This window comes from Trematomus bernacchii, unplaced genomic scaffold (genome assembly GCF_902827165.1).
Source record: "Trematomus bernacchii unplaced genomic scaffold, fTreBer1.1, whole genome shotgun sequence".
NCBI lineage: Eukaryota > Metazoa > Chordata > Actinopteri > Perciformes > Nototheniidae > Trematomus > Trematomus bernacchii.
Genome location: NW_022987342.1, coordinates 2,196,385 through 2,340,563, shown reverse-complemented (window position 1 = coordinate 2,340,563; position 144,179 = coordinate 2,196,385).

Genomic DNA, 144,179 nt, shown 5'->3' with positions numbered 1-144,179 from the left:
ATCAGGATTTTCTCTAAAGTGAACTGTTTTCCCTTACAGTTACATTTCTAAACGTTATACATTTCCAGTTGTAATTTCTTACATAACACACTTGATATTTATTGTGTCTTGTATTTATTAGCATTGCATTTGATATTGAGGATATCCAAGAGGAACAGAAAGTAATCAGGTTTTGATACTCAGATTTGGTTACTGAATGCATTTGTTTACAGTAGACTTGTAATTGTAACGGAATACATGTTTCAAGTTACTCTTGAAACCCTGGCAATTAGTGTATTTTTGTTGACCTGAGTTGGTGTTTGTTTCTGTGAACAAAACCAACGAGAACTATCGACAACACAGCAGACATATATTTGACAGAATTTTCATTGACACACAGGCTCATGCCCAAATTGCAAAGTCCAACAGAGGAGTTTGATGTGGTGTACTAACGTACAAACGCAGACCCTCACCATCCCCAACCACTCACACACAGACAGTGTTCTGACAGTGCCAGCTCGTGACATTTCTGAGCATGCCATAGGGACGAGTGGTTGAGGGTTGGCGGCGGGCTAAGTGTCTGTCTGTAGGCCTGAGATAACGGCTGTCACCTCCCTGGGTTCTCTCGTTCACACACAGGAACAAACACATAAAAATACACACACTCTAATTTTTCCTCACACAATTAAACCATCCATCCGCTGTGACGGTGAACGCTAGTCGGACCGACTATTCAGCAGCGCTCGATATCAATAGAGTCCCTCAGTCTCTCTCTGTTGCGCTCCATTGTTGATGGAGAATAGCTTTAACAGTTGGCTTATGGCTGTGTTTACGCATTGTGCTGCTCTCCTGTCTTTCAGCCCTGAGATCTTTTTTAAAAGTGCCGTGATTATGGCAGGAGCTGACGAGGCATTGTTTTCAAGCTATCAACTTTGGCACACGTATAGTGCGGATTGTGTTTCCCGTGAGCGCTCGCGGTGTACCTCATTGTGTCGACGGCTCATTGTGCTGTGATGTGTGTGTGGTAACGTTGGAGTCGAAGCAAGAGGGGGCAAAGTAAGGCGGGCGGGAAGATATGCGGAGGTGCAACAGCCATACACAGGTCTTTTCACAGCAGACACACAACTGCCACCTTTCACCAACGTACTAACCCTTTTCTTTCTCTGGTAATCACTTTTTCTCATTCAAGCACGAGCAAAGACGGGCACAGGGAGAGGCACGGAGAGTGAGCGGTGCTAGAATGAACCATTGAAAGAATACCAATTTCTGGGCTCCATTGATTTACACAAATGGCTACACATCATGGCGGGGGTGGTACAATAGAGACAATTTCCAACAGCATAAATGCAGAGCGGTTTTTGTTTCAGATCTGCCGGGGAAATAATGTGTGTGTGTGAATTGGAGGTGTGTGTGCCCGCCTTTTCATTTCCAAGCAGGCCCATTTGTCAGTGCAGATTGTAATTAAGGAGGGACGGGGGTAGAGGATGGGGGGGATCAGGAGCAAGGCAACCCAGAAACAATCAGACTCATTTTGTGCGAGTGTGGGTTTACGCGTGTGTTTATGTGCGGGATTGCACGCATGCTGACATATGTGTTGACATCAAGTAGGAATCCATTTTGAAACCAAGGCCACTCTCTCCCGCGTGCAATTTGTCTCCCTGTGACACCCCACCGGCAATCGCCGATCACTCCACAGGCACGTTCTCTTTTCCCACCACCCCGCCGCTTGGCCCTCTTATTCATCCATATCCCGTACGCCCTTATCATTCATCCCTCCCCGCCATTTCTATTCTGACTTCCTTTAGCTCCACGAATACGGAGCTGTCTAAGAACTCTCAGGTGGTTCAAGTCCATTACTTTGGGAGATAGAAAAACACTGCTGAGGTGTTCTGATTGAGGCCTATTAAAATGCATAAGCTGTGGAATAAGGCCAGAGATAAAAATAAATAAAAAAACGTGGCAAGGGCGGAGTGGTGTATATGGATGTTCATGTGTGTATGTGTGGGAATTTGCCAAGTGTTTATGCAGAAATAAAGGGGAGGCGAGTTAAGAGAGTGAAATTCAAAAACGCTGGGTGTTCCCATGAGCCTTTTACCTCTTTAAATTATCTCCATACTCTCCTCTTTTCCCATCCTCTTGGTATTTATTCCTTCCCTTAAGGTTGACAATACATTACGTGTATCTTCACACCATGCTTAAGCCTTTTGTCCATATTTCCCCTTCCTTTTCATCCCACCTCGACACACCGTTACTCACTGAAGTATTTTCTGTACGCAGCTATCTTCCTTTTTTTTAGCGAGTTGATCCTGATAAAAAAAAAGATTATTCCCCACTGCTTTTATGGTTACGAAGGCACTTACTGAAGATTATCAGACGCCAACACACGAATGTGCATACACTGCCTCACACTCACACAGACAGAGTACATTAAGAGGGGTGGATCGATAAGGGGCATAGTTCAATAGAGTACGCGCTCTGACTGGAAAAACGCAGATTTCACTGGGAGACAGATTTGTTCAGATCTACCCATCTCCTTCACCTCTCTCCAATTCTTCTTCCTCTTCCCTGTTCTCTTCCTCCTTTGCAATAGACTCATCGCTCAGCCCAGCCGCATGTGATAGATTATCACAAAGACTGTAAAGAATTCAGGAATAAAAGCAAAAAGAGAATTCCCTCCCTAAGCTAGCAAAAGCAATTGGCTTCACAACAAAACAAAAACAAGTGGTGACAGCGGTGTAGCAGTGTAGTGCCAGCTGGCCCTTTTTCAGATAACACCCACCTGGTAGAGTAGGCGCACCTGTTCTTTAGCTGTAAAAGATGGCAATATGAATGCATGGTTACATACTGTAACCCTAACGTTGGGAACACAGGTGGAATCTAACAGGTTTTTTTCATTTTTCACAGAAATATGTACAATGGCGCATTAACCTTTCTTTTAACCAGCTCCGTGGTTTGTATCCCTTGTAAAACTTAAATTCAAGGTTTACTTACACTTTAAAGGGGCCCTATGCTTTGTTGGCTCTTCCCTTTCCTGTTGTGTGTTATATGTAGTAGTAAACATTACAGGGACATTATTTACAATAAACACACTTAAGCTGGGAATCAAATGTTAGATTGTAATTAAATGTCTGAGATGTCATAAATTTGGTCGGACATTTTCAGGTTTTCGCAAAGTTGAAGCAGAGCAACAAGTTGTTTCCCCATGGTCAATGCCCATTTATCACCCACCCAAAGTATCAAGCAGGAGAGCCATGGTGGCAAGACGCATCATTGGGCCTCTTTGATATTTTCCTCCTCGTATAATAAGCAATATTAACCAGAGAACTGGAAATTAAAGTTTCCATCTCTAGCCATTTTCCGTTTCCTCTTTCCTAACCCTAACCATGTTGCTATCGGGAACAAGGCGCTCTGAAGGCTGAAACACTTGAGCACTCACTGGTTAATCCTCAGCCTTATTTTATATTTACAGACACATTTCTTATTGATCCGGCTCTAAAACAAGCCCTTCAAATATGTACAGGTTTACTGTATTTGGAAAGCTTTACGAGGCTTGTGCGGGTTGTTGTGTAAAGTGTAAATGTATACAGTAAGAATAGACTCATTGACCCAGGTTGATCATTCATCATGTTTTTTTTCATTGAAAGTGGATTATACGTAAATTCCTACAATTCTTTTTATTCTAATTGGATATGGTATAAACTGTTATCGAATTAAATAATGTGTTGGCCATAGAAGACTATAAGCAACTTCACTCTCAGAATGTATTTTGTTGTACTCAGCTAAAAAGTTGTCATGACATGAAGAAGAGTTGTGTATACATATACATACTCAATCATTGCAATCAACTGGCTGCATCAGTTATTTCACACTCTTTGACCATAGGTTGTCCCCTCTGTTTTTAATTCCAACCACATCACAAGTATCTCCTCTTTTGATGTTCTTCTTCCGTCTTCAACCACCTCCTCTGCCCGAGTCTCTGTCATCCCTCCCTTTGTCCCTTTACAGCATGGGGATCACGCCATCTGGGTTTGACACACACATTTGTTTAGTCTCCATTGTGCTAAGTGGATTCGCCTGGAATAAAGATTGCCTGTAATATATGGGAAGGGAGTGGGATGAAGAGGGGGAGGGAGGACGAGCGAAAGGGAGGGGAAGAGGAACCATAGAAGAGATTGATGATTGATCCAGATAGACCACACTAAAAGAGTGACAATAAGAGAGTGGAATAGAGAGTAAGGGGGGAGAGAGAGATGACAAAACATATGCTGCTCTGTCTACACCATCAATCTAAAGTTGTGGGCTCACCTGGAAATTGTCAAGCATTAGCGTGTCTGTGTCAGTGTACGTGTGTGTTTGAGGGACTGGCTGTGACTATGATGAGTTTCCACACAACAAATATGCATATTCAGAGAAAGCGCACCACTCCATCATCTCTTTCTTTCTGTGTTTCTCAGATCAGTGACTGAATTGGCACTGATGTGTGAGGCTTCGGTGCTTACCTGTGTCTTCAAACTTTTGTGTATGTATGCAATGGAACCACAAAACCTACAGAATCAATAACCCACATATGTAATCATGAAAATAAATAGAAAACAGGTGGCGCAGGATTTGAAGTAGCTCCACTACTAGGTCTTTAAATATACGGAAAGCAGTATCAAGGAGCATTGAAGTGCTTCTGTAATTTCTGCTTGCTCTGTAAATCATCTTCAGCCAACAATTGATATTTATATAAATACTTGTATTTATGAGAAACAGAGGACATAGTAAGATGTGCCTGGAAAACCTCCCTAGGCAGGCAGCTAGGTCACATCCTTACCAGGTGCCCAAACCACCTCAACTGGCTTTTCAGGAAGCAGCGGTTCTATTCGGCGTCCCTCCGCAATAACTGAACTTTTCACCTTATGCCAAAGGGAGATGCCAGCCACCTTCCGGAGAAGACTCATTTATCTTAGTCATGACCCATCCTTCATGACCATAGATGAGAGTAGGAATGAAGATGGACCTGTAGAATGAGAGCTTTGCCTTTGCCTTTTGTCACATCGGTTGTTGCCTAAACCTTTCAGGTTAATGTGTTTGTGTTCTCAAAATATAACATTACAAGCATTTGAATGTGTTGGATTTAGTTTATAAGTTTTACTTGACTTTTACAACTAAATTGGTGCAGGTTAGCTCATCTTATGTTTTACAATAGGAGCAATAACCACTGAAACAGCCATTTATTAGGATGATAACATTTGAAATGGGTGCTCAACCCAATTCATTGTTTATGTTGTAAAGATCTTTGCTCTATATTTTACGGATAATAAACAACATTCCCCAGAACAAAACATCATGCAAACTATAAAAAAAAGCTTCCATTACAGCCTCAATAATAAACCATTTGTCTGTAAATGCCAATGATTCTTAATAAGGTAAACCAATAATGATGAACAACAAAAAGAAAACCTCTTAAATCAAGCTGCTGCATTGAGCCTTAAAACTCTCCTTTTGATCAAAATCAATAATATTGCTAGATAAAAAATGACTCAGCTAGTTATGTTTTCATTATAGAAAATAGAAGAAAGGGAGAGAAGAAAGTGAGGGGTAAACGAAGGAGAATGGGAAGGAAATCTATCATAATTAAGCGACAGCATAAAGAATGGAAATGTGTCTTTTTATAGATGACTACTAATTGAGGAATGAGCACAGAGCCAATTCTGCTGCGTATTAGCTTTTAATTACCCTAAACGAAAGCAAAACACACATGCACAAGTATGCACATTCGGCTCTGTCTTTTACTCACATTCCAGCATTACCACACACACACACACACACACACACACACACACACACACACACACACACACACACACACACACACACACACACACACACACACACACACACACACACACACACACACACACACACACACACACACACACACACACACTTGTTCACACATTGTTCAAGGTTTTCAGTCCCTCGACGGCTTCATAGTTTTAAGTGTGAGCCCGTCCCTGGCGAGATCATTACTTTACTTTGGAGGCTTTGCATGCTCAGAATCTTAACCAGCTCATTATTGAATCTACCAATGTTTAATAGCATAATTATTACATATTTCATACCACTTGCTGATGGACAAATCTAGCTGGAGTGCGCTGCAATTTTAAGCTTGAGGGTCCGCTCTTGATGCAAGCTGAAGTTTGTCAGCTTCTATTATTTATTTTTGCCTAACAAGTCAAACTGCATCTGGTGAGGAGAACATCATCAACAGCAGATAGAGATTCATTAATTCATGTGACAAGATGGCACAGCAGCATCTGCAGAGGAAGACAGTGACGGGCGGGAAGAGGGATTTCACAATTTGAATTGAGAAACTGAACCGACTGGTGATGTTTGTGAAAATGTGCGGAAACCAAGTTGTGGTCAACAATCCCACGAGATGCATTTTTTAACTGAATCATTAATGGGAGATGTGTCAAGAAGTATACATCCCAAGTTAACAGTTGACCCATGTTTTAGCAGGGTATTTTACCAAGGGCGCTCATCATTTACGTCATCTGCATATAAAGTATTTTGTTATCTAGAGGACGGCAGCCAGTGAACCGTGACCTGCCCTGAGGTATATGATGTACACACGGGCACAAGCCTCGTCTCTCTCTTGCTTTATCGCTTCCATTCTCTCTCTGTAGAGTTATTGTCAGCCATCAGATGGCCCTCTGCCTGGATTAGCAGTCTGTTATGAGCCCAGGCGGCTATAATGGCGGAGGGTATAATATGCAGCATTGCTGTCGCTAACTCTATAGGAGGCTAATTAACCTCTGTGTCCTCTGCCATGCACTTGCAGGGAAATTGATTGAAAGACTGGGAAAGCCTGGATGTCACCTAACTGGGCCCCGTGGTCCCTAACTAAATTCAGGCTAGCGTGACGAGCATCATAGTAATAATGGGGATAATTGCAAACTTTTATATGAAATATAGGGAGCATTATTATATTAAGAGCCATGATATGTATCTGTATAATTGGTTGCATAATGATATTATGGTTGCACTCTTATGATGGCTCAACCCAGTCTCACATCTAAACGTGTAATAACTACGTTGGTCCACAACTTGGGACGTAGTATTTCTACAAAAACGCCTCTGAAATTGTAGGATCCCTACGTTTTTTTTCACCATTCATTTACAATGGCTGGCGTCTATGTCACGTGATCTTCAACTTTCTCTCCGCAGAAATAAAAAAACATGGCCGACCTTCGTTTTATTCTCGGTAGAAAATGCCTATTTTAAGGTTAGTTTGGCCATTAAAATGCGTTTTGATGTCATTTGATGCGAGAAATATGAGTTGTTATTTCAGATTATGTGTGCAGTGGATGTACATGATCTTTAGTTTGCCAGTTATTACGAAGAATACTTCAGGAAATTGTGTAAATACAACGTTTTCATTGTTACCAAGGTGGTTGCTAGGGACGCTGCTATCGATATTATGTCTGTTATGTTGTGTAACTGTTTAATGGTGTTATCTTTATTGCTACCCGGCATCTAAAATTGTGGCATAGATACGTTATTTTCCATTATGCTCTCTATATATTGTCTTTATTATGCTTTAAACCAGGGGTCGGCAACCCCTGGCACACTAGGAATAAGTGGAATAAGTGTACAAAATATTTATTTTATTTTCGGATCCTGAACGAGACCGCCGCCAGAGCGCGTCTCCCCGTTACCTGCAGAAGGAAGCCATGCACGCAATGCAGCCCCACTCAAAAAGGCCGATCGCGAGACGTAACATACATGACACTTTTCTCTGTGTGCGGCAAAACAAGCTCGCCAAAATGGCTTCACCAGTCTGGCAGTATTTTAAGGTGTCCGAAAAAGACAATAAAATAGCGGTATGCAACGTGTGTGAAGCAGAAATCCTGCAGCTCCACCCGCTGTGACGGACCGGTGAGCGGAGCAGAACACACAAGAGTTAGACCTTACACACTTAGCTATTTGATCTACCTTTGGAACTAGTTATAAATATATTTATTCTTCACTGTCACTCATTACTGGATCAGTGAGCTGCATGAGATACTGACAGGCTGTCAGGAGAGAGAGAGAGGGGGAGAGAGGAAAAGAGAGCGCTTCCGCTCATGTCTCCCGAGTTATTATCCCAAGTTAATGTAAACTTGAATAATGTACTTCATTTGAATGTAACAATTATGTTGGTTGTTGTTTGTGGAAGCGCCAGTGAATGAGCCCCATTAACTGAGTTTCAAACATCACTTTTCACGAGTGTTGTCGTCGAGCTCTTCAACACCCCCCCCCGTTGATAATTCACGATCGTCGGCACGCTGATAAAAATCTTTTTTTAGAATGGCACTTCATATCAAAAACGTTGCCGACCCCTGCTTTAAACAGTGTCTCGGGCTTTGGCTATAGGGCGGCTCAAAGTATTTTGTCCGGCCGTTGTGAAGACTGCTTTGTTTATTGTCCTTGTTTTTGTTTTAAATAAAGCATATTCAATCGTATTCCCCGTATTTTTTAAATAAAGACATTTTCAATCACGGGCGTCAAACGTGTGACGTAATGTGGTATTAAAAGTATTAAAAGAGGTGAAAATCACTACAAGTCTGGGCATGTTGAGAGCTGTACATACACACACATTTCATAGTCTTATATTTCAACAGTTTTACGACAAACTGTGACTTTTTTGACATGGAAATTATTATTTAAGGTTGACAAACATCATATGTGTAATTCGTGGCACAATTCAAACGGGATCGAAAGATAATCTTTCTCTCTCCATTGACTTCAATGCATACTTTTTCCGAAATAAGGTCCCATGGAGGAACCCGGAAGTTTGACGGACATTACTCACAATCCTCTGTAGCAACCATAGACTGTATAAAAAAATGAAATAATACATTATTCCGAGTGTGCTTGCTTTTCTCTTTGAAAGTCATCACATAACGGCATTGTAATACACGTTTCGGCTGCATTAAATATTACATATCTGCCGTAGTTAACTCTATGTATAGAGCCCTGATGACAAGACTTCTAGACAAACAGGAACTGCCGCCAAAACTGAAAACTTGACGTGCATCTTAAATATATAAGCAATTAAACAACATCTTGCATTTCTTTTCACACAATACGTCTCCTTGCAGTATCAACACTAATTCGGCTGACTTTTATATTTGATCCAATTGGTAGATAGGCTGTATTTACGCCATAACGGTGCACAGCTGATAGAAAGGGACACCTACTGGTTAAAGCACGTTATTGCATTTTATAATTTTATTATTAGATATTAATAGGATCCCTATAAAGTATATTCTTTACTCGTCGTTATTCTCTACTAATAGTTAATTAAAGACTGTATATAATGGCTATTTTGCACATCCCTTTCAAGATTTCAAGATGTTCTAAGGTTTATTGACATATCATATTATACACAACTACGGTGTAGTTATGCAATGAATGAAAAACTTGGGTCACAGGTTCCTCAACAGTGCATTACAAGACATCTATCAATATGTGTGTATACCTCCACCATTAAACTGTCATATTCTGCACATTTCTTATACTATCTACATACATCTTATAAGAGCAATACATATGTATAATATCAGATAAAATAAGTGCTTCAACATAGTTAACATTGCTGGAGGTATAAACACATATTGATAGATGTCTTGTAATGCACTGTTGAGGAACCTGCGACCCAAGTTTTTCATTCATTGTATAACTACACCGTAGTTGTGTATAATATGATATGTCAATAAACCTTAGAACATCTTGAAATCTTGAAAGGGATGTGCAAAATAGCCATTATATACAGTCTTTAATTAACTATTAGTAGAGAATAACGAGTAATGAATATACTTTATAGGGATCCTATTAATATCTAATAATACAAATAATAAAATTCAATAACGTGCTTTAACCAGTAGGTGTCCCTTTCTATCAGCTGTGCACCGTTATGGTGTAAATACAGCCTATCTACCAATTGGATCAAATATAAAAGTCAGCCGAATTAGTGTTGATACTGCAAGGAGACGTATTGTGTGAAAATAAATCTAAGATGTTGTTTAATTGCTGATATATTTGTGATCGGGGAGGCGTGTGGCGCAGTGGAATAGTGCGTTGGTGTTCGGATCAGGGGAGCACAGGTTCAAACCCCACTGCAGTCAGCATGTCGTTGTGTCCCTGGGCAAGACACTTCACCCCAAATTGTTCCTGTGGGGATTGCCCACAGTATTGAGTATGTAAGTCGCTTTGGATAAAAACATCTAACAAGTGACATGTAATGTAATGATCCACGTCACGTTTTCAGTTTTGGCGGCAGTTCTTCCTGTTTTCAGATAATAAACACCATTTCCCAACGTGCATTGCGGCTAAACGGTCCAATCACCGAGCTGAGGATCTTGCATACGTCTGTTTCCGGTGTTTATGACGATGTGATGTGAGATGTGAGACTGGGTTGGAGAATTGCACAGGGGAAAATAACGTATCTATGCCGCGGATTTTGTTAAACTAATACGTTTGCGCTGTGGACCAACACTATAAATTGACGGGGAAGGGGGTAGCAATAAAGATAACACCATTAAACAGTTACACAACATAACATACATAATATCGATAGCAGCGTCCCTAGCAACCACCTTGGTAACAATGAAAACGTTGTATTTACACAATTTCCTGAAGTATTCTTCGTAATAACTAGCAAACTAAAGATCATGTACATCCACTGCACACATAATCTGAAATAACAACTCATATTTCTCGCATCAAATTACATCAAAACGCATTTTAATGGCCAAACTAACCTTAAAATAGGCATTTTCTACCGAGAATAAAACGAAGGTCGGCCATGTTTTTTTATTTCTGCGGAGAGAAAGTTGAAGATCACGTGACATAGACGCCAGCCATTGGAAATGAATGGTGAAAAAAAACGTAGGGATCCTACGATTTCAGAGGCGTTTTTGTAGAAATACTACGTCCCAAGTTGTGGACCAACGTAGTTATTACACGTTTAGATGTGAGACTGGGTTGGATGGCTGGAATACAGTATTGTGATAACAGAAAGCAACCACTAGTGGAACTGCATTCTCCTAACAAATTGTGAGTCAAATACGTAGCTAACTGTGGGCCTGTGGATGTGTTCTAAAGAATGCTGGGTACCACTTTACAATAAGACTACCCTTATAAAGGATTCATAAAGGGTTTATAATTAGGTTATTGATTAGGTTGTAAACACTGTATTAATCATTAAGAACCATTTATAAAGCAGTTCTAACATAGTTTTCATACATCAACACAGGCTCACTATTTGGCAAGATGACTAAGCCTTATATTGGCTAGCTTACTTCGTCTTCCTCATCAGCCAGCATCCTTGGTATCTGTTGTTCACTGAGTTGATTCCCCCCCCTTCCATCTTGATGTTTCTTGGCATCTCTTTATGACCATTTATTTACGAGTTACAAACATTTATAGTTGCCAAAAGGGAGCCTTATTGTAAAGTGTAAAACACATTCCCATTTATTAATGAGTTACTACCATTTATAATAAGGCTTAGCAGTACAGATACATGTGGGCTCACTATTTGGCAAGCAACCGGTCACAGTTGCCCTGTTTATCTCATGTCTTATAAAAGCTTATTAATGATTTATAAAGTGTTCACAACCTAATTAATAAATGAATTACAAACTATTTGTAAACCCTTTATAAGGGTAGTCTTATTGTAAAGTGGTACCGAATGCTGATATTAAATATCCAACAAACAATCATTTAACCAATAGAGTGGTGCAGTAATGAGTCCTTAAACTTGGAAATGAGTTAGCATTTTACCACTTCCGGTTCCCTTCTCTCGTCGTCAATGTTTTTTTACAACATGTCTGTGGTTAGAAGCCTGGAATAAAGTCTGTGGTTAACACAAGCTCAGAAAATGTTCACTACAGTAAGAAAAAATGATTTGTCCTACGACATAAAATATCAGTAATTGAATCGTGAATCTCTGAAGCTTTTATGTGTTATAAAAATGGTGTTTGCTAATGAGTGACTACATAAACGACTGAGCATCATCATGCAGAAACGGGTACGCCTTTAGCCTAGCGCTGGTGATGCGAAGCCATGCGACCTTGATGTAGTTTGTGTATAGCCTAACAATAACGTTTTATTTCTGCTGATTGCATTTACACTTCAAGTACTGAAACCCTACTGAACCCACCCCACTCATCTCATTTGTTACATTTGGATCACAGATTGGGTATCCAAAGACCAAGGAAGTTGTCTAGCATGCTTAATACTAGACACAAAAGTGTGGAATTGTTTTCACCTTTTGAGTCTGTGTGCATCATAACGGGAACAATATGTTCCTGTAGACACCGATTTTAGCAGGAACTACTAAAGGACTTTAATAGTTATTTTCCAGGGTGTGGGTCTGTTTGTCTGCCTGTGTTGATTTTGTTGCCATGATCGCTTTACAATCTTGCAAGATGCAATCATGAAACTTTACCTGTGTGTAGCTGATATCAAAATGAACATAGAGTATGAAGATGTGTTTGTTCCAATCAAAGGGCATCAGAAGTAAGGGCGTAGAAAGTAGGGAATATTCCAACCAACCCTTATGCCATATCCAAAATTGGCGTTGATGCCACTGATCCAATCTCAAGATGGGAGCTAGTTGATAGTCTTTAACTGTCTTTAACTGTAAAAACCAAAAGATACAATTGGTGAGGATGCATGTATAAGCATTGATACGGAAAATGTTGGTTTATTTAAAATATATATAAAATATTAACAAATGTACAAATGTTTTGCACATATAATTAGCCCCATGTGATAATGCAAGAACGAACCTTTCAAACACATTCAAGGCCATGTCGATTGAAGTGCCTTTAATAAATAGCTGAATACAATTTCTTAACTTTGTGTGAAGCCTTGGCACACAGCAAACAGTTGTTATTATTAAGTGCCTCTCCCAGTGGCAGTTCTACTTCTTAGTGCTGAATAACACCATGGCCCTCTCTCTGTCTCTCCACTCTGCTGTTCAAAGGCAGCATTCACTGTTCAAAACACCTCTCTAGCCCAGTACTAAATCATCACTGCGGGTGTGTCATGCTTTCAATTTAAAAATGCATGTGCGCCACCCGCACTACCATCGTTTCAAACACACACACACACACACACACACACACACACACACACACACACACACACACACACACACACACACACACACACACACACACACACACACAGAGACTGTAGCTATTACTGATGCTTAGAGTGGAAGCATCCTTTTCAATAATACACTTACATTTTGTGGGGACTGTAATTTACAGCCTATACATAAAAAATTGTCAGGGACCCAAATGAATCCTTAGTGCTCTCTGCTTCCACTCGGCCCAGTCCATTAATCATGCCACTGATAAACACAGGCATAATCTGATTGTGTAATAAGGTGCTAGTATTCATTGAATAGCACATGCACCCATGCGGAACTGCACGCTTGCGCACGCCCACCTACACAAAATACTTGACCCGTACAGCCACAATGAACGGTAACAATTGGGGCATTTGTCGCTGTTCGAGTACGCTACTTCTTTACAGAATATGAGAGTTGTAAGAACACAAAAGGTCAAATCAAGGCTGTTCTAGAAGAAACACCAATGTATGAATATGCAATCATCTATATAATGGACTAATTAAACAGAAAAGTGATTGGAAGGCTGAAATACCTATATATTGCATAGGTGGTGCATGTAACGTTAGCAAGTATGCATTTGAAAGACAGAAAAATAAAGATAATGCAACATTAAATATAGAGAATAGAGTCTATTTATGATGTGAATGTTGTTAGTGACGTCACTCATTGCTAGCTGCTTGATGATTTTGAAACTTTTGGGTTAGGAGTTTTAGCCGTTGTCTTCTTGGTTTTCTGGGCGTCGCCATCTTGATATCCAGGAGATGGATGTTGGCACTCCTTGCAAAACCAAAGTGTTGTATTTGTATGGTTTTTCACATTTAAATGTAACTTTTACTATACACACAAACCAAATGCAACAATCATGACCCTACAGGTGTGCAGTAAACCATTTTTCTAAAATGTATTTTAAGATGCATATTGATGGGATGATGAAAGCTTGATATTTCAACTAAACGCTAAGCTAGTGAAGTTTTGCTTGACTCCATTGATTTAACCTAGTTTAAATACATTTCTGAAAAATACCTCTAAACATTCGTCAATTTCAGGTTCAGTATTCTAGTAAAATCTTCTGCCATAAAAAAGGAAAATAATAATTACCTTTCTAATTTTGGAAATATAATGTTATCCAAATCAGGCTATACATTATTTGAACAACACAATACATTTGTTTGCCTCAAGGTTCTTGCCAGTATAATGGGAGTTAGTGTTAAGTAAGGATCAACATATAAAACTTCTTGAGTAAAAGGTAAGTTATAAATACAAATATATATGTCATATGACTTTTGAATGTACTTATATAACCCATTTCTTATTAGTATTTGAGTAATGTGTTCTAATACTTCCTTGCTGCTTGAAGTATGCCTCTAATGAATTACAAAGTCAAATAACAAGTTATTTAATGTTGGTTATATTATTACATTCACTATATTAGTTAATGCCTTCCCAGCCAAAAGTTTCATTTATACAATTTAATTTATACTATTGGAAAAAAACAGAAAAAAACAGAAGCGCCCTGCTAGTAGAGTGACAAGCATTCTCCGTTAGTGCTCTGAATTTCCCCTTGAATATTGATAACATAATCTTATCTTAATGGTGAAATAAGCGATGGCAAACAAATACATAGCAGCCCAAAAATACAATAAAAATGGGTGATGTAAATCTAACATATAACAACAGTTTTATGAAACAACATTACCATCTTCCATGTGTAATGCGTAGTTGTTAGTCAACGAAACAAAGAAGAAGTTTGACTCTTTACTCTACACGGAGTTATTGTAAAGCAACCTCATTTGAAATGAAAGTTGATAATAACATGTAATATATCACATTTTGAAAGTGGTGTGCCCAACACACTTTGGTAATAATAATATACACGAACCACCTCAGATTGAGAAAAAAGGATTCCTTGACGTCTTGATGTGAGGAGAAACATGAGACGGAAGGTAGAGGGGCTGAGGAGAGAGACATTATGGAATTATCTAAAGTAATACCAAAAAGCAAAGGAGCAGGAGATAAGTAGCCGAGATGGCAGAGAACAGGAGAGGTAGATAAAGAGAGGGGGTATTTTAAAAGGATTAGATATAAAACCTGTGATAAGGATATCAACGGAGATTAAACGAGGAAGAGGAGGTAAGGAAAGGTAAAATGCAGCCACCTGGAAAAGTTCTGACAAGTGGATGAGAGAATAATGAGAAGGTGTAAGTGGAGGAAAAAAGCGGGTCGGCTTAGGGAAGAGGTGCTTTGGTTATTTCTGTATCACCCTGTAATGGGATTTTTCACCGGAACCACTGAGACCAGGCCACATGAGCTATTTCACATGATGAGATTTCACATGGCTGCGATCCCCAACGGAGCAGCATTTCTTTTCTCAATTTGTTTGATTTTGGCTTTGATATGAAGATAAAAAGGTGATTTCCCCCCCCCCCCACTCCCCCTTAGGTGTGTGAGCTAAGTGGGTGATTGGGGTTTACTCCTGTGGAGAATAAGAAAATAGGAAGTCATTCTTACACATAGACCAAGGAAACACAGGACTGTATTTATCTGATGCTTCATTCATCAACTCTACTTGGCCTTATAGTGCTGCTTCTTCAATGCATGTATGGAAAAGAGTCACAGGTAAGTGCATAGAAAGAGAAAGTGTGTGTGTTTAGTACATCAGTAGAGGCTGCACGGAACTGAGTGTCAGGAGAGCGCATTTCCATGCAAACTAACTGATTTATCAACCCTAGCATCTAAATAGAAAGTGACTTTGAGAGTGCATGTTGCAGGTTACAAAAACACATTTCCTAAACAAATTTGACATTGCTGTTTTATCTTCAATGCATACACCCCCCCCCCCCCCCTCCCCATTCTGTGGCTCCCTATCCTCTGCTCGCAAACACAGACACCCACACGGCAGACTTTAAGTCTCTCACTTTAAGCAATAATCTGCAGTCTTTCTATCTGCAATAAAAATCACTTTGTGTTTCTGCGGTGCCTCGGCCAAGCGTTAAGAGTATGAGTTGTCATTATGTTAGATCACATCGGTATTTTACATCTAATTGAATTGCTTTGGTAAAACGGCGCTGCTAAAGTGTCTGCACCTGCACTACTTCAATGTTTTCTCTTAACCTTTGCCCAAAAATCACGTCATAGTGTTCATTTGCTAGGAATAAGAAAACATATTTCTCAAATAGACTCATTGCATACATGGATAACACATGGATTGTGTTACAAAAGAGGCTTGTAATAGTTATCCAAGGGTATCTGTTGAAAGCTGGCACCTCGAGTACTCGCAAGGCAATTTAACAAAGCTACAGGTTTCCGCTGTGTGTAATACACCGACTTTATATCATTGTAATGACAACACTTACTAGAGCAATGGAAAAGGGCAGAATGAAGCATCTCATACATTTGATACAAGAAAGAAATGTGTATCCTTAGTCCTTGGTGTGTAACAATGGTTGACTGCAATTGCTAAGCCAGCCCCGCGTTACATCTCCTCCACCTTTATCTGAGAGGGAGCTACGTACACCACTAGGGGATCAATTAAAGCTCTCTTTACAACTCCTCAAATCAGGAGGGGAGGATTTCAAACGACGGACTGTGCTCAATACACCCCCCGACTCCTTTTTTCTAACCCAATTAAGAGCATCTTCAAAAGAGTGTGGTAACACCTTTAGCGGGGGTAAAGACGGAGCTTCTCTCCTGAACCGTGGCGTGGTCCTCCGTGCTGCTTATTCCTGCCGCTGGAGCGGGACTCTCACAAAAGAGAAATGATAATGAATTCAATGCTTGCAAAGGTGTTTGTTCCGAGGTTCCTTTATTATGACTAGTTTCTCAATGATTGGCCATTTTATGACACTTAAAGCACCGACAGAGCTGCTGTTACTGAGAGACGCTGTGATCACCAACTATTTCATGTGCGCTACACACGGCATATTCCTGTGTGTTAGTATTCTTGCTGCCGCTATCATATTGCAAGCACTATATTTTCATACAGTGGTGACCTTGTCCGCTATCTCCCACGTCGTACAACTTAAAAAAACTGTGCAACTCACCTAAAGCAAACGAATGCAGTGGCCATTTCTCATTGGATAGCCGTTCCACCCAGGTATGGTTCTTAAAAAATGCCCAGTGGTCCCCAGTCAGTGCAATTCATGTAGCCTGAACCAACTTCTCCGCTTTCTTTGCCTTTTCACTGCTTTGTAATTCATAGTAAACATTTGGGATGGAATTATGGGAAAAAGTTCAGGTAATGTGAATAATTTGCGTTTTTCCAGCATTTTTGAATGTTTTCCAAATGAATTGCGAGCATTAACAGTACTATTTATTTTTTATTGAAACGTATTAAAATATGTTTGTTATTTTATTATTCGGTTACATTTTCTACTTCAATTCAGATTTTGAAATACATTGTAATGAAATTGCTCTTGGGTATATTTCAGTATATTTTTGGACATAAATGGTACATTATCGAAATATGTGATAGCAGTATGTGTCTAATATGTTTGGATTTTCATGGTAGCCCCTTCTTTGCTGTAACCGCATTCAAGCTTTAAACAAAGGTATGTTGCCATATTTGTATTTTTTTTGTCCAAATGGGCAGTGTTCGGATGGATTATGCTGGTAAGATTAACCTGTCGGGTCATCAAATTGTTTCCTAGTTTTGCATAGTGCTGAATTTTTTGTCAACATGCATATTCTCGTCTGGATACTCATGACGTTTTGAGCTGCAACTTATTAACATTGCATCTATGGCTACAGCCACACGGAGACGATACGGGTCATATAGACGGTTCGGCCACACAAGGCCGACAGGGAAACACAGAAACGATAACGATAACGGGTCCCAAGGTGGGTAGATCTGCAGACGCAACTCTCTGGGGAGCCAAACGGCTCCGTGATTACGCCCTATACGATCATTTCCTGATAACGAAAATACTGACAGACTATCAGGAGAGGGGGAGGAAAAGAGAGACTCCGTATATTATTATATAGAGTCGTTATTCATTTGTTTTAAAGCTCAATAAATAACAAAGAAGACCTTTGACCGGCACTTTTATAATTTTGTCCGGAAGATTTAAACTTTAACGGACATGTTGACCGGCGGAAAAAAAATTCTAACGGAAACTCTGCCGCACGGTTCCCTCGTCCCTTGGAAGAGGCGGAGAGGTGGGTGTTTTTCATCTGCTGGTGGACTACCGGGGAGATTTACAGCAGGAGCACACGCTTGCCTCGGGGAGGGAGAAAAAGAGCCAGAGCCCTGGCCCCTGCCTCTCCCCACCTCTGCTGCTAAATCCACCACGGAGAATAAATAGAAGGGCAACCATGGCAACCATGCATGCTTGTGAAGTCTTCTTCGCTGCTTTTGGTGTATTTTGTGGCGGAAGTACAGCAGGCCCGGCATATGTACTACAGCATCTCCAGCGGGTCGAGCGGTCTCGTGTGGACGGACACGTTTCTGGTGCCGATTGCGTGTGGACGGAAGACTTTTTTAATATCGAATTCGGTTCGTTTTCGTTACCGTGTCCCTGTGGCTAGGGTCTATAACCCCTCCTTAGTGTTGGGCAAGTTACTTCCAAAATGTAATACAGTACATATTACTTACATATCACGCAGCACGCTCACAGGCATAGATTGCGCAATAATGTATTGCGCACCCTGGAGGTGCAGTGCAGGCATAATGTCATTCAAGAGATGCGTAGTTCTTTTGGAAAACATGTTTTTCTTTAGGCTGATCAGGGAACCCGACGCGAAGCGGAGGGATCTTGATGAGATCTCTGACAGTAGTTTTCTTTGGGACAAATGGGTATTGACGATCTGTACTAACACATCATTTAACCTTGAATGGAAAGAATAGTTATTTAATTACGTAGTAATAGTTGTATTGAGTTGAATCTTTGGAATGAGCCTTTTGAAATGAGTATTTGAGTATTTTCCCATTTGTATTTTGTTTCTCTCCTTTGGCTCTCTTTCCCTCGCCACTACCTTTGTGAGTGTCAGAGAAAACTCTGAGGGAAATTCTCCAAGGGCCATGTAAATTACTTGTGCGGTCGATGTGTGCAATGGGCCATTCACATACAAGATTTATACCTTTGGTAGTCTTAATTATGTCTGCCTTTTATTTGCTCTGTAAAGCAAGAAGCACAGAAGCCTGTAACAAGCCTGCCTTTCCTATAATAAATCTGCAGGATGGAATGACCTAGTTGCCAATAGTCCTCTCTATCCAATGCCTTTCTTTTACTCCTGCTTCTTTATTTCTTCACTCTCTACCACACTTTTTTTCATTCTTTAAAACTGTTTCTCATTTCCAGCACTTTCTTGTTCCTTTTTGTTCCTAACACTTGTTCCTCTTTAACTTCAATCCCATTCCTCAATGTCGAGGTGAGGTTTTTGACTAAATATGTTTATTTTGAAATACGTTGGTTGCATCATATTGGGTTTGTTGACCCCAGTTAGCTCCATGAAGTGGGAAAGGGTTTTGAAAAGGCCTTTTATCAAGCTTTTCACCCAATGTCTGACATCTAGTAAAGTACCTGTTGGTGAAAAAAAAGTAGAGAGCTAAAACTGCTTTAGGGTGAATTATGGGGAGCGAACCTTTAACATTGCGTCTTTATTGAGTCGTTGTAACATCATTAGATCAGGCTGGTAAAAGTAACACTGTGCTATTTAATTACCTTTCATGACACCATAAATATTGCAACAACCTCTCCGCACCCTGTGTCGTTCCCCTCCATCCCTCCATCATCCGTCCTTTCATCTCGCAGAGGAGCACATAAAGTGGAAGTTGCCATTTTAAAATAGAGAAGGTCACTGAAAGCCTGCTCGGATTGACAGAAAGATAACTCAACACACGGCATGCTGTCAGTCTTAGTGATATGTGGGTTTGACATTTACATTTTTAACATTAAACTCTCACCGTTGCGCGGAGGTGTTTGCGATAGAAGAAATGTTTTAAGGAGAATAGTTGTATGTGCCAAATTTGTGGCCCATATTACTTCCGCCAAAAAGGGGTTTTAAAGAGATATGTATGTTATCGATTAATACAAAAGAATATGAATTGACACTTTTCACCCAACGTCCATCAGTAAACATGTTTGCATCCAAATCTGTTATTCTGGGATTTTCTTTGTTGCCAGGCACCTGTCAATCATACCCACACAGCCTTGAGGCTGCAGTTTTCTGAGCTGTCAGAAATGTTTTAAATGTTTACATTTCTATTTCTTTTCTTAGCACATAAAGACACATTCATGATTGCTTAAATGTATTTTAAAAACGGTAAAGGTTCCAGGGTAAAGCAAACAAATTGTGTGCTGTAGGTTTTGGCTATTGTTGTGAATTCCCCCTGTGTTGCCTGAAAACACTGCACCTAGAGGGCCTCAAAACGATTGTGTGCTGCATGATGATGAAGTCACTGCAGGTGGAGAAGGATTACTAGCTCAGTTTTAGCCAGAGCAGACAGACTGACAGCCGAGCGTCACTGACCATGTGAGTTCTTTGGTCTTTATTTGGTTAATTTATCTTGCAACCAAATGGAAAACTGGACTGCAACTCTTTGAGGCTCTTAAGTGGTTAACTATAAAAACCAGTAATTAAAATCATTTCAGCTAGAAACTCAAATTAATTAATTTTGTTGTATTCACAGCCAAATAAAATGTATATAAGAGAGGGAATTATGACATGTTTAACAGATTACCTCATATTAACTCTAAGTAACGTATTACATAATTAAAACTATCCATGCCTTCTTTTTTCATGAAAGCAAAAGCACAATTAATTTCTCAATAACTTGAATATGGTGTTGTTATATATCATTGACTGTGGATGACAATAACTGACTATTATCGGGACAGTTTTTTGTTTTAAATGGTCTGCTATATCACAAAAAAAAAAAAAAATAATAGTAATTTGCTAATTTCATAGCTTGTCAAAAATCAATATTGCGTCAAAAAATGTGATTTGAACATCTCCAACTGTCATTGTTTTTCATATTCTCTGAGTGTCTGTATACATCAGAATGTTGTAATGGTTGCTGACAGTGGCCATTCACCTCAGCATACATTATAGCTTTTAACTATATCTCAATCCTTTTTTAAACCTAATTTGCGGCAGTAAATGCCACAGTATATGCCTGGGCATGAATGATGAGAGTTAATCTCTTACCCCAGCCATAAAAGCCTGTTCAAGCAAATTGGCTGCTAATGTAAACTCAGTACTGATGTGTTAATACGCTGTAGAGCCATACTGCCTTTTCTTTTATAATAAAGAAACAACACATTCATTCCACTCTTTTTATCCAGGATCCCCTTTAAAAAATGCTCATTACTACATAGTTACACAAACAATGGTGGCAAGAGCAATGTAGCCTTCTATGTTTGAGTAATTACTCAAATACAAAAGCAGTAATTTCAAGGAAATGGATTCAGAAAGCTCTTCACATGAATGAGCAAATTAATAAAAATGTAAGTTGTCTTCTTGAGTGACCTCTACCAAGAAAGACGGAGAGAACAAGGTAGAGGTTAGGATATTTTTTGGCTTGAAGAAGATGGAATAAAAGGTTGAATAATAGTTATTTAAGGGTCAGGACATAATTACTTACAGAAATGCCTGCTCAACAGGGGGCACGGAAATGCATTTAACAGCGCTTAAAATTGTAATTTAGCTATCAAAGGGCATTTTTCCTTTTTTTCTTCTCCTATCTCTTTCTTTTTTTCTCTCTAATTTGTTACTGCTGCACATTAACAGCCTTCATTTTGATCAAAATACAAAAGCGCGAAAATTCCCATTAGGCGTTTTTATTTTTATAGGGTGTTATTTCAAGGAGAAGAGCACATCAAAAGAGAAAGCACTACATTGGTTTGTGTCTTTATGTTAATCAAATCAGCTCCCTGTGTATTGTATTTGCTCGTTCTTCTTTGATTACACATTGTCCCCTTTCATATTCACTGAGCTGTTTACAGCAGCTTGCTCCCGAACAACTCAAAGAGGTGACATGCTTTAATGGCTGCATGCTCGTAAAACATGTTGAATATGTATAAAGCATTACCACGAGTATATGTTAGACAAAGCACAGGAGAAGCTTGAGGGAGAAAATATAAAAACAAAGTCAAGAGTCAAATTTAAATGAAGTAGCATCAGCTAAATTTGAATTAATTTGAACACAAAGCATCTTGCAAACTAATGTGTAGAATTAATGTTCTGTGTTCTCATTTGACTCAGATGTTAAAAGGACCGGTAGGTGTAAGAAAAAAAGACAATTTGTGCCCATATTTTATTAATTGCGCATTAAAACAAAAAATGTAAATGAATTAATCATAATTTCACCTTTATGCCCTTACTCTGTCGATGACTTGGATTAAGGTGGCCCTATTAAAGGTAGGGTAGGTAAGAATGGAGAAACCAGCTTGAGTGCGCTAGAATTTGAAAGTACACAACCGAAGAAAATCTGCCCCTTCCTTCAGACTTCCTTACAGAGCCCCTCCTCCAACACACACGAACGCGCACATGACCAATGAGGGCACGAGATAAGTTTGTGCACGAGATGGAAGACTGACAGGCAGGTAGGCCATCCAGTTATCTGACCCGGGCCGGAGCAGATAATTGGACGTGCTTTTTACAGCGCCACGGCTTCCACAGATGAAATATTTGTATATATTTATTGTCAAGGCATTTCATTTATTCATTGCTATCGGGATGTTAAGAGCATTCCATGGAGCATTCCTGTCTGAAACCAGAGCCCAGTCTGCTCTGATTGGTTAGCTGGCCGGCTCTATTTTGATTGGTCAACCGCTTGGGAATGTCCTTCCCAGTAGCATATCTCGTACAATGTGTTAAAGCGCGAGTGTTACATAGTGATGTCATTATGTTACAGAAGTAAACAAATGAGTCCAATCATGGCATTACAGGCAGGGGGGGGAGTCTGTGGGAAAGAAACTCCCACAGACTTTACAATAAAGCTGAATATTGGTTGACGTTGTAATTAGCTAAATGCCTGATGTGTCTCTCATCAGGGAGGGGGAGGGGAATCCCCCTAATCACAACCAGACCCCAAACACAGAAGTCCCAAAATCCAGGTAGCTGATTTATAGAAGAGAAAATAAGATGTATTCATCTCCAGCATTAGTTAATGTTTTTCTTCAAACTGTAATAGGTCATCGTAGTTATGTAAATTAGTTATTTTCCAGACTGATTCAATATAGACTATTCAGACAGTCATATGTAATACATCTAAATTAATATTTGACTGGAACTGAAAAAGATATACCTTTAAAAAAATATATACCTCAAACCTGAAATATAACCATGGCTGAATATAATAACCCTTTTGTATTAACTGTCAAAGGATCATTAGAATTCCTATATTTAGACGTGTATGTATTATTATTTCACCTTGGTGATTCCCCAAGAGCTATGGATATCACCAGAGGCCTTGCTGGAAATGATTCTAAAGGACGATCAAACTCATACGGTTGAAGATGAGAGTTTTAGGAATTTTATACAAGCTGACTTTCTAAGTTAAAATAATTGGTATTGTAGTAGGCAATACTGGCCCTGTATTTACTTGGTAACAGATCAATATCAAATTTTGCCCACCCCTAATGGGAGCAACTTGGGGTTAAGGATCTTGCCCAAGGCCACTTTGAGGTGGGTGGGATGCATGAACCCCCGCCCTGAGCCAGATGGAAAGTTTTTAAACAAACCATGGACAAAAACATCAGTTAGTTTAACTAAACCTGAACAACACTTTAACACCAGAGGCTGTTCGGTTTAATATATTTACCCGTTATTATGTCGATTCATCTTAGTTGTTATAATCATTCATATTCATTTCATAATCATTATTCCAAAACCTGTTTTTAATAGGAAACCAAAAAAAGCATGCTGTATGTTGAATAAAATATTGAGATGTATTTCTACACTTCATGTCTCAGCAGTATATCGTCAGGGAACAGAATTGCTCAGCAGCCAGTATCAGCTACAGAGGAGGCTAATATATGCTCCGTGCAGCAGTCACAGCTGACTGATCACAGTCTCTACGTCAGTGTTTCGTTTGAGTGACGTTAAGGACCATTTTGAAGTCCGATTTCAAGCGGTTCTGAAGAGAATGAGATTATATTTTTTATGATTATGTAACTGGCTATAAGCTTGAGGTACATATCGTTTTTGGGGTTCTCTTGTGTAATGGCTTACTTTATGCATGTCAATTCACACATTTCTGTTGAGCAAGCTGGAAACTGGAGGACACACACTTTCATTTAGCGGTCAGGATCTCCCAAAGGTGAAATGTGAAAGTCCACAGAAGGCACTCAAAGACTGCCAGCTAAAAAACTTACCAGTGTGACTTTTTTTTATTATACAGACAAGATTCTATTATTTTCTGATACTGACAACTGACCCTTTGCTTAGCCCCGCCCCCTGCCATTACTCCACTGCTGGAGCTACTGTACCATTGAGCCCACAATGTGACACACTGCACTGACTAAATAAATGTTAAGTATATATTTTTTTTTCCGGAAATATTAAAAAGTAATTTTAGGGAGAAGCAGGCAGGGTGTGAAGCTGACTCAGCAGTGAAAACATATTTCAAAGATGAAGATAGAATTGAAAGCATCGAGATCGCAGTGTTAAACTGAACCTTGATGCCTGCAAATGAATTAAAAAGCAACACATTTCCTGTATATGCATAACTTTAAGCTTCAATATAAGTTCAAATGGGTTCTTTCCAAATTCAACCCCTGTACTTGCCATGAACAGAGAAATTAGAGACCAAAACCTTTTTTATTTTACCGATCTGGTAACGTGAAGTAAGGCATTTGGAAATTGGGGTCCAACACAATTGTTGGCCCTTTTGTGTTGGCTCCATTCCTAGCGTCAAAGGTTGCCATTTGTCTTTTTTACGTAGAAACTTAAAATTATAGAAGCGTGTATCTCCTCCCAATCTCTACGGGTATTGGGTGTTAGAAATTCACTAGCACCAGGCCCAGTGGAAGGTGGGGGGTTTGATCCCCAGGCCCTGCAGTAAACATGTCCATGTGTCCTTGGGCCAGATACTTAACCCCAAATGGCTCCCAATGGCATGGACATAAATGATGTTTGAAGGTGGCAACTTGTATCTGCCTCTGTACAGTATGAATGTGTTTGACTAGGTGAATGCTGCATTTAAAATGTAAAAGTGCGAGAACATCGCTATATGATTACATTACAGTTCACTTCATTAAGTCTACAATGTCCAAGCCGAGACTGAGCATTGTCATTTTAATCTGATGCAGCGCTCTAGTTTTTGATTTCCAAACATTTATTTATTCAACTTTTAGTTCTGCCTGGGCTTGATCAAGGCAATCTACTTCCACAAGGGATGTGCCAGGAAATGTGGAATATGAGCTGCCTGTCTGAACATAGCCTTGGTGATTAGGTAAAACATTGAGCCATCTTACGCTACCTGCAGAGTACACCTGCACATGAACACACAGAAACAAGCACACAGGTGTACAAATCTGCATAAATAAACATGCTTAACATATACGATAAATATCTCAATATATGAATGTAGCATGCAATGGCACATAGCACATATGCTTATATGCAGATGATTATGCAAACATACACAAACAATATATGATATGCTGTAAAAAAACACGAATAACATTGAATTGAATTATTTTTAAAGAGATAGTGGTCAGCATCGCCACATGAAAGAAAGTAAAGAAGGGACAAATGTTGCCTTACTAATACAAAACTTCAGATATGCAACAAAACTGGTTTCACTATGTTGACATTTTAGTTTATTTATTTATACAAATGTCCAAATATATGTTTCTAATAGAGTATTAATGAGTATTGGGATCATGCTGTAATTTGTAATTATTTTTGGTCAGGATAATCGTGATTTGAAAGTGGACCTACACACACACAGACACACACACACACAATGTTAGACACTCAGCTGTCACCCACACCTGTTTCTGTTGCCCTCGCTGCGTGTGTCTGCGTCATCAGATTGTAACAGAAGAGCTTTGCATAAGCCCATACGCACACAGACACACTCACAGCACGCAGACACATCCAGTCATAGTCACACACACACACACACACACACACACACACACACACACACACACACACACACACACACACACACACACACACACACACACACACACACACTCTCTCTCTCTCTAGGGTTCTCCAGGGCTGCAGTGTCTGGCGGGTGTCCAGTGCTGGAGTGGTTCTGCTCTAGAGAACGGCCGGCCCTGTCTATAGCCCATCAATCAAACCCTCCTGGCTAGCCTTCCCCTCTCCTCCGCGTCCTCTTCTCTCCCTTCCTTCACCATCCCTCTTTCTCAGGCTCTCCATTTCTCCAATAAATACTGTGTATACCACATTTCTCATGCACCACCTCACCTTTGTTAATCTCCCTCCCTTTCTCCCTCCGCTCCCCCTTTGAATCTTAAACTCTCATCTCTCCAACAACCCATTCTCCCCCTCTGCATATTTAAACGCTGCTGTATTGTAGATACTCACCCACCATACACCTTCACTTCCTTATTCCCGTCTCACCCCACAGGCTTACACTTCCCTTTACTCCCTCTCTGTCTTTTTTCCGTCTCTCCCTCCGCTCCCCTGATTGATGCAAGCAGACGGCCTCTATCAGTGTTTTATACATAATCCAAATAAGATATGCTTGTGCCTGCATTTCTGAAAGTCCTAGCCAGCCCCTGACACGATGTGCTGACAGAGGATTCACAATACGAAAGACACACACGCACAATTATGCATACACTGTGTATTTACGTGCAAACGCGCACTCTTTAGGAGGCAGCCGCAAAAACCCACACGGCCATCGTCAAAGGATTATTTTGAAAAGTTATGGCAGACAAGACAAAACACTGTGTGTGCTTATGCCGGGTAATATATTCATTTGTATGTGCGTGTGTGTCGCTGTGTCTTCTGTGGGTATTTATGAGAGTCCGAGACAGAATGTGCATTTAAATGGCCGTGTTAAGTAATGCTGAGCCATCTCTTTCTCCTCTCGATGTCCCGTCCATACCAAAGCAGCCGAGCAGAATGCATATTAAGCTTTATGGAGACACATAATAATTGTGATGCTCCTACACTATCTGTTCCTTCCCACCAGGTAAATGCACTAATTAAGGAATAAAAGGGAGGATGTGATCACTAGAATCAATGCTAAGGTACACTATAATGGTTTAAGGTTATATTTTTTGCGGGACAATGAATGTTCCCTACACATCAGTCTTTGGGCACATAGTTGATTATCTTTCATCAGCAATTATTGCAATAAGCTTTAATATAACAATCTTTAGCAACTATATTCATGCTCTTCCTAATATAGTTTTTGAGCCAAATGGATGATATGGATAGACACTAGGATTGGGCGGTTGTAATGTATGATCAATTGGCTGAGTATATTGATGATTTATTTTTTGGGTTGTTTTTGCCATTAGATGTCCTAATACATTGGTCTGCCACTGCTCAGCCACTCAGCATTCAAAGAGAGAGATAGTAACAGCGTGTAGACACCACTTTTCAACTAATGTCTGAATAACAAAAACACATTAAGTCTACTTGTAATATAGAGGAAGACAGCCATTTCACATATTCTATGACCGAACAAGGCTTAAAACCCCAACATGCAGGCTTGCTTATTGATTTGCAACATTGCACACAAAGTTCTCCTTCAACCATAGATACAAAACTTTTAGGACATATTATGGTCGCTATTAGGTTCATAGTTGTATGTGTGCCTCTACTGTGACATGTTTACATGCTATAATGTTCAAAAATGTATTTGTGTTCTCATACTGCCTGTTCTGCAGCACCTCTTTTCACCCTCTGTCTGAAACCAGAGCCCAGTCTGCTCTGATTGGTTAGCTGGCCTGCTCTGTTGTGATTGGTCAACCACCACCAAGATGTGTCGGGGAATTACCTGCCCCATAGCCTATCATGTACAATGTGTTGGAGCGCTAGCCAATAGAAGTGCGAGTGGTGCATGTGATGTCACTACAGTGCACAAAAACCTATATAACACTCTACTGTTCTCGTTATACTCTGTGTACAATGACAATAAAAGGCTTTAACTTTAACTTTACAGTGAAGGGAAAACCCCGAAAAGTGTGATAGGCCCTCTTTAAAAGTCTCTTAAGTTATTATAATGACATATTCCATATATTGTGTGAGAAAAATAATAATTAGACTTTGTCAGTGTGAAGAGGTTTCATCTACTTCAGTGTGAACGTGTTCCAGTTTGAAATCTGTAAACTGTGTTTCTTTGCAAGTTGATGAAGAGGAAGTCTCTGCGGCTTCACACTGATCTTCAATATTCCTCTGGTTCCTTATGATGATATTCCCTGAAGATGGTCCAGTGGTGATGCATTCCAGTTGGTGACGTGGGTTCGAACACAACGGGGGAGACCAGAGGCCTGTACTACGAAGCCGGATTTTCGCTTAGCCGGCTGACTTCAGGGAAAACTCGGGCTTTCCGGTCCGACGACGCTGGTTCTCTTTTTAGCGGGCTAGATCTCCATGGTAACTTATGCTGAGCGGCTAACCTCCTCGGGAGGAGGTTAGGTTGCAGGCTAAGAGATTAACTCAGTGAAAGCACCGCCTGCTGACCAATCAGAGCTCCGTGTGCGGAGTTTAAAGCTATCAATTCATATTACAGGATAGAGGAAATACAGAAAAACTGCCGTTGCAGGAAAGACGGCCGGCAAAAATCAACTGACTGTGTTAACGTGAAAATTAATAGAATATCACCTCCCATCTTCAGAGCAATCTGACTATTATAACATTAGCGTTAAGAAAGCTTACTTAAATATCTGCCACAACATAAGTAACCGGATCAGAGTAACATTAAGTACAGTCCGCGGCACTGTGAGTGCAGACGTCGATGTGTCCCATTATCATTCATATCATATCACATCATAATGTATCATGTATTTCCTTATTTGAGTCAGCTTCTTGAGCCGTATCTGGCCGTGCAACAGTCACAGTGTCACATACTGTATGCAGAAGTATTATTTTAAGCAACACATTAAGTTGACGAAACACTCGAGTCAAATGTAATTAAAGTCAGATCCACTCGTGTCTTGGACGGGGCAGTGATATCATAAACCTGTTAATGTACGCATTCAAACGCTTTTTCTTTTAACAGCTGTATTCACCTTGCAGGTGCAGCTATGTGGCTTTTATCCTGGATAAAGTGTTTAAGTCATGGATGTTTAAAGTGTAACTTCTTCATATTTGACTAATATTAAAGTTCACTTTTCATTCAGGAAGTATGACGCTGCGCTGTCAGTATGCTTGTCCATGTTTGAGATTGGTTGAATGCTCCAAATACCACCCCTTTCATGTGAACGTGCACCTAACTAGATAGGACACGGCTGGCTTAAGCGATCCACTTGATAACCAGCGTCGTAGTACAGTTTAGCGAGAGCGCGTATGTTTTGGATTGGGCCAACCGGCTAACTCCAACATATCCAGGTTAGGAAAATCCGGCTTCGTAGTACAGGCCTCTGATGTATGTTACTCATAGTGTTTGTCATGAATGTGTGTGTTTTCATTTCCCTGCACCAAACAACAAATGTTACATTGTAAAGAGTTGCAATTCCGCGTCAATTTCCACCGTCGACCAACAAAAAAGGAAAAGGGCAAAAGTCCATGTACACCCAGCAACAGATATAACTACAAGATCAGCATTTGCTTTTTCGTGAGCAGGACAATTATGGAATTACAGGAGTGTATGATCAGGCTAAACATGCAATTATGAGCACATCTTTCATCTCTAGACATAAGTAAAGTCACTGGCCTGCAATATTCCGAAAACCTGAATGTCCAAAAAATGCCAAAAAGCATATTCATCCGACAGTTCATCGAACCAAAAACAACAATACCTATCTTTGTGAAGCTAGCTAGCTTGACTGGCCTTTTAGCTAATTTTGACATCACCTTACAATAATTTACATTGATATCTTACCTGAACATACTAAATCTATTGTGGTTATATCTTGTTGTTTGGCCCCTATGAGTAGATTTGTTGCCTTAATACCTTGAGACTTGAAATATATAGTTTTTCTATTGTTTTAGGATCTTGTTTATCAGGAAATTTGAAGTTATTTGGCCATGATATTTGAGGTCTTTGAACAGGTGCTATGTGATTGCATAACTCATCGGAGGCCTATTTTTTTTCCTCTTGTACCTCATCTGTATTAATAATGAATTAATCAATGGCTATATGTTTTGATCCTCTATGATCCTGTCATTAATTTTTGTAAAAGGATCTAAGAGAACACACATACTTTTGCTTCCACTATTCTAAGCGTTGGTGTAATGTAGCAGTAGTGAGGACAGTGTTGTTTACAACTTTGTGTGAGTAATCCTTATGGTTACATAACATTGTTTTTAAGAATCGGTTTAATACATCATTATTTCAAACTCCAATATCATTAGTTCATTTAAAGGTGGGGTAGGTAAGTTTGAGAAACCGGCTCGAGATACACTTTTTGTTATATTCCATGGAACGCTCTTAACATCCCGATAGCAATGAATATATTAAATGCTTTGACAATAAATACATTAAAAAATGTCATCTGTGGAAGCCGTAGTACTGTAAAAAGCACGACCAATCATTTTAGCCAGCCCTGCTAAAATAACTGGATGGCCTACCTGCCTGTCAGCCTTCCATCTGTGCACAAACTTATCTCGTGCCCTCATTGGTCATGTGCGCGTTCGTGTGTGTTGGAGGAGGGGCTCTGTAAGGAAGTGGCAGATTTTTTCCGGCTGTGTATTTTCAAATTCTAGCGATCTCGAGCTGGTTTCTCCAAAATGACCTACCCCACATTTAACCAGCTCAGTATTGATGTGAGAAATAATGATGAGATTTCATTCTTAAAAGATTCCATGTTCTATTCCTGAACATGAGTGTCAGCGGAAGAGATACTGGCTGGTGATTAAAAAGAAAAAACACTAGAGAGAAGGGATTATATCCAGATAGACTGCTTACACTAATGAATGAGTGGGTATTAATGTATAAAGTCAGACCTAAGGGACTCACACTGAGTAATTGAGCAGTCTGGTATGATTGCCACCAAAGCCACGAGGGCTCAACATACACCTACTACACAGGATCCACTTTGTAAATACAATTTACTGCTCATACACACTTATACAGTACACACACACACTGACTTTACAGACTTTATCAATCCCTCATCTAACAACGAGTGTGTATTAAAGGCTTTTTCCAGATAATTAAAACTTCAGTGTACCATAGTTAGTCAATAAGCGACCCTAACATCATGGAAACCACCATTTATAGCAAATAGTTTAACAGACTGGTCAGAAAAGGCTCTGCTGCTTGAGGAAGGGTGTCAATTGACGGAGATATTCCAAAAAGGAAGTATTAATATCATTTAAAAAATACACAGGATAGTGTCATGCAGAGTTCGCGTTAACCGAATATTTTCTGTCTATGATGGATTTTTTTTAACAATGACGGAAAAATCTGAAAGCCGTACGTCATTTTGACAGATTAGAACAAACTCAGAACAGCGCCAAAGTTTCCCGACAGCGGGGCTCCGGTGTTATGCCGTGTTATGCATGCCCGCCCAAAAGGAAATGATACCGTTTCCAAACCTAACTTTGCCGTACAAATCATGACTAATAGCACTATTCTTTCTTAAAATTGTCTATACGTGTCAGAGTAATATAGTTACAGTGAACTGTTGTGGCCATGGAAATCATGTACAGATGTTGTTAAAATCTGAGATATTCCTCAATGTATGATGATTCTTCTATACAGGAACGAACCAACCTGTTAAGCCCCGAGCCTGTTTTTCAGGTTTCAGGCTCGAAAATAACATGCCCAAAACAAATGACTACAACTTAACTTCTAAAAGGGTTATATGAATAATTTATTTTATCAAAGCAAGGTTACATCTGTGAGTTGGATGAAGAAGTGTCAGAATCAATATAGAGTCAGAGTAAATTCAGATGGAACATAGCAAAAAAAGGTAAATTCTTACCTCCGCCTAAAGAAAAAACATTACTTATAGTGAAAACCACCCTTGAATGATGGGATGGTAGACTAAAAGCTTTAATAATCCAAACTATAACATATAATAAGTACCCTGTATCAAGATTGAGGCAAAACAAGTGAAATTTGACCTTTTTAGAGAGATTTAGCAAAAAAAAGTTCCAGGCGGAATAAGCTTTCGGCACATTTGGGTACATCTGGTTCCATCAGTGCCATTTGACCTTTTTCAGGTACCAGACTATAAAAATGGTGTATTACATTGAATTATCACCATAGGTATTCATTCCATCCAAAGAAAAAAAAATATATATATATATATTTTTTTTTAATTTGTGAAAAAAAAAAGGACCCGCCGACGGGGTCTTTGGGGCTTAACAGGAACAGAGCACTTTTTTTCAAAATATTCACTATAATTTGTGTAATCCTTACAATAACCAGCGTTTAAAACAATTTCAAACACTAAATTGAATGTTTGTTTTTCTCATAGTTAAGTGCAGGACTATTTCCTTGCTGCTATCAGTCTCTTCCTGGAGTTACCACTGGTGGAATCCCAACTTTTTAGAGCCAAGAAACATCTATATAGAACTCTAGAAGGAGGTATGGGTAGCAGTAAGCAGATTTGGCATTCAGCCAAGAAATAGCTAAATGTACCAATGTAATGGCCAATCAACACTAATGTTAACATTGACAACAATATTACTCTTTGGTTCTGCTCTATTTATGTTTCTTACCTGCTCGGTTTATATAAAATAAATATTTTTCTCTTTTCATTGACTATACATTTAGATATTACTTACAATTGGTCTCAGGGAAATGCATATTGACTGGACACGGGAAAGAGAGACAGTATAAAGACAGTAACTCTTTCTCTTGCCCTCTCTTTTACACACACACACAACCGTCCTTCTCTTATCAGTGCTAACAGGAGCCTTTGCAGAATGATGTGAATTTTTTCAAAACACCTTAAGTGAGTTTAAATTCTTACCTTACTGTGGGGAAAATGTGCCTGGTCCATTGAACCCTAAAATACCAGTATTTACGGAAAAAACACATGACGAGTCAGTGTCTAGGGAAGACTGGGGAAGCATTCAAGTGAATGTGTAAGTGTGTTTGTGTTCAAGTGTGCACATCTGTGTGATTTAAATAGGAAGCCTTGGATGCTGGAGATGGACAGCTGGTTGCATGAGCTATGAAAGTGCAGGGCACCCTTGTTTAAACACACAGACATACACACACACAAATATAAAAGCACACCGGTTGATAACAGAGAAGCACATTCATATATGCAGCTCGTAAATCACTGTGGCCTACTCTTAAGATTCAAGCATCTCAAAACCTCTCCACTGTTTACTCCTACGGCTGCAGCAGGTCCACTTTTTTCTTAAATGTAGCACAAATGTGTCTGTGTTTCTTTGGCAAAATGATTTTGGAGTGGTCGGATTAGGCAGTGGGGATTGTGCACGAAGAGAGCATTTTGGCACTCACTTTGCACACGGGGGGACTCTGTTTTCTTGCCCTTCAGGATGAGTCATCAAGCGGAAATAAACCAAAACCTCAGTCACAGACAGAGATGATCAAAACCGATAAATCCCTAGCAACTAGACATGCACATGACGTATGGGTAGTAAAAAGACCATCTTAAAAGCTATTACAACTTCAAAGCTACCATGCGTTGGCTTTTACTTGGTGTAACTATTGGCACGACTCATCCCTAATAGGCGCTTTCACACCAAGTACTTTTCCCAGGAATAGTTCCCGGAACTTTTATTTCCTGGAACTATCTAGTAAATTGCGTTGACACCGGAATAAGTCCCTGAGGGAGCCGCTGATGTCACTTCTTCTTCTTCTGCTTTGGGTTTACTGGCAGGCCGCAAACAACTTCACAGCGTATACTGCCACCCGAAGTCCCGGGAGTTGGGGACTTGCTGCAGTCGATGCTGCTGGGAGTCTTCCCAGCGGCTTCTACTGAAGCCTTCCGAGTAAATCGCCAGAAGCGCCGACACCTCCTCATCACTCCACCACTCCCATGTTTTCTTTTGTGTTGCCATAACGGCCCCTACGCACGGCGGCGTGCGTTGAAGCTTGCCGGCGGGCATGTCTGACACTCGACCAACAACCAATCACATGAATCTCCCGCCCCAGACACACAAGCAGCGGTTTGATTGGCTAGAGCTTGTACTGGCATATGATTAGATTGGCTGACGCTTCCGTCGAAGCTTCAAAAGTAGAACATTGCTCTACGCTTTGCTCCCACAATGCAGTTCGGTGAAGCGTGACGTCACCCCATTCAAAGTGAATGGGCAGAAGCGTTGAAGCTTCAACGCACGCCGCCGTGTGTAGGGGCCGTAAGTTAGTCTCTCTCCGTTGGTGCGCTGGGCTAATGCTAATGCTAATAATGCTAATGCAAGCAAATAAAATGGCAGCTTTTTTACGGGCCGTGGTTTACAATTCGCCAAGCCAATCAGAAATTGGAACCTTTTTCTCCCCAGGAAAGTCCCTGCTCTCTAGCAGGGACTAAAAAGGGGTGAAAAGATTCGCAAAAAAAAAAAGTTCTAGTTCAAGGGGCCTCATTTATAAACGGTGCGTACGCTCAAAAGATGGCGTACGCCAGTTTCTACGCAATGTTTGCGATTTATAAAAAACAAACTTGACGGGAAAATGTGGGGTCCTTCACGCAAACTCTAACCCATGTGTACGCACCAAGCACAAAAACGGGAGAGACGAGAAATTGCGACACCGTTGGCAGAAGGAAGAATGGAGAGAAATATGTGGAAATAATACCATAAATAGAATGTTACATCTCATTTATCATATATGAAGAATACATTTTCACAAATTGATTAAAGCCAATCTTAAAATGATTTAACAAACGCCTGTTTGAGACTCCTCAGTGCACACAAAAACATAACTTGAATAAATAAATAAATAAATACGGAAATGTTATTGATCACCCCTCGATTATGTTCTCTTGTTAAGAAATGTATTCTCATAAATGATGCGGTAAACAGAAGGACAGAATTACTTTAAACTGACGCCGTTTTGCATTTCTATAGGTTGTATAGATACGAGCATGGTTTTATATCCTATCATGTTTAATCATGTTTTATGCCGTTTGCCAATAGCCTACTTGATAAGTCGCTCGTAAAACACAGGAAAACTAAGAACACCATACTGTATGTGGTAAATTGTACAGCTAATATAACACAACACATTAGTTGTATTTCCTTTAACTGGTGGATTATGGATATATAGTTGCTTATCGACAGCTGGAACACAAACCACCCAATACAAAAAAATAATTCAGAACCAGTTGTCATGACTCCACTCCGGAGGGATTCCCCGATCATTTCTTACAGTTTCTCATCAACGGGGTGTCTCCTGTCCCCGGTACAAACACACTGCCTGAGGAAGGTTAGGCTATGTGTATTTCTTTTGTCATTAACTTTTTTCGGACCACTTATTTATTTATTTTGGTGACGATCCGACCTCCATCAAAGTCAAAGTCAAAGTCAGCTTTATTGTCAAGAATTCTACATGTTGTACATCCAGAAATCTCGAAATATCGTTTCCCGCAGTCCTACAGTGTGACATATATACATCAAACAAAAAACAAAAAGGGCCTAGATAAACATGGTATACATTAAACAAAACAAAGGGCCTAGAACCTAGATAACCGGGGTATACAGTTTAAAATGTTAATAATATATTTAAGTGTTCAAAGTACAGTTTCAGTGCAGTAGCAGCGGAGATGGGCAGAAAAGTGACTGGTGCTGGATGAGGGAAGTTGGTTGTGTGTGTGTGTGTGTGTGTGTGTGTGTGTGTGTGTGTGTGTGTGTGTGTGTGTGTGTGTGTGTGTGTGTGTGTGTGTGTGTGTGTGTGTGTGTGTGTGTGTGTGTGTGTGGTGTGGTGTGGGGGGGGGGGGAGAGTTCAGGGGAGAGAGTTCAGGGGAGAGATGTCAGAGAGGGGGAGGGAGGGAGGGAGGGAGGGGAGAGAGAGTTCAGCATCCTGACCGCCTGGTGGAGGAAGCTGTTGCCCAGCATGGAGGTGCACGAGCTGAGGCTGAGGAACCTTCTTCCTGAAGGCAGGAGGCTGAAGAGGCTGTTGGAGAGGTGGGTGGAGTAACCCACAATGCTGAGTGCTTTGCGGGTGAGGCGGGTGTTGTATATGTCCTGTAGTGAGGGGAGTGAGGCACCGATGATCCTCTGGGCAGAGTTCACTATGCGCTGCAGGCTCTTGCGGTCGGCGGCGGTGCAGCTTCCGAACCACAGCGTGATACAGCTGCTGAGGATGCTCTCGGTGGCGCCTCGGTAGAAGGACAGCATGATGGGGGGTGATGCTCCGCGGTGGTGTTGTTTTTCCAGGTGAGGTCATCAGTGATGGTCACCCCAAGGAATTTGGTGCTGGTCACCTGCGTCACAGCAGCGCCGTTGATGGTCAGGGGGAGAGGGGGTCGACGGTGGGTTCTCCTGAAGTCAACAACTATCTCCTTTGTTTTCTCCAGGTTCAGGAAGAGGTTGTTGTTTTGGCACCACAGGGCCAGCTGGTTCACTTCCTTCCTGTAGTTAGTCTCATCGTTGTTGCTGATGAGACCCACCACAGTAGTGTCGTCTGCAAACTTCACAATGTGGTTGGTGCTGAAGATGGGTTTGCCGTCGTGGGTCAACAGAGTGAAGAGAAGGGGGCTGAGCACACATCCTTGGGGGGCCCCCGTGCTCAGTATGAGGGTGTCTGAGGTGTTATTGTTGACCCGTACAGCTTGTGGTCTCTCTGTGAGGAAGTCCAGCAACCATGCTGCTACTCTGGTTCAAACTGCATCCACCAAACAATATGATTTATCTCGACCTCCCCAAAATAACCAAAATCTGACACGGTGTGAGATGTCTTTTTTAGCTGTTCTGTCGTCATTTCCTGCGATCTTCTTCATGCAGTCAGTCAGAATGAATGAATGAATGGGCGTTTCTTTGACTATTTATAGGCAAATATGGGCGTTACGTGAAGCCCGCAAAAGCAGTGCCGCATTTCGAGTTGATTGTGATTTATAAAGGGAAACCGGCGTAGGATGTGCCATACGCAAGTCCTGCACCGGTACGCAGTCTTTTATGAATCGGAAAATGTCTGTGCATATTTATTTGCTTTGTCCTATGTAAGCAACCGTCCTACGTAAGCAACCTTCCCACGTCAATCCTACGCAAGGCTTTATAAATGAGGCCCCAGATCTTTTTGGTGTGATCGCAAAATCCCAGGAACTATCGGAACTATTCCTGGGAAAAGTACTCCGGTGTGAAAGCGCCTATTGTCATATGTAGCTACTTGGGCAGTCAGCTTGCATACTTTCTTGACCCAGATGGTTTGCTCTATGGTACCAAGTTTCTCAATCAAGCATCACATGACATAACATTGAAACACACAGTTAACTCTAATTGTTGAGGTAGCAGATCCACTTGAGGTTAAGGATTAGGGCTAGGGTTCATGGTTTGAGATAAAACAGTGGAATACCATTGTCAGAACAAAACAACTCAGCCTTTGGTTTCACATGGGACCATACACCAATTTAGTTGCTGAAGTTGCTGGGTTGGATGTGATAATTAGGAGTTGGATCAACGAAATAAGCAGGAGATAGCAGTAACTCTCCAGTTAAGTGATATTTTGTCATTTTGACTAAGAGCACAGAAGCGAAATGGTTCTGGTATCTTAATCTGTAGGGACTTGGCTTGGGAAACGGTGAGGTCGCCAGTTGGACCAAGAACAGAGTGTGGACTGGTACTTTTAATGCTCTTTGTATATTATAGCTGCCCACTGCTTCCAATGCTAGGATGGATTAAACGCAGAGACTACATTCCACTGTGTGTGTACAGTGCTTTATGCATGTAGCTATGACAAATATAATGGAATTAATTCATGATGTAATTGAAAGAGCACCAGTAACGCCGTAAATGGTGGGTAGAAGTATAGAAAACATTTCAAGAACATCAGTCTCCTCTTTGGCATTTAATGTTTTTCTCTGATGCTATTTTTGTCTGTTGGGTGTAGCGGAAGCTTCAGTGGAAGTTCAAGTTGCATGCTCATGTACATTATTATTTATTCGCAATGCACACTTTTTGCATTTTGCTTTTCCAAATTTGCCAACCGCAAAAAAAATTCTCCAAATGTTCCAACGTTACTTTACGCGCAAATTGAAAATGAATGACAGCAAATAAATGGAATAGCACCATGTGTAAGTTTTAAATTATCATTCAAACTTGATTTTGTGGTTCCTTCTTCGTGCTTCAACTGACACGCTGTACCTGTCATAGTGAGCTCCTGTTGCCTAGCTTCCAAATAAAAAATGTGCAGGTTAATGTGAAACACAATGTTGGCTAGCCATCACACGAAAGCCTGACTGAAAAAAACAATTTGTCTAGAATTACAATTGGATTTTGTTTGAATCAGCACATTTTGATTGAAATCAAATGCATGGTTTGCCACTGAATTTATTTCACATTACACAATCCTCTGTAGAAACTGCTCTGACATACTATACTAGAAAAGGGTAATTTGATACAATCGACTCCAGAAAGGGGAGTCTTTTATTTCTGACGTCAGCTGTGTAGTAATGTAGCTTTGCCACAAACCCCGAAAGACTCCTGTCCTTCTGTCTCTATTGTCAAGCTTCACCAGACCAGAAGCCCTTGTCTTGAACATGTATTGACGTGAAACTCTCCAATAGTGAGTCTGACCCCAGAGCAAGTGTGAAAGCCCGCTAAACACGTCATTTAACCCAGATTATCTATAAGGAAACCTATTAGCAGCCATTAGCAGGAGGAAATGACCCTGACCCTATCATTGTAGTTGTACTACTTCTTCCCTGGGAGAAGACACTGAAGAAAATAGATAAAGATCAGCTTGAATTACACCAACTAGGCCTGAAACACAAGGGATTTAAGATAAGTATTGACACACACATACACACAAACGGATAGACAGAGATGCACATACACAAACAACCACACAGATATACACAGCTCCCTAGGGGATACGTAAGATGCAATAAATCCAGCCTCTAAATAGATAGCGCTGCAACATGTGTGGCTTTTTAGATCAGTGCTGATATGATTATGCAGGCTCAGGACCATAGATATGGAGTAGATAGGTTGTGCTGCTGTAAATACACATCAGGCTAGCCGGCGCGTGCTGCAGCTCCCCCAGACTCTGCTGACATCAGCGCTTTTCCTCCACTCCCTGCTTATTAAGAAAGAACTTCGTCCTCGGGTGACCTCGGACGTTAGACAGCCATCAGCCAGGGATTCATATGCATAGAGATAGAGTATTCTTTACATGCACAATTGGGTCCCAAAAATATTAACCATTACATGCAAATACATATAAATTGTGAAAATTAAATAAGACATAAATGCATAATATTCACTCTATGATGTAATGCATCACAGCTGATCAATAGCTCTCCACCATTTTCAGCCCTAATGTCCTCCAAGAACGAGCGCCTGGTCGGCTAGACAAGTAAATCAATATCATTGGAGGGTAAAAAAGGATTTCTCTGTGCCTCTAAATATACTTTAGAATGGATTTGTCAAACAGTCAAACCTATGATCTGTCTGAAGTGAGCAACATAATGGAACCTAAAAGTATTCCTAGAGTTATGTTTCATTTTTTAACAAGTGTAGCGACAAAACCATGCCAGCTAATCTGAATCTTCCTCTACCATATCAGATGGCCCATTCCCTCTTTGGGCTGCACACCCAAGGCTTCCCTTGAAGAGTAACTCAGTGAGAATCACACTTGAGCAGAGCTGTTTATGGCAGTCACAACAATAATTCAGTTGATAAAGAAAAAGTTGTAGTAGATTTATCCCAAAAAATATTGGTTTTAAGCGCAACCAATACTACTGTTGTAAAATTGTTTTATCATATCCTTTTATCTGTCGTTTGTTTGAGAAATGACAGTAATGAGATATGTTGGCTTGTTAATATCAAAAATAACCCACAAAGCAGCAACACCAGCTGACAAACAAGCCTGAGCAGACAGCCAGGGTGCACAGTGGAAGGCAGTAATTGTGAGCCAAAATGAAAGGGAAAAAAGCAAAGGGGGATCCTATTTGAACTTGTAAGAGTTCAAATAAAAAGCTTCATTACAAAAGCCCTTTTCACACATGCACTGCAACCCTGATATTATGTGACATACCTTGGAGGTGCTGTATGTCAGAACGGAAATACACAAATCTTTTAGACCTGTACTTCAACAGACTTTACCTTGCTAACTCCCTGGAACAATCTCCTTGTTATTATATATCTGCTTTGCCTTATGTTTGATTGAAGCAGCTCCTTGTCCAGAGAATTCAAAGTTAATGGGTGGGTGGTTGATGAGGTTTCTAAAACCCGATCGCAAACAAACATCTGAGGGTGAAGAAGAAAGGTAATATACACTAAATCTTGATCAAAAATGTATTTCGGGGGTTTCCAGGAATAACAACGGTTGTTTATGACCAAAATACGATCTTGTTACGTGTACACTGTGTAATCCGCATCATGTCCTGCCTGCTATAGGTTCTACCCAGGGGTTACCCCGTTGCCTAGACCCAACGGAGCATTTCCAGTAAGTGAGAACGTGTCTGGCACCGACAACCTCCTGGTGTTGGCGACCTGTGTCAAAATGCTATACAGACAGTGATGAAGTTGCATTTGAATTGTTTTAGTCTGTAGTCATAGGCCAGGGGTCGGCAACCCGCGGCTCTCGAGCCCTCTACTCTGGCTCCCTTGAGCTTAGACAAAAATAAGAAGGAAATAAAATAAAAATATTTGTAGGACTATTTATATTTTGTTGCATGGTTGAAAATGTTTCGTATCTTGTATTTTGAGGTGATACTGTGACACATAAATAAAAAACAAAACAGTTTTAATTAGGTCAACTAAAATATGCATCATATCCTGTATGATATGATCCTGTATACGCCTTTTCTTGCAGGCGAATAACCTGACCCCCGGCTCGATGAGCGAACTATGGATAAATCAAAGAAAAGAAAAGTATCTGAGGAACACAGAGGGTTTAATTCTGCGTGGTTAGAGTTATATGCTTACCGGTATGTTTGATATGTGGAGAGAAGTTGTCAAAGGTGCTGTAGCCTTACGTATTGGAGGAAAAACACGGAAGAGGAAGACGACAATCTTCACTCATAATTCAATCAGTTAACTCTTTTTAGGGTGCAGCTATATGTTTTATTTATTTCAAAGTGGGCCCATTTTAATTATATTAATGTTCTTCAAATGTGCAGAGGACTCCCCAAGTGCTGTGTTGATTTATTTAAAAGTAGGCCTGTGTATTTTTTTTTATTCTCCTTATAAGAGTTCTTTGTTTCTTATTAGAGGTAAACAGTTTTCTATAATGTAATAAATAATAAATGCAACAAAACTGTAGTTTTTGTCTATGATGTAACAATATATACAGCTTTATAAGCTATCAAATATGTTTTGCGGCTCCAGACAAAGAAAATTGGTGGAAAAGGGGGCACAATGGCACTTTTGGTCAAAAAGGTTGCAGACCCCTGTCATAGACCCTGGAAATGACCAGCCTGAAACGGTGATAAAATAATCAACTCCTTTTGAATTGTTCCCCTGAAGCTCAACCCGAACACTCATGAGTTCAGGACACTAGACTCACCATGTTCACGTGGCTTTAAAAAGGTTTGCATACTGTACAATGCCATTAATACGTCACAGCACCTTGGGTCACTTGGAAGTAGCGCAAATGTGTTTAGTGACACAACATCTGCCTTTAATGCATACAAGTGATATAGCCAACATGAAAGCACGCCTTTTTACCAATAACACATTCAGTAGAACCATAGCGACAATTCATTTTGTTGTGTTTATTGGGCCGATATTTACTTTCCTTGGTCTTTGCCTACTAAATGCACCATATGTTCAGAAGCTAGTTGCTACCTTTTATTGGTCTGCTGTTTAGTTATGGGAAGGTAGCTTACAGTGGGTTCCTAATGTTGAGAGCTACGAACAATGTAGACATCGCTTTAAAAGAAGACTTTCAATACAAAATGTGAGCTCAAAATTAAACCTAAAGTCTTCAGTGAAGGCGGTCCAACATTGGCCATGTGAGTGTTAAAGCCTCATCTAAAGTAAAGTGGCAGAAGCTGTGCACCCTTCAAGCTCACGCCTGCCAACTCCCATCTCTAAAGCATTCAACATTTACAAATGAACAGCTAGAGGGAATATTTCCTTGACATTATCATGCAATTATTCATAAATTGGAGAACCATTTATTTACTTATCAGCTGTTATTGCTGCCAACATTTACAGCTATCAAGACCTGCATTTGAATTGGCTTGCGACAGAAACAGAAAGACAAGGGGCATTCAGATTTGACATGTCAAGTATCTGACTGTCGTACACTGTGTTGCTCTTTGGCACAGTATCATGCCTTCAATTTGAGGTTGCACAATCTCGTTTTGTCCTTATTCTTGGCACCTCAAAGTAAGTTCACTTGGAGATTGACAAATGATTGAAGGGTCATATGATTGGCTGACTTTTCTACTCCAGAACCAGGGAAATCCCTGTGCTCGGGTCCTATTATATCTGTTTGCAGTGGACACAATATGTATTCTACACTTACTTGGTTGGACAACATGTGTTTTTAGGAAGTCCTAAATGTTTTTTAATCCTATAATAGTTAGGAAGTTAATATGAAACGAAAATGGTAATCGGAGAGTGCAGAACTTTACCAAACAATGGAGCATTCATGTTCTTTTAGAATGGTTACAATTCCCAAGGTTAAGAAGTCATTCTATCCACCTTGATGTGTTCAGTAGCTTTACGCCGTTATTTTGAAACCACATAGACGCTACGAAGAATATGTTGTAGTTGAAGTTCATGTGAATTGTCCCATTCAAAATATTTGTTATATCATTATTCGAACACAACATGATCGGAGAACAAATGCCCTATTTAAAGTTAAGTCCATGGCAAAATAAAAATGGTTGAGTCGTTCTGTTGTCCATCATTCACCCTTCCACCAAATATGTTAAATGATTGGAACATAAGTTTTACAGTGATTCTGCGTTAAAGTGAAAACGTAATCTCCATGAAAGAGGTAATACATTGGAATGGCTCCTGTGATTTTGTTTTAATATGATAACCTCCACCAACCAAAGGAATAAAACTAAAACAGCTCAATGAGTAAGACCTCATTCCATTGGACTGAAGTAGTGACCAACATTGAACTACACTATAGAGAATCTGCTGACAACAGACCCTAAATAACTCACTTATAAACACACACACGGATATACAAATACTCCAGAGTCAACCACCTCATTAGATAGACAAACATTCAATTAGTCAGTGTAATAGGGAACATAAAGCATGTCTGTGATGGTAATGCTTACATTCCTCCTTCCTAGTCAGCAGCAGTAAAACAACTGGCTGAGGATTTATAAGGTGACTGGTGAATGATAATGCCTCTTTCTCTGTCCCTCCAAGTCACCCAAAGTGTGTTTGCCCTGTCCAAGCATTTGAAAATGAGTGTTCAATTCCAGAGCAAATCACTCTGCAGTAAGAACCTCATGAGACAAAATAATGATCTCACACATGTGTGTCTTGAAGAGACAGAGAAGAAACCTAAAGTAAAGACAAAGAGAAATTCTACAAAACGAACCCTAAGTTAAAGACAGTGTTAGCAGACCTGAACACACAGGTGAACCTGTGAGCAGAATTATCTTTAAAAAAATCTTTGAAACTGCAAAATTAATTATTTCCAATGGACTCACTAATTAGAGGATATGCTGCAGAAAGTGAAATATATCTGTGTGAGTGGTCCGCGTAGAGTCAATCTCTGGTGATCTCTGACATGTTAATTCCAGCATAAGATTCCACAATAGTGAAGTCCATCAGAGCTCATTAGCTGTTTTTGCACAATCTTCCTCTATTTAACTCTTCTGTTCTATTAAAAAAATTAACAAACAAGCTATTGTTGTTATAGGCACCGTTCCCTACACTACTCCCCGGGCGCCGTACATAATGGCAGCCCACTGCTCCTAACACTGTCACAATCTTATGAAGGACCCAAATGCAGCACTCGAGAAACCAAGGAGTATTGGTAATGTACTTCATTGGTAATAATACCATAACAGAGAGATACCAGCAGAACAGTATCAGCCGGATGATGTGCAGGCAAATGAACCAGAGGACAGCAGGCAGAAGGTGAGTCAGTGCCGGGCAGAGGGTCAGGGAGCAGGCGAGGCGGTCAACGTAGGTACAGGCAGGGTCAGACAGCAGGCAAGGCAGGATAGTCCAAGGACAGGCAGGATCAGGGAACAGGCAGAGCAGGCAGGTCAGGGGCAGGCAGGGTCGGAACCGGGTAGGCAATCTGGTAACAAACGCGTGAAAGACTAGCATGAAGGCAAAGTACGATCTGGCAACGGGTGTGTGTCTGGTGAGATACACTTTGTTATATTCCATGGAATGCTCTTAACATCCCGATAGCAATGAATATCTTAAGTGCTTTGACAAAAAATCCATAAAAAAATGTCATCTGTGGAAGCCGTAGTACTGTAAAAAGCACGACCAATCATTTTAGCCGGCCTGGCTAAAATAACTGGATGGCCTACCTGCCTGTCAGCCTTCCATCTGTGCACAAACTTATCTCGTGCCCTCATTGGTCATGTGCGCGTTCGTGTGTGTTGGAGGAGGGGCTCTGTAAGGAAGTGGCAGATTTTCTCCGGTTGTGTATTTTCAAATTCTAGCGATCTCGAGCCGGTTTCTCAAACTTACCTACCCCACCTTTAAGGGTAGTGTTATTGTAAAGTGGTACCATTAAAACTAATACAAAAGGTGAACTTTTTTTTTTAAAGAGTAGATTTTATGACAAGATAATTATCCTTATGTATAGGACAAAACCCAGTGTCTTCTTAAAGCACAATTGTTTTATTAGATATTCTATTTTTCTGGGCAACCAGTGCCTTTTTTGTAGAAACTGAGTTGAAACAGGGTGACTGAGGGGGTGACATGCATCAAACGATCCCAGGCCGAATTCAAACCCGGGTCGTCTGCTTGGGGACCGTCAGCGATTAAGAATCCCTTAATCTTACATAGTATACTCATACTTTGGCGACTGTTGGTGTGAGGGAATGCGGTCGTCTTGCAATCCCAAGGTCATGGGTTCGACCGAGCCCCTGGAGTAAACATGTTGACGTATCCTCGGGCTTGATACTTAACCCAGAGTTGCTCCCGATGGCATGGCATGGCCAACGTTGTGTGAATGTGTGGGAACCTTAGATTTGTTGAGCAAAAGTGGCACATTGCTCTGGGTGTCGAATGGGTGAATGATGATTTGTAGCATGTAAATCGCTTTCAGGCGTCGAAGAGACTGGATTAAGCACTAAATAAATAAAGTCCATTTACTATTTACCATTCAAAGCTCTAATGTAGAATGTGGTGCCAGGCAAACAGAAATATATTAATGTTGCCTCTTTCCCTCCATAATGCATTAAATTAATCTAATAACGATAATTACAATACGTCTTGTGGATTATAACATGATGAAGACACAAATTATCTTTACTTTTGAGAAAATCTCAAGGTACATATTAATTTGCTCCATTGCTGCCAACGCAGGGGTTAGTTTCCATGGAATAGAGTATGCAGACCTTGATATTTGTCTGATTAAAATGATGTCTGTGCGTGGGCATGTGGGCGTCTTGAAGCAATCATCTTTTATGCATTGTCTGTTTGCACAGGACTTCAATCTAGGCTGAATTTCAGGTGTCTTTATCTTGCCTGATTTTCCTTGTAAATAAACTTGACCTTTGCATCAAAACGACGAGGAGTAATCCCATTCCCTCTCACAACCCTCTCTCATTCTCTCCCACCTCCTCCTGTCTGTTATTCTCTGTTTCAAAGATTGTTGAACGACCAGCAATTGTATACAACTAGATAGCAAATATGCAGATATTCTCCCCCTCTAACATTGCATTACTCTGTCTTGACAGACACAAACTCACCGAAGCAGGCACACACGCAAACATTCACTGAGATAAACACGCGTAAGACGGAGCTTCTTGACACTGAATTGGCTCTCATTGTCAGTGATGTCAGTTTGCGAGTCTCTTCAAGCGGAAGAGGAAAAAAAAAGAAATATGAGTGTGTGAAAAAGAACAAGAGGAGTGGGGAAATGAAGGACCAAATCAGGTCAGCAAAGTGAATAAAGAGAGACTGATGTGATGCAGAGATGGATCTGATGATGGATCTTATTAAAAAAAAAAGTTGTTTGTTCTTCTTCTAGTCAGACGGTAGAAAAGTGCTGTTTGGTTTGTTTTTGTTGGATTTAGATTCGGCAAAGTCTTGTTAGAGGGACTTTCAATGTTGCAGTCAAAGCAACAGTGTGCATGCTTTTATCAGAGTGAAATTATGCGTTGGCTAGACTCAAAATAATATTTCACCAGAATGTGGCGAGGTGGTCGTTGTTAAAGGCAGAGCCACCCAAATACCAAAATGCCTGACAACGCCACCTGGAGAATTTCGCCCAAGGAGATATTTAATTTACACCTTCAAAATAAGAAGGCTCTACAAGTTTGTGACTGACACAAGACAGAGACGTGGTTCAATTACAATGAAAAAGTTTAACAGTTTATTTCAATATGTCAATCACATGTATTTGTTTATTCTTGGTAAAAACACTTTATATAGAAAATTACTAAAATCAATGAGGGAAAAAAGGGGAGTGGGCAGATGCCAGCCAGGGGGAGGCAGTCTAACAGGGCTGTGTCCCACTTACCCACCACCGGTGCTCACTGCAAACCAAAACTCACTGCAAATCAAAACTCACTACAAACTGTGTCCCAGTGCTCCTACCACTACAAGCCGTGAAGGGAATCAGACTGTGTGCCTGGCCTCCACCCACTAGCTGGCTCCAACTCCACCACAAGGGGCAAAGGAACAACAAATGAGTATAAAGCAGAAGAAACAATTATCCAGTTGGTCCAAACGAGCAAACAGTCAAATACACTAAAATCCTAAATATAAGACAGCAAAACTAAATTGAAACAAAAACCTAACTCAAGCAAAACCTAAACTGTAGCAAAACCTAACTGTAGCAAAACAGCAGCTGATACTACCTAGTAGGAAAAGCACATTGTACATTAGATTACAATACAGAAGTACACATTTCAATCTTTTAGCTTAGGTAATTATAAACTTACCACTACTCAGTATGATTAATACTAAAGTACCAAGGACCAACACACATCCCTTAACAGGAACTTCAGGCATCACATTTGGCCAAAGGTAGTGATGTTACTTATTTTGCCTAGGCTTCGGAGCGTGTGTCGAGTAATCCCCGAAGCTTTTTGTGAAGCTTGTATCGAGGCTTGTATCGTTTTGGGCCAGTGACGTCACCGATGACAAACGAAGCCTCGCTGCCTGTCGATACCACGTGACTGCTTCAGAAAGCGATTCAGATCGGTTGAACCACAATGCTCATATTACCCATGGATGTATAATAAGAACGATATTACCCCTCCTGTACCCGGGCCCGGCGGTGACACGATGGAATTAAGAGAGCTCAGACCCTCACTTATATAGAGGTCGGAACATGTCATAAGTATATTTATAAATAAATAAAAGCAAAAATAAAAACATCAATAAATAAATAAATGAATAAATACAGGAATAAGTGGTTTACAGTGTTTTCAGTCAGAATCAGTGTGTGTGCTGTGGCTCAGCTGGAAAGCAGTTGACTCACAACCGCAGGGTCCCTTGTTCAACGACTGGTCAATACGTCTTTTTGTTTGTTTATAAAAGCTACAGCTAAATGTGATAATGTAGTTAATAAATGTATTCTTTGATATGGTTTAGCCTTTCTCAGGCTACAACAAAGGAACACCAGGTGGACCAGGATACAAGCTAAGTAGGCTGATACAAATGAATGTAATTCAGTGCTAATATAAGATGCACATGAGGATTAAGTTGCTGATCAAACATGACATCCAGTATCTGACAATTTACATACCCTTAAGGTGGCCATGTGGCAACAGGCAGGCAGCAAACGAACCAAAGGCTACCATGATGCCACATAAATACCCCTGAGTTAATTAGGGGTTGGCTCTGGGGCAGGAGTTGACCTACTTTAGGTGATGGGCCTACTTTGGAGTTCAGGGTCTAGAGATGAGTGTGGGACAGTTACCTGAACCCAGTGTTCCTGCTACATTAAGAATGCAAAGAAACTTTAATTGCATTTAATTATACACCAGAGAAACATACAGAATCACAGTTGAGGACACTCACTAAATGTTCTGGATCATATAATGTAATATAACCAAACTGCCTGATCTCTGAAGAAAATGTTTGTAGTTAAAATACACAAAAAGAACAGATATCAAATAATATACGGTGCAGGAAGAGGCAAAAAAAACTACTGGGCTTATTTCAAGCCCTCCACTTAAAGAATGTTAAAATGCACAATGTTATAGAGAACACAGGATCGAATATAAACAAAAACATAATATTATTAAATTAATGCATTTGTCATTTGATCATTCTCAACCGCACAACTACTACTACACATCCATAAAAAAAAACAACCTTATTTACCTTTTACTTATTCAAACAAAAAGATCAATACCAATCGGCAGCTAATTCTTTCATTCCGTCAGTATGGCAGGACAAGTTCCTTTGATTTAAGTCTTGTCCTATTTCATCCTAAATACTTTAATAAATGAAAGGTTTACGATATCCCAGAGTTGTACTCCGTCTATAGATACTTTCATTGTCTTTTACCCAAGTAAACAAAAAGCCTGCACTGTACCATATAATAAGACCTAACGGAAAACAAAAAAAGGGGAAACAATGTATAGCCTAAGCCGTTCGTGAAGCTGGGGGCCAAATGAAAGATTCCCAATCTGTCCGGCAACAGCTTTTATTTGACAGCACATTTTTCTTAAATTGTTTTTTTTTTTTTTTTCTATGTAAGTTTGGCCAGGTAAATGCAGCTGTTTTTAGCACTTTTGCCCAATAATAGTTTTCTCTCTGGGACAATTAAAGACATCTTATCGAACACATATTTTACACAATTACAACATTTAGAAAGTCATGCCTTACCAAACGTCTCATTTTGGACGAGATCTCAGTATAGATCAGTAAATGGTGTTCAAGAAAGTAAGGGGTCTCTGGGTGATGTTTGGTGCAATATTGGGGAAATGTGTACTCACACTATTCTCAGATATTGCTGCGCACATACTGATATTGCCCCCTTTATTGACCTGGCACTCCACTGTGACCCCTATACCTTTTTGGGAACTTCTCCAGCTTTTGTCTCATTCCCAAAACTCAAGGGTGTGAGGGATTTCACTTCATCTAGCGCCATTAGTCTCTACAATAAAATAAAATAAAATAAATCCTCAGTTTCAAGGACATCAAGGATTATTTCTGAATCATTATGGAGCTCTATCTCTCTCGTGGGTTTACCACAAAGTGAGTACCTTTTATATCCGGCTTCTTTACACAGACTCTCTCCAGTACAGCGTTAGCTCTGAGTGTTAGCGATGCTCTCTAATGTAAACACGGACCATATTACTTCCAAAACACGTCGCGCATTGTTTATGATACAGCAACATTTCTGATAGGGGACGATAGGTTGGGGCGAAACGTTGCCAGGAGTTCAACGTAAAGCCAGCCCACATTTTAGTAATGTCGTCATGACTGCAGCAATTCTGGATCAGCTCCGTTGAACCTCGTTTTTAGAGATGTGGGTAAGAAGGAAAAGAGAGAAGGTTGTATTTTCTGACACTTTCTGAGTCTCCTTACATACCGGGGACACATATTTATGTATTAAAGACATCAACAAGTGCATTTTGCATAATAGGTGAACTTTACATTTAAATCAACCAAATCAAATTAAGAACTTGTTACAAAGAACTGGATGCAAGTTGTTATGCTTTGCAAGTCATCAAGTGTTGAAGTTATTCAAGGCGACATTTTTATTTCTCCTTTGTTTCTTATTTTGAGATTTTGTTTGCGTCTCATTTGCTTGAACATTTTCCTAAGTCTTTTTCAAGGCTAAAGGAAAGATAAATAAACTCATTATATTGTCATTCTTTGAATCACCAATCAATTAGAAATCAAAAGTAGAAAATATGATGGTTATGTTAACTCGAATAAAGTTTTAATCAAGTTTTATAAAGAACAACTTAGTTTAATATAAGGGTTTAATTGTGAGGTGCACTTGCAATGCATACGTGGCTGTGAGAAACTGTTAGTCCCTATATATCAGCACTGACATTTATAAATACCTTTTGTTGCTATAGATGCACTTAATATCCTGTGTGATTCCTTGTGATTTATCATGTTGACACACTTTTATTTAACCTTGTGAAACATACCCACCTGTTGTTGATAGACACAAATAAATTAAAATCATAAACACATGAAGCTTAAAATTGGGGTTTTCAATTGACAAATTAGCTGCAGTAAGAAATGTAATCCTTTGTGATATTCCCAACATTAATAAGTGTTTACTTTGTGAGCACAGAAAAAACTACAGTTCTCATAACAAAGGGCATATACGTATTTCATTGTAACTTGGTGCAATGCATATCAATAAATCTCAAAAGCATTTTTTTTCTCACTTTCTGGTTTTAAACTCTGTTGTCTCAAAAGAAGCTCCACCACCTTAATGTTCTTCCGGCTAGCTTTTATTGCAGATGTTCATGCTTGGGAAAAAAGAGTAGGCACTTTCTTGGGATAGCAAAAACAAATCCCCACCAGAATTGTGATAATACAGTCCTTATCTGCAGCTCTCCCTTTAGTCTTACATACCATGATTAGGGTCACATGTGAACATTCGTTTAAGTTAGGGGCCACATTTAAAAATGTGTATTTAGTTCAAGTTAAAGCTGTGAGAATAAAGTCAGAATTTACCAATATTTCAACTTTTTTAGTTCATGGATCACAAGTCATAACGCACAAGGCACCCTATTAAATAACATGATTGGTGTTTGTTTCAATAACAGAATGTATGTCCGTAACTTACATTAAAAAAAGTATTACATTTCATTAATAAAAACAAAGAAACACAATTGTTGCTGTAACACTATCACAAATGGTATTTCTCTTCTTTCTGAGGGGGGCCAAAGTGTGGTCAGAGATCAGGTTAAATGTTCCTTAAAAATAAGTTTATGTAATTATATTTGCACTTTTGGAAGTGAGGCACAAAAAGATTCAAGTATAACAAGGTTCACTGTGTTTTGTGTAAAGCCAAGAGCAATTTTTGTTTTGAACATTGAAAGAGCCAACCACTTTCTTTTTTATTTCTTCACATCTTTTCAGATTTAGGAGAAAAAGAAAAAGGGACCGCCACCAACAGAGACAGATGAAGGCTCCCATGGTGAGAAAAGGCTGGACACCAGGAGGGAGTCAAAATAAAGAAAGACACACACACACACACACACACACACACACACACACACACACACACACACACACACACACACACACACACACACACACACACACACACACACACACACACACACACACACACACACACACACACAACCACACACACACACACACACACACACAACACACACACACACACACACACACACACACACACACACACACACACACACACACACACACACACACACACACACACACACACACACACACACACACACACACACACACACACACACACACCAGGGGAGAGGAGGAAGAGGAGGGCGAGAGGAGGCATGATTTTTGGATATGGCCAAGGGCACATCCCTGCATGCCCAAACGGAAAAAAAATCAACTTTAATAATGTCACCAGCTACAGTATGTCAGTGTCACACAGACAGATAAAAGATGTTCCAACTGCAGGGAAGGATTCACCTTCACAGTGAGCAGCTGTTACTTTAACTATTACATTATCACGTTGAAGAACAACATAACAAAGATACTGCACAACTAACTCATTAACACATTTGTATTCTAACTTGGCTTGTAAGATATATTGTTGTAGTTTGTATTCCATTGAAAGCTTAGCAGCCTAATGAAAGAAAGTGAAACTGTGACATAAGGGTTTCATCAAATTGGAAAAATGTCACTCCTGCACCTCCAAGCATCAGTGTAACACCACACAGAAACATCTGAAAAACACTCTTTGCATTTCCAGACTGTTGAGCCAGACGGTTTTAACCGTATATGTCTGCTTCTGACTCCCCATTGTTGTCACACAGTGAGTGACGTAGTAGGAAAGCATTTGTTCTTTCAGAGAGAACAAATAAACAAGAGATATTAGAGTTGAAAAGAGGAGATGTTTTTAGTTTTTCTGTTATTAAGGTAGTCAGCTGACCTCATTCTTTGGGAACATAACGTTGCTGAACCTGGATCTGACCAACTGCAGAAACCCCAGATCCTAACACCGCCCCCACAGTACGGTAGGCACTAGGCATGATGGGTACATCACTTCATCCGCCTCTCTTCTTACCCTGATGCCAATCACTCTGGAACAGGGTAAATCTGGATGGATTTGGTTTTAATATTGCGTTGGACAGTTCTTAACCCGATTTTAGTAGTTTCCTCACTTCCTTAGTTGTGTTCTTTGCTTGATGCAGGCCAATCATTTGACCCTTCTGAAACTGATTAAAATCCTTTCCACAACCACAGGATATGTCTTCCGACATGATTGTTTAAGAAATTAGAAGCTAAAAACCAGATCAGCTAGGGTTAAATAACTTGTTGCCAGCTGAAACATATCATTCAAGAGGACATTTTTCCTCTTGCTGTGGTCCTGTGCCCTGGATCCTCTATCCTGAGTTCTGGATTAAGTCCTGGACTTCGGGTCGTGGCTGGGCCTGTCTCTGCGGTCCTGCCTGGGTCTCGTCATGCTGCTTCCCTGATGGCTCCCACAGGATTGTTGTTGACATCTTCGTGGATTCATCTTCTTATAATAGACATATGCATTTCCAAACATTCGGTCTACCTACGCTGTAAAATGTATTATCTCTTCGATTTACACACGGCATCTATTGCACGTCTGTCCGTCCTGGGAGAGGGATCCCTCCTCTGTTGCTCTCCCCGAGGTTTCTCCCATTTTTCCCTTTGAAATGTGGGTTTTTCTCTGGAAGTTTTTCCTTGTACGATGTGAGGGTCTAAGGACAGAGGGTGTCGTTTTTCTCATACTGATATTCTGATCAAACTGTGCTGTTGTATTAGCTGTAAAGTATCTTTACTGTAGGGTATTTTATTATATGTACAGCACTTTGGCTCGACCAAAAATTGTTTAAAAATGTACTATATAAATAAAACTTGATTTGATTTGATTTGATTTGAATGGAAGGCTCTTACAGATTTGCTAAGTTAGATGGGCAGTGTACTTTCTTCATTCATCATTGCCCTTGCTTAGCTAAAAAAAAAAGACTCTAAGTATACCACATATTTCAAAAGACACCATCCTTCACCAACAAAAACTCAAACCAGCACCATGGTTGTGAGGGAGTATGTCTTGAAAGAAGCTTCTTGTCAATGAGACACTATTCACTACTAATAAGACAGTGTTTTTTGTAATATAAACTCACTATTTAATGCATATATATTTCATCATGCCGTATCTTGTCTATGAATATTTAGGTTATTTATATATTAAAACAGAACTGTAGTATTGCAGGTAAAGCATTTCCTCTTGCTTTTAAAACTTTGTTGTTTTCCATCTAACAGTACACCATCTGATAAGCTACTGTTCTCGTGGAAGCGTGACCTCAAATACCCTTGAGTATCCTTGACGTGGTAAAGATCTCAGCAGTCATTTCCACAGATAAACCCTATTACCAAATCGCCCATACAGATAAGATAGAGATCTCTGACAGATGCCGTTGTTGGTAATTACAGCTGAATTGATTGCTGAAGCAGTGCGATGGGTCAGGGCAGGATGTCAGTCCTGTACTTTTTGTCCTTCATTTGTTTCATATACCCTCTTTACAGCAGCAGATATCAAAGAGTAATGTGCCTGTGGTTGAAACTGCTTATTAACTTTCTGCATAGTCATCACCATTTGCATTTAATATGCTCAAGTATTGCTCAGACTGTGTTTGAATTAGACAGCACAGTACAGTTCAGCACATTGTTACAGAGGACATGAACATAAACATTTTTGTCCCTGGTATTTTCCATATATATTAGAAATAAACCTATTTTCTAAAATCTGATTTGAAAAGTCTGTTAATACCACCAATGTGTGGCACCATGGGTATAGCTTACCTAGTAAAGCAGGCATTGATGTACCAAGTCTAAGTGCTCTCTTTTTTTTTCTCCCATTAACGGTTAAGAACGTACTATACTGTATCATCATTAAAAAAAAAATAGGTGTGACAAACTTCTTCACATAGTTCCTACCTAGCTAGCAAGCCGACTTTTTTTGAGTGATGTTAATGAAAACGTAACAGGTTTATTTTTGCCTTCAGGGCTGGAGATGGAAATTCAGATATCAGCAACACAAGACACAAACACAAGATAGAATAGGCAAAAGTCTGAAAAAGGATAGATGAGAATGAAATAAATAGATCATTTAACTTACATTATATAACTAATTACAACAATAGAATAAGTTGAAACTGCTGACATTTACAAATAAATGAATATGTATACATGTTAAGAATATATACTCTGTAAATGTATGTGTGCCAGTCCAACGTAGGTACATAAGGGGCATGTTGTTCAGTTCTAAAGATGGTCAATCCATGATTCTGCAGCCTAATGGCTGTGGGCAAAGGAAATGTGGATTGTAGGTAATATTGTTCCAAAAATAAATAATTGGGTCTCACAACGCTTATGATGGCTTTGATACTTTTTTTAATTGACCACGTGCACACTTTTGAGAGTGTCACACAGGAAAATGGAAAAAACATGTATCAATCAAAGACCATACCTGGTTGGTAAAGCCAACACTGGCTCATCAGTCTTCATTAATCTTTTCTGTTGTTTCTGTCAAACTCAGCCAAACGAACCAACCTGGGATGTAACAGGTGAAAGTTCTGAGAGAACCTTGCTACGAAAGATACAACGGGGCTTATTTTTTCCTTGTGAATTATTCCCCTTGTCATTATTGTTATACAATTAAGGATTAGAGTTTAAATCCTTCCTTAAATACCTACATTTTTGCTTCATACCAACTATAATCTAATCTAATTTATCATTTACATATATCAACTCTATATAGGCCCTTTTTTGGCATGGATTTTTCTTGCCTATATTATCACATTCTACTTTTGACATGCCATTACAATTAATTCCTGATGAAAGGCAAGCAAATGTTTTTCCTTTTTAGAAGTCCTGTTCCACTTTGACCCAGTTCCACATTTCTCCTAGTTTCATTTCATTTACCTTCAAAGGAAAGCATCTGTTTAACCCATTTATCATTGGCTTACTCACCACCACAGATAAATCCCCTCTTACTTTCCAAAACTGTGCCGCTTACTGCCTTCCCATACCGTAGTTGCAGCAGATACATCACAAAGATAAATCTACATGTCGGCAGAGGTCACTGCTCCAGATATGCATGAATTCTAAACCTGTCTCATTGTATTAATAATTAGTGCATAGCTTGCTAGCTGCTGTGTTCTTTGATGTGGTGGGTGCAGGTGTAGGTGAGAGAAAAAGGGTTCCTTTGAATTAGACTGTGTGGTAGATCGGGAATAAAACCGCATCTTTTGCCTGTAATTGCATGCAATGCGAAACTAAAGCGTTTTTTAAACATTGTCAAGTAAACAGTTTTTGTTACAATGATAGTTGACTCTCTAAAGATAGGTAGGGTCGTCTTGTCAGCTCGACCCACTGCAAGTTAAAGGTGGGGTAGGTAAGTTTGAGAAACCGGCTCGAGATCGCTAGAATTTGAAAATACACAACCGGAGAAAATCTGCCACTTCCTTACAGAGCCCCTCCTCCAACACACACGAACGTGCACATGACCAATGAGGGCACGAGATAAGTTTGTGCACAGATGGAAGGCTGACAGGCAGGTAGGCCATCCAGTTATTTTAGCCGGGCCGGCTAAAATGATTGGTCGTGCTTTTTACAGTACTACGGCTTCCACAGATTACATTTTTTTATGGATTTTTTTGTCAAAGCACTTAAGATATTCATTGCTATCGGGATGTTAAGAGCATTCCATGGAATATAACAAAAAGTGTATCTCGAGCCGGTTTCTCAAACTCACCTACCCCACCTTTAAGTAAACAGATGCAAAAAGACAAAATAAAAGCAAACTAATAAAACTTCTTCAGTAATGTGAACACACGTGCAGCATTTCTGAATCAGAATCAGGTTTTACTGCCAAGTAGGTTCACACATACAGGGAATTTGCTTTGGTGTGAAGAGTGAATCAAGTACATATACAGTAAGACACAAAGCTGTAAATAAGAGCAAATATAGACATATTCTAAAACTGTACTAAACAAATCAAAACACATGTTTAAAGTAAATATTAATAATGATGAATGAATTCAGTGAAAAGGCTCTGCAGGTGCTGTGGTATTGTGCAGAAATGTGCAAAATAGTCTTAATGTGCAGGGTTCACCGTACAGAGTATAAGTAAGGACAACAAGGTGTCAAAAGAAGTGTGTTCATGAAACACACAGCATCTTTGGGAGGGGTTCAAGGGACTGTGTCAGTGAGGATCCCCGCAACTTTTCGTGGTGTGACTTTGTCGAGAGGAAAATAAAGAGACTAAATCAAATCAAAACGTGCTGTAACGTGCTTGGGCTTTTGGAGATGAGGGTTTTCAGTCAAGCTGATATGGAGGTAAAAGAATGCGGATTTTGTAATTCTGTTGATATGGGTTCGGACAATTAGATTAGGCATTCTTTCGCTCTGTAGTAATAATTGAAAGCTGCATTTTTCTTTCATTTTCCACGTTACCTTTATCTCAGTTTGACTGTAATATATGGCACAATATTCGCATTACGGTCCTATTTATATCTCACGTCCTTCATGTATGAATTGTTCCTTGGAAACTTCATAGTACCGTACAGTCTGCCTCGTTTCCATTTCCATGAGAGAATATACTGCTCAAAGCCTGTATGTGCCCTGTGAGCTGACCCCTCGTGTTTACAACATAGTAGACTTAGCTCGGCGACGCACACTTGTCAGAAATAACAAACAACAACAAGCTTCTGTGGCAATTAACATCAGAGTGCCCAGAGACCATACTACCATGGCACAATCAAGGAGCAACTACATCATAAACATTCCAATTTAATTGAGCGTACCTCTGCAGTTTGTCTAGATCTGAATATTTCAATCTTGTGTTTTGTGTATAGGTATTTTAGTATTAGTGTGTGTGTGTGTAAAGTTGTGTTTCAACAACCAGAGCAGAGAGAAGCATCCCTCCCTCCCTCCCTCCCTCCCACCGGCTCCCGTATTCCCTGGAGAGGGCTAATCAGACAAACAAGGCTTCTCTCACTCCTGGTCCGTACGCTTTGATTCCTCTCTAAGCTTCACAAACACCCATGTTAACACACACATGCATACGTACTGAGATAGATGTACCTACTTGCATGCAAACCTGAGATGTGAATGCACACTATGCTTTGAGGCCTTTTCCACTTTAAGAACCAAATAGCCTGTGACGTAGAGTTTGGCAGCAAGGCTTTGGTTCTGCTTTGTGTTGCCATTGCGTTTCAGAACCTTTCCAATGTATACATTATTGAAAAGATGACATTAGTTTCAAAAATATAGTTTCAGGAAAGTCCCACAAGTCTTTGCCACCACAACATTTAAAGTTGGAAAACGTGTATTGTCAATAACAAATGCTGATGATGTTGTTTTCCATCTTGTGCCATATCTTGCCAAATTCCTACATGTGTTGAACTTTCGACAATACCCCTAAAGGCAAACCAATAACGTTGCGCCAATTACTGCGTTGGGTGTTTTTCTTGAGCTATTTTTATTTAAAGAGTACATATTATGCTCATTTTCAGGTTCATAATAGTTATTTGCGCTTCTACTGTGACATGTTCACATATGTTAATGTTCAAAACAGTGTCTTTATTTTTCTCACTGAAATAATAACTTTTACCACGTTTTTTACAGACAATATTGAGAGATAAATAGTAGCAGTTCTCACTATGTGTTAAATAGCTTTGCCTTCAATACCTTAAATTAGAAAGCTGACAAAGTCATATTGCTTGTTAACATCTAAATGTAACCCTTTGCATGGAAAAACCCCTCAACTTCACTGATGTGTAGGTAATCTAGTATTTAGTATTGTTTAATGGAATGTATATCAGTGTATTAAAGTCAATACTTCATTTATTTAAACCAATATCTTTCTTGATTCTTTGTACAGTATGAGTTGCCTGAGTTGCAGAACCCTCATCAAAGAGCCTCTTTAAGATGTTTAATGGGTTAATGCATAGAAGTCGACGTGTAAACTAACTAACTTATTTGAATTCATGTGGATTGATACGAATTGACAAGAGGGTGAACGCAAGCAACCATTTAGTTTCATTTTCCTTTTTATTTTATTTTCATTGAATTCTTCGAAATTAAGTGATATTATTTCCCCTGTTGTCCCCATTAAAAGGCCAGCATAAAACAACATGAAATGAGCAAGTATCTAAATGTCCTTTGGTATCCCATGGCTTTTAGGACCTGATGTTTTTCACAATTTGGGCATAGCTCTTACCTCTCCTTTTCTTGTTTCCCTTATCCTACCGATGCGCCTACCCTAACATATCAGTTCACATTCGTCACCTATCATTCATCTCCATGGCCTTCTGCTTCACACTTTAGCGCCCTCAACTGCCCCTTCCCCCCCTCCCTTCTCACCATGTGTCTGCCCCTGCCGCTCTGTAGCCCCTCTTCTACACCTCTTCCTCCAGACAGAAAGCCAATTGGAGCCGTCTAAACAAATGAGAGGTGTCTGAGATCATTTAAACAGCCATAAATAACATCAGGAGAGGAGGCAGAGACGATGAGTGGACCCCTTTGCTAAATGCGCACACAAAAGTACACACACAGGCTAACACAAACCACACTCTTAAGTGGACCCCATTGCTAATTTGTGTGATAGCGTGTTAGGCGAAGATAAGAGCGGAGGCAGGAATCTGACCCGCCTGAGATGCATTAGCTCGCCTTCTACTCTTTTCATCACTCAGGCTAGGGAAGCACAGCGTATTGTTTGCTAATTTGCCTTTTGCAGCTATTGTTTGTGTGTGTGTGTGTGTGTGTGTGTGTGTGTGTGTGTGTGTGTGTGTGTGTGTGTGTGTGTGTGTGTGTGTGTGTGTGTGTGTGTGTGTGTGTGTGTGTGTGTGTGTGTGTGTGTGTGTGTGTGTGTGTGTGTGTGTGTGTGTGTGTGAACCTGAAGTAGTTTAGAGCCTTGATAGAGTGTTCATTCCATTTAATGAGGCTGTGAAAGAATGAATGGCGCCCTTTGCGTTTGATTTAATGTCACGTTGCTCGGATCTCGATGCAACCTTACAAATATGAAGCCCCGCTCATCACAAGCCGGAGAAGTGAGAGCAAGAAAAAGTGGGCTTGAGTTGGATCTTAATTCATTAGTCTTGTCCGTGTCTTGAAGAGGAGAAGACGAATAGTGATTCTGCTCTCCCTGGCAAGCGTCCACTCCCTTGCTTTCTGACAGCCCTCTGCCAAGTAGGACATTAAATAATAAGCTTCCTCCTTCTCCTCTGTCTCTCTCCTACTCTCGCTTTCTCTCTCCCCCATGTCTAACCCCGAGTCTGTGTGTGTGTGTGTGTGTGTGTGTGTGTGTGTGTGTGTGTGTGTGTGTGTGTGTGTGTGTGTGTGTGTGTGTGTGTGTGTGTGTGTGTGTGTGTGTGTGTCTGACTTACTTAGTGTCGTTCTCTGTTATAAATACTTAGCCAGGAATGAAACACTGGCAGATTTGTGTGTACTAAAACATACGCCGACACACGCACGCACGCACGCACGCACGCACGCACGCACGCACGCACGCACGCACGCACGCACGCACGCACGCACGCACGCACGCACGCACGCACGCACGCACGCACGCACGCACGCACGCACGCACGCACGCACGCACGCACGCACGCACTCACGCACGCACGCACGCACGCACGCACGCACGCACACACACACACACACACCACACAACACACAACACACACACACACACACACACACACACACACACACACACACACACACACACACACACACACACACACACACACACACACACACACACACACACACACACACACACACACACACACACACACACACACACCACACATGCATGAACTATTCCTCCGCCAGTACCCTCTTAAATACTACACAGTTGGCACTTGTTATAAGCCTCAGCACATCAGGCCAAATCCATTTTGGGAGTGCCAATTTCATTCTTGGGATGTTAAGCATCTACACCGCAAGGTCAAAACATGCAATGAAAGCCCATCTCGCCCGCTTGCGGAATTGGATGAAAATGAATGTTATTTCTTCTGTTGAAATAGCCATCATGTTTCACTGGCTCCCACACTGTGGGCTGGCATATGCTAATACACTGGGTAAGTATGCATACCACATGACACTAGCGGGGCGTAAAGCGGGGCATTTTCATATAGCTTTGGTGGTTCTGTGTTATGTTATCCTCGGAATTGGTATTTTTACAGATATGTGTGAGGGTTGTGTTGACATATTCCTCTGTATGTAATGCTTTTGCAGCTATGTGTGAGTGATGTTGGCACTACTTTAGTTTGCATATGGATGTCACACATCTGCAGTGCCAGAAGGTGCAGTGGGTGTGGGGATGTGGGTGTTTTGTTTCATATATACCAGCTTTGAACTCTTTGATTATGCTTATGATGTTGTGTGTGACAGGTTGCCTCTGGATGTGCTACAGAGCATAGAGGAGCTGGACTGATGCATGGCATATGCATTGTGCATTGGGGATCACTGTACATGGAATTAAACAGCATAACACATACTGTGTGTTTATATGCAATATGGCGTTCAATATTTTATGGCCCTGGGTGCGAGATTCAATATCTCTCTTGATATATTTTGTTCTAACATATTTTCTGTATTCGACCATTTGATGTGTAGGATTATAGGAGCCTAATCATTCTAGTCGTTTAAACTAAACATTCTGAGGTGGTCCCTTTACCCCTCTGTGGAAATGTATTCGTTATACGTTTTGACACATTTATGCTCAATTAAGTTTACTTTTTTTTAAACATTTTTTCGGGCAATAGTAAAAAGGTAAACAGTCAAACTATTTCTTATTTCATTATTTTTATTTTTGTTTAATTTATTCATTTTTGTATTCGTATATATTCATTTATTTTTGACAAACTGACTCAGTGATTACATAAACTAAACATGAAAATGTCTAATAATTGACCAGAAAGCAACTCAGCAGAACATGTTGGTGGTTCCTCTGTGCAAGACAACTACTCAATGTGAGTATCTGGGGATTGGCCTCACCAAAGGTGTTTTCGTCCTAAAGGATGGCACAACTGGGTTAAAAAAGATGTCGGAGGCTCTTCTTGGGGTTAACTCAGCACGATATGAAAATGCATCTCGGTACTCCATATTTTTTTGTTGCCATTGCTTAATGATGAGGATTTTGATTATAAATCAAATGAATAGAGAGATGAAAGGTGGCAGTGAAGCAGTGAGGGGGAACAATGGATTGATGGGTCTATAGGGACAAAAGAAAAGAGCAGCAGTGAGACAAGTTCAGGGTAGACGAAGAGGAAAGGATTAAAACATCCTGGAACACTTTGAAGCTTCAGGTCTTTGAGCTACCTCTCCTGGCCCACTTCTATCCTGTCTCCCCCATGGTCATCCAACTCTGCTCTCTCTGAAATGTTGGAACAGGGGAGCTACTTCGAGAGACGGAAGACGAGGGGGCAATGCGATAGTTGCAATCATCTCAGCTTCTAAGAAGCTTTCGGCCTAGAGGATTTTAGTTCTCCATTCATTTCCGCTCTAATGGTGCCTTCCTCTTCTACCTCTCTACCCCCTTTTCCTCTTCATCTGTCTCCCTCAGTCCCGTTTTCCCCTTCTGTTACTCATCCCTCATTCTTTTTCCCTTTCAGCCATGCTTAGCCATTCCGCTTCCCCCCTCTTCATCCTCCTCCTCCTCCCCTCGCTTCTACTTTCATTTCTGCATAGCCCTTGTCTGTTGCTTCCCCTCTTTCTCTTCGATCTCACCCCATTTCTTCTCTCGAGCCCGTCCTCTTAATTCTCTCTCCCGCTCATCATGGGGACAGTAAATCCCTTGGTGGTTGGAGCACAGAGCCACGGAGCCTTTGATCGTTCGCGGGGAACCATCATTCTGACTGCCATTCTGGACGGAGCTCTGTCTGGTGTCTGCTCAGTGGATTCTAAGGGAGGAGCAGGCAGCTCTCAAACACGTTGGTGCTGCCAGACATACACACAGTGAGGCAAATGTTGTCTTGTGTGTGATTACATTTCCTTAGAACCAAAAGAACCAGTTAACCATACGATACAACCAACTATCTTAACTAAAAATGCCCTTCATTAGTTTCTTCTTCTCTTTTTTTGATCCTCTTCCAGTCACTCTGAATGCTTTATGGTGCCCCTTTATCCAAAATATGCTGTTTAATCTTGCGAAATGAGAAATTATCATCAAACAGGAAATATGGATTTATGGTTACTGATTTAGCATGTGGCGCTCCCTTGCAATGACTTAAAATGTAATGAAATGATCCAGTCGTTTATAATGCATGAGTGCACGGCTTGTAATCAAAGGAAATTGTGTTGTTCACTTGCCGGGGAAAATGAAATAATGATGATGTTCTTCAAAATGAATGCTTTGTGGGATTCAGTTTCAGAAAGACCGAGTTAGGGGAACTAATCTCGTTGCATGTAATATGATTTTGCTTCAAGATAGTGGGGAAGTATCTGCATATACTGTAGGGGCCTGTAATGTGAGCGAGTCAGTAGCAAACTGAATGAGGATAGTAAAGATGTGAAATAGTATTACGATTCTGCATTTTGTTCACTTGTTTTTCTTCTTTTTGCAAAATGTCCGCAAGCAGCAATTTTTGTTTTGTTTGTACGACATGAAAAAGGCTTTTAGTAAATCAGAAACAAACAGAGGCCTCTAAAATGCCGTTTCATTTGTCTCCCTAATGTGAACAGCGAGTCTTAAATACCAATACCATATTCCTCATGTTCTGCTTACGCTAATGGAACAGAAAGAAGGAACAAAGCGGGGATCAATCCCTCATCTTTGAGTAGTCTAAACCATCTTTTAATAACCGCTGTCAAAGGACCTTTGTGCGGAGACAAAATACACGTTCGTTTGATCATCATCATCACGTTTTTTCATGACCGTGTGATATTTATTTGAGGATATGATAATCCATTTGTATTTATACTTAGTCTCAGTTGTCAAAAGTGGGGGGGAAACAATATGAGGGTTTAATGAAAGGCTTGAAACCCCTTAAATCCTCCTGCCTTTATTTGACATTTGGTTCAATACGTTCATTATGACAGCATTTAGCATGTGACAGAGTCCCCCCTTGTGTCTCTCTCTGTCGAGAAAACAGCAGCGCTATTAGAGAAAAATGCATCTGAAGAAAGCACACACACATAAACACACATACACACACACACCATCGCACAACCCAATCGCTGGGTTAAGCCTGTGGAATTGATGTGCCCCTAAGCCTGTTTTTCTCCATGCATTTTGCCGAAAGGAGAGGGCTTCTGAATGGCGCTGGCTGCCACTCACTAGAGTATTAAGCTCGGGATCAAACTGCAGAGGTGTACACACACACACACACACACACACACACACACACACACACACACACACACACACACACACACACACACACACACACACACACACACACACACACACACACACACACACACACACACACACACACACACACACACACACACACACACACACACACACACACACACACACACACACACACACACACACACACACACACACACACACACACACACACACACACACACACACACACACCTACAGGGCAAATGAAAACAAATTTAGGGGCACAAATGCGCAATTTCGTAGAAGAGTAACATTTTTGGAACATTCTGTTTCACATAAACACAATCATCCCTTCTCTCTCCTTCTCCCTACCTCTCACACACACACACACACACACACTCACAGGAACATAAAGACTCACCTCTAAGCTAAGGGATGAAACCTGCACAGTGTGTCTCTGCCTCACGCTGGCTTAGCCACAGAGCTGAAGAACAGTGAGGGGATAGAAAGTGGAGATGAAGACATATGACAGAAAGCTCTGTAAACAAGACACACACAAAGACGCATACTTAAAAGGCACACACACACCTGTGCCCCTGAGCATACATACAGACGGGATGCTCCCTTCCTGTCTCTCCCTTTTGCTCGGCTACAGCTAGGTGTGGCGCTTTGTGTCAGGGTGGCAGTCTCGTGCCATGTTTACGTCTCTCTCCTGTCCTGTGTTAGGCTCTACAGGGGCTGCTTGATGTCAGTTTATCGTGAAGCTGAGGAGCCTCGGTGAAGGGCTGACTAGGCCTCTCGGTGGGAGGCGTCAGCGTGTGTCTTAAGATGCTGCTAAAACCTTTCAGACCTACAGTACCTATAGTTGAGCCGCTCGCTGTGCTGGAAGAGGCAGCCAAACTGCTGACTCAGCGGCTGATCGTCACTGGGTGGTGAGGCATGGTAGATATCTGTGGGCGAGTTGGCCTCTCGCATCTTATGGCAAAACGATAAACTGCATAGTCCACGGAGCAGGGGAATATTTCAAGAACACATTTTTACAATACATTCATTCTGGCTTTTGTCCAAAGTGACTTACAATAAGTGCAATAAACCATTAAAGTGGACCTATCATGCTATATTTGAATAATATAGTGTAGGACCATACCTATATAAGGCATATTAATACTTTTTTCTTTCAAAATACCAAACAGATCATGCATTTTAGCCATGCCTCAATTTGACAATTTCTCTGTTTTTGCAAGGGCTGATTCTGTGAGAACAGCACCATCTACTGGCCTGGCATATGTACTACAGCGTCTCCAGCGCTTTCGAACGGCAATGGCCGTGGCTGTCTCCTCCTGATTGGTGGAGTTGGCCCAATAGCCGTAGCGCCACCGTCCTGACGTCAGGACAGTGTTCAAATCTGGATCAGTTTTTATCAGATCCGTTGCAGCCCCTTTTTTAGAGATTTGGGTATGGAGGAAAATAGAGAGGGTTGTGTTTTCTGACACTTGGTGAGTTCCCTGGAACACCGGGGACACATATTCATGTATAAAAGACGTACAAAAGTGCATTTTGCATGATAGGTCCCCTTTAAATTACGAACTAAGTACAGCAACAAACATGCAGGTACATTCATCCACGCCAAACCATTGTTAGGGCTGGTGCATAAGCTTCATAAGAAGTAGAGCTGCCATCATTCCATTACCCCTGAAACCTCTGAGGGGGGGTGATTGTGAACCCTATCACAACACCATCAGAACTCACAGGTAACTCTTATGTAACATATCATTTGTTAATTTTCTTAATTTGTTTTAAAATACTATGTAGGACTCTGTAGGACAAAAACTTGTTTAAACCTCAGTTAATGATTTGAATTTTAAAACGTAAACATTCTTCTTGTAGATTATTTACATTTTTTTAAGTTGTAATACATTTTTTTAAATAATATAGCAATAATAAAAGGAGCTGTCTCTCTGACTGTCCTGTCAGTTTGTCCGTATCAGTCTTCTTCAGCTCGCAGGATCCAATAATGTTTGACTAATAATGGTTATTATTAGATTAGCTAAATCTGGGAGAGGTACAGGTTTACAGTCATCAGAAGCCTGAACCCTGTTTTTTTCCTAAAACCCCCCAAAATGTAACTATATGATTAATATACTAATTTTAGAAAAAGTCATGAAGTGAGAGATGTGTGGGTTTTGACAAACATGATTCCAGCCCTAAACCTAGAGTACACTTTGTCTCCTCTTTAGATGTTTTCAGGAGGATCAGGAACAGGAACAGGACCAGAACTAAAATGTTATAATGTACAATTGGTGGTCAAGACTAACCCTAAGGGCGCTTTCACTAGCTTCTTAAGTAGGAATGTGAGTGAATGTGTCTTGTTTGGTTTCCCAGTGCACAACTGAAAGCAGACAAAGACAATAATCTGCTGAGTGCAGAGTAGAAAGGAGCAGGCTCTGACACTTGTGCACAGAAGAACAGACAAACCCAATGTTGGCCCTCAAATAAATGGGAGAAAAACAAAACAAGATCAACACAGCTCAAAACCAAAAGTACATTATAGCTACCTCTTTAGATCTTTAGAAGAGAGTCATGCATGATATCCTGACCAGCTCCTGCTTTTGCCAGCCTTTTAGTTAGTCTTGAGGATGACGAGGGAATGCAGTCTTTACATTGGGCCAGCTGCCTCACAGTTGAGTGGTCAAAAGCTCCTTGGCTGAGCGCATATATGCAAATTCTCAATGTGTGTGTCCGCAAGGATGAGTGGTCAAGCATAACGAATCCAGTTAGAGTGGAAAGTCTGTGTGAAAATACAACAAAGATTTTGGAATCAAGAAGTCTCCCCCTCTCTATCACACGGACACACATACACACTCACAGAGCAGTGGGGCTCTTCACTGACCATTACTCTTGGCAATGAGTGCTGAGCAGAAAGTGCTTAGTAGAAAACAACAGGCATCTTCCACTCCAACTCAAAAAGCATCCATCAGCCATACAGCGCATGTGTGTGTGTGTGTGTGTGTTTTGTCTGCATTTCTGTGTGTTTTAGGGAGTCGGACAGAAAGAGTGAGGATGAGATTTCTCTTCTGTCACTTCAGTAATGCGGGTCTGTGTTCTCCCAGCATCCCTCTGACCTTCATGCTCAGTTTCAGCACACTTACATCACCCGAGCCTCCATCACTTCTGACTGTATGGGTGTGAGAATGTGCGTGTGTGTGTGAGAGAGATAACGAGATAGAGAGATGATGAGAATTGAACGTGAGAGACGAACTGGCCTCTTGTATACCTGTCTAACCTTGTGTTAAGACATCAGAGGTTTGTATTGATCTCTGGTGAAAGTTGGCTTTCAAAGTGGTTTATTTCACCTTTCTATGTCTTTTTTTCTTCTCCTAAGGTATTCTGGGCAATTGCTGTACAGCATTGGTATGAGTTTTAGCTTCTATTTATGTCTTTGTGAGTACCATGGCCATACCAGTTTGACCCGTTCTCACTTGTTTTTCAGTTTTGCTTTGGTGTAGGTAAAGATTTACATGAATACAACTCACTTCACATGACAAAGTAGATGGTCAATGGATTGTACTCATATAGCGCTTTATCCAGTCTTTACCACCCCTCAAAGAGCTTTAAGCTCCTTACACACCAAGCCGATTTTCGGCGTCGATAGATGTCGATAGATGTCGGGCCGTCGATGAGCGTTGTGTCGCCCTACTCAGATTGGTGTGTACTGCACCGTTGTGTCTTTTCGGCCGTGCCGACACCTTCCGCCGCCGATTCGACATGTTGAATCGGGAGAAGAAATCACTCTGATTGGCTGTTCAGCTAGCGAATCAGTGCATGAGAAGCGAAACGGAAGTGAGGGACCCAAACAAACTATTAAGAAGGCAAATCTGAGATTTCATTTAACTCCAGCTCTCGACACAGGTTCGGGAAAGCCCCATGAGCTTCTCGCTGTAGAGTGAAAATGGAACGCACACGCTATTTGTTGTTTGTTTATATCACGCAGTCTGTTCTTCTCTCGGTTATCACGCAGTCTGTCTTCCGGTTGTTGCCTCTTTTGAATGACGAATACACACTACCGACGCCTGCTGGTTATTGCCACTCACGCATGCGCAGTTCGTACGTGAAACTTGGCCGTCGGCTGAAGTCTTTGCGGTATGTTCCAGTGCGAAACATGGCCAAGACGCAGGACACGTGAGGCGACGCAGGACACGTGAGGCGACGCGTCCCGACGGTGTTCTTTGGTGTTCTTTGGTGTCAGTTTGGTGTGTAAGAGGCTTTACATCAATCAATCAGTCAATCAATCAATGTTTATTTATATAGCCCAATATCACAAATGTTACATTTGTCTCAGTGGACTGCACAGTTTGTACAGAATATCAGAATGACAATACGACACCCTCTGTCCTTAGACCCTCACATCGTACAAGGAAAAACTTCCGGAGAAACCCCACAGTTTAAAGGGGAACATGGGAGAAACCTCAGGGAGAGCAACAGAGAAGGGATCCCTCTCCCAGGTCGGACATACGTGCAATAGATGCCGTGTGTAAATTGAAAAGATAATACATTTACAACATAGGTAGTCCAAATGTTTGGAAATGCATATGTCTATAATAAGAAGATGAATCCATGAGGATATCCATCCAGGACTTTACATGTCATCCTTCACCCTTTCACACCTCATTCATACAGAGCAGTGCCAGTTGCTCTAGTAAGCTAACATTCACACACATTTATATACCGAGGCCATGTCATTAGGAGCAACTCGAAGTTAGTATCTTGCCCAAGGATACATCGACATGTTGACTGCATTGGCTGGGATCGAACCAGCAACCTTCTGTTGAAAGAAGACCGCACTTCCTCGCAGCCACAGTATCCCTCTGTCGTGAGAAAATCAAGAAGAATGCGGTACTAAACCATGTTCTCTTGCACTAAGACAAGCCAAAGGAGGTGTGGACGATACAGATGTCTCTCAGTCCCCCCCTGCGGACATTTTCTGGGCATGAAGGACTGGGAGGAGACCCTGGGATAGACCAGAGACATGCTGGGGGGATTAAATCTCCCAGTGGGCTTCCATGTACTTGAGGATAGAAAAGAAAAAGATAAGTTGGAGGAACTTGCACAGGATATTTAGGCTGCTGTACTTGCCAAGTTTATAAACTAGAATGGATAAATGATTGGTTAGAACATTTCACTGCACCTTTCAAAAGCTCTCTTTGATTGTGGTTATTGATTCAGAGATCAGTGTAATAACTTCATGTACCGATTGGTATTAAAAACTTAAATATTAAAATGTTATATTTTGTGTGGCTAATCTGAATTTTAAAGTAACTGTTGAATAAATGTGATGTCAATAGTACAATACCCTATGAATTGTACATGAGTAGAATCATAACATGGCAATACATGGAATTGTTTTAATGACTACAAAACAAATACACTTAATTACTTTCTACCAGTGGTAACAATGAAATGACCAGCGACATCTATCCTACATAATGGCAGTGGTCGAAATTACGTTTCATCACTGAATCTCAGTGTCACTCAAGTAGTTGCATACTACACGAGTACTTGAATTTGTTGGGTCAGTTTTACATTTTTGTAATATTTACACAATTCTATTGGTTAAGCTTGCTATTCAATAATTTGCAGTAATGTTTTACTAAAGAACAAATGAGCCAAATACATTTGAGGCTATGCTCTTTATTAAACAGCACATTAGGATTGGCCTTCTACTTCTGTGACAACGCCGTGGCCATAAAGCATTATCAGTAATAACTGTCATAGAATGAAGGATTTAGCTAAATGTTTTTAACTTTTATATTAAATATATCTCTGGATGCGGAATAGAACATTTAAAGCAGTTGAATGAAGCACAAAAAGGACATCAGAATAAATGTATATAATTATTAGTTTGTGGAATAAGGAAGACTAAAAGAAAAATAATGACTCAATTGTACTCTAAGCTCACATAACATGAGGCTATGGTGCTCTTAGAACTGTATCGTCCTGTTAACATACTGGAGGCAGTTACTGAGGCCCCCGTCCACACGGAGACGATATCAGTTGTATCCGCTAACTTTCTCTATCGTATAGAAGGTTAGTCCACACAAGGCCGAAACTGAGCCGCGGATTCGGAGCCCGAATCCGATACACATTGATAACGGCTCCCAAAGTGGGTAGGTCTGAGGACGAAACGCTTGCGGCTCCGTGTGTACGCCCTATACGATCATTTCCTGAAAACGATGACGCCATAGCCCCGCCTCTCCCCACCTCTCCTGCTCACCCCCGCGTCATTGCTGATGCGTTTCGTCAACAACAACAACAATGGCGGATCACAGGGTTGCGTTCATGCTCCAGACGTTACTGACCATGATACAGATTTTAGTGCAACATTTACAGCTCCTCTACCACAACCATCAGCAACAATAATAATATAATATAATAATAATAATAATCGTCATCGGTCTTATTCGTTGCTTTTGGTGTATTTTGTGGCGGAAGTACAGCGCCACTTACAGGCATATGTACTACAGCGTCTCCAGCGGGTCGAGCGTTCTCGTGTGGACGGACACGTTTCTTGAGCCGATTACGTGTGGACAGAAGACTTTTTTGATATCGAATTCGGTTCGTTTTCGTCCCCGTATTGTCTCCGTCGGCCTAAGTGAAGCACTTTTTATGGGGAACAGTAACTCAAAAGTTATTTTTTTTAGAGACTTATATTAATTCTGAAAAGGGATCCATAAAATGTACCTCAGGCTGTATTATGCTGGGTAGTTGTCATTATTAGATGTTGGCAGACTTTAGCTATTAAGTCGTATTTAAAGGTTCAGACATTTTTGTGATTGGGATAGTTCTGAGTCACAGGACAAATCTCAGTAGAAGTATGAATATTGAAGCTATAATAATGAAATGTGTAATCACTCCTAAAGTGCAACACAGAGATTAATACAGAGATATATGGACGAATCAACTTTGGTTACTTTTCCAATGTTTTTCCCAACATTGGTTGATTGTTTTCTGGCTAGTTAAAACATAACTGGTTGCAGCGCTACACTTAATAATTCTCATTTAGTTGTATTTTGCGGATATCATTATTGAATATGACTATTTGTTTGCATTTAAATTGTGAGTATATCATGCATACCATACTGTCCTGTAATGCTGAATTATTATTTTTCTCCAGTGTCATGCCCAGAGTTGGGTGTAACGCGTTACAAAGTAACTGTAATAATATTACTTTTGTCGGTAACGGAGTAGTGTAACGCGTTACTTTTATAATTCAGTAATCAGACTACAGTTACTAACATTGCCCCGACACGCGTTACTTCGTTACTTTTATAAAATCAGTCATAATCACACTGACAGACAAGAGGGGTTTCCGCCGCAGGTTTATATGTACGTAATCTGCGCGATTTGCGCGTCCACATCTCCACGTGCATTGCTGCATAAACATGGCTGAGTCAGCGATAACTTTCGAGGGGTGGAGGTATGCCCATTATTTTGAGTTCGTCCGAAGAATAGACAGGAATGTGACGGTGAGGTGCAAACTGTGTCCAGGCCAGAAGTTGTTATCCACTGCTGTAAACACCACGTCAAACCTCAACAAACACCTGCAAAGAACACATGCTAAGGTGAAGCTAATAGCTAAGGACCCCCGAACCCAGAGTGAGGATGTTGTGAGTCGCCGCCGCCGACTCCGAAGCAGCACAAATTACCTGTAACCAAAGCAGAGATGGACAGGCTTGTAGCATCCTTCATAGTAGAGGTAATGTTGCCCATTTGCACAGTGGAATCACCATCGCATCGTTCAGAGATATACTGCGCAAAATACAGATAGCAGGAGACAGAGGACAGCCATAGTCAGAGCTATCTGGATCAGTCTTATGCGACAATGGAAACTGAACTAAAGAGAACATTTGAAACTTTAGCAGTCTGCGTGATCTGCCTGTAGGGAGGGGCGGGCCGGCCCTGCGAGTAAAGTAACGAGTAAAGTAACAAGTTACTTTATGTAGAGAGTAACGAAGTAGTGTAATATATTACTTTTTTTTTTAAAGTAATATGTAATATATTACTTTTTTTTAGTAACGACCCCATCTCTGGTCATGCCACTCTTATCGAAATTGTCTGGGAGGCGTGTGGTGCAGTGGGTGGTGCGTTGGTGTTCGGATCAGGGGAGCACAGGTTCAAACCCCACTGCAATCAGCATGTCGTTGTGTCCCTGGGCAAGACACTTCACCCCAAATTGCTCCTGTGGGGATTGCCCACAGTATTGAGTATGTAAGTCGCTTTGGATAAAAGCGTCTAACAAGTGACATGTAATGTCTGTGCAGCAAATAATGAAGAACCATTAAAGAGCTGCTGTCATGTGCATATGCATAATGTACATATTATACATTACCTGCATGAGACAGCTGTATGGATATAGTTCTTTGGTGGTTAATTTGGTATGCATTGTGTGTGTGTGTGTGTGTGTGTGTGTGTGTGTGTGTGTGTGTGTGTGTGTGTGTGTGTGTGTGTGTGTGTGTGTGTGTGTGTGTGTGTGTGTGTGTGTGTGTGTGTGTGTGTGTGTGTGTGTGTGTGTGTGTGTGTGTGTGTGCTGCATCTCACATTGCTGTTTATTTGGAACCATATACTGCCGGATTATTTCAGCTTTTAACCGATACCATTTAAATGTTCCCTGTAGATCCATTCATTACATAATACAAGGGACAGCCATGGTGCTGAGCCTACTGCGCATTACCTTACTGAAGCATTGTTATGAGTTATCACTCGCACACACCTTGAATAAAGCGAGTCTATAATGAGTAGCTGCTACACAACAGGGGGGGGGGACTAAACAGAGTGTAAGAGTGGGAGAGAAAGAGCAAATATTCGTGTCCCTTCTCTGCCTGTCCACAGATCACCCCCTCCCCCCAGCCCCACTTCTTGTTAAGAGATTAAATGCCACACTCATTGTTTAATAGGATTGCTTGGCAAGGACCATTGTGTGTGTATGTGTGTGGTAGTGGGCGGGGCTAGGGTGGGAGTTTTAACAAGATTGCTGGCACGATATTAATTCTATTTTCTGCTGGCACCACATCACAACGTCTACTGGACATCGCGTCTCTCTTTCTGTGTCTGTATATCTGCTGACCCCGTTGATATCATACATTTTAGAGAATAAAAAGGTCAAAGCTAATAAAAAAAGTTTGCCCAGTGACCGATGCAGTGCACGCGAGAGAGGAGTTGGGTTAAGATGAGGAGGCAGAGCTGCAGCTGTTTGTTTCTTGGTGTTAGTCATCTCATATTTACCCATGATCACGACAGAGACAAATGAAACGTAATTAACATAATACACCCAGTGGACAGTGCAGCTCTTATCTTCAAACAACGTGTCCATGACTCGTAAAAGAAACATTATCTGTAATGGACAGTCATTTGGCAAGTTTATACTTTTAACTTTGGTGTGTGTGAATACAAATAAAGATGGATAAACAGCATTTTTACTATGCAAATCATGGATCTCGGAAAGGCACCATTGTTTTGTATTGTGCAGTGGTTCCCATATACATAGCTTTGTGTATAGGGTTAGGGTTAAGGTTAAAAAAAAAGGTTGAGGTCAAATCTTTTTACAATGATTGCTTAATCTGAATTGGGAAGTTAAGGAAAAGTGAAGACAATGTGGAATCTTACATTTTCTTCTTACAAACCTACAAACATACAGGTGGCGAAACGTCAGATTTTAAAGAAGTCTATAGGAAAATGACCCCACTTTGACTTATTACTTATTAGTTGAAACTTGACTAATACGTTTATGGTCTCAATCTCTAGTTAGAAGATATTCTTCACGAAGCATGATGTTTATTTTATAAAAAAGCAGGGGCTTGTCTACCTTGTCCGATGATGGTGGCTTCCGATTTGTGTTAACTCCATTTGTTAGTTCCACCTTCTTTTTTTAATGAATGAATGAAGCGTTTAGCTTGACCCATGACCACTTTAATTGTCATTCTAATAGATGTTGTACTGTGTAGGAAAGAGAACTTTAACTGTCAAAACTTGTGAAAAGTGACATAATAACGGTAATATGACAAAATTAATATAAAAAATTATAATAATAAAAAACACATTGGTCCCTTTAAATAAACAGAAAGACTAATACAATAAAACCTTCAAGAAACTCTATGGACATATGTATTAAATAACAGTCTCACGTTTTAAATGAGCCAACTTGCAACACTTGCAATTCAATCCCATATGTCATACAAATACTACAAATATCATCTCTATTATGCTGAAAAAGCATAGCATTTTTTTTTTGCAGTTTTGTGTTTGTTCATAAAGAAGTGCAATACTGAAACGCCCTGTAAACATGGGTTCAGTTTCTCAACTGCTTTCTATCTGTAGATTCACCTCACAGCGTTAGCGGGTCTCAGTAAAAAGTTACAATCTTATGGTGGAACACTGTGATCTCCTCTCTGTAAACACTTCTCATCTTTTCAATGCTCTGGGATTTCTCGTATGCTTACTGTAGGAGCAGTTAGAAAAGGTTGTGGACTTAAAAAGCATCTCGAGCTGTGGCCGACACGACCGGTTGGTGGTGTTTGTGAAAACACCATCCGCCTGCCATTCTTTGTGTTTCTGTAAAGTAAATGTGTCTCTCTTAGGTAGCAAGTGTGTGGATGTGTTGTGAGGTTGAAAGAGATGAGTGACTTCACTTTAGCATGGTGATATTCCCTCTGCACCTGGTAGCTGAAGATGTATTGAATCAAGGTTAAGGTGATGATTTATTAAACTGCCACTATATGTTTCTAGCATTGACAGAAAGTGAAAATAAGGTGAAAGAAAAACATAACAGTGTAGCGTATATATTGAATCTGCCTTTAACCCTAACTATGTGAGTAAGGCAAGGTGTGTTCCAATTGAATTACAATAAATGTTCTCCTGGTTTTATTTGTGCTAAATCAACTGCTGTATTGCCTCCGACAAAGCAGTTATGCTTATTGTTAGATATGTTTTGTTTTTTTGTCCCATTGTTAGAGGCCTACTGGACTGATTGCCATGACACTAAGTAAAACTGTATAGCATGGGCAAAGAAGCCAACATTTTTATGAGAAGATCTGAATCACAGTGTGAATAAAGACATACTTTTTTACTTAAATTGCATTCACATGAAATGCAGCAAAATGGCACTGTGATGACATTGCCGATGTGTTTCTATTGAGAGAGCGGTGGCGCCCGACTAGGCGGAAGCACTAACCTCTGCGTCTCGCACCGCTTAAAATTGGCGCCAAACGCTATGCTTAAAGTAGAAATTATAACAACTTTAACCTTTTTATTGCTGACCTTTCGACGCGCAACCAATCAGTTTCAGCATTTGTTTACAAAAATAATGTTCTGTTTGCATCCATTTACATGCCTCCATTGACTTCATATACAACCCTTACATTTGAATCACTTTCAGTCTGCACACACCCTGAGAATTATATTGTTGCAGCTCCTTTCAAAATTACTCTCAGACTGACAGACTAGACCTTAGATTTAGGAGTTAAGGCCCAATGGGGTGTTAGAGATAGAGAGTGTTTGACTGTGTTCAGTTTGTTTACATGTAAGAAAGAAAAAGAGAAACATTTTAAAAGCACCATACCATTGAAGCAGTTTGCAGCATGTTATTTCTTCAAGTGAGAATTGTGTCATTACAGTTGAAGGAGTTACTCCAGCGCTTAATAATGTTCAACTAGGGTAGGCTGACTGGAGGTAGCGTAGCAAACTGACTCCAGTCCCTGCAATTCACAGCAGAATAATTTCCCCTGAGACATATGACCATGGCGTGAAGCAAACCAAGCGAAGAGACATCTGTCAAAGTTGCGACAGTGGAGCGATACTTTTCTAAAATGAATCTAATCAGAAAGAACTTGCAGAACGACAATGGATGAAATGCTTAAACTTCAGTTTCTACTTAGAACAGAAAAGGCAGATCTGGAGGACATTGTTGAGGGTCTTTTCCAGGATTTTGCACATTACAAGGTCTGTCAGATGCTGCATAAATAAACTAAACTGTGCTTTTTTCACAAAATTGAGTTTGGTCCCTGTGCCCCCGTCATGATTTTGTATTGTACATCACACGGCACAATCCCACTACATTTAAAAAACATTACATTTTGTTGATTCGTCAATATGCTAATTTGATTTTGTGAATTTCTAATGTCTGTTTTGCATGTGCACATCCATTTCAGGGTTTGGATTGGGTCCCATACAAAAAGATCCTGTGCTGTGTGGCCCATCATAACTACCAGCTGCCACTTTATCTCCACTCTGGTCACATTTACATTTTCTGTACATTTATTGGATTTGGCACAAGCCTGTAACCGGCCGTAGTTAAAACTCAGCATTTTTGAGTAAATTCAAGCGAGAGCAGACATTTGGTGGTGATTAGATCATCCAAGTGATTATGTGAACATAAGGTAGGACCTCACTCAGAATTTACACTGTAGAGCAGGTTTCCCATTATCCCATTATATATTATCAGTTTGTACCTGAAAATGGAAATACGGGGTCCTTCTGGAGCCAAATCGTGCACCCACTGCTAACTGATTGCACTACAATCCTGCACTAAACTAGGCGAAAATCACTCACTGATGAGTTAACAGCTCAGAATGACATGAACATCCTCCACAATGTGAAAGAACTTCACGCTATAGTTGCACCAGGGTTGCTACACAAATTATGAAATTGCAAATGTCGATTGGTAATCATTCAGCCAATAACCAAGAAGGGGCTAGACAACCCGCGAGTCCAGCATAAATACCACCTCTGCAGAGATTTGCCCCTTGCGCATCAGTGTCTGTGCAAGACTCTCTGATGGAATCCTGCGCAACAAAGTCCATAAGTGGACCCCCGAGGAGAATTGTCATACCACTTTACTGGGGACGACAGCAGTGTGGCTGACCTTTCAGGACTTTGACATACAACGTTACTTCCTCGAATATATTGTGACGTCAGACCACCACACTGATGTCACAAACCACAGGGTAAATGCTGTGGAGATACAATAGTGTCATATTTGGGCCTTCAGGCAATGGGCCAGACACATAAACTGTAAACAATAATAGACATTGTGACATTAGCCATTGATCTGCGGATCATCGTTTTGAAGCCATCATTTTCACGTCTTGACCGGCGGCATCTGAGTTTTTAAAAAGTTTTGAAACTGTGAAAAATATGTAAAAAAGTTTAAAGTACAGAAAATGAGAAAACAAAGATTCAAGGGCTTTAAGGGGCCCTATTATGTTTTGTGTTATCAAGGTTGTTCTGAATGGAGGACTAAGCTGTTGACAACACACAGTGGGCCTGCTAACCAATCAGAGCAGACTAGGCTCTGGTAGCAGACAGCGAGTGAAAAGAGGTGCATGAGAAAAATAAAGGCCCTTTTGAATGATAAAGCATCTCACATAGCACTAAGTACAAATATGAACTGGAAAATAAGAATAATAGGGCCCCTTTAACCAAGACCCTGCTCTACTGTCAATATTATTCTAAATAGGACAATCATTTATTTAATGAACATCATATTGTATTAAAGAAAACTGTCAATTGAGACCATAAAATCATGTTTACAATGTTAACTAATACAATGAAGTGGGAAACGACTTTTTGTAGCATTGGTAGTCGCCCCCATATTTTAAGGCAATTCCAAATGTTTTTACTTTCCAGACATGGAGGTTGTCGGGCAGAATAATGTTTAGCATTGGGCTATTGCTCCCTTTTCAGGTCTTTTGAAGACTTTGTGATCGTCTGAATACTGATTTAGCTAGTTTGAGAATTTTTGCTAGCATTGCCTAGTTAAGCCTCATTAATTTACATATGACTGGCTCCTGCAGGTGCTACCCTGCTTAACCTAATCATCTAAATGTGGATTAAGATGGCAGAAGATGATACAAAACACAAGTGGTTAGCTGGTAGAGCATCTGTTGTGTCTATGTCTGGTACACAGTTGTGTCTGTTTTTATAGAATGCACAACAGGAATACCTAAATATTCATTTGTATGTGTGCCTCGTCTTACGGTTTCAATCTGCCTCCCCTTTCTTTGTTTATTTGTAAGTAAGAAACTGTTTGGTACCAATAAAACATTGCCTGTCCCTCCTGGGCACCTTGGTGGCATTCTGCTATTTCAATATGAAATGTCACAATAATCATTGGCTCGACTAAATTACATTTCCCGGAAAATACAAGTCCAACTTCACACACAAATTTCTCTCAGAGTATTTCCCATCCTGACATGTGAATGGGGGGGTAAAAACATACCTTCAAAGCACGAATTAAAAATAATCCACTCTGTATTGCATCTTACTGTACTTTGTTGCTCCCGTAGGGATCTCAATATGCTGGTTTAAACCCGTAAAAATCTTGTAAATCCATTATGCAACATGCCATAAATCTCTTTAAAACCCTGCACTCATAATCCTAATCCCAGGTTGCGGATTCATTTAATCCAGTGTTTAGATCTAATCCACTCGTCTCCCGGGCAGTGGCACAGACAGAGACATGATATGTGTAAATGATTGAAACCTCCCTAATCAAACTTTATTTATTCTCTCTTTCACTTGGTAGTTTGTTAAACTGCTTTTCTGTCACTCTCTGTATCTGCTTTCTGTTCCTCTATCTCTCTTTACTTCAGTCCCATAGGGAAATATTCAGAGATGTAATTATGGAGTCTGCTTTTCATAATTTGAACATTTACACTCTGTGGCTGCATCTCTCATCTCAATCAACGAAAACAAACAAATCAATTAAGACAGGATATCAGCCGTGTTTACTTTGCCACTCGGCGGCAAACTTTGCTTGGTTGGTAAGACTTGCTCCCTCGCCCTGCTCTGTCTTTCTCAAATAACTTGAGCGTGCATAAAACAAACACAACTTCAAGAACATGTTGGACAGTGAAATGCACACAAAAAACATACAGCACATCACTGCAATGCACACACACACAGATATAAAGACACAATTGTGTTACCGCTAATTGCATCAGTTCCATCAAGCCATTCTCAGAGAGCCAAAAAACACAAATCAAATTAGCACTCCACAGCGCTCCGTCCCCAGCCTCAAATACTCCAATTAGGCCATGGCTGAGGGACTATATTTACACACAGATACACATATGCACACGTGCACACACACAGACGTGCAAACTTGAAGCTGGAATAATCTGGGGGTGTACGCAATGGCACAACTTTCAGAACTTTCACTTTTTTCTATGTTGGTATTGTGATTAGATAAACTGTTCCTGGGTGTGTGTGTGTGTGTGTGTGTGTGTGTGTGTGTGTGTGTGTGTGTGTGTGTGTGTGTGTGTGTGTGTGTGTGTGTGTGTGTGTGTGTGTGTGTGTGTGTGTGGTGTGTGTGTGTGTGTGTGTGTGTGTGTGTGTGAGTGAATGCGAGCGGCAGAAGATAAGAGAACGGAGTCAGAGATAGTCAGAGAGAAGGGAGGAAGGGGTGAGACGGGCCTTGAGAATGCACTGATGGATTTCGTTGTCAGATTCACACATTTCAGATTTGGCTCATTATGTGACTCTGTCCCTGCAGGCTCTTGCATGCTTTGCCTTGATACATCTTCTCAACAATCCACTGTGTGCATGTGGATTGTGTGTATTCAGGCTGATGGCTATATGTATGCTGGTTATTATTTCATGAACAAAGGTTTTCACAAATGTTAATGGCCGTTTTACAAAGGCTTTCGCGCCACATGTCAGGCGTATTGTATTCTTGACCAACTGTAAAGACGTCTATGTTATTTATGTGCACCAGCGTGAAAGATAAGCGTAGGAGACTTCTACACTGGTTAGTTGAAAACACACCCCATACTTGAGACATTGTTTTGTGGACTTACAGGGAGAGAGTTTTGGTCTTACAAAAACAGACCTACCAAAAGCGCGTACCACATTGCATTCTTTAAGGTATTTCCTTTACTTTAAAGCAGAGTTAAAAGTGAAGGAATTAGAGGTGTTTTGAAGATTGAGTTTTAATTACATTTGGTAGCAGAAGGGTAATGTGTTAATTTGAAGTGTGTTGCAATTCAGTTATAATTCAGCCTGTCCTTCTCCAAAAAACGACCAAATAGGTCGATTGTTCAGCAGCTTATTACGACCTATAGTCACGTTTTAAAGTTTAGCACCTCTAGTGGTCGTGTAAGAAACAACAATTTGCGGCAATTGCAAACGCTCCGGAGGGTCGTATATTCACAAATAACCCTCTCTGGAAAATCCTAAATTGTAGAATAGTTTGGCCATTAAAATGTTTTTGATTAGATTTCTAGCGAGAAGTGTATATAGTACTTTTAGAATCCAGGTCCAGTGGATGTGTAGGATCTATAGTTTGATAGATATTACGAAGATGATTTGAGGTCTCGCCAGGAGAATGTGTATATACTACGTCTTTCCCCTATTCATTTCTATTGACGGCAGCGTCCATGTAAAGTTGGCGTCAAGCCTCACGGGGTGAAAACAGTATTTCCGGTCTCAACGTTTTTTTTTATCAAAAGGATTTTTTCATTATAAGTATTTAACCTTCAGCAGCGTTTTTATCGTTTTATTGCCATTGAAGACAACTTTTGATCAGACAACAACAGAGGTAAGACATATTGCCGTGTTTGCTACCTAATGCCACGTGTTGTGATGTCTGTTTTGTTTCTAATGTTGCGAGTTCTGATCATGGAGTGCTGATATAGATACCTATCAATTCTGTGTATTCTCACGATGCTAATCGATATGTTGGATGTGCAGTTACGATAAGTAATAAGGGTGTTATACCGTGAGTTCTGTGCTAATGGCGTTAGCATTTTTTCGCTCAGGGCTAATTCAGAGGCTCAGCGTTAGCCTTTTTATTTTTTTTGCTAAAATAAAAAAAAAATCATCAGTTAGCTGAGTTTCTTCCCGTTACATGGATATGAAACCTTCATAGTTTATTAAATCTTAAGAAGCCCTCAGACACTGTTGCTTGCAGATGTTGTGGTTTCGGACCCGCCGAAGGGTCCGTGGGGCTTAAGAGGTTTGATAAGCCTGAAACATGCACTTGTCAAGGTTCAGAGGCAAATTTAGCAAATATGGCAGTAGCCATCGATCATCTTAAGATAAGATAAGATAAGATATACTTTATTGATCCCAAGTTGGGAAATGTTTTTGTTACATTGCATGTACAACATGCAATGTATGGTTACTTTGTAATTCTACTCCACTACAATTCAGAGGTTAACCTGGTATTTTTACTTCACTACATATTTTAGTTACTTTGCAGATTCTGATTAATGATGTGAAATATAAACAACCCTTAAAGCAGACATTAATTACACCTGAGTAAAATTCAGGGAAGGTGATTGTCAAGTGCCAAGATAAACTATGCAATATATTAGACGTTAAAGAGCTTACGAAATGCTATTAGCACCTGTTAGTGGGCTTGGTATATGATAGAGGTTGCATTTGTATTGTGAAATGTGCCATATGATTTTTTTATTATTGATGTATTTTTAATAAATCACGATTATAACAGCATACAAAAGTTGTCAGTTAGTAACAATCGTTTGTCGCGCCGGAAACATCAACTTCGGCCATTTCCGGCGGTGACGTCATGAGTAGAACACAGCTGAGCTCAGTCCCGTTTGAATGCATTGAAGGGCCAAATATTATGACAAAGGATGCACAGCAATAAGACGCCAAGAATAATCGGCAAGCGATATGTTGTATGGGGATGTGGGGCCGTCTCAACATCTGGCTATGGGATGTTTTTGTGGCAAAAATGATCAAATGTCGCGTATATGGACAAAACAAGTGCGTCGTACGAGGCAGACTTTTGCTGAACCAGGTCATCCGGGGTCGATGAAACCAACGATTTGTGGGCAGCACTTCGAGAGATCGTGTTTCGAACAATCAACAATGCTCGCTAAGGAGAGAGAGTAAAAGCTTTCTCGAAGGTTTGTTTTGCTTTCTTACAACGTTACGTTAATGTTAACTTAACCTTAAGTTGCCATGAGGTTATGTTACTTCCCTTAAGAGCTAGCTGTCTTAGCTAACAACAGTTAGCAGCTAACGTTTTCTGCAGTTTGTGTTTCCACTGAAAAACGTGATGTAGTTATTTAAGGGTAAGTTAACTAAACGTTATCTTACAAGTAGAGAGAGTTAAGTTTTGTTTAAAATCGTCAATGTAATGCACGTTAAAGTTTTTGTGTTGAACATGAAGTTAGCTTTACTGTAGCTCACCAAAGGTTAGCATGTTAAGCTGTACTTTCTGTGGCAGCTCGCTTAAAGGTGGGGTAGGTAATTTCCAGAGGTGGGGACTCGAGTCACATGACTTGACTCGAGTCAGACTCGAGTCGCATATTTTTGGACTTGAGACTTGCTTGACTAACATTGATAAAAGACTTGACTTGACTTTGACTTGGTATTCATGACTTGAGACTTGACTTAAGCTTGAGACGGATGACTTGAAAGGACTTGTCTGTTTAAAATTAAATATTTGCGTTTGTTTTTGTAGTGAGATATTACGTTTAGTTTTTTCGAAAAATGTGATTGGGTGATTATAGCGCCGTGCGCGCAAACCTGGCAACCCACTAGACGGCAGGAGTGTCAGTTAACATGGCAGCAGCTAGCGTTACTCCAAAAATAGTGAAGTTTGGATTCAAGGATTATGTTGTCGATGACGCTAATAAGAAGAGAACAGCGGTATGCAGGGTCTGCAGCATAAAGATCAGTGACACGACCACCAAAACATCCAACTTCATTCGTCACTACAAAAAAACCCACAGAGAAAGGTGCGTGAATGTGTTGTGTTAGCTAGAAAGCTAACGTTAAGTTTAAGCTACGTCAGACTTGGTTTCAAATCGATTAAGCATTGCAAAGAGAAGACAAAACGGTAAATTAACACTAGAACCGCCAAGGGATTCATTTGTACTAACCCTGATACTGACGGGCTGTCAGGAGAGGGAGAGAGAGAGAGGAAAAGAGATGCCTCGTTTATTTCCCCTGTGTTATTATCAGAAGTTACTGTAAACTGTTGAATAATGTAGTTCATCTACTTTTAGTAGTTTGTTTAAATGTTTTAATTATGTTGTTTTTGTTTGTAGAAGTGCATCATTTCTTGATTTATTGTAAAATGAATCTGAACTTTTTGATCTGTTATGATGATAAACTGAAGCAATTTCTAAATTAACCCAATTAACTGAGTTTTAAATCGTCCTACTTAGTTTTGAAAATTATATCTATGTAGGTGCTGATGCTGTTGGCGGTTCTAGTGTTAACAGAAATTTAAATTAAATATGTGTAATGGCAAATGCCATATATGATTTTCTTACCTGGAATTCTGCCTTTTTTAACAGACTTTTTGTTGTGCACCGACAGAAATGCTAGAGAGATGCATGTTATTTACGTTTGCTTTCTCTCATTCCAGGCTTCCTGATTATTTTCACCTGTGTCTCCTGTGCTCATCAATGTCAGCCCCGCCCCGGATTGGTCCCACCTGTGTCTAGTTACCCTGTGCTTATATTCCCCTGTCTCCCAAGTGTTCTTTGTCAGTTCGTATTGTCTCTTGCTATGGTCAGGTCTATGCTCTTTGTACTCTTGTAAAGTTTGATTCCTCACTACGTGAGCGCTTTCATTTTGTTCCTCTATTTTTGTCATCTCGGTTAGAGATTTGATAGTTACCTTTTTTTGTTGTTCATTGCTGTATTTTGGAAAATAAAGTATCTTACTAATACTTTACCTCTGTCTCCCGGGTCGTGCAATTGGGTCCTACATCCTAAGTGTCTGAGTTCGTAACACTTTTTGATTGAGTCCTAGCTATATTGTCTGCAGTTCTAGGGTTAATATTAATCTAATATGATTGTCATCGGTCTAAATTAGATTTCAAATGATTAACTGTGTATGTAATGAAGATCATAGTGTGGGTTAAATCCATTTTCATAACCACTGTCACACTGATTTAAATGGGGAAACTGGGCTTATTCCAGAGTTCCCGTTAGCCGGTAATTACCGGACAATGACCGGTAAAATATGCTGAAGTCCGGCAAATCTAAATCTCTCCGGTCAAAATGTCCGGTCAAAATAATTTTCCCTTAGCGCAATACCGCATCAGTTGCGCCACTTATGTGACAGACAAGAATAGTATGTGACAGACAAAAGAGTATGTGACAGACAAAAATTGTCAATTCTAATGTCTAACACTTAATGTGGAGAAAGAGATGTCCTGTATGGGTTGATTGTGCGTTGATCTGTTTGGTAATGCCTCGGGGTTCCGGTGGGCATGTAAACAAATGCATAATGCTGCGCTATACTTTGTGGCCTCATCCGGTTGCATAGCGACGCTTATTGTTTAGGTGTCTTTTAACAAGCAGGTAGTCATATCATTAGCTAGAACTAGCTAGATCTGATCGATATGGACATAAATGCGAGTAAAGTCTAATCTGACAGGAGAGAGAGATCGGCTGCTGCTGACGAGTCGACACGCAGCTCTGCATGATCCCCTGCAGCGGCGAGCAGAGCAAAACACACTTCAGGTTAGAAAATCACACGTAGCTATTTTAATTACCTCTCAAACTACCTAAACTAGTTATAGATATGTTTAGTTTTACTGTCGGGTCACTCATTACTGGATCCGCGAGCTGCATGATACTGACGGGCTGTCAGGAGAAGGAGAGAGCGCTCCGTTTATTATTCCCGCGTTTTTGTAAATTACTGTACACTTTTGAATAATGTAGTTAATCTACTATAATTAGTTTGTTTAATGTCGAATCATATCAATTTGTTTTAAAGCTCAATAAATAACAAAGAAGACCTTTAACCGGCACTTATCTAATTTTGTCCGGAAGATTTCAACTTTAACGGACATGTTGACCGGCAAAAAAATATTCTAACGGGAACTCTGGCTTATTCATCAGAATTTTGTATGACTTGACTTGACCTGAGCAATGACTTGACTTGACTTGCTTGACTCTCACCACAGTGACTTGGGACTTGCTTGATACTTGTAGGTCAAGACTTGAGACTTGCTCATGACTTGCACATGTAGGACTTACTCCCACCTCTGGTAATTTCGGAGAAACCAGCTCGAGTGCGTAGAATTTGAAAATACACAACCGGAGAAAATCTGCCACTTCCTTACAGAGCCCCTCCTCCAACACACATGAACGCGCACATGACCAATGAGGGCATGAGATAAGTTTGTGCACAGATGGAAGGCTGACAGGCAGGTAGGCCATCCAGTTATTTTAGCCGGGCCGGCTAAAATGATTGGTCGTGCTTTTTACAGCGCTACGGCTTCCACAGAGGAAATTCTTTAATGTATTTATTGTCAAAGCATTTAATGTATTCATTGCTATCGGGATGTTAAGAGCATTCCATGGAATATAACAAAAAGTGTATCTCGAGCCGGTTTCTCAAACTTACCTACCCCACCTTTAATACAAAGAGGGGTTTTGTGCTTCATTGTAAACTTTTCTCACAAATGTGTGTTAATCTACCTGAAATTATAGGGACAGTTTGTTTCTACTCAACTATACAGACCATTGTTGAGGAGATGCAAAACATACTGCAAATGAGTTGGGTCCGACATATACTTTGAGTCATGTTACTTTGCTGCTAAAAAATGAAACATTATCACATGAGGACATCACCAAAGTGTGTAACGGCCCGTCCACACAGCGGCGTGCATTGAAAGCTTCACCATTCACTTTGAATGGGGTGACGTCACTTTTCGCCGAACTGCATTGTGGGAAGCGAAGCGGAGCTTTGCTGGCGTGGCTCGCTGCAAAAGTTGAGCAATGTTCAACTTTTGAAGCCTCGGCAGAAGCGTCAGCCAATTGAATCATATGCCAGTACAAGCTCTAGCCAATCAAACTGCTGCTTGTGTGTCAGGGACGGGAGATTCATGTGATTGGTTGTTGGTCGAGTTTCCGACACGCCCAGCCGGCAAAGCTTCAACGCACCGCCGCTGTGTGGACGGGCTGTAACGGAACGTCTACACAGCAGCGTTAAAAAAATCTTGAACGCTTCTGCCCATTCACTTTGAATGGGGTGACGTCACTTTCCCTCACTTTTCGCCGAAATGGATTGTTGGGGCAGGCGAGCGGAGATTTTCAGGATTTGAGGATTCAAAGTTGAACAATGTTCAACTTTTGAGGCTGAGGTGGAAGCGTCAGCCAATCAAATCCCGTGTACGCAAATCTGACAGTTCAAAGCTCTAGCCAATCAAACGGCGTGTATGCTGGGAGAGACATACCGCAGGTCATTTCCTCATATTCCAAAAATGGAGGAGAAATTAGCGGTAGCGAATCAATCACCCGGTGCTTTATGACCAGACCTACCGGGATATAAACCGGAGGAGCCAGGCATGGAGGGAGGTGGCAGAGACAGTGGTAGGTTTTCGCCTGTTTTGGGAGTTTATATCCAGTTTACTTCGGGATTTTTTGCTTCGTATGTCGCGGGCGGGAGATTCATGTGATTGGTTGCTCGCAAAAAATCCTCAAGCTTCAGATACGCCCACCTCCAAGATTTTTCTAACGCTGCTGTGTAGACGTTCCGTAAGTCTGTCAGGGGATTTGATCTGTTCTCTGCATGTCGTGCATGTGTGTGTACACACTGCTCTGGTATGAATTACAAATACAATTGTAAAATGTAAGTCTCTCGCTCTTGTCATCGTTCAGGCTTTGCATTTGAACTCCTATGACTGGTTGCAGACTTGAAGGGAACAACTTCCTGGCCTTCCTGACATCCAGGAAAAAGGTCTAACCCATTTCAATGCCGAAAGCAAGTAATTGTTTTTTACTTTTTTAATATGATTTTTCGGGGAATTTCAGTTTTATTGGATAGTAGAGATCTACTGGAACCTAACACCAGAGAGAGAGAGGGAGGAGATGATATGCAGCAAAAGGCCCAGCCGGATGGTTGCTGCTCCGTGTGGAACGTGTTCTGCAGGTAAAGCACTTTGGTACCCAGTTATTTATGGTATTGAATTTGAATTTAGCCTTTGGAAGGTCATTTCCAACAGTGCATTGTAATGACTGAAAAAACATTTCTTTGTCTCTTAACATTCCTATAATAATTCGGTTTTTTATTGTTGATATTGTTTTGTTCTTTATTTTTGTTGTGAGAATCACTTTGAACTTTGTCACTTTGTAAGTGCTATATAAATAGTTATACTAATATTATTGTTGTTACCATCATTACTATTATTAAAAATGTTTTCTTTATTTATCACTGCAGAAAGGATCATGCCAGCCCACATCAAACACCTGATCAAGAACTTGTGAATCTTCAGGCAGAAAAGATGAAATCACCTGTTCAAAGTTCCAGTTTCCTGTACATCGAACCATGCCTGTCCTCTGTTCCACATGTCTTCAGTCAGTTCTGGACCCCATGACTCGGACACTAGTTCTACCAAGGCTTATTAGAGGTAAGCAGTGGTAGGAGAGGAGTGGAGTTATCTTTGTATTTAGGCTGCAAGTCGACAAAAGTGATCAAGTGCTGATGCTAATAATGATCCGATTCATTTGATATTGATTGTCTGCCAAGACTGAATCCTGATCCGATTCTTCTATTTGCCAGATAATACAGCTGCACCGTGTACACTAGCTCTATTTGTTTTTGCCATTGTAATTCACCATAAGCAATTGTTGACTTTAACGTCTATGCCAACCGACTGTAATTTGTAATGTATTTTACCATACTTTAACGGTCAAGTTCTGGCAACCACAGCAGCCCAAATGTTAACGTAAATGTCAAGTTTTCTTTTTACAGTGTAGCTACTTATATCTGTACATTTCTTTTCAGTTTGCTTGAAGAAGTGGCTTCAACAGACAGAAATGCAGGCCAGATTGGGAAAGGCTGGACGCTACGCAACGGGAACCATTATGGACATGAAAAAGGAAAAACCAAAAACACTTTCTTTGTTGCCTTTTTCTCATCATATATAGTGTTACGGTTTTTGTTACCATTTAAATATTATAGATAATATATTTATCAACCTGACGTTTCTGATAATTGGAAAAAATAAATAATAGAACAGGATTTTTATTTTGTATTGATTTGTTTCCACATGCTATTACAATGGACCGAGTGTAGGCCACTTTTGGAATACTTTCTGGGTGTTTGTATCTCTGTTCTTTTTGGTTTTGGGAGCTTTACAAATATAACAACATGAGACTTTGGTTTGCCTATAAAAGGTAAAACAGTCATTTCAAAGTATAGCAGATATAATGTCATTAAAGTGTTATACACATTTCTCAGCTTTACTCTAATTCTGTAGACCTCCATATCAGGCACGTGCACAGATATACCCCAGAGGGGGTTTGAGCACCTGCCCTTTAGCTGTCAAAACAGTGAGGGGAATACGATTTTATTATGAAAACTTCGAGATCGGAAATACTGTTTTAGGGTTAGGGTTGACGCTAACTTTACATAGGGGGAAAGACATACACGTTCTCCTGGCGAGACCTCAAATAATCTTCAAAATAAAAATCCTGTTCTATTATTTATTTTTTCCAATTATCAGAACCGTTGACATTTGTAGCAACATATGTACCGAAATCTGAGCCATTGACTTACTAATCTTTATTCAAATAACATAATATGATCCAAACCAGCTTTATTGTTTTTATTATTTATTTTATTTATATGTCCCAACGCGATTTGCACGATCAATATTAGTGCCTATCAGGAAACTGTATGATGGATATGGCCTCGTTACTATCAATTAAGGACAGCTCTCAAAAATGCCCAATTACCCGCTGTTAAAGAAACTCGATTTGAGTGAACAGAATAAATAAACAGCAGCTGGCAGTTTTTGCAGATTACAAAACACCAAGCAGGTGAACCTCACTAAAACAGTGCTTCTAATATATTGATGCTAGGGTTGAAGAAAGTATCTCCAAAGACCTTCTTATTATAGGACATTGTGCAACATATTACAGAAACCATCAAAGGAAGGCTATGATGCAAAGCTCCTCAGCTGTATCTTAATTACTACTCCATTTCGTGAGCTGGCCACCATAACAACGTGGCAAATACGCCAATAAGATAACGCTTTATACTGATAATACCTTCAGGAGTGCAGACAATTGTGATGCAGAATATTTCGTATTCAAAGACACTCTTTGTAACTGAAATTAAAGGTTTCTCTTTAGGTCTGTCCTTCAGGTATTTTTTAACAACTATTCATCTGATTATCAGTGTTTTGCTGAGGAAAGCAAAGGATCCATGGAATCCACGTGTGACTCAAGTTGCATTATTCAGTATCTTTTCAGAATTATTGAAGTATGCAACACGTAGGTAGATTGTATGTCTTATTTCTTCGTCTGAATGCCTGTGTTCAACTAAGTGTCTTACCTAAGTATAATACTCCAAGACCTGAGATGAAAGGCTTGCTGTAAAAGCATGATATTTTCCGAGCCACTGACCTCACAACTGGTTTCAAAATGTTAAAAGCCCAACTCATTCAAACGGCACATGTGCTGTTGAATCCTGCTAGGAGAAAGATGTTTTCTCACCAAACTCACTCTTGCAAGTGCATTGGAAATATCCCACTGAATATTAATGTGAACCTACCTGGTTTTCTAAGTGTTTTCTTTCAGTGTGCTATTGTCCCCCTTGAAAATCAATGATGGGCACCTGTGCAGAGAGAACAGATGGGGCATTGTCTTAAAATCATGTTCATCAGTCTTACTAATACTCTGGCAAATATGTACGAAACAAAAAACAATAGTCTCTTTAAAAGATGGTGATGCTAAGCAGAATAATGTAGAAACTTATTTTGTAATCCTTAAATCGTTTCAGTATCCTGGGGGACACAGTCATTTGACAGACATGCACGGAATGGGGGAAATAACAATGTGATTACGTGTGATATGGGTGAAATATTTGTGTTACATAGGTGTATCATTGCAATATGGGTTTAATATGGGTGTATTCATGTCTAATATGGTTGTAATGTCTGTGTAATAACAATGTAATTGCGGTGTAATATACAGTAGTTGTTACCTAGGTGTAATATGGGTCTAATAACAATAATAATAATAATAATAATTCCTTATATTTATTATAGCGCTTTTTCCATGACCCAAAGCGCTTTACAGGTACACATTACACATACATACATACATGTAACGGTCATGTACTGTGGACAATACCCACAGGAGCAAATTCAGGTGAAGTGTCTTGCCCAAGGACACAACGGCTTTACAGACGCAGCGGCGGGTTTCGCCCCCTTGATCTGATGATCAATGCACAGCCCACTGCGCCACACCGCCCATCTTCACACCTCAAAGTCATCAAGGCGCTTTACAAGTACACATTAGTATCATACATGTACTGTGGACAATACCCACAGGAGCAAATTCGGGTGAAGTGTCTTGCCCAAGGACACAACGGCCTGACGCAGTGGCGGCGGGGAGCGGGTTTCGAACTGGAGTTCCCCAACGCCCCCTTGATCTGATGATCAACGCACAGCCCGCTGCGCCACTCCGCCCCTGAGGGCGGAATGTAATATGGTTGTACAATGGGTATGAAAAGGGTGTAATACGGGTGTGATAATAGTGTAACATGGATGTAATAACCGTGTAATATGGGTGCAATGTAGAAAATGGCAATCAATTTCCCAAAATATTTATTTGTGATTTCCCATTTCAGAGTTAATTATTTAAATGTAACTTACGCCAATAACTTTTTTTCACTTTTGTCAAAATAAATTACTGTGAGATGTATTTAAGGATACATGTCTCCTTTGTGCCGTCTTTGAAGCTTTGCACCAGACTTCCTTTTCAAATTCATCGCACATAAATAAATAACTGTGTGTCTTCATGTGTTATATTGATGTCCAAAGTTCAATAGATAGACGGTGTGATTTGAAGCTCAGAGAAAGAAAGGAAAATTACAGCTATTGCTATCTGAACTGAATGTACCTCTAAAGTCCCAAAATTCACTACATTTATAGGAAGATAGATGGCACTCAGAAGGATAGAGAGAGAACGCCATGCGGCAAGAAGCAGAGCAAACGACATGCAGAAGCCAAGACAAGTGGAGAGACAGATGGACACAGAGAAATCCACAACCCGTCTAGAGACCCACAAATCGAATCCCCTTGATGACACTGAAGTGAGAAGCGAGTGGAGGGAAAAAAAGCAAGAGGTTGTGTTACTTGGAATACAAGTCCAGCGTGTGAATGAGACTCCCTGGTGGAAAAGTGTGTGCATGTTTGTGTGCGTTTTTGGGCTTGTATGCATAACCATGAGTGTATATGTGTCTGAAAGCACCAGACCCTCCAGCTCAAGGCTTCTTTAGAGCACAATACAAACAGTCCAGAGAATGCCAAGATGATTCAAACCAAGGATCCTGAGACTTGTGAAAGACACTGCTGGACACCTGATATCCTTCATGGCCAATACACTCAGACTCTAAATGTTAATAACTAACTGTGTGTGTATGTGAGTATGCACATGTGGTTTAATGCAGAGATGTTACCTCCATCATGACTTCATTCATATTTGTTGTTGCAAGCAGGGCCATTTTTAGGCATTGGCAAGCTAGAGGGCCACCAGCTGGAGAGAGCCTCTCACTTTATGCAATCCATTGTTGAATAAACCCAATTCACTACACAATGCACTGGATGCTGTGGACACAATGAGGGCCAATGGTTTCTGTCATGGCATTATGCTGTCTTCAATTGGAACTTGTAAGCTCCAGTTTAAAACATGCAAAGTTGTGTTCACAATATGCATGGTCATGTGGTTGGATTGAGAGAACAGTGCTTCTAGGCAACGGCAACATGAGTAGTACCATAATGTCAAAGTTACTGTTGGCGTCAAGTAATAATAATAATAATAATACATTTAATTTCTAAGTGCTTTTTCAGGTGCTCAAAGATACTACCCCCAAGGTTAACAATTTAGTAAACCAGTAAACAGGAAACCTAATGCATGAAATGCAAAGGCATAATGAGTAAAGACACTGGTTGGAATATCAACATATTCCTTTAACATTTCCCCCAAAAAATGTTATAACGTAATACCATATCGTTTTTCAGTACCATAGCAAGGCCATGTGATCAACAAGATCAAGATGAGGGCCAATCAGGGCATATTATAATAGATATGGCCGAGTTATTGTCTATGAAGTCAGATGTTTGCTGTAGTCAAGGACAGCTGTCAAAATGCCCAATTATGCCCTGGTAAAGACACTCTCTGTATGCAGCGGCAAATCTCTCTGTATTTGCCGCTGCTTTTAATTGAACTATTCATATCTTAAACTGCACTGTAACTTTTATTCATGCATTTTTTTCTTTTAATGTTTATTTTATTATCTTTGCTTTTTAATTACTGTTTTTAAATGCCATTTTCTTAATGTCTTTCATTTTTGTAAAGCACTTTGAATTGCCTTGTGTTGAAAGGTGCTATATAAATAAACGTGCCCTGCCCTGCCCCTGCCCTTCAAGCAACAGAAAATACAAATATTAACAGCAGCCTGAAGTTTTGATGTACAAGACAGCAAGCAGGTGAATTGCACCACAATACTGCTGCTGTTGGTTAAAAAGCATAATATATTCATGCTAGTGTTGAGGAGACTACGTCTACGACCTTCTTAAGGACATTATTAGACATATTACAGAAAACCATGAAAGGACAGCTGTGATGCAGAGCTTCTTAACTGTATCTAAACAGCCACAAATGTTTGTGTCATGGCCATAATAAAACGTGTCCAAGACACCAATAAGCGAAATGTCTGAGAATGATAATACCTGCAGGTCAACAGATATATTGAGAATGAAATGAGACTGTCTGGGATATTGTGGTGTCAGAGACACTATCTAACTAAATGGATGAGGTCTCCTTGACTCTGTCTGTACATCTGTCCCTTGTTTTTCTCGACAACCCATCATCCGATCGGCTGCTGTCTTGGTCTAGAGTTTTATGGTACATATTTATGATTAGGGTCTTGTGTACAAACTGTGTAGTGTTCTGAGAGGGGACCCCAACTGCTGTTACGCTGGTACACAGCATGCTTGCTACATCTTGCTTTTCGGCCCTCGATACAACATTTAAACATTCACTTCTGAATGGCATGCTAGGTACAGCATCGATGTATTGTCGATGGGTCATGTCATGATGGCAACCCTCAATGTGTTAAACTTTGCTCCTTGACCACCTGTCCAAACCATTTTGCTAGAGATTCGTAAATAGAGGGTTACCATCTATAGTACCCAATGAATGTTTGTGTTAAGATTTGCACATTATGATCTAATATAGCATTGCTTGGGGATGCAATTTGTCATGGGGAATGTATTGCTCAGCTATAAAGGAAGTGCATTTTTTGTGTTTTAAGTTTGGTCCAGGGCTTCTTGAGAAACTGCAAGCAAAGCGATTGAACCATTCTTAACAGTCACCTTTTTGAATATGTACTCCCATTCTACTAGAGTTTGGCACCTAGAGGGTTGCCTTCTAGACACGACTTCATCGATGTTCATGTGATCTTTTGGACCCAAATAAAGTGTATATTCTCGCATGCTCTGGAATGCAGTCATGGCGGGTGTATTGATCAGGACCCAAGGAAGGGCATTGGACGAGATTGAAATTTGGTTGAGAGGTTTCTGAGAAACTGCTGCCAAAGCTGTTTGCCCTTTCTGAACAGACACATTTTGGAATATGCACTACCATTCTGCTAGAGTTCTAAAAAAAGGAGGATTACCATGTAGACAGGACCCCATTGATGCACCCAAATGACCCATTTAATCTAGCATTGCTAGCTAATGCGAGTATAACATGGCGGGTGTATTGTCCGGGAGTTGTCAAGCTTGAAGTTTGGTCAGGAGGTTGACAAGAAAACTGTAAGCAAAGCAATTTTATAATTCCAAACAGGCACCTTTTAAATAGGCTCTGTGCCATATGTGGAATATAAATTATGTGAAAATCTCATGTTTTTATGTTTTGAACCATATGCCAACCATTATTAAAAATCAGGATACAACCTAACAGGGACAATAATGTGCATGTAAATGTACCAACTGACAGATTATGTGTTGTTGTTGATAACGACCAAGAGACATACAGTCTTACACAAAGACCATCTTTCGCCCAGTTTTCCTCATTTGTCCCCATTGTTTTTGTTATGGGAAACACAAAAGAGCTCTCCCATCAATAATTCATGAAACAGACGTGGAATAGCTTGTATATCATTGGTGGGAATTGTTCCCTGTGAACCTGTTTCGTCCAACCATTGTTGTTTTGTTGCACCTCTTCTCCTGCTCCCACAGCACCTGTTTGTACAGTAACACATGCAGACACAGAGATCCAGAGCCTTGAGGCACTTTATCTACACACAGGAGACCAATTACAAAAACATCAGGATGTGTGACCCTAAAAAAAACATTATAACCAAGCAGAGGGATGTTACATTGCACAGCTGCAACATTGTTTTTAATCTCTTGCATTGGGAAAGCAACGTTTCACCACTGAATATAGCTGGGAAATGTATCGCCACAATTATCATGTATGCACTCTTTCACCTTCTTTCCTCTGTATAGTCCATCTCTCATCCCCTCCTCATTCCTTCCCTCCCTGGAGGACACAGTATAAAAATGCACCCTACCATCAACAGTTTCAGGGTCAGTCATTTTTAAGTTCCACTAACAATCCCTCAAGTAGGGGAAGTGTAATCAGAGAGCAGAATCTTACTTAACAACCGAGAGGCACCGATCTCTCACTGATGGAAATGGAAAGGAGGCCTTAACAGCAGCAGTGGGACAGGCCAGCACTTTGAAGTGAGGCATTTGAAAAAAGGTGCCAGCGATTGATTTCACGCAAACAGGTCTGGGAACTTCAAAAGGCTAAATAAGGTTTTTCCTGGGCTTTGAATTTACCACTCACCCTCAAAAAACCAGAGAGATAAGAAGCAGGGTTCAAGGAAGGACATTCGGCCGCAGAGCAGAATGTGAGTCTTCAGATGGTCAGGTAGCATTTACTAAGGAAATTGGACGGAACAATAATGGACGGTTGTGAGTTTTCAGGACAGAGATTGTCAAGGAAAGGCTGTTGTATTTATAAAGCATGTTTCATTTACAGAGGTTGTTTCAAGATGCCAATCAAAACGTCCAAGTACCAGAAAACTGAAATAAACAGAATCAGACACACGCTGGATTTATGGAACCAATACTGGCTATTGCTTCTGCCCTTTTCTATAAGCCACAGATTTACCCTGTAAGGTCCTGACTTTCCAGATGCCCCAAACAGCTTTCACTCCTGTGACAAGCCTGTCAATTCATCTGTTCAAAATGCAGTCAAAGAAAAAAGTAGCCCATATCACCCGGGCCCCTGAAAGCTTGGATTATAACATAAACCGGGGGATTTTACCCTTCTATTTGATGGATTTCTTGCCAACTCCACAGCCTGCCTTTTGACAGCTAATTATTTCATTAAACATCTTTCAATGGCTCTTTTCTTTATCTTTCTTAGGACTTTAGCTGGTTTAAATCCCACTGCCGCACACTTTTTGTTTTCAGGCAGCAGCAGAGTGTTGAGTGGTGTCAGAATACATTGGTTTTGTTTGATGGGATTTTAGTTAAGGTTTAATCAGTCATCTAGCATTGATTTTGCCTATTTGCTTTGGGGTTGAGGGGTACTGTTTGTGTTTGTATTTGCACGGGGATGGTGTGCGTGTCAGTTGAATAAAAGGTAAACCTCTCATAGATCTCTCTGTGACACAATTTTTGTTGGTGTCAAAACCGCTAAGGCCCAGAGGCGCACACTGTGTGCCATTGACTGTAAATATTCCTATACAAGTCCCTTAATCTTTGCCTTGACACGGGCCAATTCAAGCTTTTCAATCCGCTCTTTCGGGGTATGGTTGTCATCGCTCGTCTGTCAATGACAGAGGAGTTGCTCTTCACCAACCACGCATACAAAACAAGACTCTTGCATTCAGACACATTGTGTGCCACTCTAAAGATTGTGCCCATCGCATTAGGGCTGACATTTGTCAGGTGGTCTGAGAAATGAAAAAAAGCTTTTCATCATGACCTTTTTTTTAAATTATTGATTCAGAAGGTTGCGCGTAAATAACATTTATGAAATAGGGATTGAACTAGCGGTGTAATCATTGAAATCCTTTTTTTGTTCATAGACAGACTTGTTGCCTCCTATTGATAATAAATAGTGTGTGAAAGCTTAAAAAATGATGGAGAGTTGACAGTTACTGGCCAATTATTATTTCACCACTGTCTGCCAATCAGTATGTTATACTTTCTGCTTATACTCTCAAGGGTCTGCATGGGGTATGTTGGTTTAGTGTGTACACCAGGGGCGTCGCCTGGACCTGAAAACATTCGGGGCTTAGCCCACAGTGGCGGCGGCACTACAGTGGCATTTTTTACTGCAACACTCCCCACAAGCACACACACAGTACACCCGCGACTGTTACAATGAAGGCTCGATAATCAGCTCACGGCATATAGGCAGGGGTAAAGTGGTATTTTTTATGAGTGGGTGGCTCACCTCCTCTAGGGGGGTCCGGGGGGATGCTCCCCCGGGAAGATTTTTTTTTAATATTGAAGTTAAAAGCATCAATCTGGTGCACTTTGAGAGCAAAATGAAGAGATCTATGGATACCTCTCTCAACACCCATATGAAGCAGAACTGTAAACAGATGTACTTTTTCTTTATGGATATTTTACTAATCACTCCCCTTTTAAACTATATTCTTGTTTTACTGCCATATAGTATTTCATAACTGTTTTTCCTTTATTCTCTTTTTTTTAATAACTATAATGATCATATGAAGGTGTGCCGCGGAAATAATCTTTTGAATAATTTGTGACCAAACCGTTTGAGACCCACTGAGATAACTTACTAAAGTTAACTATCTAAACACTCAGAGAGTCCTTTAGCTCACCTGAGTCTCTCAGTCTGAGAGGAGAGGACTCTCCTCCAGCTTCTTGTGGAACAAACAGCTCCTTATGTCCGTTAGTGCAGCTAGCTAACCAGATGCTAACAACACGGTCCATGCTGACACCGGACCCTCCCTCCCCCTCTCTCCCTCCCCCTCTCTCCCTCTCTCTCTCTCTATCACACAATGCGCTATTGCCACACACACACACAGAGCCGAGCTTGAATGACACAAGCACACGTTTATTTCCATGCAACTCTCTGATTGGTCTGGTGTCATGCCTCTGTTGCATTCACTGAACACGGGAAATTACAGTGCTGCCGTCCTCTCTTGTGTCATGATGAGGTTCACGTAAAGCACGGTTAATGTATTATATTATTGAGGGAGAATTGTCCGGGGCTACAGAAAAAACATTCGGGGCTAAATCCCCGGATGCCCAGGCCAGGCGACGCCACTGGTGTACACTCTTGACCGCCTTTGACCCCTCCAAATTGGAAGCATCTATTTACTAAGAAATCTGTTACAAATAATTTTTAAACTATACTGATAAATAGTACATATGTAATTACATATTAGCCGTGGAGTTCTCCTAAATTATGACTGGTATCATCTCAGCCATGATACATAGGACATTACTTTCAGTTTTAAAGCTTTTTGAAAGTCTGCAAAAACAGAACACAATCATGATGGGGATTTTCTGTTGCCTTTGTTGGATGCTTTAATTCACCCAACAAACTGTGCCCGTAAGTGACCCTGGATATTGTGAAGTGATAAGTGATGCATTTACCACTGTGCTTAACCCGCTAAAGTGTTATGTAATGGGTTGGTAAGTTAAATATGAATTACAATGTCTTAACACAGACATTAATATGATTTACAATGTATTTCAATATATTTAGGCTATTATCAAGTCAATTAAGCAGGATTTTGGGGGAATTAATAAGCCCTTCCTAGCACACAAAATGGACTCGTCTAGGGCTTTACCTAATACTGTAGTTTGATTCATAACATTGACATTGAACATATTATTATTAATAACTTACAGGAAATCTGTTTACAATAGTACACCCTATCTTTCATTCTCTCCGTCACCCACTTTATCTTTCTTTTTCTCAAACACACACAAACAGTCTAAGCCGTCACTCAAAATGTGGCAGAAGGTATTATTCCCACATACTCAAAATGTTTTGGTCTATGAAATATTCAGTTCATACGAACAATCAAAAACTACATTTTCAGTCCAGTCAAAATGTCTGTTTTTGTATATACCTCATCAGAATCACAATCTGTTTTATTACAAAGTAGGTTTAAACATACGAGGAATTTGCTTTGGTATGAAGACACAGAAAGAAGAATACATAGCAAAATAAAATAAAAATATAAATGTACACTTTTAGGACTCAAAAAAGATTTTTGAAAATGCCAATTCATTTTTAAGAACGACATCCACAATAAGCCACAGAGCCAACAGAATTAAAGCAGTAAATTGGAAAAAATAAAACCCATTGTGATTCATGAGATGATTCATGAAAAAAGAAGAGAAAGAAATAATGAGCAAAAACCCCTTAAACAAGGGTCAAAATTAAACACTTTCAAGTAAGTGACTGTAGCCTGTGTGTGTAATCATGACGTAAATTGTGAAGTGCAGAATTGTCCAAGATCAATGTAACAACCATGGATACTGTTCTCTATAAGTATTTCCATTTTTTTTAAACAAGGTGTAGAAGTGCCACTTGAACAATAGTTAGCTATTTTTCCCACGACTTTTTAGAAGCCATGTGCATCAAACCTGGAGTGTTTTTCTTACCATATGCAATAGATTTTTTCAATCAGTTTGCAATTTCAACAGCATTTCACGCCGACAGCTCAGATAAAATCTGTACTCAGCAACAGTTGTTAGAAAGTCTCAAAAGCTTGCAGGTAGTGGTTATTTCACACAGAACTAAGCAATCCAACACGACTTATTAACAACAAATGTGAAATCAGGATGATTGATGGCTTTCGCAGGGACATAGTTTCCTGACATTTCAGCTCTGAACAAGGTATCGCACACTTGCAGACTCCCTCTCACGCACAAACACACACACGTCACTCTTTCATTCTACTTTGATTGCCTCTCTCCCACTAGTCTATTTGACTGGCCATCACTGTCCCTCTGTCTTGCATGTTTCTTTACAGCAGTGAGTGTCTCTTTTGCTTCATGTCTGGGTTCCCACTGGACCTTCTCTGCGCTCCAATTAGGTGTGTCACTCAACTACTGTGGATGGGATTAAGGAAAAAGACAGAGTGGGAGGCAGGGAAGGAGGGACGGGGAGAGCTAGAGAAGGCGAGGCTGGTTGGAGCAGCTTTTAAAAAAATATAGGGAGAAATCAAGAATGTGCATTAGGGAGACAGAGAAATGAAAATGAGAGCAAAGGGGATAGAAAGAAAGAAAATAATAGTGAGGGGCCACGTCTGAACAGCTGCATTTGGCCTGGAGGACTTCTGAATAATGTGACGCCATTAAAGCAAGATTCATAAACTCACCGTCCTCCCTCCTTCACCTCGTTTTATCCTGTTATTTTAATATTCCCATAACAAGCATACCGGATGCTGTTGCATATTCTCTAAAGCGGATTTACTGCTAGTCAAACCACATATGGACAATAACCTGCAATGTTTCCTTATAACGGAGCCATTATAGTGCATAGTAAAAATGAAAAAGAGGTAAGCGTTTTTCCTTACGAAGATGTATGGTCTTGTGGGCTTAAGGCAGCCCTATGTACAGTAATACTGTATACATATTTGATAGTTCAGATGTTGTGTGTATATTATGTTGATGGTGTTGTTGTTGCTGAGGCATGGGAGCAATGGAAAAAACAGCAGGGGGGGGAAAAACAGCAGGGGGGGAAACAACAGCGTCTGTTAGATTGTATGGAAGTCAGAGTGCTGGCTTCCGACCTGACGCTGAACTTTGATCCGGTCATGATGCAGAGCTGTAGAGAAATGCCATATGTCAGAAAATGAATAAATCAAACAGTAGGTAAAGATAGTCGAAGAAAGCGCAACAAGCAGTCGTAGCAGTTCATAGCCTCTGCCCTTGCTAGTGGATCGCCGGAGCTGTTAGCACTGTTAGCACCAGAGCCTCGCAGCGGGGAAACTGACTTTTAAAGATGAAAAGAACATCTACACATTCTTGTAGTTGTAAGTGCAATGCCTTGCTGCCTGTAGCACCATCCTTGATGAGGACCAGGAAAGGAGTGAGCAGAGGGTAAAGTTGTCCATTCTTGTTCTGTGACTCACCATGCTGAACACCCTCTCAGACTACTAAAGAGATGCGCTACCATGGAAACCAAACAATGGTGTAGCTGTATTAAAGTCCTCAGTGGAAACAGTCGTGAGTAAATCTGATTTTGTCAGAAATCGGGAGAAATGCGGGAGAAATATGACCCCGGGAGGAAACCGGGAGAGGGCAGTGAAATCGGGAGTCTCCCGCGAAAATCGGGAGGGTTGGCAAGTATGACTGTATGACGTCGGCATTTGCACGTCCTTTGATTGAATTGTCAAAGCTAGTAAACAGTGTCTAGTGTGTGAAGCGGTAGTGACGTGCTAGCAAACCGCATCTGTAGCGACCTTTGCTACATGCACAAGGTAAAATATATTCGTGTAGATTTTAAATGGCTGACAGATGAGGAGAAATGTATTTGGTGATGCTAGCAAGCCTGTCACAGCCGGGGAAAGGGTTTGTCCGCAACTTCCAATTCACTAACTACAGCAGTACCTTGGCTCACAGCCTCCGAGGAATATTGCAAACTGTATTGCGCTTAACGCCTGATATTCGCATCAAATTGGTGTTTGGAGCAAGCGGCAAACTCTGGGGAAGAGCCGGGACGCCAATACGGAAGTGCCACAAACTGCAGTTCATATATTGGCCGATAGGCGCTGACTGCAGAAAGGAGCAATTTCCATAGACCCCCATGTTAAAATGCCCAATTTTACAGCCTAAAAAAACATGTTTCTACCCATGGATCCAATAAATATTATTATAGATATAGTTAGATTCCACCTTCATGATTATGGATCTGTGAGTGAATTGTTTTCTAACATGACCCTTTTATTTATATTAGGTCTTAAAGTTTTTGCATAAATTAGGGCGTGGTCACATTGAGTGACAGCTCTGTCAAGTGACTGCTGCTGTTAGCTTCTTGTCTCTCTGTTAGCTGCTCCGTCTCCGTGAAGCTACAGGGACTCAGTGCTCAGTTCATCCAGGGAACACAACTTGACCCCGGCCGTGTTTGTTTGTTCTTCATGCTTATATATCGGACTATTGTGACTCGCTCTGCGGTTAAAACAGACGGTGCATGAATGCGGTTTTGCGGTAAGTGAAATTTGAGTACTTTATTTATGTGTTTATGATTTTAATCAGCTACGTAATGAATGTTAAGGCTTGGGTTAGCGTGTAAGCGAGTGGTAGCTACATCGGTGCTAACGATGCTAATCGTATCCTCCAAGTTAACTTAAAACCATAGACTGTATATATAAAGGTTCAAATGAAATAGACAAGTGTTAAGCGTTAAGTGAGATAGTACTGTAGAACAAAAGGCTTCTGTTTGAGGTTGATAAATAAGGTCATCCTTGTAACTTAGAGAGATATTTTATTATGTAGGTAGGAACTGTATGCATCGCTAAGGTTAATTTAAATTGGCTATGCTCAAGTATGTAGACAAGCTAACGTCGAAGTAGTGTATGTGAAATCAACCTCACAATAAGATGTGTGTATATTACAATTATTAATGTCATATTTCAAGATGATTACTTATATATTACAATATGGTTGGTTGAGCTGGAGTTCATTATTGAGCTTACACGTTAACGTCTCAGTCATCTGAAGAACGAACCCAAACCTTGTTGTTTTTATTAATTGCATTACCAAATTGGTATCAAATAAACAGTAAGCATTGGTAACACAACTTCCAAAGTTACAGTAAAATAAAAAGGACCCTGACTCGGACAATACACAATCCAACATGTTCAACAGAAGAGAATAAGTTATATTGTTTGTACACATGGTTCTTTACATATATATCTGTTTGTTTAAAGTTTCCAGGTGATGCAGACAGGCTGGACCAGAGAGTGAGAGACAGCACTGGACTCCTCACAGCAGTGAACTTCAGCACAGGTACAAATACTCTTTTTTCATACTGTACAAAGAATCAAGAAAGATATTGGTTTAAATAAATGAAGTATTGACTTTAATACACTGATATACATTCCATTAAACAATACTAAATACTAGATCACCTACACATCAGTGAAGTTGAGGGTTTTTTCCATGCAAAGGGTTACATGTTAACAAGCAATATTACTTTGTCAGCTTTCTAATTTAAGGTATTGAAGGCAAAGCTATTAGTGAGAACTGCTACTATTTATTTCTCAATATTGTCTGTAAAAAACGTGATAAAAGTTATGATTTCAGTGAGAGAACAGAGCAAGCTTCTACAGTTGCACTAAGTTTTGATAACAGTTAAATATTATTTTGATAATAAAATATATTTCAATGTTGATGAATGTCATACTGTTCATTCATAATCTGATTGTCTTTGTAGCTCACTGTTGAAATAAAATAAAACATTACAATTACAAAATAATTATATCTACAGCCCCTAAACACAAGCACACCTCTTTCATAAATAACACACTTGTTCTGCAATAATATGTTTTATGTTTCCTGTAATTTTTGTTAGGAAAGGACATGCCTGAAAGACACGACTCAACATTTTCTCTTTCTCTGAGGGTCAAGAAGAACATCCAAGAGGAAAATTAAAAGCTGATGTTATGAGATTTTAAGACCAGTACAGGACATTCACTAAGAAACTACTTTTATTGTGAAGTCAGCTGATCGAATGCACCTATTTCCACATCTACACTCCATCAGCTGATTAATTCTATTTGCCTCACTTTATGAGCTTCACAACACCTGTACCTTGTACCGCAGAGTTTGCAACGTCACAAATAAATGGGGCCAATCTTCAGTCAGATGTGAATGTGTAATCTAACATTTTCAGTAAGAATAATGGACAAAAGGAGTGCAAATACAAATCCAATTTATTGAAATGTGAACCAAAAGTTAATCAAACATGTTTTAAATAAAAAAGCACATATGGACAGAAGGTGTAAACCTATTAAATGTATAAGTAAACACATTTAGTCAAATAAAGTGACAGACAAGGCCTGTGCAGTTGGTATCAGCTATGCCCAGCATGGGCTCCTCCATCAGGCCTGGTCCTCCTCGCAGAGGAAAGACCCTCAGTCCTCTCCAAACCAACAGACTGGACGTCCATCACACGGAGGTTTCTCCCTGAAGTCTCTGCAGCTCTCTGGACACCACGCTGTCTCAATCCGTCCACACTGAATATGAGTGGGGGAAAATGAAAATAATAAATGCTTTAGACAATAAGAAATATAAAGTTGACTGTTGAGTTGCTCAGTTTTTTTAGATTGTCAATACTATTACTGTATAACTAATATCTCAGGTTAAGAGGCACCTTCAAATAAAGATTGGTCTTTAAATACATTTTGTCTTTTGAATTGTTTGTCTGAAGTCAAGGATCTAGAACTGGTACTTATAGTTTTAATGATACAGTCTGGTTATAATGCTGTTTGGAGGAGGCCTCACAGGTAAGAGCACTAACTAGCTACCATCACATGTACTGTACCTTGGCTTGACTTAAATGTATTAAACGTATAATTAAGTGATAGCAAAATATAAATAACTAATGTCATGCAAACATATTAATTTGCTTGATTCCAGTGTTGCATTTAGCACATTGCATACAAACGTTAAGGGATTTTAAGATTCTGAAGTATTATGCTAAAAACTCAATAACTTAGATTATTATTTATAGTTTTGCTGAATAGTTTCATGTCCGCTTACCTTAGAAACGTAAAATGTGACGGCAGTGTGCAGATGGGGAGCATGTTAGCTTAGCTTCTTAGCTTGAGCTAGCTCTGTTACTTCCCAGCTGGAGGCAGCAGGTCCCGCCTCGGCTCCGCCTCTTTGCCCTTATTTGGAGCAGGCGGGAGTTAGACTCTGACGCCACTGTCGAGCCGTTAGTGGCCGACTCCGCCTACTAAGGGCTTCTCGGCAACTCTGCAGAATCCTATGGGTGACGTCACGGACCCTACGTCCATTTATATATACAGTCTATGGTTTGGAGCCATATAAGTTTGCAAACTTGAGTTGTCTAACCGAAACAGCAGCAAGACACCAAAGCACGGCTGAAAACGTAGCAAGCAACGGTGCTTTTGAAACGTTTTTTGGAAACCTGAATATATCTACAGCCTTACAAAAATGTGCGCAGAGAAACGGAGCTACACAGTGCTATTTACCAGAAATACGACTGGACAGCCTGGACTTTCAGCATTAGCCTCCATGGCGTTAGAACAGGACTTATTATAGGAATTGAAAACTCAGATGATCTGTAAAACAGAGTAATGGAAATGTTCTTAGGGAAAGAAAGGAGGATGGATTTTTGTTTACAAATAATCAAACATGTTGGTGAGTAAACTATAAGGACTTTTATTCACATTTTTTGATATTTCTTGTCATTTTATTAAGTAAATATTGATACTACTAGAGATGATGTGTGTGGCGCAGCTGTGGCTGCAGTGAAAGGAGACTTGTTGAATTGTGTTATTTGGGTTTCTTGCTTTAGTAACGGCATTCATTCTCGCTATAGATACATGTCTGTCATGCAACGGCCTGTTATACTGCATTTCTGTACAATATTAATGGTTTCTATAGCTATTCTGTCATAATAATGGTATTAAGAGGTGAATGTATTCAGGTAGGAAACTACTCAAGGACTATGTGTGAAATGCACAGCCCGCTACTGATTAATAGATATTAAAATTAAATGTGTTGCATGGCATTTTGACTTTAATAATGTAAGGCCACAAGCTAATACTCAACAAGACTAAGACTCTACTTAAGGGCTAAATACTATCTTCAGCATGCGACCAATGTCAAGGCTGATGTGCAGTCGATATAATGTTTACCAGAGGTGGAAAGAGTACCAGGTCATTGTTCTTAATCAAAAGTACTGTTAAATGAAGGTTATGTTACTCAAGGTAGAGAGAAGATATTATTCTCCTTTTCAGGTTTATATCTGTATTTTGTGCTTCCACTGTGACCTTTTTAAATTCTTATGTACAAAAAGTATTTTTATTTTTATCATACTACTGTGTTGCAGCGCCACTTTTCACCCTCTGTCTGAAACCAGAGCCCAAGCTCTGATTGGTAAATGGACCGGCTCATTTGTGATTGGTCAATCACTTATTTCCATCCTCTTAGCATATCACTACAATGTGTTGGAAAGCTAGTACAAGTGTTACATTGTGATGTCGTTATATCACGGAAGTAAACAAAGGAGTCCAACGGAGATATTTCAGGCAGAAAACACCACAACATTTCACGAAACACTACAGCATTTTAGAAAACGCTACAGCATTTCAGAAAACGCCACAGCATTTCAGGAAACACCACAGCATTTCACAAAACACTACAGTATTTCAGGAAACACCACAGCATTTCACAAAACACTACAGCATTTTAGAAAACGCTACAGCATTTCAGAAAACACCACAGCATTTCAGAAAACACTACAGCATTTGAGAAAACACTACAGCATTTGAGAAAACGCTACAGCATTTCAGAAAACACCACAGCATTTCAGAAAACACCACAGCATTTCACAAAACACCACAGCATTTCAGGAAACACCACAGCATTTCACAAAACACTACAGCATTTCAGGAAACACAACAGCATTTCAGGAAACACCACAGCATTTCACAAAACAATACAGCATTTTAGAAAACGCTACAGCATTTCAGAAAATGCTACAGCATTTCACAAAACAATACAGCATTTCAGAAAACACCACAGCATTTCACAAAACGCTACAGCATTTCAGGAAACACCACAGCATTTCAGGAAACACCACAGCAATTCACAAAACACCACAGCATTTTAGAAAACGCTACAGCATTTCAGAAAACGCTACAGCATTTCACAAAACACTACAGCATTTCAGAAAACACCACAGCATTTCACAAAACGCTACAGCATTTCACAAAACACTACAGTATTTCAGGAAACACCACAGCATTTCACAAAACACTAGCATTTTAGAAAACGCTACAGCATTTCAGAAAACACCACAGCATTTCAGGAAACACCACAGCATTTCACAAAACACTACAGTATTTCAGGAAACACCACAGCATTTCACAAAAAACTACAGCATTTTAGAAAACGCTACAGCATTTTAGAAAACTCTACAGCATTTCAGAAAACGCTACAGCATTTCACAAAACACTACAGCATTTCAGAAAACGCTACAGCATTTCACAAAACGCTACAGCATTTCAGGAAACACCACAGCATTTCAGGAAACACCACAGCAATTCACAAAACACGACAGCATTTTAGAAAACGCTACAGCATTTCAGAAAACGCTACAGCATTTCACAAAACACTACAGCATTTCAGAAAACACCACAGCATTTCACAAAACGCTACAGCATTTCAGGAAACACCACAGCATTTCACAAAACACTACAGTATTTCAGGAAACACCACAGCATTTCACAAAACACTAGCATTTTAGAAAACGCTACAGCATTTCAGAAAACACCACAGCATTTCAGGAAACACCACAGCATTTCACAAAACACTACAGTATTTCAGGAAACACCACAGCATTTCACAAAACACTACAGCATTTCAGAAAACACCACAGCATTTCACAAAACACTACAGTATATCAGGAAACACCACAGCATTTCAGGAAACACCATAGCATTTCACAAAACACGACAGCATTTTAGAAAACGCTACAGCATTTCAGAAAACGCTACAGCATTTCACAAAACACTGCAGCATTTCAGAAAACACCACAGCATTTCACAAAACACTGCAGTATTTCAGGAAACACCACAGCATTTCACAAAACACTACAGCATTTTAGAAAATGCTACAGCATTTCAGAAAACACCACAGCATTTCAGAAAACACCACAGCATTTCACAAAACACTACAGCATTTTAGAAAATGCTACAGCATTTCAGAAAACACCACAGCATTTCAGAAAACACCACAGCATTTCACAAAACACTACAGCATTTCAGGAAACACAACAGCATTTCACAAAACGCTACAGCATTTCAGAAAACACCACAGCATTTCAGGAAACACCACAGCATTTCACAAAACACAACAACATTTCAGGAAACACTACAGCATTTCACAAAACACTACAGCATTTCACAAAACACTACAGCATTTTAGAAAATGCTACAGCATTTCACAAAACACAACAACATTTCAGGAAACACTACAGCATTTCACAAAACACTACAGCATTTTAGAAAATGCTACAGCATTTCAGAAAACACCACAGCATTTCAGAAAACACCACAGCATTTCACAAAACACTACAGCATTTTAGAAAACGCTACAGCATTTCAGGAAACACCACAGCATTTCACAAAACACAACAACATTTCAGGAAACACCACAGCATTTCACAAAACACAACAACATTTCAGGAAACACTACAGCATTTCACAAAAAACTACAGCATTTTAGAAAACGCTACAGCATTTTAGAAAACGCTACAGCATTTTAGAAAACACCACAGCATTTCAGGAAACACCACAGCATTTCACAAAACACTACAGCATTTCAAAAAACACCACAGCATTTCACAAAACACTACAGTATTTCAGGAAACACCACAGCATTTCACAAAACACTACAGCATTTCACAAAACACAACAGCATTTCAGGAAACGCTACAGCATTTCACAAAACACCACAGCATTTCACAAAACACTACAGCATTTTAGAAAACGCTACAGCATTTCACAAAACGCTACAGCATTTCACAAAACACTACAGCATTTCAGAAAACACCACAGCATTTCACCAAACGCTACAGCATTTCAGGAAACACCACAGCATTTCAGGAAACACCACAGCATTTCACAAAACACTACAGTATTTCAGGAAACACCACAGCATTTCACAAAACACTACAGCATTTTAAAAAACGCTACAGCATTTCAGAAAACACCACAGCATTTCAGGAAACACAACAGCATTTCAGGAAACACCACAGCATTTCACAAAACACTACAGTATTTCAGGAAACACCACAGCATTTCACAAACCACTAGCATTTTAGAAAACGCTACAGCATTTCAGAAAACACCACAGCATTTCAGGAAACACCACAGCATTTCACAAAACACTACAGTATTTCAGGAAACACCACAGCATTTCACAAAAAACTACAGCATTTTAGAAAACGCTACAGCATTTTAGAAAACGCTACAGCATTTCAGAAAACGCTACAGCATTTCACAAAACACTACAGCATTTCAGAAAACACCACAGCATTTCACAAAACGCTACAGCATTTCAGGAAACACCACAGCATTTCACAAAACACTACAGCATTTCAGAAAACACCACAGCATTTCACAAAACACTACAGTATTTCAGGAAACACCACAGCATTTCTCAAAACACTACAGTATTTCAGGAAACACCACAGCATTTCAGAAAACACTACAGCATTTTAGAAAACGCTACAGCATTTCAGAAAACACCACAGCATTTCAGAAAACACTACAGCATTTGAGAAAACACTACAGCATTTGAGAAAACGCTACAGCATTTCAGAAAACACCACAGCATTTCAGAAAACACCACAGCATTTCACAAAACACCCCAGCATTTCAGGAAACACCACAGCATTTCACAAAACACTACAGCATTTCAGGAAACACAACAGCATTTCAGGAAACACCACAGCATTTCACAAAACACTACAGCATTTTAGAAAACGCTACAGCATTTCAGAAAATGCTACAGCATTTCACAAAACACTACAGCATTTCAGAAAACACCACAGCATTTCACAAAACGCTACAGCATTTCACAAAACACTACAACATTTCAGGAAACACCACAGCATTTCACAAAACACAACAACATTTCAGGAAACACTACAGCATTTCACAAAAAACTACAGCATTTTAGAAAACGCTACAGCATTTTAGAAAACGCTACAGCATTTTAGAAAACACCACAGCATTTCAGGAAACACCACAGCATTTCACAAAACACTACAGCATTTCAGAAAACACCACAGCATTTCACAAAACACTACAGTATTTCAGGAAACACCACAGCATTTCACAAAACACTACAGCATTTCACAAAACACAACAGCATTTCAGGAAACGCTACAGCATTTCACAAAACACCACAGCATTTCACAAAACACTACAGCATTTTAGAAAACGCTACAGCATTTCACAAAACGCTACAGCATTTCAGGAAACACCACAGCATTTCAGGAAACACCACAGCATTTCAGGAAACACCACAGCATTTCACAAAACACTACAGTATTTCAGGAAACACCACAGCATTTCACAAAACACTACAGCATTTAAAAAAACGCTACAGCATTTCAGAAAACACCACAGCATTTCAGGAAACACAACAGCATTTCAGGAAACACCACAGCATTTCACAAAACACTACAGTATTTCAGGAAACACCACAGCATTTCACAAACCACTAGCATTTTAGAAAACGCTACAGCATTTCAGAAAACACCACAGCATTTCAGGAAACACCACAGCATTTCACAAAACACTACAGTATTTCAGGAAACACCACAGCATTTCACAAAAAACTACAGCATTTTAGAAAACGCTACAGCATTTTAGAAAACGCTACAGCATTTCAGAAAACGCTACAGCATTTCACAAAACACTACAGCATTTCAGAAAACACCACAGCATTTCACAAAACGCTACAGCATTTCAGGAAACACCACAGCATTTCACAAAACACTACAGCATTTCAGAAAACACCACAGCATTTCACAAAACACTACAGTATTTCAGGAAACACCACAGCATTTCTCAAAACACTACAGTATTTCAGGAAACACCACAGCATTTCAGAAAACACTACAGCATTTTAGAAAACGCTACAGCATTTCAGAAAACACCACAGCATTTCAGAAAACACTACAGCATTTGAGAAAACACTACAGCATTTGAGAAAACGCTACAGCATTTCAGAAAACACCACAGCATTTCAGAAAACACCACAGCATTTCACAAAACACCACAGCATTTCAGGAAACACCACAGCATTTCACAAAACACTACAGCATTTCAGGAAACACAACAGCATTTCAGGAAACACCACAGCATTTCACAAAACACTACAGCATTTTAGAAAACGCTACAGCATTTCAGAAAATGCTACAGCATTTCACAAAACACTACAGCATTTCAGAAAACACCACAGCATTTCACAAAACGCTACAGCATTTCAGGAAACACCACAGCATTTCACAAAACACAACAACATTTCAGGAAACACCACAGCATTTCACAAAACACAACAACATTTCAGGAAACACCACAGCATTTCACAAAACACTACAGCATTTCACAAAACACAACAGCATTTCAGGAAACGCTACAGCATTTCACAAAACACCACAGCATTTCACAAAACACTACAGCATTTTAGAAAACGCTACAGCATTTCACAAAACGCTACAGCATTTCACAAAACACTACAGCATTTCAGAAAACACCACAGCATTTCACCAAACGCTACAGCATTTCAGGAAACACCACAGCATTTCAGGAAACACCACAGCATTTCACAAAACACTACAGTATTTCAGGAAACACCACAGCATTTCACAAAACACTACAGCATTTTAGAAAACGCTACAGCATTTCAGAAAACACCACAGCATTTCAGGAAACACAACAGCATTTCAGGAAACACCACAGCATTTCACAAAACACTACAGTATTTCAGGAAACACCACAGCATTTCACAAACCACTAGCATTTTAGAAAACGCTACAGCATTTCAGAAAACACCACAGCATTTCAGGAAACACCACAGCATTTCACAAAACACTACAGTATTTCAGGAAACACCACAGCATTTCACAAAAAACTACAGCATTTTAGAAAACACTACAGCATTTTAGAAAACGCTACAGCATTTCAGAAAACGCTACAGCATTTCACAAAACACTACAGCATTTCAGAAAACACCACAGCATTTCACAAAACGCTACAGCATTTCAGGAAACACCACAGCATTTCACAAAACACTACAGCATTTCAGAAAACACCACAGCATTTCACAAAACACTACAGTATTTCAGGAAACACCACAGCATTTCACAAAACACTACAGTATTTCAGGAAACACCACAGCATTTCAGAAAACACTACAGCATTTTAGAAAACGCTACAGCATTTCAGAAAACACCACAGCATTTCAGAAAACACTACAGCATTTGAGAAAACACTACAGCATTTGAGAAAACGCTACAGCATTTCAGAAAACACCACAGCATTTCAGAAAACACCACAGCATTTCACAAAACACCACAGCATTTCAGGAAACACCACAGCATTTCACAAAACACTACAGCATTTCAGGAAACACAACAGCATTTCAGGAAACACCACATTATTTCATAAAACACTACAGCATTTTAGAAAACGCTACAGCATTTCAGAAAATGCTACAGCATTTCACAAAACACTACAGCATTTCAGAAAACACCACAGCATTTCACAAAACGCTACAGCATTTCAGGAAACACCACAGCATTTCAGGAAACACCACAGCATTTCACAAAACACAACAGCATTTTAGAAAACGCTACAGCATTTCAGAAAACGCTACAGCATTTCACAAAACACTACAGCATTTCAGAAAACACCACAGCATTTCACAAAACGCTACAGCATTTCAGGAAACACCACAGCATTTCACAAAACACTACAGTATTTCAGGAAACACCACAGCATTTCACAAAACACTAGCATTTTAGAAAACGCTACAGCATTTCAGAAAACACCACAGCATTTCAGGAAACACCACAGCATTTCACAAAACACTACAGTATTTCAGGAAACACCACAGCATTTCACAAAAAACTACAGCATTTTAGAAAACGCTACAGCATTTTAGAAAACTCTACAGCATTTCACAAAACACTACAGCATTTCAGAAAACACCACAGCATTTCACAAAACACTACAGCATTTCAGAAAACACCACAGCATTTCAGAAAACACCACAGCATTTCACAAAACACTACAGCATTTTAGAAAACGCTACAGCATTTGAGGAAACACCACAGCATTTCACAAAACACTACAGCATTTTAGAAAACGCTACAGCATTTCAGAAAATGCTACAGCATTTCACAAAACACCACAGCATTTCACAAAACGCTACAGCATTTCAGGAAACACCACAGCATTTCAGGAAACACCATAGCATTTCACAAAAGACGACAGCATTTTAGAAAACACTACAGCATTTCAGAAAACGCTACAGCATTTCACAAAACACTACAGCATTTCAGAAAACACCACAGCATTTCACAAAACACTACAGCATTTCAGAAAACACCACAGCATTTCAGGAAACACCATAGCATTTCACAAAAGACGACAGCATTTTAGAAAACGCTACAGCATTTCAGAAAACGCTACAGCATTTCACAAAACACTACAGCATTTCAGAAAACACCACAGCATTTCACAAAACACTACAGCATTTCAGAAAACACCACAGCATTTCACAAAACGCTACAGCATTTCAGGAAACACCAGAGCATTTCAGGAAACACCACAGCATTTCACAAAACACTACAGCATTTCAGAAAACACCACAGCATTTCAGAAAACACCACAGCATTTCACAAAACACTACAGCATTTTAGAAAATGCTACAGCATTTCAGAAAACACCACAGCATTTCAGGAAACACCACAGCATTTCATAAAACACAACAACATTTCAGGAAACACCACAGCATTTCACAAAACACTACAGCATTTTAGAAAACGCTACAGCATTTCAGAAAACACCACAGCATTTCACAAAACACTACAGTATTTCAGGAAACACCACAGCATTTCACAAAACACTACAGTATTTCAGGAAACACCACAGCATTTCAGGAAACACCATAGCATTTCACAAAACACGACAGCATTTTAGAAAACGCTACAGCATTTCAGAAAACGCTACAGCATTTCACAAAACACTGCAGCATTTCAGAAAACACCACAGCATTTCACAAAACACTACAGTATTTCAGGAAACACCACAGCATTTCAGAAAACACTACAGCATTTCAGAAAACACTACAGCATTTGAGAAAACACCACAGCATTTCACAAAACACTACAGCATTTCAGAAAACACCACAGCATTTCACAAAACACTACAGCATTTTAGAAAATGCTACAGCATTTCAGAAAACACCACAGCATTTCAGAAAACACCACAGCATTTCACAAAACACTACAGCATTTTAGAAAATGCTACAGCATTTCAGAAAACACCACAGCATTTCAGGAAACACCACAGCATTTCATAAAACACAACAACATTTCAGGAAACACCACAGCATTTCACAAAACACTACAGCATTTTAGAAAACGCTACAGCATTTCAGAAAACACCACAGCATTTCACAAAACACCACAGCATTTCAGAAAACACCACAGCATTTCACAAAACACCACAGCATTTCAGGAAACACCACAGCATTTCACAAAACACAACAACATTTCAGGAAACACTACAGAATTCACAAAAAACTACAGCATTTTAGAAAACGCTACAGCATTTTAGAAAACGCTACAGCATTTCAGAAAACACCACAGCATTTCACAAAACGCTACAGCATTTCAGGAAACGCCACAGCATTTCACAAAACACTACAGCATTTCAGAAAACACCACAGCATTTCACAAAACACTACAGTATTTCAGGAAACACCACAGCATTTCACAAAACACTACAGCATTTCACAAAACACAACAGCATTTCAGGAAACGCTACAGCATTTCACAAAACACTACAGCATTTCAGAAAACACCACAGCATTTCACAAAACGCTACAGCATTTCAGAAAACACCACAGCATTTCACAAAACACTACAGCATTTTAGAAAACGCTACAGCATTTCACAAAACGCTACAGCATTTCACAAAACACTACAGCATTTCAGAAAACACCACAGCATTTCACCAAACGCTACAGCATTTCAGGAAACACCACAGCATTTCAGGAAACACCACAGCATTTCACAAAACACTACAGTATTTCAGGAAACACCACAGCATTTCACAAAACACTACAGCATTTTAGAAAACGCTACAGCATTTCAGAAAACACCACAGCATTTCAGGAAACACAACAGCATTTCAGGAAACACCACAGCATTTCACAAAACACTACAGTATTTCAGGAAACACCACAGCATTTCACAAACCACTAGCATTTTAGAAAACGCTACAGCATTTCAGAAAACACCACAGCATTTCAGGAAACACCACAGCATTTCACAAAACACTACAGTATTTCAGGAAACACCACAGCATTTCACAAAAAACTACAGCATTTTAGAAAACGCTACAGCATTTTAGAAAACACTACAGCATTTCAGAAAACACCACAGCATTTCACAAAACGCTACAGCATTTCAGGAAACACCACAGCATTTCACAAAACACTACAGCATTTCAGAAAACACCACAGCATTTCACAAAACACTACAGTATTTCAGGAAACACCACAGCATTTCACAAAACACTACAGCATTTCACAAAACACAACAGCATTTCAGGAAACACCAGAGCATTTCACAAAACACTACAGCATTTCAGAAAACGCTACAGCATTTCACAAAACACTACAGCATCTCAGAAAACACCACAGCATTTCACAAAACGCTACAGCATTTCAGAAAACACCACAGTATTTCAGGAAACACCACAGCATTTCACAAAACACTACAGCATTTGAGAAAACACTACAGCATTTCACAAAACGCCACAGCATTTCAGAAAACACCACAGCATTTCACAAAACACTACAGCATTTCACAAAACACAACAGCATTTCAGGAAACACCAGAGCATTTCACAAAACACTACAGCATTTCAGAAAACGCTACAGCATTTCACAAAACACTACAGCATCTCAGAAAACACCACAGCATTTCACAAAACGCTACAGCATTTCAGAAAACACCACAGTATTTCAGGAAACACCACAGCATTTCACAAAACACTACAGCATTTGAGAAAACACTACAGCATTTCACAAAACGCCACAGCATTTCACAAAACGCCACAGCATTTCAGAAAACACCACAGCATTTCACAAAACACTACAGCATTTTAGAAAACGCTACAGCATTTCAGAAAACACCACAGCATTTCAGGAAACACAACAGCATTTCAGGAAACACCACAGCATTTCACAAAACACTACAGCATTTTAGAAAACGCTACAGCATTTCAGGAAACACCACAGCATTTCACAAAACACTACAGTATTTCAGAAAACACCACAGCATTTCACAAACCACTAGCATTTTAGAAAATGCTACAGCATTTCAGAAAACACCACAGCATTTCAGGAAACACCACAGCTAGGGATGTCCCGATCCGATCACGTGATCGGGGATCGGAGCCGATCACGTGATTTTCAAAAGATCGGAATCGGGAGAAAAAAATCGGGGATCGGGAATTTTTTTTTTTTTTTTTTTTTTTTATATAAAATATTTTTATACATTTTATTTAATGTTACAAAACAAAAATGACCATGTTCACGTCTTAAAGTCATCCTGATGCCTTAGTTTTGGTTTAAAATTACACAACATCATGTATGTGTTGCTTCTTTTGGGCTTGTTTTCATAGACCTGGTTGCTTATTTCTCTCAAATCTGGCAACAGAGTGGGCAGGGCGCAGTGTCTAATAGTAGCAGTAAGCTAACAAGAGGCTACGTTCAGCTGGTGCCTCGGGAGTCGGGACAGAGAAAATGTCAGGAATTTGGAAGTATTATAAAATTGAAAGCGAAGGCAGTGTAACAGCCAGATGCAATGTTTGCAAGGCGGAGGTTCCGCGTGGTGGAAAGAACAGAGCTACGTTCAACACGACCAATCTAATACAAACACCAACAACAACACAACGAGTACACAGCGGCCACTCAGGTAACGGCACTGAAACAACCGACACTTTCAGAGACTTTTAAAAAGGAAAGAGAAACTGCCCCAGAACAGTTGAAAGGCCAAAAAATAACAGCCAAGATAGCTGAATTCATCGTGTTGGATGAACTGCCGTTATCTGTTACCTTTTTTTTCTCTTAATGTATTGCATAAAGATCGGATCGGGAAAAATCGGTATCGGCAGATTGTCAAAATCAAATGATCGGAATCGGATCGGGAGCAAAAAAAGGTGATCGGGACATCCCTAACCACAGCATTTCACAAAACACTACAGTATTTCAGGAAACACCACAGCATTTCACAAAAAACTACAGCATTTTAGAAAACGCTACAGCATTTTAGAAAACGCTACAGCATTTCAGAAAACACCAGAGCATTTCACAAAACGCTACAGCATTTCAGGAAACACCAGAGCATTTCAGGAAACACCACAGCATTTCACAAAACACTACAGCATTTCAGAAAACACCACAGCATTTCACAAAACACTACAGTATTTCAGGAAACACCACAGCATTTCACAAAACACTACAGTATTTCAGGAAACACCACAGCATTTCACAAAACACTACAGCATTTCACAAAACACAACAGCATTTCAGGAAACACCAGAGCATTTCACAAAACACTACAGCATTTCAGAAAACGCTACAGCATTTCACAAAACACTACAGCATTTCAGAAAACACCACAGCATTTCACAAAACGCTACAGCATTTCAGGAAACACCACAGTATTTCAGGAAACACCACAGCATTTCACAAAACACTACAGCATTTGAGAAAACGCTACAGCATTTCACAAAACGCCACAGCATTTCAGAAAACACCACAGCATTTGAGAAAACACTACAGCATTTCACAAAACGCCACAGCATTTCACAAAACGCCACAGCATTTCAGAAAACACAACAGCATTTCAGGAAACACAACAGCATTTCAGGAAACACCACAGCATTTCACAGAACACTACAGCATTTCAGAAAACGCTACAGCATTTCACAAAACACTACGGCATTTCAGAAAACACCACAGCATTTCACAAAACGCTACAGCATTTCAGGAAACACCACAGCATTTCACAAAACACTACAGTATTTCAGGAAACACCACAGCATTTCACAAAACACTACAGAATTTTAGAAAACGCTACAGCATTTCAGAAAACACCACAGCATTTCACAAACACTACAGCATTTCACAAAACGCCACAGCATTTCACGTGTTGTGAAATGTTGTTTTGACTTGCCCTTCAGGGCCACCGTAGGAATAGGATAAAATGTACTCTGAACACATCTTGCTGTATTTCATCTCCCTTGGTCCACAAACAGGCCACTAAATATTATTTCAAAGATGGGCACTATGTAGCTTGTGTTTATAACTGATCATCATTATAGGGCAGTATAGCTTCACTAGAATTAATCAGAAACTCTGGCAGTAAATACATAAACACAATAGACAATGTGCAACCAACAATTTAAAACAACATAAAGTCAATAGCCTGATAGTTCTCATAGAATCAACAGCAGATTACATATTACCAAACAGACAAATGGAGATATACAAATGACATTCCACAGCAGCATTAGAACACACCACAAAGTAGTGCAAGCCGCTGTTCAGTGACCACTGTTCAGGCCTCCCTACCACAATTGCCAATTGATGTCAACATTTAAACATGTATTTCTATCAGAGCAAGTGTAAAGTGTCACCTTGAATGCACTCCTTTCTTCTCTTCCATTCTGAGACAGTATATCAGTACTTTTATGTGATGTATGTCTCTGATTCTGTAATGGATGTGACTGGAAAGGCAACAAAGTTAAGTAAAAGTAGAATTGCAGATTTCCGTACACAAAAACAATAAATACTAATTACCAAATATTGCATTTTATAATCCCATCACAATGTTTATTTTGTTCATCTTCATAGTTTGAATGCTAACAATCACTTAATGGCAGGAAATGCAAAGTACAGCTGAGGGTTGGGAACGTTGTGCTGATAAGGGAACTATGTGATAGATTAGATAAAAGTTCACCGACTGATCTTTGAGTGGGGACCATGACTGCTTATAACGTATTTTACACAAGAAAACATCAAAAAGTTGTTGACATATTGTTGAAAGCACCAACACAAACTGTTAGCCTTTTGCTAGCAGAAGAGGAAAAATACTGTAGTGTTCATCCTCTGGGAACCATGCATTTTTCTACAGATTTTGCTGGCAACCCATTTAGTTGTTGTTGAGATATAACAGGCTGAAACAAAGAGTTGGAGCAACCAACCAAGAAACTAACATTACCATCCCCATGGCCCCATGTCTTAGAAATGGCTTAAAGAAAAAGAAGGAAAGTGAGACAGAAGTAACAAGAGGGAAGAAAGTTAATCCTACAGAACATGAGCCCTGAGAAAGTGTTTTTCTTTTTCACATACTTCTTATTTTGACTTGCCCAGACAGCTCTACCTTAAATTAAGGAAGAGTTCAACAAGGCAAGGCTGTGCAATAATTTGAAACTTTAAGAAATATTGAGGCATGACCCATTTACTGCGAGGAGACGGTCTGCAGTGGTGACTTCAAACATTGTTGTATTCTTTATTGGAGTTTGCTCTCTGGTCTGCTTCATTGCCTGCAACCTGTTTCTGGGACAATGATTTATAAATCTCCCCAGAGAGACCACAAGGAGCCAAGACTAAACAGACTTTTGTAATATTTTATCTTGAGATGTTTGATATGGAGGTGAACAGGCAGCAGTTTCATATTGCTGTTTGAAATATTTCAATCAGGGGTTTGTGATTGTAACACGAAACATCAAATAAACAAAACAACAATGACAATATCAAGCATTCATTTGTTGCCTTTGAGGTTATGAGGGGTAATGTGTATAGAATCCCATTTCAGGTTTGATATTACATGCATGTTTCTGCTGATAAAAAGCTCTTGTCGTTTCAGCTTTTAAGATCTAGTGAAAAGAGTGACAAACATTTATCAAAGGTGACCAAAAACATTTATGCTCTTAGCTAAATTACTGTAGATTCTTAAAGCAAAGGTCTGCTCTATTGTTGGGTGATTAACTAGCTAAAAATACATAAAACTGCACCAACCTCTGCTCAAAGCAACAATCTAGGGCGGAGCAGATCATCAAATGTAAAGGCTTGTGTAATTCAATAAAGACTAATGTAATTTAAAAAATGCAGGGCACTCTCTCAATACCATAAACATAACTTTTGTTTAATGTTATTACTCATCTCTCACGAAAGTAACATGGATCATTACTGTCAAAGCAAAAAAGGCCTTTCTATCTGGGGGTGTGCATCAAAACATTTGAACAAACTGTTGTTTGTGTCATAAACTTTATCATTAAGAAACAAGTATATTACCCAGCGGAATGGCAGCAGCATCATCATGTTTTCAAGCTTCTTCTGAGCATTACAAATAAAGGCATCAACCAATCATGTTCTGAGGAAAGTAAAGATTTAATATATATTTTGGAGAGTTTTCAGTCCAAACCAAAATGGCAAACTATATTAAGCCTTTCTACTTTGACATGTAAAGTTTTTACTAGATCTGCTTCTTCTTTCCTTTAGTTTTACAATGAAAACCTCTAGATATATTTTATTTGTGGCCAGGTATTTTACATGTTCAGACTGGAACATCTCAACAATGACTAAATGGGTTGTTATATGCTGTTATTTTGAAGAAAAATGCATGAATCCCAGCGGATGAACACTAATGCTTTCAACACTATTTGGAAAGCTATTGGATGGATTGTTGTGTAAAATACTGCATAAACAGTCATGGTCCCCAGAGGATGGGCAGTGGGTGAACTTTGATTTCATGACCTTGTATATAGCTCCCTCATAAGCACTTCTAATGACATTCACAACCCTAACCCCCATAGCTGTACTTTGCATTTCCTTCGAGTGTTAGCGAGTGTTCACATTAAGATGGTGAACATAATAAACAATGTGTTGGGCAATATACAATTACATATTTTGTAATTACTTTAACAAAGGGATTTTTTATTTACGGAAATCTGTAATGTTCCGAACTGTAAAGACGTTCCCAACCCTAACCCTTACCCTCAGCTATACTTTGTATTTCCTGCCATTAAGCAAGTGTGGGCATTTAAAAACTAAGTTCAATTATCTTAAAGTAGTGCGTGAAGAACAAAACAATGTCAAATAACTGATTTCCGTCCTGGCCGCTCCTGTGCTGGACAGCTACTCAACCTCACCCAACACATTGAGGATGGGTTTGAAGGAAAACAAATAACTGGAGCAGCATTCATAGATCTTTCTGCTGCCTATGACACTGTCCAACACCGTACAATGGTCAGGAAACTACACATGACTGGTGACCTGAATCTGTGTCAAGTCATCAAAAGCCTCCTCAACAACAGGCGCTTCTACGTCCAGTTAAATGACCAGAGGAGCAAGTGGAAAGCCCAAAAGAACGGCCTCCCACAAGGTAGCGTACTGGCCCCCCTCCTGTTCAACATATACACAAACGACCAGCCATTACCCCCAGAATGCCAGCATTTCATCTACGCAGATGACCTCTGCATCACCACCCAACAAGTACACCTCCAGAAGATTGAGCCTGTCCTTGAAAGTGCCCTCCAAGAAATGTCAAGCTACTACAATAACAACCACCTGAAACCCAACCCATCAAAAACCCAACTACGCAGCTTCCACCTGAGGAACCGAGACGATAAAAAAAGAACTGAGCGTCACCTGGGATGGCCACAAACTGTCCAACCATACGCATCCCATGTATCTTGGTGTTACACTGGATAGGACACTCTCCTTCAAGAAACACCTGGAGAACACCAAAGCCAAGATCAACACCCGCAACAACATCCTGCGCAAACTAGTGAACTCCAAGTGGGGCGCAGATCCACCAACAATCCGTGCAACTGCCATGGCCCTGTGTTTCTCTACAGCAGAGTATGCCTGCTCAAGCTGGAGCCGATCACGTCACACCAAACTGGTCGACACAGCCTTGAATGACACCTGCCGCATCATCACGGGATGCGTTAAGACAACACCTGTCCCGTGCCTCTATGCGCTAGCCGGCATCTCTCCCCCACACATCAGACGACTGGGTATCGCTCAAGATGAATGGAGAACACAGGAGACAGACATCAGACACCCCTTGCATGGCCACGTAGCACCCCCACGCAGGCTCCGATCCAGAGCCAGTTTTGTGCAGACAGTCCTGCCCCTCCAGACAACCAAACAAGCAGCAAGGACCAACATCTGGGAAGATGAATGGCAAAGACATGACACAGGAGCTCTTGAATGGCTGGACAGAGGAATCACACCAACGGAAAGCCTCGCTAGTGGCCACGACCTTGGCTGGACAACCTGGAAGTCACTTAATAGACTGCGTGTGGAACAGGGGAGGTGCAAAGCACTGATGAAAGTGTGGAACTACACCACAGAAGACACGTGCAGCTGTGGATCAGTGCAGACAATGTCCCACTTACTGGAATGTGCCGATGCCCCCCGGTGCAGTCCAGAAGACCTGGCAGAACCTACCCCATCAGCTGTGGCCTGTGCCCGATACTGGCAGAACGACATCTGAGATTTCTTACGGACTCGAAGAAGAAGACTGATCCCCCAAGCACATGAATATCATGTCAAGCCTTTGTTATTCATTATTGGAGGATCAACCCAAACTGGCAAATTAAATTGGGATTTGGCTATTAAACTTTTTAAATGTATTATAACTATTTGTCACTGTAATTTAATAAAGATAAAAAAAGTCACACAGAATTGAAAAGCCAGCATTCATCAAATAAAAGAAGGTGGATAAAATAAGATTGGGTGGGTTTATGCCCTGCCTCCTCCTTACCCGTTTTCCTTTTTACTCTTTTGCTTCCCTCAACCAATCTTCAAAAGCCTCCCCTTCTTCTTCACCGGAGGGTTTAGGTGTATTTCCGATCATATGTTCAGGTTGAGTAAATATTTCTTTATCCAGGTTCTAATGCTGTAACCAGAGCGATTGCCTGCTCAAGAGATAGGCTGCCCTACTTTTGAAGTGTATAAGGTTCTCAGTATGCGTAGGTGAAACTGTAAATGTGCTTATCTTGTGTCAGTTTGTGTGTGTGTATAAGAGAGAGACAACGTGTGTGTGTCGTCTTTGTGTTTGTGGGTGCAGGAAGGTAAAAGATAAGGGGTATCCTGAATAGGTTGAGTAATAGCATTAGGTTATGGACACCTTGTATGTGAGAGCAGTGTGTGTGTACAGTAGCAAGTCTATCGTACAAAAAAGTTCTACAAAGAAGTGCAAAATGTGTAACGGTGTGTGTGTGACAGAGATGAAAAGAAAGAGAAAGAACAAAAAGAGAGGGGACTATTCGGTTCACACACACACAACTGAAAATTAACCTCACACACACACTATTGAAATACTTTCATATTCACTAGTGAACACCTCGCATACACAACTGAAAATTAAACCTCACACATGCAACTATAAATTAACCTCACGCACATACTACTGAAATACTCTCACATTCACTACTGAAAACCTCACACACACACTCCTGAAAAACATTTTACTGAAAGGTTCTCAGTAGGGAATGTGGATGTGTTTCACCTATGTGTGTGAGGGGGATACTTGCTGTAACGGAAGTCATTGTAATGAAACGGAAGTACCAAACTGCTAGTGGTCTCTCTGCTAGCTCTGTTAGCCCTGTTAGCTTCATTAGCTCCAGGCTGCTACTCGGACGTGTCTGTTGTGTTAATGCCTGGTGGAGTATTCTTCATTGAAATATCGCACTTATCGTATGGCTCTGCGGTTCAAACAGACCGTCCATGAATGCAGTTTCTTCGGTAAGTGAAATTCAAGCACTTTATTTCTTACTGGTCTTTTTATTCAGCTAACGAGCGAGACGAAACTACATCTGTGCTAACGATGCTATCCATAGCATAAAAGTTAAAACATGATAGAGAAGTGTAAAACACTTTTATTATATTATTGATTATACTGTAGAACAAAAGGCTTCTCGGTGAGGTTGGTAAAATAAGGTCATGCTTGTACATTAGTTAGTTTGCTAGTTAGGTAACTGTATGCATTGTTATTGTTAATTCAACCTGGTCTCACCAGAATGCGTGACTCCACCACGACTCCTTAACACCGCATTGCATGGTGGAGTCACGAACTTTGCTACATTTACGTGTCTGCACCACGCAAACAACCCCAATGTAAAGTGAATGAGGCTCCTTTGTCGTGGTGCACACACGCATTTCTACAACGTCCAGCATTGAGCTTTTATTCTATAAAACGTTTTTAAAATCTACTTTATAGCTTGTAGTAACTCACAGGAGGCTTCTTTTATTTTATTTGTATTCATAATAATTTTTATTTTTCGTCAGAATGTATTATGGTGCATTATTCACCAATTTTTGTTCTCAAAATACAAAATACAGTGCATTGTGTGTAATACAACTGTGATTTTAAGGAAGGCCAGAGCTTCAGCTGTGTCAAATAGATTGTTCCCTTTAGTTAACGTTATTTAAAAGATAATTATATTCCTATTTGATCAAGTCCCCTTTATTGTATTACGGACCCAAAGAGCTGAGCGTCCATTCCCATTGGATAACGGAGGATTTTACACCCGGAAGTAAGTATTCTCCTTACTGTCGATTGATTTTATTTACAGTGATATCTGCACTGTTCATCAACTCAAAAACACCAGATTATCCTTGTTAATTACACAACATTGATTGGTTTAAATTGTGTACAATGCTTTTGTAATTTTCCCCTTCGATTCGGAGAAACACATATTTGTTCAGAGTTTAGGATGGCAGAAGACACTACACTACCCAGAATCCTCAGCTATCGTTTAGGACGATAAATTAAAAAAAAGCTGGAGAAATCATCTGTGGGTGTTTGCACCTGCTATATCTGACAACTTTATATGGATTTCAATGACTACTTTTTTTACGATGTTGTATTTTATTGTTGCCTCTGTGTTTAGTGTCCTGTCTGTCTGTAACTTTGTGTGGTAGTGTTACCACTGACAGGTCTCTCTTGCAAATGAGACCTTGTGTACACCTGTATAAATAAAGGCTAAATAAAAATAAAAAAGGACTACACCATGTGCTCTGTTTGACAAACCCCGTGATTAGTTCTCAAACTCTGTGATTGGATGTTGGAGTGAGTTAGAAGTATTCGTTGTTCTCAGTGGCGTTTTTATATGTACAAAAGTGGTGGGGCACAAAAAACTTAGATGTCTATATATAAGCTTCTGCAGTGACGTGCAGTGAGGTTCATGGCTGGTGAGGCACTGGCACTGACTCTTCAGGTTTACAAATATTATATTTTGACCTAAACCAAAATATAATATTATTTTCAAAAGCTTTTTTTGTCTGATGCTTCGATTAATTTTAAACAGACAGTTCAACAAAAGGATACCCAAAAAATGTAATTTTATCATTTAAATATTGAATTGTTCTCTCTTAGTAAGATCCCATTGTCAATAAAATGGCGGTCTTACCTTGACTTGAAGATGAAGTCCATTTGCCTATCCTTCTGGACAAACATTTCTATTACTTTTTTGTAAAAGTCCTCCTTATGTTCTTGTAGTTTCAAAAGTCTATCATAAATCTAATCCATAGATTTATGATAAAAAAATTATAAAAGTAGGGTAGACATGTGGATGTTATCCGGCTAATCAAAACGTGCATTTATCTAACAGGTACGTTTCCCACAGATCTTATTTCGAGCTATTTTCTAAAATCCTCTGGAGAAATCTCATTGCTTTTTTGTGCTTACTTCCTGGTTTTAGGACGCGCCACTGCAGCTCTCTCGTCTCCTCTTCAAGCACCACACTTTTCGCGGCACACGTACTTACAGCCAATCAGCTCTGAATGATTTGAGATGACGTATGGTGGGGATGGTAACTCCGTGCCCCTCTGGTCATTATTTTTTTGCCACACACATTACATTACAAAATACTCTGAGCATGCGCAGTGAAGTTTTTACAGTCACCGTTCACTTCACAGCGAGAGGAAGGGGCATAATCAGGTTTTGTCCCACATGGCTCTAAACAGCTCAATAGGCACACACTGTGACTGTAGACACACTAATTAGAAGAACACAGACTAAAACAGCAATGTACAGACGAATCAGATGATTAAACATGATCTTAAAATATATTTTATATATTTTTTTATTTATTTTTTTGCATTTTTGTAATCATTATTTGTAATACTTTCTGCTGACACTAGGTGGGGCTGTGCCCCACCTGCCCCTAATGACCAGTCGCCACTGGTTGTTCTCGCGTCCAGGAGAGAAGCTTAGAATCAAAAGACTAATGGAATCTCTGAAAGGGTTCAATTTGGTTACTTTAATTAAAGTGGACCTATCATGCTATATTTAAATGATATATTGTAGGGCCATACCTATATAAGGTATATTTATACGTTTCTGTTTTCAAAATACCAAACAGATCATGCATTTTAGCCATGCCTCATTTCGCTCTATGTGCTGTTTGCTCTCTACGGGTCTGATTCTGCTGACCACGCCCCCCTGCAGGAGAGGGTAGCCGTGCTCTGATCAGCTGCTGGGCTGTCAGAAGAGGGGGAGAAAAAGAGATCTCCGTCCTCCGTGTTTTATTATATAGAGTCGTTATTCATTTGTTTTAAAGCTCAATAAATAACAAAGAAGACCTTTGACCGGCACTTTTCTAATTTTGTCCGGAAGATTTAAACTTTAACGGACATCTTGACTGGCGAAAGAAACTGAAACTGAAACTCTGCCGCACGGTCCCCTCGTTCCTTGGAAGAGGCGGAGAGGTGGGTGTTTGTCATCTGCTGGTGGACTAACCGGAGAGAATTACAGTGCTTGCCTCGACGGGGAGGGATTGCATTGAATTAAAGCAGCGGGAGCAAACGCTTGCCTTGGGGAGGGAGAAAAAAAGCCACAGCGGAGAATAAACAGAAGGGTAACCATGGTAACTATGGGCGGGAAGTCTTCTTCGCTGCTTTTGTGGCAGACTACAGCGCCACTTACAGGCCTGGCATATGTACTACAGCGTCTCCAGCGCTTTCGAGCGGCAATGGCCGGCCGTGGCCCAACCCCACATTCCCCTGATAGGTGGAGAGTTGGCCCAATAGCCGTAGCGCCACTTCTGTGACGACATAGAAGTGTTCAAATCTGGATCAGTCTGTATCAGATCCGTTGCAGCCCCTTTTTTAGAGATTTGGGTATAGAGGAAAATAGAGAGGGTTGTGTTTTCTGACACTTGGTGAGTTCCCTGGGACACCGGGGACACATATTCATGTATAAAAGACATACAAAAGTGCATTTTGCATGATAGGTCCCCTTTAACACTAGAACCGCCAACGGGGTCAATTTGACCCCGAGCTGTTTTATATTTGATGTAACTTTTTTTCAATAAAATATTAAAGTCTCCCAGTCCATGACTTTTCCTGAAAGTGTGTTATGTACCACCCTCTGTTGTTAAAAATTGTCAATATGAAGTCAGATTGAAGAAATCACCCAAAAAATTGCCATTTATACCTATTTCCGCCAAGCGGGTCATATTGACCCCACCCCTTTTCATATAAACATGACGTGTTGCTATAGCAACGCCTTTTGTCTACTGCGGTTCCTCCTTATAGATTGAGAGATAGATTGAGAGAGAGAGAGATAGATGGATAGATATATTGATAGATAGTTATAGATAGAGAGAGAGAGAGAGAGAGAGAGAGAGAGAGAGAGAGAGAGAGAGAGAGAGAGAGAGAGAGAGAGAGATAGAGACAGTCTGTAGTGAAGGAGTAAGCTCCCGCTCACGGGAGACTGCTCGCACTGCGCTCCGCAGCAAACAGCTGTGGGGCGAGTTGAAAGTAGTTATGCTGGCCGCGGTGTCTAAATAATGCTTCCGGCCCAGCGGGCCATTTATAATGTCGAGCCCTGAGAGTCCACAGATTATATTGGTATACGTTTCATCCCTGTGCGATCAAAACTCTCTGTTCAATAAAAGAACATTTTACCTTGAAAATCAATGCATTCTAATAGCGGGTCAATTTGACCCAGGTGGCGGTTTTAGGTATAAAAAATCTCTGGCGGTTCTAGTGTTAAATGGTGCGGTGATACAACAAGCAGAGGGTAAGAGGAGAGACAGAGCAGCTGTTGCCTCGTCGGGGTCAAGGGGTGAAGAAAATGAGTCCCGAGACAATGCTCGTCAGCTGGTTATATCCCCTCCGTAGGCTCCTCCTCGAGGGCCGGTTCGCGTTGCTGGGGGTCCTCCCGCCACTGTCTTCAATGTCCGTTATCGCGCATAACAGAGGATTCTGACGTTGTACATTCATTGCATAACTCCACACACCTCTTCTCCTCATACTCTCTTTCATGACTTTTTATTTAATGCATTATAACGGCTCTAAATAGTCTCTTTAGTAATACCAGAAGTGCTTTTCAGCAGTTATCATTTACGGCAGTTCTCATTTACTGTAGTCCCGGAAGTCGTCATATCTACCTACTTCTGTCAACAAAACTTTATTAAAATAAACTGTAATATTCAGCAATTATAATATCTCGACTGGTGTAGTGTTAAGATCAGTAGGTTTTGGTGTGCAATACTCCGTGTCATTTTCACTTTACATTCACATTTCTAGAAAACATGCTAAATGCTAACCGGAGATGAAAGATTTTCAGAATAAAAGCTTGGCATTGAGATTTTATGAGAACTTTTTCAGGATAAACCAGCTTTTAAACTGACGGTATGTTTTAGACTAAATTATGCTATAAAACATTGATTTTAATTTCTAACAAGTGGCAGTGCACAAAGTTTACACGCGTCAAACAGCACTTTGAAATGGAATGAAACCCATCGACGGCACACTATCCAAATCAAGACTTGAACGTGTCCTACCCATAGACTGTATATATAAAGGTCCTACCCCCCCCCCCTTAGGTCACAGGCTCCTCCAACAGTGCAACACAATAAAACAGATACACAGAAAAAATAGTGCACGTAAATATAAAAAGAAAAATAGTAAAAAGTTAAATAGTGCAATAAGAGTCTATATACAAGTGATTGGAATATGATATATTAGACACATAATTTCTAAGTAGCAGCCAGATGAATGTTATGGATGTTGTTTCAAAGTTCAGGTGTTTAATAGTCTTCTGGCCTGTGGGATGAAGCTGTCCCTGAGTCTGGTGGTTTTAGTCCGGATGCTGCGGTACCGCCTGCCAGACGGCAGCAGACAGAACAGTTTGTGGCTGGGGTGATGGGGGTCTTTTATAATCCTGAGGGCTTTCTTTAAGGTTAACCTGGTATTTTTACTACATTTATTTTAGTTACTTTACAGATTTGGATTAATGATGTGAAATATAAACAACCCTTAACTCAGACTTTAGTTACACCTGAGTAAAATTCAGTGAAGGTGATTGCCAAGTGCAAACAATCAGGCGAGATATTTGGTAGTGGGTGCTTGAGAAGACAACAAATGTATCTGCAGATCCCTATAAAGCATATTCATTATTCGTTATTCTCTAATTGTTCATCAAAAACTGTATATAATGGCTATTTTGCACATCCCTTTCAAGATTTCAAGATTTTCAAAGGTTTATTGAAATATCATATACACAACTACGGTATAGTTATGCAATGATGACAAACTTGGGTCATAGGTTCCTCAACAAGAGATCTATCAATATGTGTGTACCTCCACCATTAAACTGTCATATTCTGCACATTTCTTATTCTATCGACATACATCTTATAAGAGTATAATAAATATGTATAATATCGGTTAAAATAAGTACTTCAACATAGTTAACTTTGCAGGAAAGTTGATTGTTAAGTCCCAAAACAAACCATGCAATATATTAAACGTTAAGTACTTTCTCAGGCTTAATATAGATACCCCCAATGCTTTTTGCTTACATGTATTTAAAAGAAGACCTTAACCTAAAGTATTATTTAATGTTTAAATAAAGCCTAATTAGTTTCTCTGTTTTGCACATCCTCCTATTAATATCTTTGTACATCCGGCACTAAACTGTTTTATTCTAGATACCATTTACAGTATCTTCTTGATATTTTCAATTCTATATTTCTATCATTGACCTTCTACGTTCCTCCTATTTTGTATATACTCTAAATATTTAAATGTTTTCATAAAATATAACACATTCAAAAGCTTTACAAAAATGAAATACATTAAGAAAAAGGCATTTTAAACAGTCATTAAAAAGCAACACAATCTACCTGCATTGCATTACTCTAAACGTGTAATAACGTGCTTTAACCAGTAGGTGGTTTGGGTTAAAAAGCTGTCAAATTTACAGTGTTAACAAAATAAAATATACTGCTGTTTCTGGTTTAGTTTACGACGGATATATTTAGTTATTGTTTTGATATTTGTAACACAAAAGCGATGGAAAAAACCCACAGCAACACAGAAAAGATGGTCTTAACATGACCCAGCGGTCTAGTAGTTAATAAAAAACAATAATATCAAAACAAAATATTACTACCAACTTTATTGTGAAATTAAAACCGAACGGTAAAAGAATAGTTTCCGGTCTATTCTGAGCCAATCTCTGTAGATAAATAAAGAACTACGACAGATGTGTAATATGTAATGCAGCCGAACCATTTACTACAATGCATTCATGTGATGACTTTCAAAGAGTAAAGCAAGCACTGCTGAATAAAGTATGATTTTATCTTTTACGAAACTTTTTTTTTCATATGGAATGCAGTTGGAGGTCAACCAATCACAGAGCTGGAGAACTAATCACGGGGTTTGTCAAACAGAGCACATGGTGTAGTCCTAAACGATAGCTGGGGATTCTGGGTAGTGTAGTGTCTTCTGCCATCCTAAACTCCGAAAAAATATTTGTTTCTCCGAATCGAAGGGGAAAAATACAAAAGCATTGCACACAATTTAAACCAATCAATGTTGTGTGATTAACAAGGATAATCTGGTGTTTTTTAGTTGATGAGTAGTGCAGATATCACTGTCAAATCAATCGACAGTAAGGGGAATACTTACTTCCGGGTGTACAATTCTCCGTTATCCAATGGGAATGGACGCTCACATTGCCTTTAAATGCCGCCGACACAAACGAATGCCGTGCTTCCATGAGCGTCAAATCCCGCCGCAGATGGGAATACATTGCAATCAGTTGAAAGCTATTTGCGTCCCTTTATGAAGCTGAAGGAGCCGAGGAGCATCCCAACTGCACGCCTCGGGACCCTGACCAAGCGTCGCTCCTGGACGTTTATGGAGTGAGAGTGTGTTGACATGCCAGTGTTTTATCTTTTTATTTAGCGATTTGTTTTTGCATGTTTAACTGGGGATGTTTTCATGTTGAACCGGAAGTACGTCACTTCACTTTGTCTTCTTGGAAATGACATAATTCAGAGCACCACCTATTGGCCAAAGACCGCTACCACCGTCATTGCGATCAATCCTCTGACAAAGTAAGTTGTATCACTAAAGTCTGATGCATGTTTTGCTTAGATTTAATAATTGGGGCTTTTTTTTAGCCTTTACTCGCATGGTTCATCATACATAATGAACTGTTCTAAGTCTGAGAAATGCTTTCGCCATTATCAACAAAGCAACATTAAGGTGACATTATTCTTGCGGGCGGCTAGCTAGCTAGCTCACATTCAACCTAAGCTTAAACTAGTTTATCTACATTTATATCAGCTCATAAACTGCACAGGTTTGGTAACGATGCAGCCATCAACGCATCTAAGCGTATTATGGGATGTCATCAAATGCCGTTGGCATGGCGACAGATCATTCGCCATCAAGTTAGTTCAAAGGTTTGCAGTTCAAATATTCTGCTGCTTTTCCAAGCCTTTTTACTTTCTTTTCTTCTCTCATCACACATTCAAGCCCCCAGTGTTCATGTATCATTTCAATCTAAATTCTTCACTTTCTTCTTACACATTACATTTCAGCATAGCAATTCAGCGTCAGCTTTTCAGCATAAAGCATTCCCACTAGCAATTTCTTCAGGAATTGCATTCTCTAGTTTAAAATAGCTATGCTCGACGATGCAGACAGCTAGCGTCACAGGAGTGTTGAAGACCAGCGTACTGTATGAGAATAACCTCACTATAAGATCTGTGTATCTGAAAAATATGAATCTCACATTTCCAGATGGTTCCAGAAATAACGTTATAGTAGATATTGCAATATGGTTTGTTGAGCTGGAGTTGATTATTGAAGCTTACTGGTTAACGTTCATCATATTAAACGAACGAACCCAAACCTTGTTGTTTTTATTAATATTATTACCAATACTTACTTAGCATTTTATTATCATTACACTGGAGAAACCGACTAATTGTGGCAGCAGAACGTGAACATGTAACTTAATGCCTGCATTTAAGGATGAAAAATAGCGTAGTCAATGCTTTAGGGACAAGGAAATTATTTGTTTAAATATTAGATATGACTTTATGTGTGCTTCTGTGACAATTAAGCTTATTCATTGCATTACATTTGTTAAAGATGTTTGTCTTTTACCCTTACGTGTGTGTTATGATGTGAATATGGCATAAGAGAAATATTTAAATTGACTGTCTCATGAAAAACGATTCCAAAATAACAGTAAAATAAAAAGGACCCCAACTATACAATAATACACAATCCAACTGATAAGGTACAGTAAGGGCTGTGATATCCAGCACTTTTTTTAAGGATAACAAAAAGATTATCACATGACGTTTGCATGTAAAAAACATTCTGTGACCAACACATTGTTACTTTACATAATATATCTGTTTGTTTAAAGTGTCCAGGTGATGCAGACAGACCAGAGGATGCTGAACACGAGAGACAGACCTATTCCTAACATCAGTGAACTTCAGCACGGACTCAAAGGTACAAAGACCCCTTTCATACTACAAAGAACAAAGAAGAACGAAAAACGTACAAAGAATGTACAAAGTATCGCCACCTACTGTATCACTGCAGTATTGTTCTTTGTTACTTCCGTTTCATTACAATGACTTCCGTTTCATTACAATGACTTCCGTTATAGCAAGAATCCCCCTCACACACATAGGTGAAACACATGCACATTCCCTACTGAGAACCTTTCAGTAAAATGTTTTCAGTTGCGTCTGTGTGAGGTTAATTTTCAGTAGTGTGTGTGTGTGTGTGAGGTGTTTTGCAGTTGCGTGTGTGTGAGGTTAATTTTCAGTGGTATGTGTGAGGCTTAATTTTTAGTTGTGTGTGTGTGAGGTGTTCAGTAGTGAATGTGAGAGTATTTCAGTAGTGTGTGTGTAAGGCCAGATGTTGTAAGTAGTGTGTGTGTGTGTGTGAGGTGTTCAGTAGTGAATGTGAGAGTATTTCAGTAGTGTGTGTGCAAGGCCAGATGTTTTCAGTAGTGTGTGTGCGAGGTTAGTTTGAATTTTGGCCTACACGGCCCCTCATATGAATACACACACACACACACGCACACGCACACACACACACACACACACACACACACACACACACACAAACACCTTCCGCGGGTTCCTGAAGCAAACTGATTTGCCATTAAAGTTGGACTACCTCATCGCAAAGTAGACCAATCACTCCGTTTGACATGCGGCCTTTTCACCTCGTTTAGCTCCACAACCTAACAACAACCTTCACGCAATCTAAAATCTACTCAAACACCAAGTGCCCGCTAATGTGATAATCAATGGTCAATGAAAAGCAGAGGGTCAAAGTGCTTGAGGCGATAAACAAAAAAGGCCTCGCGAACATCGAAGTTCGACGAAGCGCGGCCTCATCGTAGACCTTGAGCCAGTCGGGGGGCGATAAATGTGAGAAACAAGAAGAGAACAAATGAAAAAACGACTTGGGAGGAGGTGAGGCAGGGGTGTGGGAGGAGCAGAAGGGGGAGACACAAGGCTAGATGAGAGGGAGCGAAGGGCCCCGCGGACAATCTCTTAGGAGAATATGATGTGATTTATGGAGGCCATTACACTGAAGGACAAACAAATGGGGGTTATTAGCGGCGTATCAACAGATGCACACAAAAACTGTACACACACACGCACGCCAATATATAAAGGCAGAATGGCGCACAGAAATTGTGTTCAAAAGTCTATGTGTGATGAATGAGGATTGGGGATAAAGCACTGAGACTAAAAGCCCACTAGCAGCTCCATGCCGCTTTTCAGTGTAATTACAAAAATGTATTTTATTCATAAATAGCTAGTTGGTTAGTCTGGTACTCTATTAAATGTAGGCAACAAGTGGGCATGCAGTATCTGTGATTCTGTGCACTTTCAAATAGACAGCAGGAGGGTTTGAAAGTGAAAAAGTAAAGTCGATAGTGTCGTCGTTTTTGGTACAGAGGTGCGTCATGGCGGAGAAGTGACAGAAACTGGCAGTGAAGGGAGAAACTGACAGGGGAAAGGTAGAAGGAAATGGGGAGGGAAAGTATAAAGGCATACATACAAAATGGGGAAGAGACAGAGGCGGACATACAGAGCAAAGAGAGGGGATGGGGGTGGAGGGGGAGAGAACAAGAGGTGCCAGTTTGCAGATGAGAGGCTTGGAAGCCAGAAGGCAATTTAAACAGGCTTGGCTCCCTCTCAGGCATGACAGACTGCTCATTCCCCATCCTCACACACACACACACACACACACACACACACACACACACACACACACACACACACACACACACACACACACACACACACACACACACACACACACACACACACACACACACACACACACACACACACACACACACACACACACACACACACACACACACACACACACCGATACAGAGTCATTCATGCATGCTGGCATGCAAAGCTACTAAGAAAAGTTAAACAACCAGAAACACTCAAGAAGCACAAGTGTGCAGGCAGATGTCACCAAAAAAGTACATAAATGTGCAGATGCATATGCAAAACGCTCTAGCTTTATGGTAGTGTGAACTATACAGCCACACTAATCCTTTCAGTCCCCCAAAAACTCTGCATATATTTTGCAAAAATGTGTGCTCCCAAGCAAGGAAAACATACATACCAAGTACTTGCATAACACGTGCACACACACACACGTACATCAACCTCAATTGTTATCGTTTCACAACTCAAAACTGGGAATAGATTAAAATCAGGCATTCTGTGATGGCAGACATACTAATGGTTATTAAAATCTCCATTCGATGCACTCTCACTCTCGAAGCTTGGCAGCTTGCCCCTCACCGCCTCCCCCACAGATAATAACAGGGATTTTAGGTTAACTACAGCTGCATTGTCTTCCATGGCAGACATAAATTAAAGAGATGGAATCCAACCTGTCTCTGCATAAAGCTGTTACCCGTCAACTTCTGACCTTGATTGCCCGAAGACTCTCTTTCATTCACTGCCCTCTTATTCCGAGCACTTTGCTATTTTTTGTTGTATTTTTAAGAACTGATTTTCAATGTGATCGAGTTGGATTCATTTTCTCTGAAATCGTGTCAGTCTGATGCTGCTGGTCTCCCCGTATGCCCCTGCTTGTGTTCTCTTAGCTTGAACATAATGAAAGTGACCGCTTACTCTATTCAAAGACACATTAATGGAACTACAAACTTGAAGAGATAAATACTTCGTCACTGTTTAATGAAAAACGTTCAAACTTAAACATGTTCCGCCAATTATTGGAAATACTTTATAAGAGTCCGTATTTATGCAGATTTTTCGTCTAAAAGCTGCATATCCTTAATTAAAGCTCCAGTCAGTCTTACCAGGGGATTGGGTTGTACATGACTATCAAAAGAAAAGTCATGCATAGAATAGAACAGAGGTCCTGAAGTATGCCGGATTTTCAAAATAAAAGTCCCCCCAGGAGAAAAAAAGGAGTTTACAGTGGTCTTGGAGTATGATGGATTTTTAAAATAAAGCCCCAAAAGATAACAGGAGCCTACGACAGGCTTATTGAGTGTTGTTGACTTCGTAATGAAAATCTCTATGACTTTTCTTCTTATAACTCCTTCTATTGAACAGGAGTGCTTACATGGCTTACACCTAGACTGATGCTTTACCCTTATTTCAACTAAGACGCTTAAATGATACTCCAAGATCCCTTTTCTGTCATTCCAGCCCTTCATACTCCTTCAGCTGCTTCTTCATAAAAAGTTAAGCCAGCATTTCAGTTTAGCTCCCAGCCATTTATCAATCAATGCTGTTCAGCTCCCAGCTGTACATTAAACAATAAGGTCCAGCTTCCAGCCTTCAAGAAATGCAGTTTAGTTTTTAACGGCCTCTTGTTACACCTGTGATTTTTTTGCTTTGATGTCTGTTTAAAAAAAGGAATACAGTCATTGCCAAAAAACTTGATTGTCAAAGAGAATAGTTTCAGTTTGATTTAACTGGAATTAAAAGTTTGAAAACTTAATTAACATGTTCAAAAGTGTTGTTTAGGACATTCTTTATTTTGTTCTTGTAAGTTTTACTTATTTATGTATAAGTGCAGCTTTGGGATTTACTCCAGGTGTAACTAAAGTCTTATTTAAGTGTTGATTTCACATGATTAATCCAAATCTGCGAAGTAACTAAAGTGTACAAAATAAATGTAGTGGAGTAAAAGTAAACGATTTACCTCTGTATTACCTCTGCAGGTCTCCCTTGAAAAAGAGATTGTTGATCTCAATGGGATTTTTCACCTGGTTAAATAAAGGCTACAAACAAACAATTGGAGTGGAGTAGAAGTACAAAGTAGCATAACATGAAAATACAAGTATCTCAAAATTGAGCACAGTACCTGAGTAAATATACTTAGTTACTTCCTACCTCTCGATGAAAATATGGTCTGGAACTAGGACAGTCCTTGCAGAAATTATGCACCGGCTGGTCAACCATTTTACGTGTCTGTGCACAAATAAACTCCAGTCATTAGGCTTACACGGTACAAGAAAATTGGGCTGTATGTGTGTGAGTGCATAGCCCTGAGTGAATTTGCAAGTGTTGCATATATGCAGTGCACTAACACAAGGGTCTACAAGGTTAATGAAAACAGGTCCCAAATACATTCGTTTGGATAGCATGAGGATGGAATTATGGATTATGAGTGCTTGGCTGGACGACAACCACCTATTAACAAGTCTGACACCTACTTGGACTGTCAATCTGCCTGCCAGGTTGCTTTTCAGAACACTATTTGACAGTCAATCTAAACTGCTAGGGGTTTAAATCGCCAGAAGCCACAAAATAAAAAATTCTGCCGACGATTTATGCAAATCACAATACAATATTATGTACGGAATAATGTGCAGCGAGGTGGTCATTAATGAAAAAAGATCACCAACTGGGTGATCATGATCGCAACACGAAGTTCCATAGTTAGATATTAAATAAACCACGGACAATATTTGTTTAAAAATGTGTTTATTTATTCAAAAATGATTGTGTTGTTTCCGCAAAAAAAATATTGTCTGTTCCACTGCGTACTCACGGTTGGATCTGCGGCGACAACATGTCTTCTTCTACTGTTCCCTTCAGTGTCCAGTGCTCTTTTAACCACTTTCCTTCTCTTGCGCTCTTTTTCTTTTCTTTACTTGGGAAAGTCTAGCCATGATGACTTCCAAGTGTCATGCTCTCAACAAATATAAAAGTGAATATTCAAAGATTATTCCATGATGTTTTCTGATGGAGAAATCACATTTTTGTTGTCTGTTAAATTGACTAAACTCCTTCCTGCGGATTAAAATGACTGCACATTGATCGTCCTTAACACCGGTCTGTTCTTCTGAGCTGCGGTATTTTAGCGAATACAAACAACCTCTGGAGTTTTAGGATTAACCTTTATTAATCCCTGAGGGGAAATTCAGTTTTTCTACTGTTAGTATACAATTACACACATTGGCCTGAAATACACTCTCATGCACAAACAGGACCTAGATGCACTGATGAAGAGGTGATAGAGCGAAATGGCTGCCAGTGTTCCTGCGCCAGGGAGCAGTTAGGGGATTGTTGCCTTGCTCAAGGGCACCTCAGTTGTACCCAGTAGGAGAACTGGCAGCTACCAGTACACACGCTTATTTTTGGTCCAATCGCGACTCGAACCGGTGACCCTACAGTTCCGAGCCAAGTCCCTACATATGGAGCTACAGCCGCCCAATTGCAATAACATATATTGCTTATATATTTTCCTTTTTTAAGTGCAAATGGTTCTGTTGATAGACATCTGTTGTATCTAATCAAATAACATTTTTTGCAGATTACTCTCCCCAGTCTCCCCATCTTTGTTTTGACCAAATTCCTGCCAATCACAATGACCCATTGATCATAAATACTCAATTGAGTTGACAAAAAAATACATCAATCATTTATATGATAAAAAGATGCATAATTGGCGTCCGTATATCGATACAATGCTAAGCTGTATCAATTTTCCACAACTCAGAACTGTTGCAAGTCCATCCATGACTTTACTGTCTGTTGTTGATGTATTTATCTCAGCCTGGCACTCATTCCCATCCTTCTCTCACTTTCCCATCACTGTGTATTTTGTATATCTTGCTTGTGTTTCTCATCTTCTACCTTCATCGACCAACCTGTCCGGTGTAATGCGATGCCTCCTCATGGGGAGCTCAGCTGCATACCCAGATTACAGAGCGCAGATGGAAAAAATAAGAATGAGACGGATCCTGAGAGATTGGTAAATAAAACAATAGCTCGGAGTTTCTTCCCCAGGTACGTATAATAGGCACTTTCCTTTCTCTTCATTTCATTCCAGCGACTCACTTTCAGTTCTCTGATGCGGTTCATAAAATCGCGTGTTGCATTTTCCACTCCATCCACGGCAATTTTACATTGCTTCCCTCTCTTTGTAAGGGAATCCACAGGTAGTCTTAAAGCCCCATTTCCATTGATAAGCCTCTCAACTCTAATGCTCTTGTGCTGAGAGCTTCTTTTGTGTGTGTGTGTGTGTGTGTGTGTGTGTGTGTGTGTGTGTGTGTGTGTGTGTGTGTGTAGACTCATACTGTAACTAGTATGTGAGTTTGCTGTAGGTTTGTTAACTGCATGCTTGTGTGTGTGTGTGTGTGTGTGTGTGTGTGTGTGTGTGTGTGTGTGTGTGTGTGTGTGTGTGTGTGTGTGTGTGTGTGTGTGTGAGAAAGCTTTCAGTGGAGTCTGATAATGCCTCACTGTGCCATTGCCGAACCCTTTCAACATACCACAGTGGTCCCTTTACCTCCGCAAACCCCCCCCCCCTCTCCCCTCCCCCCTCACCCCAATGCAGTCATGTGAGCCACCCTCCATTCGCCTGACAGTTGCCATGGTGACCATCACTACGCCATGGAGACAGCAGTGGGAAGCTGACTGGGAGGGTGGAGAGGAGAAAGCAGCACTTAGGGATGAGAGAAAGACGATGGCAGGTAGGAAACAGGACTGTAGGCACAAAGAGGGAAAAAAATTAAAAGTGGAGGAAATGCTGAAGGAGATGTCACAGTGGCAGTGCAGGGGCAGCTGGGGTTGAGAGGGAGGAGGTGAGAGATGCTCTGACACCGAGAGAGGAGCAGAGACACAATCAGACAGCCACTATATGCTTCTTTATAAACAAAAGCACTAAAGCAAAAGAGGGAACGTAACATTTCCAGGAGTTGTTTCTTTTTTATTTCCCACACGAGGGAAATGGACTTCAGATGTGAAAGTGTGTCCTTTTCAGTAGATGCTAACCTTGAAAACTATTTCAGAAAAAGCCATTATTCATCTAACCAGCCCCCAAGTTCAATTTCAAAACTCCTGGCAAGCCAAACACGGCACTACATCACAAGACCAACTCCGGGAAGAAATATTGCATTAGCTTTATTTACTGTGTGCTCTTTGGAGACAATTACAATCTGGGGCAGGAGGGGTGAGGAGGAGGAGGAGTAAGAGCAGAGGAGAGTGGAATTGGAGAGCAGGATGCTGGTCGCTTTGGCACTTACTAAAAAGCTGCATTTAGCACAAGTAAATTATAGGCCCCTATTTCTGTTGTGAGCCTGTTATGAATGCTCGAGCATCTCTGCACCTCTTTTTCGCCTGTAGCAGTGTGCGACTGCGAGTGTGCGGAGGGTAAGTGGAAATGTGTGTTTGCTAAGCATGTGTATATGCGTGCATAGATATGGTGTCTGTGTGTCTGTGTGTCTGTGTCTTCCCACAACCGCCCACAAATAAACCTTGCACGCCAGAGGGCCAAACATCAAGGCGCTGTTGCTCCTTATTAGGAGTCCCAGTGGCTTTAACAGAATTAGCAGAAGAGAAGCAAGCAGTGCCGTGCCCTCAGATGCGCTGATCTCAACGCTGATACCTGTCACATTTTAAAAAGCGCCATCCTGCACACCGTAGAGAATCGGATTTGTATATGCAAAGGGCAAATACATTAGCGGGAACACACAACCTGTCAGTCGCATTTCCCAAGCAAGCTCTGACAACAAGGGACGCAGAGAAAGAGAGATGGGGAAATCTACGGTAAACAAAAACACATTTGTATCTCAAGGTTTTTTTTTGCTTTAAATTACGTGGATGCTGAAAAAGAAATAAGGCAAGCGTATTCTGTCATTTCTCTTTGTTTTTCATCACTGGAGCCAGTTTGAAGGTGTAATATTAAGACACTAAGGGCGAGAGGTAATGGAAGGAATAAATCTTAACTTGGTGAGTCGTATAATGCTGCTTGTGGAGTCTAAGTACAGTATGCATTTTTCAGAGAAAGAGGAAGAGAGAGCAAGAAAGAGAGCCTCTCGAGTGATAGCATGGTGGCAAATACTACAATCTGGATGGAATATGCCTATATGTTCCTTTCCCCAACACATAAACCAGATCATCTGTGTTTCACTGCTGAGCAAGTAGGAATTTGAGCTGGGTTAAATGGGTGTTTGCTAAATATTCTTAGCATTTGTATCATGCTTGGAGTAACAGATGGGTGGGGTTTGCGACAAAGTGCAGAAGAAGGTGTGCCACAAGTATCACAGGGAATTAAGGCTGACATTTGAAGGAAATTCTTGTTTAATTGTGGTTGTCAATTTGGAATAATTGTCATATGCAGTATGCTAAAAGGATTGCAATGGGAAAGGTTAAAGCTCCTGTTTAAGGTTTTACACATATTTGACCATACTAAAGACAAAACACATACATAAGCATAGCACGTAGACCTGGAGTGTAAGACTTGCAATCTTATACTTACTTTACTCATACATTATGATAACATACGTGTATGCAGTGGCGGCGCCAGAGATTTTCTTTTGGGGGTGCTGTGGGGTAGCTTGACGTTTCATAGAGGGTGCTCAAACATTTAGGGTTTCCCATTAATGTCCTGGGCGCAACAGTTGAATTTGAACCCACACGCACATACACAGTGTACAATGAAGGCTCGATAATCAATCAAGTTTTTTTATAAGTGGGGAGAGGACCTCACATCCTCTAGGGGGGTCCGGGGGCATGCCCCCCCGGGAAGATTTTCTTTTTAATTATTGAAGTGAAATGCATCAATCTGGTGCACTTTGAGAGCAACATGAAGAGATCTATGGATACATCTCTCAACACCCATATGAAACAGAACTGTAAGCAGATTTTCTATTTTTCTTTATGGATATTTTACAAATCACTCCCCTTTCAAACTGTATTCTTGTTTTACTGTCATATAGTATTTCATACCTGTTTTTCATATATGCTCTTATTTTTTTTATACCTATAATGATCATATAAACGTGTGCCTCAGAAATACTTATTTATGTTAATCGTGACCAAACCGTTTTGTGACCCACTGAGATAACTTAGACTAAAGTTAACTATCTAAACACTGAGAGAGTCCTTTACTTCACCTGAGCTGAGGTTATCTGAGACTCTCAGTCTGACAGGAGAGAGTTCTCCCTCCACCTCGTTGTTGAAAAAGCTCTTTATATCCGTTAGCGTAGCTAGCACCAGATGCTAACCACAACGATCTCCGGTACCGGTGCGAGCTCTCTCTCGCTCGCGCATGCACACACACAAAATGGCACACACACAAAATGGCACACACACACACACACACACACACACACACACACACACACACACACACACACACACACACACACACACACACACACACACACACACACACACACACACGCACACACACACAGAGCAGAGCTTGAATGAAACAGAGACCCATACGTAGGCTACTTGTAATGTACTGTACCATATTATCTTCGAATCAATCCTTTTTCAAATTATGAATTTCACATAATAACAAAAAAAGACACATACATTTCTTGGGGGTGCTTAGGGGGTGCTATGGCTATCCTGGGGGGTGCTTTAGCATGTATGTCAAGTGTAGTTACACATGTTTAAAAAAAATTATAAAAACAATAACACTTTACCAAACCATTTATCATATAAGCTCACTTAAACTGTATTTTCACTGTTGTATAAGGGGGCCGAAAGGTGCAAACGCCCTACAACGGCCCATAACATGCGGAGAAACGCGTTGCACTTTCAAAAACAATCCAATCTTAAAAACACAAATGTGCCAAAACACATGCAAATAAAGAAATATCTTTTACAAACCTTTAGAATTTGCAGCATTTTGTTTACACAGCACTTTTAGTAATAGTGTGCATGTTTCATCAAGTGGGTGAAGATGTAATGTGTATTTAGCTGTAGCTTATTTCTCCTAATGGAAGTGTGTTGGGCACCGTAGTTGTATCCTAGAACAAAGCTTTTTTCAACATATACCTGCCATATAATCAAGCTGTCAATGTGGCAATTAGGGTACTATAAATAATCTTGACTCATGGGTACATCGGGAATGATTTCTGTGCTATGGTCACCAATACTCATAGTATATGTGGGGGAAACCTCTGAAGCAATTGGAGTCAGGACTCAGACAGACACGAGGAGAGCTGGAGCTTTGATGGTTTATTTGGAGCTTCGGCCGGAGAATTCACAAAACATGTCACGGGCCACAAGTTGACCACATGGTAGAGATGCCACAATCAATTCTGAAGAACCCTCCTGTAGCTCCAGGTTTTATCTAGTTCAGAGTGTAATAATCAACATTCTTCAATAGATAGACTAAACAGCTGAGGACACTGAATCACATTTGTTGTCGCTTATGGCTCGGGGTCATCTACACCCCGAGAAGGATGTGTTCCAGGTGTCCCACAACAATAACTCTGACCGACAGTTGCCCGCTCACAAACTGGTAACAACAACAACTTGCTTGGGCAGCCCCTCCTTAAGGGAGATAACGGCTGCTCAAGGTTGGAGCATCTGCGTCAGAGGGTGAAATTATTCCCTGACAGTATACACATTCAATTCAGTCTTTTGCAATGTGAGGTACTCACAATCAAAGTTATATCAGTTTGGGCTTTCATTTGTTAACAGACTGTATGCTACAGACTGGAGGTATGGTTTTGAGCATATTGTATGTAGAAAAGTATAGTGCGTTCATTGTTGCATTATGGTATATATTGCATGCTGTATTTTTGAGTGAAGCCTATACTACAGATTCAAACTGACATAAGTATAACTTTTCCTTTGTCTTTGTGTGTCCCTCACCTTTATTAAGTGCAGTTGCTACCTCTTTAATTTTTTATTACAAAATGTGCAATAACCAAAGTTAAAGTAATGTCTTTAATAAGGGTTTAAAACTCTAATTTAATATAATCTGCTTTATCAGAACTGAGGGTATGGTTAAATCAGGTTTCGTCACATTTTGTTATAAATGTTTCTAAATTCCTATAGATTCAGAGCCCATTTAAACCAGTAAGAGAAGCACAGACAAAACATGTAATCTAAAAACCAATACAGCTTTCAAAATGACATAATAAGATGTTATGTTAATGTATGATCGTATTGCTTGAGTGCAAAGGTTCATTTAGAAAATAAGTTGTACATATAACCTAATGCTGCACAAAAATGCAATTTGCCTTAAACACAAAACCCCAGTAGAACATCACAATGTAACAATGTCATATTTCATTAAACAGTGAAAAGGGCATGTTACGGAGTGGAATATACATCTCTATATCCATTTTCCATTATTAAGGTTGACATATAAGCTAGATGGTGATAGGGGATGTCAGACTGCAGCTGCCTTGTGGAACAGCAATGTATGCAAGGGACTCCCATGATGCAATGGGAGGTTGGATACAGGGTGAATCATGCTGCGGGGAATGTTTCATGCACTCCCAATGACAATTAAAAGTGGAACACAGTTTTGCTAAGGCTATCTGTGACACAGGGGGGGGGGGGCAGGAAGCGGCTTTACAGCTGCGCACGCTGTCAAAATTAGCTCAATTGACATTTGTGTGCATGATGTCAAGCCGACAATGATGTTATCGAGGAAACAAAGGAAACAAGTTGACAGGTGGGAAATGTTAGTTTAGACCCTGTGTGTTTTCATCGAGGAAGGATGTGTCAATGACAAGCCGCGCTGATGCAACCTGGAGAAATAGGAGATGAAAAGCCCACTTCCTGTGTGGCCTAATCAGTTTCCTGTGTGCCTGTAGCCGCCGCTGCTACGGCTCTATAACCCTATTATTTCTGACACACGGGGGGAAAAAAAGTTAGAACAACAAATTGTAGCATCCATTCCTAGCCACGTCGGAATAACGTAAGATATATATATGTATACCATTCACAATTAGCTTTTTCAGAAGGCAATGATGAAGCAATCAAAGCGAGGAGTGATTTTTAAAAGCAGAGCTAATGCGGCAATCAGCTGTGTGTGATTTGTCAATAGCAAGCAATTCAGGCTGCTGCTCTAGTGCAATGCCCTACAGGTAAACAAGAGAAACAAATGAGAAACGTTCAAGTGCACTCTTCCTCTTCAGCGCACACATGCATGGACACACACACAAACAGCTCCTCAGCTGTTGTTGTCGGCATGTTAATCAGGCTTTGGTATGGTTGTAGCCCTGAGGCGCCGTATGATATAAACACAGATAGAATAAATATCTCATTTTAGTACCTTTGCTAACTTTGTTGTCTTCCTCCCTGATGACTCGAAGAAGAAAGTTTGTGATTAAGTATTTATGGTGTTTAGCGTTCGACAAGGCCACTATCTCTGGAGCTTTTCATCCGTAGAAAAGAATGATTCTACACAATGAGCCGCTGTGAGCTCTATAGTGACCTTTCTGTAAGAGGCTATCGCTGGAGCATGGCTGGCATTTCAGACGAGATCATTACAGCTCGGGTTTTAATTGAAGCCTTTATCCCAGGTGTAATCAGGGCTAAATAAACAACGCTGGAATCATCCAAGACTCAATTAATTATCCGCAATGTGCC